The sequence below is a fragment of the Prionailurus viverrinus genome, chromosome C1 (assembly GCF_022837055.1).
Source record: "Prionailurus viverrinus isolate Anna chromosome C1, UM_Priviv_1.0, whole genome shotgun sequence".
Taxonomy (NCBI): Eukaryota; Metazoa; Chordata; class Mammalia; order Carnivora; family Felidae; genus Prionailurus; species Prionailurus viverrinus.
The window spans coordinates 197,949,915-198,092,975 of record NC_062568.1 but is presented as its reverse complement, the minus strand read 5'-3'; the positions used below and the strand labels follow the sequence as shown (position 1 = coordinate 198,092,975).

The 143,061-nt window shown below is 48.2% G+C and overlaps 1 protein-coding gene across 5 annotated transcripts; it reads left to right on the top strand.

The window, feature by feature from the left end:
* The first annotated feature begins 34,228 nt into the window (after positions 1-34,228).
* On the top strand, positions 34,229-113,897 carry ZBTB40 (zinc finger and BTB domain containing 40). 5 transcript variants are annotated; one of them, XM_047870323.1, is made up of 19 exons: positions 34,229-34,387; positions 65,331-65,383; positions 76,304-77,068; positions 77,763-77,896; positions 85,709-85,901; positions 86,506-86,648; positions 90,482-90,674; positions 93,099-93,235; positions 93,646-93,847; positions 94,202-94,335; positions 95,977-96,145; positions 96,464-96,931; positions 97,692-97,898; positions 101,735-101,899; positions 104,408-104,622; positions 105,737-105,899; positions 106,604-106,690; positions 107,875-108,056; positions 109,897-113,897. In XM_047870323.1, the coding sequence occupies exons 1-19, from the start codon at positions 34,293-34,295 to the stop codon at positions 110,089-110,091; spliced, it is 3,900 nt and encodes a 1,299-aa protein (XP_047726279.1). In that variant the 5' UTR covers positions 34,229-34,292; the 3' UTR covers positions 110,092-113,897. The 5 variants fall into 5 exon arrangements, with proteins under 5 accessions (XP_047726279.1, XP_047726278.1, XP_047726277.1 ...); XM_047870322.1 differs by having other exon boundaries at positions 107,875-108,092; XM_047870321.1 differs by having other exon boundaries at positions 107,875-108,101.
* Positions 113,898-143,061: the final 29,164 nt, after the last annotated feature.

Here is a 143,061-nt window from a genome sequence, read left to right as displayed (position 1 = left end):
CTGGGAGCAGGATTCAGGCCTGGCTCAGGGTTGAGTTTTCGGACTGGACCGTGGTTGCAGTGGGTCTGAGGCTAGACCTGGAGTTGGCTGAACCTGAGCTGAGCCTGAGACAGAGCTGACGTCGGGTTGAACTGTGAACAGGGCTGGGGCGAGGGCACTTACAGAGGCTTAGAGCACCCCGACGCGGACAGAGCAGGGTTGTGAGGTGGCTGCTGATGTCCAGCCTGAATTCAAGACGGTTTGGGAGTGGTCCTGGGATTTGGGCTAAGGCTGGTTCTGGGGCTGATGGAGGAAGAGGGCTAGGGCCCCCTTCCTTCCACTGCTCCAGCCCCGTGCCCATCTCCACCAAGCCTGCCCCACACGGGTCCTTCCTGGAGTCCTGCCTGCGGCCCACTAGGGCCCAAGCAAACACCACACCTTGACCTGTGGCCTGTGACGCAGACGCGTAGAAGTGCCCCAGAGGCACCAGGCTGGGCCCCAGCTCCGCTAAGACAGAGCATCCTCACAGCTCCGCTGGGCTGGCCAGAAGCAATGGGGCCCTGCCATTTACTGCCTTTTCACAAATAAAATACACCAAGTGAAACTTTTTTAAGGCAACAGTAAATATTTACCAGTGTGTGGCTTCCTCAGCCCCTGATTTATGGGAGACCTGGGCTGTGGGGCAGGATTCCTACCAGGGGCTGCCCCAACCCTGGATCTCATGTGTTAATGGCCTGAGTCAAGTTTCTGCCCTTCAGGGCTTGGCAGGGAGGCGCTGATGGGGCCAAGAGCAGTTCAGGACTCTGCCAACTGGGAAGAGGGAGACCCACTCTCCGTGCCTCCCTCCCCACCTCTGCGCATCAGCACAGGCTTTGCATTCAGGCAAACCTCAGTTTTAATGTCAGCTCTGGGACCTACAAATCAGCTACCTCATCTCCCTGAGCCTCAGTTTTCACATCTCTAAAATAGGGATGATCCCTCCCTCATTGAGCTATTGAGTGGATATACCCAGCTCAGTGTCTGGCCGACAAGAAAGGTTTGCTGTCCCTTCTTTCTTATAGAGGTTGAGGGATTAGGCTCTAGACTCAGACAGACCTGGGGTTAAATCTTGGCTTTCCACTCATTATCTGGGGAGGGGGGCCCTGAGCAGGTCACTTTATCTTTCTGAGCCTCAGTGTCCTCATCTGTAAAATGGGCAAAATGAGAGTATCTACCTCATAGGGACACATTGGTCAGAGCAAATGGCTGCAAAGCAACAGAACCTGACTGTCTCTCGCGAGTGCACAAGGGAATTTATCGGGAGCATATTGGGAGCCCACGGATCTATAGCTGACAAACCCCATGCATAGAAAGTAGATGAAAAGCAGGGGATGGTGAAGGGCAGGACAAGAGAGACGGGAACAAGTGGGAGCAGCTCAGATGCAGGCCGTTGTATCAGGATGACCGGGACTCCAGTGGCCCCTGGGCCTTCACATCACTTGCTCAGTTCTCATGGCCTAACCTATGTTACACGTCGAGGTTTCCATAGAGGACAGCATGGCCTCCCACCAATTCCCCAGGAATTATCAGGTGCTCATGAAAGGGGGGTTTGGAGGTAACCACAAAGGTTGAAAACAGGGGTCTTTGAGAACGAAATAAATACACATGGTTCCCCCGTGCCTGACATCAAGTAATGCTCCTTGAGTGACAGCCATCAGCTGTCATGGCAGCCTCTTCCAGCAAGGTCCCTGCCTGCAGAGTCTCCTTTGTTAAAGAGGCAATGTGTTTTGCTTTACTTTTTAAAAATTTTTGAGAGACAGAGTGTGAACAGGGGAGGGGCAGAGAGAGAGGGAGACACAGAATCCGAAGCAGGCTCTGAGCTGTCAGCACAGAGCCCGATGCGGGGCTCGAACCCACAAATGCGAGATCATGACCTGAGCCAAAGTTGGACTCTCAACCAACTGAGTCACCCAGGCGTCCCCTTAAAGTGGCAAATGTGGACAGAGCTGGGAGTTTGGCTCACGAAGCAATTGTCTACTCCTCAGGCAGCATGACGTGAAGGAAAGAGCACTTGACCAGGAGTCCAACTCTGCTTCTCATCATCCCTCTACCACTAATCAGCAATGCAGTCTTGACGGGCCCTTTACCCTCCCTGAGCCCTCAGTTTCTCAGCTGAAAAACAGCATCAATGCTGCCTGTCCTGGCGGCTCTGTCACCAGAAGTTACGAGGAGCAGATGTGATAACACGTGGGAATATTGTTTTAAAATACGTAACGTTCTCAGGGCCGCCTGGGTGGCTCAGTTGGTTGAGCGTCCAACTTCAGCTCAGGTCAGGATCTCACGGTTCGTGAGTTCAAGCCCCACGTCAGGCTCACTGCTGTCAGCCTGTCAGTCCCGAGGCTGCTTCAGATCCTCTGTCCCCCTTTCTCTACCCCTCCCCCAGTTGTGCCTTCCAAAAAATAAATATGCAGTAAAAAAATAATAATAATAAAATGTTTAACGTTCTCCAACAACTTTTAAATATTTTGAGCTAATAAATTAACTCACATACCATAAAATTCACCCTGTTAAATCATACGCTCCTGGCTGTGCACCCATCGCTGCTAATTCCATGAAATCTCAGCACCCCCAAAAGAAAACTTGTACTCTAACAGTGCCCGGCAACCACTAATCCACTACGGATTGGCGGATTCTGGACATTTCCCATAAATGGAATCATGCAGCGTGTGGCCTTTTGAGTCTGGCTTCTCTCATTTGGCATGTTTTCAAGGTTCATCTGCATTGTGCCATGTGTCGGTCCTTCGTCCCTTTTCATGGCTGAAGACTATTCCATTGAATGGATATACCGCATTTTGTGTACCGATGCATGTAGGGTTATTTTTATTCACGCCCAGTGCAAGGGACTTAGATGTTCTCAGAGGGAGGGAGATCAGCACAGAACCAGCAGGAGGGGCCACAGCCACATGGGGAGGTGGGTGCAGCCTGAGGACATCAATCTCTGGCCCTGTCTATTCTCAAAGTGCCTGGAGACATTCCAGAAATTCCCCGGATTCCAAGCATGGAGAATTATTGCTACCTAGAATCTGGGCTTTCTATCATCTCTGCCTCAAACCCCAGGTTTCTGTGGGCAGCAGCAAGGATTTCCTGGAGGTGGGGAGACAGCTGACACAGCACTAAACCAGGCACATGGTAAGTCCTCAACAAATTCTTGGATGGATAAATGGGTTGATAGAGATAAATGGATGGGTGGGTGGGTGGATGGATGATGGATGATGGATGGGTGGATGATGGATAGATGAGTGGATAGATGGATGGGTGGATGGATGATGGATGATGGATGGGTGGATGATGGATAGATGAGTGGATAGATGGATGGGTGGATGGATGATGGATGATGGATGGGTGGATGATGGATAGATGAGTGGATAGATGGATGGGTGGATGGATGATGGATGATGGATGGGTGGATGATGGATAGATGAGTGGATAGATGGATGGGTGGATGGATTGATGACTAGACTGGTGGGTAGAAGTGGCTCTACATCTTGCTAACACCTACTTTACACAAAAGAGAGAGAGAAACTTTCTACCTAGAGAGAAATCCCGGCCCAAGGCATTCTTGAACCAAAGGACCTATCATTTCCCTACCAACTCCCATTCAGGGGTAGGAAGGATTGATTCTCAAACCTTTGGCATTCCAAATTAAAAGGATCTGTGCTTGGTACATAGTAGGTGTTTAATACCTTGTTACAGTTAGAGTGAATGAATGAATGACTTACACAAGGGGACAAACCTATTTCCCACCCATTTTGTGAATTAGGAAAGTGACGCTCACTTATAAATGAGGCAAGCGGCCTCTAAGGTCACCCAGCAGAACAGGGGCAGAGTGTGGTGTGGAATCTAGGCCAACTGGAAGCCCACCACCACCACTCTTTTCCCCACACCAGGCAGTTTTCTGATGCCTGATCTCAGTGGGGACATGTAAAACAGAGGAGTCGTTTCCAGACCTTGGATTTTGTGTTCTCCTGCCTACAAGAAGGAGATCACCGAACTGACCACATGTCTGTTTGGTGTGTGTTTGAGTGTCTGTGTGTGTGTGCACGTGCATGTGCACATGTACATTCGGGGATGGAAGGGCAAATACGTCTTGCCAGAAGCGTCCACCTTTCCATTGCCCAGCTGTGGCATGTCAGGTATATGGAACACTTGAGATAAGCTGGCTTTGACACGCTGCAGATGCCTCCCTACCTCCCAGGGAGATTGTGATGGCCACACGTGACAGGTACAATGACATTCAACATCTGGGTAGCAGCTTATATGAGCTCACGTTGGCTCGGCACGTGGTAAGTCCTCAATGAGCAGTGGCTGCTTTCATTACATAATAACAATCCCCCTGGCCCACGCCTTCTTATCAGGCTTCATACTTTTCAATGCCACTGGCCTGGGAATCAGGAGGTCTGGTTCTAATTCCAGCTCCCTGTGGGACCATGGATGTCTAACGTCCCTGGGCCTCAGTCTTCTCATCTGTAGAATGCAATAACCATATCCTTTTCACAGAGACAAGGAGAGAGATGGGCTATGAGGGTACTTTGCATGCTGCAGGTTAAGCAAGGGACTACCATGGGCCGAACCTGGCCCACCACTTGTTTTTGTAAATAAAGTTTTATTGGAACACAGTCACAATAATTCATCTACATATAGATATAGATAGATATAGATATATAGTCATATGTATGTGAATTCCTTTATATGTATATGAATAGTTGTGACGGAGACTATAAGACCTGCAAAGTCTTAAATATTTACTAGCTGTTCATTTACAGAAAAAGTTGGTTTACTCCTGCTATTGAGCAATTATTCTCAGGTCTTAGCAACATAAACCTCCCCTCTTCCCTGGGAGCTTGTTAAAAGTGCCACTCCCAGGCTCACCCCAAGGTGCCAGTTCAGTAGATCTGGGGTGAGGCTTGGCTAGCTCCTTTTTAACCAGTGTTCCTGGTGATTCTGATAAAGAAAGGTCCCCAACCCAGATTTTGAAACACACTAGAGTAGAGAGGCCTGGGATCAAATCCCTGCTCCTTCACTTCACATCTGTGTGACTGTGGGCAAGTTACCGAACCTCTCTGAGTCTCGGCATCCTCATCTACAAAATGGGGACAACGATGCCTGTCCCTTAGTGCTGCTGGGAAGATTAAGTGAGAATCTCTGCGAAGTGCTCAGTTGGGCCTGGGGACTCAGTACTCAACCGTTCTCTCTCCTGCATCCTGGGACATTGTCCCGTGAGCCCTGGGCAAGCCGCATCCCCCGGTTCTCCCAGAACCCTCCTGCAGCCCCACTGCAGCTTCTCATCCTTGCTGGCAGGTCCCGCTTCCCCAGCATCTGGTTAGAGGCAGTGTCAGGTGGCTGTCCTGTTAGAACCTGGAGTCCCCGGGCTGTTTCTGACACTGAAACTGCCTGGGTGTCCAGGATCCGTGTTTACACATTTGCTCTCATAATATTTGCTTTCTGTGGCCACTATTTGCCCAGGGGCTGACGTCAGATGAAGACAATCGACTCCCCACCAGAGCTTTCAAAGGGCAAGGTCAGCATCTCCCTGTCCCTGTCCACTGTCCCGTCCCCTCTCTCCTTATCTGAGTTTTCTAAACTGACCACATTTTGGACCACAAGTGACTTAGCAAAATGTGTTGGTGTAAGACCAGGAGAATAGGCAGCTTGGGGCTACTTCGGGGGGCTCTGAGCCCCTCCCTGGGCCTCAGGGGCCTCATCTCTGCCCTGAGAGGTCTGGCTTGTCAGCACCACGATTGCATGTCTCTGGAGCTTCAAGAACTCCCCCACTCGGAAGATTCGAGAGTTCACCTTGCTGTCGCTCCCCATCTTCACCCCTCCACTCTTCTTCTTTTTTTTTTTTTTTAATGTTTATTCATTTTTGAGAGGGAGAGACAGAGACAGAGCTCGAGCAGGGGAGGAACAGAGAGAGAGGGAGACACAGAATCCAAAGCAGGTTCCAGGCTCTGAGCTGTCAGCACAGAGCCCAACGTAGGGCTCGAACCCACGAACAGCAAGATCATGACCCGAGCCGAAGTCAGATGCTTAACCAATTGAGCGACCCAGGCACCCCCACCCCTCCACCCTTCTCAAGCGAGGGAAAAGTAGGGAGACAGAAGAGAAATTATGGCAAACTAAGCCATACTTTCATTATTCTACAACCGTGCAAATAGCATCATCTTCCGTTCATCAGGACAGACAATTAAAACTGAGAAAAACCACAACCCTGCAATTGGTCCTCCACCACAAGTACCCTGCACCCCAAACATCTTAGGAAGGCTGACCGTGGAGCCTAAGCTGGGCTTCTCCCACCCACCTGCTCATATTTACTCACACTGGGAGCTTGGTCAACTTGCAGGGGGAGCTAGTCTGTTTCCCAAGGAGGAGGAAGAATCATGTCATCGGAAACCTTGGCCTGAGAGCCTTTAGTAAGTTGCACCAAATTCCCCCTCTCCTTGGCATGAGGCGGTGTGGGATCATGTCGTGATGGAAGGGAAGTCTGGGGAGCTAGACCCACTAAGGCTACCCAGTGGCTGGGGGACCCCAGGCAAGCCACATTACCTCTCTGAGCCCGGGCTTTGCCAACTGTGAAATGGACATGATAGTAATTTATATCTCGTGGGGCCTTTGTGAGAATTTAAAGGGCTCTAGGGAAAGTGCCTAAGCCAGTTGTTTTTTTTTTCCTTTTTCTTTTTCGAGAGAGAGAGAGAAGCAGGGTTCATCCGAAGAGGGGCTCATGTTCACCCAGTGTGGGACTCGAACTCACAAACCGTGAGATCATGACCTGCGCCGAAGTCAGATGCTTTAACAACTGAGCCACGCAGGCACCCAGCCGGTTCTAGGTTCATACTGGGCCCTTACCAAATGCTCTTCTCCTCCCCAGCAATGAATGGCGAGGGAATGATTCTTTGAGGGTAATACTGTAACAAGAATTACTTACTTTGGCCCTGACGACATCCAAGTCCTTGGAGGAACTCACACATGATCTGTCCTTTATGGCATTTCTTGCAACAAACCCATAGATTTCAACTGTCCCCAGTTTACAGCTGCTAAAACTGAGGCTCACATAGTGAAATAATTTGCTCCAAACTCACCATGAGTCAGCGGCAGACTGAGGCCCAGGGCTTCGTCCCCTGGTCAGCACTCTCTGCACATCCTTCCACAGAGTCACATCCTACTGGCCCCATATGGCCTGAGTGCACCTTGCTGTGTCCAGAGGCTTCCCAGGTGCTGGCCCCAGGCCTCCCAAATTCTCTCCAGCCTCGAGTGGATGGGCTTGGCCGGTGGAGGGAAGCTCAGCCAGAACTGTGAGGACACAGCGCCCTCCAGTGGCTGCTGTGCCGCAATGACAGACACTGAAGTCCGGGGAAGCCTCAATTTCCCAGCAGCTGCAAACCAAGAAGAGGCACAGATCAGAAGCACATTCCAGCTCCTACCCTCGCCAGTCCACTACGTGCCAGGGTCACTGGCTCCTTTACACCCCAAATAATCCCTCCGTCCCAGGCTCTTAGAACCACATCATTTTAATCTGGAAAGAAGCTGAAACACCTCTTAAGCCAACACTCTCTTTGCACAGAGGAGGTTGTTGAATCCAGGGTGGAGACATCATGTTCAAGGTCACACAGGGAGATGGGCAGAGTAGAGACCAGAACCTGGATCTCCTGCCTCCTCCTTCAGCTCCAGCAGGAAGCTCAGGGAGGCTGGACCCAATAATGCTATTGCGTCTGTCCCTGCCCCTGTCCCTCCCCCATCTTTCCCTCTGCCCCCTCCCCCATCTTTCCCTCTGCCCCCTCCCCCTCACTGGCTCCCAGACACACCAGGTAGAGTGGGACAAGCTAAGGAGTAAGAGTGACATTCGAACATTTGATGGCTGTGTGACCTCGGGCAGGTTACATAACCTTTCTGTGCCCCAGTTTCCTCCTCTTTGAAATAAGAAAAGTAGTAGTACCTATGTCACCGGAGTGCTGTGAGGACCAAACAAGGTGTAAAGTAAGACAGGTCGGCAGCACAATACCTGCTACATAGTAACCAGCCCCCAAACATTGTAACCCTTGCTACCAGGATTATTATTTGTTGGGTGCCTTTAATTCACTGGCCCGCAAGCTCTCCCAAGCACAGCTCCCCTCCTCTTCTCACTCCAGACCCTGTCACCAAACCCCAAAGTGGCAAATGAATCCCCAGCGCCTGAATGTCATGTCTATCCCACGAGAGGAGGTGGCCTGGTCAGGGACTGGAAGGCAGGCACCATGGACACAGCCCCCTAATGGTTCCGTAGGCCCTTCCGGCCCAGGGCGAGCTCGGCCAAGGTGGAGTCTCGGAGAAGGGCTAACACCCTGGAGGGTTTCTCTGCGGCCAAGAGGAGAACAGGTTGAAAGACAGTGTCAATGCCTTCCCGAGTTTCTAGAATTATTCTGAGGGTCCAGTTCTAACAATTGGACACCACCACCCCTTGAAAAATCCCTCCTCGATTTTTCCTCCCCCCCCACCCAGGTTAGGAGCCAGGCAGATGTGGGTTCAAACCCTGGCCCCGCCGCTCACAAGCTGTGTGATCCCGGGAAGAGATCGGACGACTCTGAAGTTTAGTTTCCCCGTCTGTAAAGTGGGGACGATGACGGGATTGTCCAGAGCTGGTTCTTGGGTCTGGAATAGAGTGCACAGCGCCGTCTGGAACGTGGCCCTTTGAGCTGCTTCTTCATCAGTTCATAAACATAAATTCATCATCCGTTTCCCCAACTTCTGCTCTTCCTCCCGGATTCCCTGTTCCGGTAAATGGCAGCATTCCTCCATCCACGGAGGAGCCGTCCCTGTTGTCCCCCGACGACACCTGTTCCTTTGTGCCTCCAGGCCTCTGCCTGTGGCCGTGGGAGAGCCTCTGCCCCTAAGACCACTCACTGACTGCTTGGCCTCCCCAGCCCCCCTTCATGGAGCTAAGCACCCCGCTTCTGGCCCCCCCCCCCCCCGGCCTCTCTCAGACCCCCGTGGTGGCCCTCACACCAAAGTGTGCGTTTGGCCCACTTACCTGACCAGTCGATCCTGGAGGACACGAGGGAGCTTTGGTTGAAACCAAGGCCTCTAGAGTCATGTCCTTTGCTTAGACTTAAGTCCTGGGTCTTTGTGACATTTTACTGAGAGGATGCCTGCTGAATCGTAGGTGTGCAATAAATGGAAGTGATTCTTTTTATTCATATTCCCCCACAAGACTATAAAATCCTGGAGGGCGAGACGCGGGTCTTATTTATTTCTGTATCCCCAGGAACTAGCATGGGATCCGGCCCACAGGAGAAGTTTAATGGCTGGACGACTGGATGTGGCTGAAAGAAGAGGAAGGAAAATGTAAGAGCAGCCACGTCTCGTAATTAGGCAGAAACACGCAGAGCACTTTACAAAGTGATGCCATTTAATCTTCATGTCACCGTGGAGATAGAATCTATTTCTGTCCCCATTTCAAGGGGGAGGAATCTGGCTCAGAGAGGTGAAGGCACCTGCCAGAGTCCCGGAGGGATGATGTTGGGGACAAAGCTGATACTCAAAGTCGCTTCTCTCTGGCCACAAACCCCATGCAATTTCCGTCTCTCCTCCACCCTACCTCCTTCAAAGGGGGCAGTTGGGATAACAGCCAGCATCTGGAGGAAGTAATAACTAGCATTTATTTGGAGTTTGCTAAAGATGTCAGGTGTTTCACACTTACAGTTAATTCTCGCAAGAAGGGAGGCTGCTATCACTCACCCCCATTATACAGATGAGGAAACAGGCATAGGGAACAGTAGCTGCTGACAGATACGGGGCTTTTGACTGCCGCATGAGCCATTCTGCCTCCTGGATGCTGGTGGGACCTGATTCAGCACAGACAGAGGAACCTGGTGGGGAGAACCAGGACCTGAAAGCCAGAGGCAAACAGAGGCAAGGAGGTAGAGATGTCTCCAGACATTCAGGGCTCAGTATTAGGGTGCCCAGGAAATATCGCTGTTATTACTGCTACTAATAACAAACTCTATTATTACGGATGCTACCTAAGAAGATACCATAAAATCACTTACGTCGTCAGGGCACTTTACAATTTTCAGAGCACTTTTGCATGCACGATTCATTTCTCCTCACCACAGTCCCTCGAGATACGCAAGGCAAAGATCTTTCTCACAACCCCACAAAGCAAATAGCTTCAGAGGAGTTACGTGAATCCTCCCAAGGTCCTATAACTACTAAGTGGTTTCCCCGGGTTCTGATCTAGGCTCTTCTGACTCCTGATCTGTGCTGTTTCTCGGGCACCTGCAGCTTCCCCAAGAACCTCGAGGGGTCTCTCAGTAGCCTGATGTGAGTGTTGGAGAGAGAGAGATGGATGGGAAAAGAGGAAGCGAGATCATTAGGGAACTAGGAAGGGAGGTTCTGTCGGGACAGGGAACAAGACGAGGAAAGACAGTCCTCTCTGGGGTTCTCCCCAGGACCCAGCTTCTGCTTGGAACCACGCACCAGGCCGGCAACCTAGATGCTGGCACAAGATGGCGCCCTTGGCTAGAGAACCAGCTGCAGTGAGCCCATCAGGGCGGCTGAGGAGGCGGGCCTGTGGTTCCCACCCTGCCTCTGATGAGAAGGGGCATCTCGGTCCATCCGCTGGTGTTTCAGAAGGGCCCTGTCAAGCGTCCTCTTCTGAAATCCTAGGTCTGTCCACTCAAATCCACAGACAACGAAGCCACATAGTTAATCAAAGGTTCACAGTACCACTCAGGGCAACCGAACATGGGCGAATGCAGATTTTAACCATAGTCCAGGCCTCCAAAGGATGTCCCTGGGAAAGGCAAAGTGGGGGGGGGGGGGGGGGGGGGGTTAGGCAGAGATCTTTCTAAAGTTTACCGAGCCCTTCCAATGGGACAGGCACTATGCTAAGTGATTCCTCCGCATGTGAGCTTGTTAGATAGAACACAGGACACCCAGTTAACTTGGAATTCCAGATGAACAAGGAATAATTTATTAGAATGAGTATGTCCCAAATATCGTATGAGACATACCTATACTAAAAAATTATTTCTTGCTTATCTGGAAATCAAATTGAACTGAACATCCTGTGTTTCTACTTGCTAAATCTGGCAAACTTTCTTGTATTACATCATCGTTACAGCCACCAAAGATTTTGAAACTCACTTCTGCTTCAACAGGTCTTATAACCGAGGTTCCAAGAGGTGCAGGAACCAGCCGATGTTCACAGCAGGTGAGCGGACGGGGCCGCAAGTCGGGTCCAGGTCTGCCTTACTCCTGAATCCACACCCTCGCCAGCCTCCTCTCTAACCATCACGAGGGGCTAAGAGGCTGAAGGCCTCGGTTCTCTCAGCAAATGGCCAGTTCAGACTGGACTCTGGGGGCCCTTGAGTGGCTCAGTGGTAAGCGACTGACTCTTGATTTCGACTCAGGTGGTGATCTCACGGTTCGTGAGGTTGAGCCCTGCTTCTGGCTACACATGGACAGCATGGAGCCTGCTTAGCATTCTCTCTCTCCATCTCTCTCTGCCCCTTCCCTGCTCTCTCTGTCTCTCAAAATAAATGAATAAATAAATAAACAAACAAACAAACAAACAAACAAACTTAAAAAAAAAAAAAACAACCCCTGGACTTTGAAGGCATCAAATGTAAATATCCTCATCATGAGAATAATAGAGTTTCCGGGGCGCCTGGATGGCTCAGTCGGTTGGGCGTCTGACTTCGGCTCAGGTCATGATCTCGCGGTCTGTGAGTTTGAGCCCTGCATCGGGCTCTGGGCTGACAGCTCGGAGCCTGGAGCCTGTTTTGGATTCTGTGTCTCCCTCTCTCTCTGACCCTCCCCCGTTCATGCTCTGTCTCTCTCTGTCTCAAAAATAAGTAAATGTTAAAAAAAAATTTTTTTTAAAGGAATAATAGAGTTTCCACTGTAAAGCAGGAATGGGTCTTATAAATACATCATGCAGCTGAGAAGGAGCTCGGCTTTGGGGTTTTAAGAGGTGGTCTCTGGAAGCCGGTCGTTGGATAAAAGCCCCAGCTCCATTTGTTACTAGCTGTGAGACTTTGGGCACGTTATTTGACCTTTCTGTGCCTTGGTTTCCCCATTAAGAATATGAAGGAAATACTACCCATGTTGCAGGGTTATTGTAAAGGTTAAATGGGGTAATACAGGGGCACCTGTGTGGCTCAGTCGATTGAGTGTGCGACCTTGACTCAGGTCATGATCTCACAGTTCAGGGGTTTGAGCTCCCCATCGGGCTCTGTGCTGACAGCTCAGAGCCTGGAGCCTGCTTCCGATTCTGTGTCTCCCTCTTTCTCTGTCCCTCCCCTCCTCATGCTCTGTCTCTCTCCCTCTCTCTGTCTCTCAAAAATAAATAAACATTTAAAAACTTTTTTTTTAATGGAGTAATACATGCACAGCACTCAGAACAGTGCCTGGTGCTTGTAAGAGACCAGATTTTTTTTAAGTAGGCTCCATGCCCGATGTGGGGCTTGAACTCACAACCCAGAGGTCAAGGGTCCTCGCGCTCTACTGACTGAGCCAGCGAGGTGCCCCAGGTAAGAGCCCAAAATTATGTATATTAGCTCTGTGTATGCGATCCAAACACTTTGCTTCTCAAAGGGCAACACAGAAGCCCAGAGAGGGAACTGCCTTGCTCGAGGCCACACAGCAAATGAGTGTCTGAGCAGAGTCTGGATCCCAGGTCTCTGAAGGGAAGTTTGTGGTACCAGCCTCAAAAGAAAAAGAGAGAGGAATCAGCCTCTGTGGCAGACAGAGGCTCGGTTCCTCACCCTCCCGTCCTGGCTTCTCCCATGCCGGGTGGTACAAAGGACTCCTACTTCAAACCAGAACTAAGATCTCCCAGTTCTTTTGCACCAATGCAATATTGTAAATTTATTTCTCCTTTCCCTCCACACTTACTGGGGGCCTGCCTTGTGTCAGGTGCTGTGGTAGGCACACAGGATAGAGCAATTTGGCCTTTGTGCCCCTGTGAATATGAATTCATCCACCACTAGGTAACTGAGGCTGGAAAGGAGGCCAGGTGTCACTGCATCCCCAGAGTCCCCAGAATAAAGGCTGCAGGGCTGGCTCAAGGCAGATCTTCAGCAAATCTCCATGTTTCATCTTGGTGTCCTCAATGCAGAAGATGAGTTCTAGTCACTACCAGGCCAGAGAGGTGGGCGGCTATGCACTCTGAAGTCAGGGCAACTCCAGCCCTCGATTGGAGAGCTTCCCCCACTGGCTTTGTGCTCCCTTGGATCTTCCTCTGAAGGTCATTACTACCAAGGTCATTGGCAGCACTGCATCTCTGGGAGGCCAGGGGTATTTGCTGGTTATTGGATGACATTTCTTCCGGCAACCTAAGGGAGCCTCAGTTGTGCGAATGGCAGGAAGTCTGAAATGCCCGCATGGCCGAAATTGTCGATGTCATCCCTGCCCAGCTACTCCCTCCACTGCAGGTGCTCTGCCCTCTTCTCCTGGGAGTTATTCCCCACCCCCCACCTCTACTCCCTAGAAGAAGATGGAGGTGGATTTAAGGGGGACGTAAGTGTTTAGCCACCAGAGCCACCCCAACACCATTCTCATGGACTTGAGGCTGTAAATGGCACCATAACCAGCCAGTTGGGCAAGTCAAAGCTACGGAGACCATCTCTGCCTTCTGTCTGGCCTTCAGCCCCCCTGGGCTTCAGGTCCTAGAGCTATTCCCCTACCAAGCCTCTCTGTCCGCTTTCTCCACCACCCCTCACTACCACCCTGGTCAAAGCCACATCACCTCAAGTCTGGGCACTGCGTTAGCCAACCTAGCCAACAGCCTCCAACAGCCTCCAATTGTACCCTGTGTGATCTCTTTGCAATTCTACAACTAGAGGGATTGTTCTAAAATTAGAATGTGGTCGGGGCGCCTGGGTGGCTCAGTCGGTTGAGCGCCCGACTTCAGCTCAGGTCATGATCTCGCAGTCTGGGTTCGAGCCCCGTGCCGGGCTCTGGGCTGACGGCTCGGAGCCTGGAGCCTGCTTCCGATTCTGCGTCTCCCTCACTCTCTGCCGCTCCCCCACTCACGCTCTGTCTCTCTATCAAAAAATGAATGAAAAATGTTAAAAAAATTTTTAATTAGAATGTGGTCTCCCTGTTTAAGACCCTCCCAGTCATTCATTAATTCAGTCAGTCAGTCAGTCAGTCACTTCTTCAATAACTAGTGTTTGGCCTACCGTGTGCCAAACATTACTGCTTATGCCATTAGGAGTACATCAAAACAAAGCCCCTGCCTTCACAGCCCTCATAGCATTTACCTTCTAGTGCACGAGTGTCAGGAAATACACAACTCAACATGTGATAGGAAGAACAATAAAGCGGAGGAGATAGGGAATGATGGAGAGGACGGCCATTTTCTAAGGGCGGTGGGGGAAGGGCCCTCTGAGGACCATTTGAATAGATACCTGAATGAAGTATCTGGCCAGACAGAGACGTGGAATCTTGGAGAACATGTGAAAATACTTGCCCTACTGCACATCAAAACGTGTTATAAAGTGCTAAACACTGAGAGAGTGGAGTGTGGGTACAAAGACAAAGAGAAACGTAGAATAGAATAGAGAACCCAGAAACACACCCTCACCTGCCTGGAGATTGGATTTATAACAAAAGGGCGGATGATGGTCTTTTTTGATGAATGGCTTGGGGAAAATTAAATACCTATACAGAAAAAAAATTTATCTCCTTTCATTCCCTCTTCCCCCCCCCTCACCTAAATCCAAGTGGGTTATAGATCTTAATGTGAAAGACAAAAGAATAAAAATTACAGAAGATAATATAGGAATATTTATTCTCATGACTTAATGGTAGGAAAAAATCAAGCTGTACCCCCTCTGCTGACCAGTTGTGTGAACCTGGGGACAGTCCATCACCTCCCTGAGCCTCGGTTTCCTCCTCTGTAAGATGGGGTCAATATCACCCACCTCTGGTTATTGTGAAGCTTTAAAAATGGCAAACACTGTGCTTAAGACAAAGCTTGAGGGGCGCCTGGGTGGCTCTGTCGGTTGAGCGTCCGACTTCGGCTCAGGTCACAATCTCGCGGTCTGTGAGTTCAAGCCCCGCATCGGGCTCTGGGCTGATGGCTCGGAGGCTGGAGCCTGTTTCCGATTCTGTGTCTCCCTCTCTCTCTGACCCTCCCCCGTTCATGCTCTGTCCCTCTCTGTCTCAAAAATAAATAAACGGTTAAAAAAAAAAAAAAAAGACAAAGCTTGATGTGGAACTGGATAATATGACCTCCCTCCCATCCTGTAGCTCTTACTCCTCTGTTCATAGGCACACGCTCTCCACAAAGGCATCCCTGGGGCAGGGAAGTCAGGTGGTGGGATTTCATTACCAGAATCTTCCAACCTCCATACACCCTTTTTTGTTTAAAAAAAAAAAAAAAATGCACACACACACACACACACACACACAAAACACACACCAAAGACCCTGGTTCAGATCAGAGCTGATCTATATCTTTCCAGGTGATTCCAGGCCGAGGGTTCCAGACTAAATTTGGGAAAGCACCGTCCTGGAGCACTCAGGCAGAGAGCAAGCCGAAGAGCCCAGGAAAAATAAGAGCTGTCCAAGATGGGTTCTAGGCAAAGTCTAGGTAAAAAGTGCAACAATTTGAGTGCAAAATATCATAGTTGATGAAAAACGATATCCCAAAGGAAACAGTATAAAGTTTTGTGAGTATATAAAACTTCGCAAAAGAGAGATTGGTCATCTTTACAAAAAGCTAGCTGTTTAGAAAAACGCTTATTAGCTGTACAGCCTGGAGCCAATGACTTAGCCACTCTGTTCCTCTGTTTTCTCATCTGTAAAATGGAAATTCTATCATCAGTATCTATTCATCGGGTTGTCGTAAGGACGAAATTAGCTAATGCATATAAAGTGCTTCAGCATGGCTGCTGGTACATGTCAGCCATGATTGGGATCATCGTCCACACCTTTTAATGGGGATCACGGACCCCTCTGAGACCGACGAAAAATGTGCACATGTACACGCACAACTCAGCACACAAGTTCAGAGGTTCATAGAGTCCCCGAAACCAGTCCTCAGTGGTGGGGGAGGGCCACATGGACAGAGCTTGGAAACTTCCAGCTCCAGGTTCAATGAGAGAAGCTGCATGTTCACCTGTCTGACATATCTGGACATTGCATTTCTATATGTGATTTCATTTCTTTTTTAAAAAATATGCAAAATGTCCATCTTTCCCTTCTCATCGTTTAAAATTCTTTGAATGTTTATTTATTTCTGAGAGACAGAAAGAGACAGAGAACGAGTGGGGGAGGGGCAGAGAGAGAGGGAGACACAGAATCTGAGGCAGGTTCCAAGCTCTGAGCTGTCAGCACAGCCCTGACCCGGGGCTCAAACCCATGTAACTTGAGATCATGACCTGAGCCAAAGTCGATGGCTTAACTGACTGAGCCACCCAGGCGCGCCCCCCTCTTATTTTGCAGATGAGGCAACTGAAGGTCAGAGAGGGGAAGATACACAGCCCAGGGTCACAGTAAATTACAGACAGAGTCAGGACTAGAGTCCAAATCTCTGGTCTCCCGGGTTAGCAGCCCTGCCCTCAGAGAGAAATATAAAAAGGGACTTGGCAGAGGCCTCAATGGGCAAAAATGGTCCCATTGGAGTGGGCACAGCTTGGTGGATGAGAACAGAGGTCTGGGAGACAGGCCTGGGTATAAATCTTGAATCAGCCACTTATTCACCTTGAGTAAGTTTCTTAACCTCTCTGGCCATCAATTTCCTTGTCTCTAAAATGATGTCGAAATTACTAAGGTGTATCAAAAGTCCTTTCTCGTGAAGGGGCAGTGTCGAGCATAGAATGGAAAAGGCGACTGCGTGTAAACAGTTTGGCATCACTTTCAAATATGTCTTAAAGCCCTTGTGACCCTGCATGTCTGTGTTCCTTCTGTACAAAAGCCTTGAGTGATAAGACAGTTGCTAAATAAACCTGTGAAGTTGAAGGCAAAGGTGTGCTTGATGGGAAAAGAGCATCGAGAGCCCCTGGGGAAGAGGTGGGGGGAGAGCGGGGAGGCTCTGCGGGGGCTCTGCACCTGTTCCACGTAGTTGTGCCCTGGATGCCGCTCTCTGGAAGCCTCCATCTGGCTTTGACAAGATAATTCTGTTGTTTTATTTATTGCTCACAAACTGCATGCTTCCAGGAAAGAAATTTTGGAACACTCTAATAATATCAACTTCATAGTATTGTTGGGAGGTTTGAAAAAGATAATGGATGTTAACGAGATTCAGTCTGTGCTTAGCACGGAGTAAACTTTTAATACCCGTATACCAATTTTAGAAAGGTGAGGTCGGTGTCATTTGTGAAAGCAGAAACAAAAATTATGAGGCAGGGTCTGCAGAACCCCCAGCACTGAGCACAGGACCTGGCACATGGTAGGAGCTCAATCAATCTTAGGTGAACCATAAAGACAGAGCTGAAAGATTAACAGCAAAGGGAAGAAATGTGGGGGTGCCTGGGTGGCTCTGTCGGTTAAGCGTCCGACTTAGGCTCAGGTCACGATCTCCCAGTTTGTGAGTTCAAGCCCCGCATCGGGCTCTGTGCTGACAGCTGAGAGCCTGGAACCTGCTTCGGATTCTGTGTCTCCCTCTCTCTCCCCTGCTCACACTCAGTCTCCCAATAATAAATAAACATTAAATTTTTTTTTTAATGGAGAAATGCAGGGGCGCCTGGGTGGCGCAGTCGGTTGAGCGTCCGACTTCAGCCAGGTCACGATGTCGTGGTCCGTGAGTTCGAGCCCCGCGTCGGGCTCTGGGCTGATGGCTCGGAGCCTGGAGCCTGTTTCCGATGCTGTGTCTCCCTCTCTCTCTGCCCCTCCCCCGTTCATGCTCTGTCTCTCTCTGTCCCAAAAATAAATAAAAAACGTTGAAAAAAATTTTTTTTTAAAAATGGAGAAATGCTTTTTGGGTTAATTATAAAAAAATATACTGAACTGGAGTACAAGGGAGACATTTTTTTTTTTTCCTCAACTTTTTAAATTTATTTTTGGGACAGAGAGAGACAGAGCATGAACGGGGGAGGGGCAGAGAGAGAGGGAGACACAGAATCGGAAACAGGCTCCAGGCTCCGAGCCATCAGCCCAGAGCCCGACGCGGGGCTCGAACTCACAGACCGCGAGATCGTGACCTGGCTGAAGTCGGACGCTTAACCGACTGCGCCACCCAGGCGCCCCACAAGGGAGACATTTTTACAAAACCCTTCAGAAAATTCCTCATTCATGCCGTCCCTGCACATTTAGTGAGCACCTTCTCTGTTCCAGGCACTTTTCCCAATGGGGGGACAGAGCAGTGAACAAAGGAGATAAGGTCTCTGTTCTCATGGAGCTCACATTCTTGGGAGGGGACATCTAATAAATGAATGAACATATAGTACAATATAATAATAAGTGCCCTGAAGAAACATAAAACAAGAGTAAAAAACCAGGGAGTAACGGAGATGCTGTGATAAACAGGGAAAGCCTCCCCTAAAAAAAAATGACATTTGAGCAGATATGTGAGCGAAGCCATGTGAATATCTGAGGGAAGAGATTGCCACACTTGGAAACAGTTGAAAAGAGAGCAAATGCATTTCATCCAGGACATAGGCCTCATTTTCAATCGACTGAAACAAAATAAAGACTCTTTGTAGTGCCTCGCCTGAAAGTTGAACAGAAACACACTCAACATGAAAGGCAAACCTTTAGTTAATCTGTTTTTGTTATTGAAATCTTAAGTACCTTCTTTATCGCAGATGGCTCGAAACCTGCAGGGAAAGAGCTACTTTCGAAACACAATTCCAAATGAAAAACAAAAAACCCCAGCAATGATAATGGCCTCACAAGAAATAACTCGAAATTGTGGGCGCGCTGCTTGATGAGATTAAACAGTTGGAGGCAAATGATGCAAGCCCCAAAGAGGAAAATATTCCTATGAATCACTGCACAAATCCCATGTTGTAGCACATCAGACACAGCGATTTTATGCTTGGGGAATAGTCATCCATTCATTCAAGAAACATTGTGGAGCACTCGGTTGTTTGTAAAACTGGGTGTTTTGTGGCCTGAAAGATGAATTGAGCCCAGATCTACACTTAAGGAGCTTTAATCCTGCTCCACGTTGGCACAAATTTATTATTTATTTTTATCTATTATTATTTTCTTCTTCAATTTAATTTTTTTCTGTTCATCTTCCATTCCCCCTTCCCCATAGGCACTGTTCTCAGGTTCTCTGTCCATTTTATTTACACTTTTAAATGCATTCACATTTTAGATACATATATATCTATTTACGTAATACAACATACGGTATTATTATGTGTGCATATTTCATGTACACAAGGGCTATGTTGCCATTTATCTCATTCTGCTTCTTTGAGATCTGTTCATGCCGATTAACGTAGACCTAGTCCTTTTCTTTTGACTGTTGCGTCATATTCCATCATTTACACTTATTATATTTCGTGAGTATTTCCTTATTGAAGAACATTGAAGCTAGTTCCAACTCTGTTATTATAAATTAATGCTATATAAACTAATAAACATCCTTGAACATATCCCTTTGTGGGCTTAGGCAAGAATTTCTCTGGGGTTTATACACGAGCCAGGATCTCCAGTGTAAAGTGATGTGCATTTTGTCCATATCACTAAATACCTCCAAATTGGCCTTCAAAATGATTGTACCATTTTCCCTCTGGTAGTGCCTACAAGTTGCATTTTCCCCACATCTTTGACAGTTTGATAGTATCACATATTTTATCTTTGAATGCAAAGCAGTATCTATTTCTCACTTTATTTTGCATTTCTATGATTATTAAGGTTAAACATCTCTTTATCTGTTTATTAGCCACTTAGATTTCTGAGTTCCTCTTCAGTGAATTGCTTGCTTTTATTTCCACATTTTTGTATAGAATTTTTTTTTTTTTTCTGATTTGGTGGTTTCAGGCACTGACAGTCATATGTATTGAATATATATTCACCCAGGGTTTTTAAAAAAAATTTTTTTAATGTTTATTTATTTTTGAGAGAGAGACAGAACATGAGCAGGGAGGGGCAGAGAGAGAGAGAGATACAGAATCTGAAGCAGGATCCAGGCTCTGAGCTGTCAGCACAGAGCCCTATGCAGGGCTCGGACCCACAAATCATGAGATCATGACCTGAGCCAAAGTTGTATGCTTAACCGACTGAGCCACCCAGGCACCCAAGTTTTTCAATTGCTGGTTAACTCTGTGGTGTTTTTTCATTTTCGTTTTATTTTGTTTTGTTTTGTATAGGTATTAGCTATCGTCAATAACTCTTTTTCTTTGTTTATTAAAATAGACAAACTGGGGGTGCCTGGGTGGCTCAGTCAGTCAGTTAAGCATCTGACTTGAGCTCAGGTCATGATCTCACAGTTCATGAGTTCAAGCCCCGCGTGGGGCTCTGCTGATAGCTGGGAGCCTGAAGCCTGGTTTGGACTCTGTGTCTCCCTCTCTCTCTCTCTGCCCCTCCCCTGCTCACACGCTCTCTCTCTCTCTCTCTCTCTCAAAAATAAACATTAAAAAAAAATTTTTTTTTAAAGACAAACTGTTTTTTAACTGGATACAAGGCTTTCTGGCATAAACACTATATTTCCCAGCATACCTTGCAAGGTGTGACCATGTGACTAATTTCTGGCCAATAGGATGTAAGAAAAGGTATTATGGGAAATTTGTAGGAGATAGTCTTATGGAGAAACCACTCCCTTCTTTCCTCTTTTTTCCTCACTGGTTGGCATGTTGGGTCATGAGTAGGGAGCCCTGATGCCTGGCATGGACCACTTATTTCTGGACTGCTTACTTCTCTCAGAGCTGAACCTTAAATCTAAATGATAGGAGCAAAAGCCTTTCATTTTGAAATAGTCTACTCCTTTGGTTTTCCTCTTTAAAAAAATTCTTACCAATTCCAAAGTCACAATGACATTTGCCTACCTTTTTCTTCTATAGCTTTGCTTTCTCACATTCGGTCTTTAATCCATCTGGAAGTATTTTGACTTTTTTTTTTTTTAATAGTGTATGATAGGAGTCCAAGTTCACTTTCTTTACATTTTGAATCAATTCTCCCACTACCACATATTAAAATAATTCGTTCTTTCCTTGCTGGGTTGTGATGCCATGTCTCTCATATATCAGCTCCCAATACTACATTAGACAGTAGTGTTAGTGGGACGTATGCTTCTCTGGTTTCCATGTTAGCTAGAAATCAACATTGCTTTTCATCAAATATGTTGTGTGTTTTAAGTTTCTAATAGAGAATTTTTAGGAGGTTAAGAAAGCTACTTTAATCATAAATAGATCTCTTTCTTGTATCTATTGAAATACTGTATTTTCTTCTTTAACCTGAAACACCTTGATAGATTTATCTGTTGTTAAGCCATCCTTACATTTCTAAACTAAATCCCACTTGGGTTTTTTTTGAGTTAGGAATTTTGCATCTGTAACTATAAGTAAAAACAGCTTAAAATTACTGTTCCTATCTTCTATAATATCAAGGTTTAACTAGATTCATAAATTGGTTGCATGACACCCCCTCTCCCGCCTCCCCCTGCTTCTCTGCGAAAACTTGAATGATGTAGGAACTAGCTGTCCTCTAAAAGTTTGGTAGAATTTACCTGCAAAATGATTCTGGTCTGGTGATTTTTTTTTTTCCTTGGAGGGGTGAGGGGGGTAGGGAGGGGAGGTGTGGGAGAGTCAGGAGGCGGGGCAGAGGGGGAGTGGTAGTGCTTACTAATCACACTTATCAAGAGTGCCTAGCACTTAACAAATAATAAGTATTTATTGAATGAATGGGTGAATGGATATTTTATACAAATATACACTGTATTTTTCTTGTTGTGCTATTTTGGGCATCTCATATTTTTCCAAGCCCTTACGCAATTTGCTTAAGCTTTCCAAATTTTTTGGCATCAAGTTTTTCATAGCAAGAGCAGACATGTTGACAGCCTCGCCAGCCGTCATCTCCCTTATACCCCCATTTTTCTCCACTTGGTCACATATTTCGAGAGAGCGTAGCCTCCTGCAGCCTTAGAGAGCCATTTGGACAGTGACCCAGATCTGGCCGATGCCAAACACAGTGGTTCCCTGTTCCTTGTCAGCGATTAGCTCAGATGTGAGTATATGATGCAGTGAGGCAGAAAAGTACAGTTCACCCTTGACCAACACGGGTCTGAACCGCACGGGTCCACTTATACAAGGAGTCTTTGCAATACAGTGCTGTAAATGTACTCTTCCTTAGGATTTTCCTAATGATACTTTCTTTTCTACAGCTTACTTTTTTGTATAATTCATAAATATACAAAATATGTGCTAATTGACTGTTTATGTTATCAGCAAGGCTTCCCATCAACAGTGGGCTATTAGTAGTTACAATCCGGGGGGTTCAAAGTTATACACAGATTTCTTTTTTTTTTTTTTAATTTTTTTTAAATTTTTTTTTCTTTTTTTTCTTTTTTTTTTTTCTTTTTCAATGTTTATTTATTTTTGGGACAGAGAGAGACAGAGCATGAACGGGGGAGGGGCAGAGAGAGAGGGAGACACAGCATCGGAAACAGGCTCCAGGCTCCGAGCCATCAGCCCAGAGCCTGACGCGGGGCTCGAACTCACGGACCGCGAGATGGTGACCTGGCTGAAGTCGGACGCTTAACCGACTGCGCCACCCAGGCGCCCCTATACACAGATTTCTAACTGCACAGGGCTGGCATCCCTAACACCCGCCTTGTCCAAGGGTTCACCGGATAGGTAGAGGATGAGGGGCTTTGGGGAAAGATATCTTTCTCCGAGAAATGGGAAGCCTGGAGCTGATGAGCTCTCTTGTGTCTAGGAGGGGAGCTGGTCTGTGGATGAGTCTGCTGCACTGAGGATGGAAAAGTAGGATGAAAAGAAGCTTGGCTTTGATGTCTTGATGAAGGTACTGTTCTTCCAGTTCTGGTGCTTTCCTTTCTGGCTTCTATCGTGTGGCGGCTTCCTTATTTAGCAGGCACTTCTCTGTCAAAGGTATGCCGGAAACCCAGCGGCAAGTACATACCAGTATCCCGTGGGCTACAGCTATACCCTCTCCAAAGAGGTGCAAATTTAATTTTGTGGGGGGAGGGTGAGGGGCTCTTCCAAGTTTGTTTCTCCCTGAGTACATTCCTCAGCTGAGAGCTGGCAGCAACTCCCCACACCTCTGCTCATGTGGTAGCCACTAGTCCAGTGTGGCGACTTAGGTTTAAACACAAATTAATTAGGGGCTCCTGGGTGGCTCAGTCGGTTAAGCGTCCAACTTTGGCTCAGGTCATGATCTCGCAGTTCTTGGGTCTGAGCCCCGTGTCAGGCTCTGTCCTGACAGCTCAGAGCCCGGAGCCTGCCTCAGATTCTGCGTCTCCCTCTCTCTCTGCCCCTCCCCTGCTCATACGCTCTCTCTTTCTCAAAAATAAATCAACGTGAAAAACAAATTTTTAACATTAATTAAAATAAAATCGAATTAAAAACCCCGTTCCTCAATCACAGTAGCTACATTTCAAGAGTTTAATAGCCACATGTGGCTAATGACTACCACGCTGGGCAGTACAGGCAGAACCCACCCAGTATTTCAGACCATTCTGTTGGACTCACGGCTTCAGAGGTCTCTCTATCCCTTTGAGGACTTAATCTCCTTTATCAGTTAATAATTCTTGACATCATATTAGTTAATATTATATGAGTTACATGACTAGCTAATAATTCTTTTTTTTTTATTTTTTTAATGTTTTATTTATTTTTGAGACAGAGAGAGACAGAGCATGAACAGGGGAGGGGCAGAGAGAGAGGGAAACACAGAATCCGAAGCAGGCTCCAGGCTCTGAGCTGTCAGCACAGAGCCCGATGCGGGGCTCGAACTCACGAACCGTAAGATCATGACCTGAGCCGAAGTCAGACGCTTTAACCGACTGAGCCACCCAGGCGCCCCTAATAATTCTTTATCTTAAAGTTTCTCTGTTCAGATTTCCCTGGTTTCTGTCTCCCTATTGGCCCCTAACTGATACACACTCCATTTTTCGTATGTATCTTTTCAATGTTTCTATGCAAATATAAACAAATACAAATATAGATTCTCATCTACACACACACACACACACTCATTTACACAAAAATAACAAGCCATATATCCAGGGCAGAGGTCTGACAAACCACTGCAGCAGGCCAAATCCAGCCAACTCTGGCCACACCTGTTTAGTTATATATGTCTGAACGCTTTCCTGCTACAATGACAGGTTAGCAAGTTGAGTAGATGCAACACAGATTACCTGGCCCGAAAAGCCGAAACCACTTAGCGTCTGGCCCTTTACAAAACAACACTTGTTGATTGCTGTTCTGTAGCTTGCTTTTTCATTTTAGCAATATATTTGGAGTTCTTTCCTTACAAGAATTCTAGAGCTTCCTCACTTTCTTTTTTAAGCTGCATAGTATTCCATTGAATAAATGCATCACAATATACTTAGGCCATTTTGTTTTTGGTTTAAATTCCATTTTCTTCCTATTTCATGAACCATTTCAGTAAGTAACCTTGTATATGTGCCATTTTGTACGCAGGCAGGTGCATATATAAAATGAATACCCAGAAGTGAAATTATTGGGTCAAAGGGAAAATGCATTTTAAAATTGCGAGAAGTATTGTTAATCTACATAGGAACTGTACTAATTTATATTCCAACCTGCAGTGTATGAGAGTGTCTGTTTACTATCACATGGTCACATTTCCAGAATTTTTTCCAATTTTATGTGTTAAAAAAAAGATACTCCAAGGGAGTTTTAATTTGCACTGCTCATATTATGAATGGGTTGAACATCTTTTCGTGTATTTATAGGCTGTCTGTGTGTCTTCTTGTGTGTGTGTGATGTGTCTTTTCACATCTTTGCCCATTTTTCTAAGACTTTGGAGAGAGTTTTGTTCTTGTTCCTATGAATTTCTAGAAGCTCTTCACGTATTAGGGAAATTAATCCTTTGTAGTGTGAGTTGCAAATATATTTTCCCAGGATGTCATCTTTTTTTTAAGTTCATTTATTTATTTTGAAAGAAAAAGAGAAGGTGGGGGGGAACATGAACAAGGGAGGGGCAGAGAAGATCTGCACTGGGCTCCATGCTGACAGCAGTCTGCCCAAAGTGGGGCTCAAACTTACAAACCACGAGATCATGACCTAAGCCAAAGTCGGACACTTAACCAACTGAGCCACCCAGATGCCCTTCCCAGGATGTCATTTATATTTAGACTTTGTTCGTGATCCTTAAATGTGGTTAATCGATCAGTCTTTGTTCGTGATTTTTAAATGTGGTTAAGTTGATCAGTCTTTTCTTATTTGGTTTTTGGATTTTGAGTCAATTAAAAAGAATTTTACCACCTCACAGTTTTAAAGAAATTTGTCCACTTTTTTCTAGGACTTTAATGTGTACAATTTTTTAGCTTCAAATCTTTGATCTATTTTTAGTTACCCTAGCATAAGATGTGAGATATAGATAAAACATCTTTTTCAAATGATTACCCAATTATCCCCACACCATTAATTATAAAATTTACCTTTTCTCTTACACTTTTAGCATATGCTAAATTCCTCTATGTGATTTTGGTCTGTTCCTGGACTTGTTAATTTGTTCTATTGGTTTTGTTTGTCTATTTGTGTGCCCACTATTTTAATTGCCGACACTTAAAAAAAAATTTTTTTTTAAATGTTTATTTATTTATTTATTTATTATTTTTTTTTTTTTTCAACGTTTATTTATTTTTGGGACAGAGAGAGACAGAGCATGAACGGGGGAGGGGCAGAGAGAGAGGGAGACACAGAATCGGAAACAGGCTCCAGGCTCTGAGCCATCAGCCCAGAGCCCGACGCGGGGCTCGAACTCCCGGACCGCGAGATCGTGACCTGGCTGAAGTCGGACGCTTAACCGACTGCGCCACCCAGGCGCCCCTAAATGTTTATTTATTTTTGAGACAATGCAAGAGACAGAGTGCAAGCAGCGGAGGGGCAGACAGAGGGAGACGCAGAATCTGAAGCGGGCTCCAGGCTCCGAGCTGTCAGCCCAGAGCCCGACGCGGGGCTCGAACTCACGAACCACGAGATCATGACCTGAGCTGAAGTCGGACGCTTAACTAAATGAGCCACTCAGGCCCCCCAATTGCTGAAACTTTAGAATGTAGTTTAATATCTGGTAGAGCTGGTTCTCCATATTCTTTGTTGTCTATTTTTCCACTTAAACGTTATAATCAGCTTCTTGGCAGGAAAAAAAACCAAACAACCAAAAAACAACCCAAAGCCCTATTGGTGTGTTTTGCTGAGAATCAACATTTTTACCATGTTTAGTCTTCTTGCTATTTAGGAAATGGTCTGTCTTTCTGCTCAAGTTTTCTGTTGTGTCCTTCACTAATGTTTTAAGTTTATACATTGGTATTTTTATCTTTTGTTGCTATTGTAAATACACTCTTTTCTTCCATTACCTCTTATAACTGGGTTCTGTGTAAAGTTTACACATTAATGCATCAGTCATGGTTCTCCAGAGAAAAAGAACCAATAGCATAGACATCAAGATAGGGATAGGAATATATAAGAGGAGATTTATTTGGGGAATTGGCTTTCACAATTACAGAGGCTGAGATATGCCATGATATACCATCTGCAAACTGAGGAACCAGGAAGTCTAGTGGTATAATTCAGTCCACGGCCAAAGTCCTGAGAACTGAAGCCAATGGTAGAATTCCCAGTCCAAGGCAGAGGGCCTTTGTCTTCTAGTTGGTTTCTGCATGTTTGTTTCACACATCATCAGCTTACTTACTTTACCACCTTCTCCTCCCTCTCCCTTCCCCCATCCTCTCTAGCTTTCCCTCCCTTCTCTCATTCTTTTTCTTAGAATAGGTTATTCAGGTGATTCTTTGGGGGTTTCCAGATCTATAATCCTATTATCTCTCTTTTCTCTTATCCAATTGTGTTGAGTCATACATCCAAAGTAATCTTAAAAATAATAATAATAATAATGGTGATGGTAGCCATCCTTGTTGTTCCTAACTTTTAGCAGAATGCCCCAGGGTTCCCCCCTTTAAGTAGTTGCACTGTGTTAACAGTTTTCCTTTTATTATTTAAAAAAAAATTTTTTTTTTAACGTTTATTTATTTTTGAGACAGAGACAGAGCATGAATGGGGGAGGGTCAGAGAGAGAGGGAGACACAGAATCGGAAACAGGCTCCAGGCTCTGAGCCGTCAGCCCAGAGCCTGACGCGGGGCTCGAACTCACGGACCGTGAGATCGTGACCTGGCTGAAGTCGGACGCTTAACTGACTGAGTCACCCAGGCGCCCCAACGGTTTTCCTTTTAAAAAGAAAAATTGATAAATTGGATTTCATCAAAATCCAAAGCTTTTGCTCCTTGAATGACACCATCAAAAAAAAAAAAAAAAAAAAAGAAAAGGGAAGCCAGGACTGAAATATTCCCAATACCTATATCTGATAAAGAACTTATATCCTTGTATCCAAAATATATAGAGAATTTCTATAACTCAATAATAATTTAAAAAAAACAATATGCAAAAGGAAATGAAAATGAAAACCAAAAGCAGATACCCACTTCACAGGCATTACAATGACTACATTTAAAATAACTGACAATTGGGGCGCCTGGGTGGCGCAGTCTGTTAAGCGTCCGACTTCGGCTCAGGTCATGATCTCGTGGTCCGTGGGTTCGAGCCCCGCGTCGGGCTCTGTGCTGACGGCTCAGAGCCTGGAGCCTGTTTCCGATTCTGTGTCTCCCTCTCTCTCTGCCCCTCCCCCGTTCATGCTCTGTCTCTCTCTGTCCCAAAAATAAATAAACGTTGAAAAAAAATATTAAAATAACTGACAATAGATGACGAGGAGGTGGATTAATTGGAACTCTCAGCATTGATGTTGGGAACACAGATGTTATAGCCACTTTGGGGAACTCTTTGGTCCCTTCTTATAAAGATAAATAGTTACTATATAATCTGGCCATTCCATTCCTAGGTGTTTGCCTAGGACAAACAAAAACACACACCTACAGAGACTTGTAGACAAATATTCACAGCAGCATTATTCATAATACCCTAAAGCTGGAAACACCCAAGTTAATAGGTGAATGACTACACAAATGGTGGTCTATCAAAACCAAAGGGCCCAGCAATTAAAAGGAATAAAGTATTGATAAACTCAGCAACATGGATGAAGCTCACCTAAGTTATGCTGAGTGAAAGAAGTGAGGCACAAGATACTACATACTATGTAATCTGATTATTTGACATTCTAGAACAGACAAGAGTCGCCTATACTGACAGCGAGTTAGATCGGTGGTTGCTGGGGGGCTGCGGCAGGGCAGCTGAACAGGGAAGGGGCACAAGGGAACAGTGCACTTTTTCAGGTGATGGAAATGTCTTAAGACTCTGGTTTCTAGTCTGGCATGAAAGAAACTTGGAAATAGCTACTCTGTCCTAACAAATAAAAAGCTGAATAAGTTGAAAAATCAACAATTCTTTTTAGATTCATCAGAGAAGTGAGGTCACAGGGAAAACTGCTGCCCCCCCCCAAGTTGAGAGACAGACAGGTGGACACAGAGAATCCCAACCCACCCGAGCAGAAACCCAGGAACAGAAACCTTGGCGGGAACCAGCGTAGGGACAGGGAAACCTGAACTATAGTTGACAAAAAGCCTAGAGGCTCAGTGTGGACAAGTCTAATTAGGAGTTAAAAACTCCAGAGGGACCAGTCATGGGGGGAGGTGAGTCATATTCATTTTTGTTACTTTACCTCCTGGAGCTCTACTAGTGAATATGAGAGAAAAGTCCCTTGGTGCTTTTGTCAGGGGGAAAGGAAATACCCCACTCCAACCCACTCTAGCTGTCCCATACCACTGATATCTAAGGGATCAAACTGATTCCAGAGTTTATATGGAAAGGCAAAAGACCCAGATTAGACAACCCAACTGTGAAGGAGGAGGACTGACACTACTCAACTAACGATGGAATATTATTCAGTGATAAAAAGAAATGAGCTATCCAGCCATGAAAAGACATGGTGAAAACTTCAATGCATATTACCAAATAAAAGAAACCAATCTGAAAAGGCCACATACTGTATGATTCCCATTATATGACATCCTGGAAAAGACAAAACTATGGAGATAGTCCAAAAGTGAATGGTCAGTGGTCAGACGGGGGAGGATGAATATGTGGAGCACAGAGGATCTTTAGAGCAGTGAAATTCTCCTGTATGATATGATAATGGTGGATACATGCCTTTCTACATTTGGCCAAACCCCCAGAATCCACAACACCAAGAGTGAACGGTCATGTAAACTGTGGACTTCGGGGGATAATGATGTGTCAATGTCGGTCCATCAACCGTAACAAATGTATCACTCTGGTGGGGATGCCGGTGGTAGAGAGGAGGCTATGCACTGTGTATAGGCCGGGGAATATTGGACATCTGTGTACTTACCTCTCATTTTTGCTATGAATCTAAAACTGCCCTAAAAAAATAAAAAATGTCCTGTATCTTGATATAGTGGTGGTTACACAGGTGTATATATTTGCCCAAACTCTGCTTTAACTGAGTACATTTTCTTTAATGTAAAATGTTCTTAATAACGTTGACATGAAAAACTAGGCTGGCTTGCATGTGCAGAGTGAAGTAAAGGCTGGAGGATGAGGACATCACAATAGGTGAGAGGTAAAGGTTGACTGGATTTTGTCCGTGGAAGTGGAGAGTGTATATTTAGAGGTAAAATCAATAAGACTGGGGGACTGATTGAGCGTGAGCAACAGAAGTGTCAGGGACAACCTCCATGTGTCTGACCCGCAAGTGGGCAGAGAATGGTGGGTGGGTTGTCCTCTCTGAGCTAAGGAGCTGAAGAGGAGAGGCAGACTTGGCTGGAAAATCATAGCTTCTGTGGATGGCCTATCTCCATGGAGACGTCAATTTCATTTCATCATCCTGAATGCAAGAGTGCCTTTTGTTTGGGGGGAAACCAAGGCAAGGGATTCATTCACAGTGTCAGATGTTGGTAGGGCCAGACCCACAGAAGGGCCCCAGATTCCATTGGCCGGGGCAGCCCCTTTGCAGCGAGAAAGTCTCCCTCCTCCACGTCTTCTGTCATGTCGGATGGATGAGCAGGCGGCTGACCTTTCTGAGTCATTCGGCAAATTCCAACAGCTTTCTCATCTGAGACTAGCTGGTCTCCACTGGGCAAGATCTGAAGACCAAGCTTCATTTGGATTTGAGAAAAGGGGAGTGAATTTGAACACTTAAAAAGCCAGGGAAAAAGAAAGCCAAAGCCCAGATACCTACCCTAACAAATAAAAAGCGTATGCCGAGCATCTAGCAAATTTCACTTCTACAAATACCGCCACCGCCTTAGGGAACAGCAGAGACATTTGACCGGGCAGCAGCTGTGTAGAGGGTGCTATTTAAAGACTCAGCTTTTGCAGCCCAAGGACTCTGGGTTTAGGATTTGATTAGGAGGCGGAGAGAAGAGAGCAAAGACTGAGGAAAAGAACCAGATTTGGGGAAAAACATCACCGGGTGGTTGGCTGCTGCTGTGAACCCTGAGTATGTTAAATGAGTTCCTTTTAATAAAATTATGTCTCTCCACCTCTCTCTAAGTAAATTAAATGTGTTAATTCATGGAAAGTGTTTGGAACAGTGTCCAGTGCATAGTGCATACTGGAGGGAAGCTCATCATTATCACTACTACCCCTCCATCTACCCACCTACATATATATGCCAGAGATGGAGAAATGCTCAGCTATAATGATACGTTATTGTTAAGTGCTAGGATTTAGAGTGATTCTGTTTTTAAATCTCTTCTCCATTTTTTTCCCCCCGTAATCCTTGAACTCTTTATAACAGACACATATATTTCATAAAACCCTCAAGTCATTCTGAGGGGAAAAAGTGAAGATTCTAGAGTCAGACTTCCTAGGTTTAACCCCCAACTCCATTGCCTAGGAGCTGCGTCACCGTCACTGAACCAGTTTTTATTTTATTTTAATTAATTAATTAATTAATTTATTTATTTAAGAGAGAAAGAGAGCATGAGGGGGGAGAGATGAAGAGGGGCAGAGGGAGAGAGACCATCTTAAGCAGGTTCCACTCTCAGTGCAGAGCCCAACACAAGGCTCCTTCCCACGACCCTGAGATCATGACCTGAGCCGAAGTTAAGAGTCGGACGCTCAACCAGGCCAGCCACCCAGGCACACCTGAATCTGTTTTCTCTTGAATAATAATAATAATAATAATAATAATAATAAAGGTTATAATATCACTTACCTCTGCCAGGGGTTAGGAGAATTAAATGAGATATCTAGGTAGAGCTTGGCATTGTACCTGGCAGAGAATGAGAGTGAGGCTATTAGCAGTAGAAGTGGTGAAGGCTGTACTATTTCTTATGGCAGTGACCGTGTTCCATTGACCTCAATGCCCTTGGCATGTGGTAGCCGTTCCAGAAACAGCCGGTAGTTTAGCTGGAGCCACCTCAGGCAGAGCCTGGGAACATTCTCTGTCAAGGTAGAAGAAAGGGGGGAAAAGTTTTCAAGTACCTTCCTCCTTTAGGTTCAAGGATTGGTCCTTCTGGCAACTGGGAAGCACAAGTTATTTCTTCCAAATCCTTGAGGCTCTCTGGAGAGATGAGGTCCTTAGAGGTTCCCGTCATTGTTTTCTTCTTCTCCCATGTGCTGGGCCAGCTATAGGCAAGAAGTTCCCCTGAAAATTTCCAATAATGCAAAACCTCAAGTGAACAATTACGGAGAAAACTGTAGCCATGACTGTGTGTGAGGGTGCTGGGGGAGGGTATTCTTTGACATCCTAAAACAATCCTTCAGAGGCAAAAGAGTCCTTCCCATATTTTATAAACACTCTACAATAAACATGCATTCCTTTCATTTTTTAAAAATGTCCATTTATTTTGAGAGAGAGAGGGTGGGGGAAGGGCAGAGAGACAGGGAGAGAGAGAGAGAGAGAGAGAGAGAGAATCTCAAGCAGTCTCTACACTCAGTGCAGAGCCCGACACAGGGCTTGAGCTCATGAACCGTGAGACCACAAACTGCGACGAAATCAAGAGTTGGACACTTAACCAACTTAGCCACCCTGGCACCCCAACATGCATTCCTTTTAAAATAAGAAATCCAAAGTTAAGGAATCCTATTCTTTGTAACCATGGTCCCAGGATTCATGTACCTGGTAGGCACATTTCTCATGTTTTCTCCTAGTGCCTGTAGGATGCAGAGTGTTGTTAAGTGGACCAATGAGGACAGCCTACTGTGTGAGATGTTTGAACCTCAAGCCATTCACATTTACAAACAGCACATTGCCAATAATGTTGTTTTTGTGTTTTTTTTTTTTTATTAAAAGAAATCCATTTTGGGGTGCCTGAGTGGCTCAATTGGTTGAACGTCCAACTTCGGGTCAGGTCATGATAGTGCGGTTTGTGGGTTCAAGGCCCCCACTGAGCTCTGTGCTGACAGCTCAGAGCCTGGAGCCTGCTTCGAATTCTGGGTCTCTCTCTCTGTCCCTCCTCTGCTCTCTCTCTCTCTCTCTCTCTCTCTCTCTCTCTCTCTCTGTCTCAAAATAAACAAATAAACATTTTTTAAAAATCCATTAATTTGGGGCACCTGGGTGGCTCAGTCGGTTAAGCCTCCATCTTCAGCTCAGGTCATGATCTCGCGGTCTGTGAGTTCAAGCCCCGCGTCGGGCTCTGTGTTGACAGCTCAGAGCCTGGAGCCTGCTTCGGATTCTGTGTCTCCCTCTCTCTCTGACCCTCCCCCGTTCATGCTCTGTCTCTCTCTGTCTCAAAAATAAGTAAACGTTAAAAAAAAATAAAAAATCCACTAATTTGGGAAATATATTTTGAGCACCTACTATGTGCCAAGTACCATTCTAGGTAGTTGTGGTTTGTTTGCTAAATGTGGCAACCCTGTGTATTGGGGGCTCCCGTGAAGGGACAAGGCAGAGGTGGTAGAAATGAGTGATTAGGGGGCACAACAGCTGTGGTGCGGCTCTAGTGACTACAAGAGTGACTGGATGTCAGCTATAGTAAATCTGACCGTGAACGTGACAGTGACATGAGAGTATAATAGTGAAAGTGACTAATCGGGCAGTAACAAGGACAGCTGTGTACCCAGTAGGGGCCTGCTGAATATTGGCTTGACTATGGGGCAGTGAAAGTAGCTGAGTGACAATGACAGTGAAAACAACCGAAAGGGTGACAGCTGGGCACGGAGTCCAATTGCTATACTGTACAGAACTGTTTGAAGTTTGTAGTCCTTGACAGTGGTCGCCTGTGGTCGGACAGTGACAGTAAACAATAATGAACCCAACGACAGCAACAATGCAAGTGACAGTTCTGCCCAGCAGATTGAATTTGTGATTAAAAACGGTGATGGAGTGGGAGTCAGCCTGACAGTGTCAGCTCTCAGAACGACCGAATATTGACACTGTGGATGTAACAGCTGTAACCACAGAGGGAACTCGGCATTGTACTGAGACTGCTGGATTTGGGTGGCATGACTGGCAGTGACAGAAAAATTGGCTGCGCGTCAGTGACGGAGTGACAGTGTGAGGTTCAGTGGGCCAGCACTGATGTGACTTAATTTGTCTGATACTGTCTGGATCTGACTTAATCTCTTTGGCTGTATGAGGGTGGCAACAGGAGCTCCAACGTGGAACGCTCACTGTGCAACAAAGCGTGTGAAAGAAACTGAGCAGAAGAAAAGCTATGACCACCCCCCCCCCACAACACGCACCCTAAATTCCTGAGCGGGAGGAGGGAAAGGCGGGATCAAAACGCCTTCCCGGCACCTCGATTGGCTGATACGACCCTGGTAGCCTATCACGTCCGAGCGGTGCCAAGACTCTCCACCTATGAGGATGCGTCTGGGGACGCGGCTCAGGTCACGTCTCTGCCTTGCACGTGAACATGTTTTGGAAAAATGTAGAGAAACCGTTTTGTGTCTACTTCTGTGCCATTCTGGAAACAAGATCCCCACTCTAGTACTGCCCAAGCGAGAGTCCGTGGAACCCCATCAAAACTTTCATAAGAGAGTGTGGGGAGGGGAGGGAGTGGCTAAGGTCATAGGTCAGAGAACAGGCTAACAACCGGTTAGCCCCCGCGCCCTAGCATTGGTGGAGGGCGAGCTCGACGCAGGCCCCGCCCCCCGAGGCCCGCCCCCGACACGTGACCACGGCGCGCGGGGCAGGCCGGGCCGCCCCCTCGCCGCTCTACTCCTTACGCGCCGGCCTCAAAATGGCCGCCTTCTGGCGTCTCTGCCGCTGTTGAATGGAGAAAGCTTTATTGTTCCCTTCGGGCAGGAGTGTTCGTGTCCTCTATGGCGCTGTCAATAAAGAACGGCAGTTTGAATCGGTGCTGAACAGGTAACCATAGAAACGGGGCTGGGACTCAGCGTGGAGACCCCTTTAGCTGTTGAGGCCCGAGAGGCGCCCCAAATGAGGGGCGCGCTGAGACCCTTCGGCGTGGCGAACTCCGTGGGGCTCTGCCAAGTCGCAGCCGCCTCCTCTTGCCCCGGACGCGGACCCCCTGGGGAGGCTCCCACCCCGAGCGCAGGCTCGGCTGTAAGTCTCCGGTGGGGAGAGGCCGCGGGGCCCTGTCGGGGTGCACCCGGCTTGGCCCCCGCCTGGGGCCTGCCCTCGCTCGTCACCGCCTGCTCCTCGGCGCGATCCGAGGCCTCCTCGCTGCTGCTTCTCGAGTCTCTCCCCCCTCCTGCCAAGTCTGCGCCAGGCTTCGGCAAACTCCGGCCTGGGGCCAAATCCCCTGTCCCCCACCCCACCCCACCCCACCCCGTTTTGGTCTGTGGGGAACTAACAGTGGTTTTTACATTATTAAATGCTTGGGAGGGAAAAAAGAAGACTTTCTTGTAATTTACGAAATGTATATGAAATCAGATTTCAGTGTCCCCAAGTGAAATTTTGTTGGAACATAGCCATGTTCATTGTTTTATATCATCTGTGGCTCGTTTCTTGCTACGAGGGCTACGTTGAGTTGTTGCGACAGACATGGCATGGCTTTGAGGGCATGGCCCACAAGGCCAAAAATACCTAAGGTCCGGCCCTTCCCAGAAGTGTGCCAGCCCCTGCCCTAGACACAAGTAGACGGGTCAGCGTTGTCCGGCGATTCTTCTGATCGTTTCTCACGGAAAGGGAAACTCGACTTAAAACTACCCCGTGCACCTAAAGCTCTAGACTTATTGATCTGATCTGTTAATCAATGTGGGAATTGTTTTCCACTGTTTTTAGTAACAGTACCATCCACCAGCGCCTACAATAAGGTGCTTCGTTTCTATTCATACCCAGCGGTTTTTTGCTAACAACATTTCCTAAGTAAGTATCCATGTTTCCGCTTAAGACGGGAATACCAGATTCTGAGGTTAAGCTTCCTAAGGGTGTACTAGATTATAGGTCTGGCAGATGGAGCTCATTCCAGGGAGCCCTCTGCTTTGTGACCCGCCTCATACTGCTGGAACTTCTTTGAAGTCTCAACCTGGGGCTCTTTGGTTCTTCCCTGAAATCGTATTCCAAATCTTTGTATGGCTTATGGAGATCTAATTACAACCTCGAAGGGAAGTTTTTCTTAGCGAAATCATCAAATTTATACCACACCCTACTTTCTAATTTAGATGCATTTCTTTCATGGCAGTAGTTCCCAAACTTAGCTGTTCATCCCTAGTTGAACTAACAAACGATTTCAGAACACCCCTTGCCTGCACGTATGCATTCATGAATCTTTCAGTGTTTTTTTAGCACCTACTATGTACTAAGGATGATTCAAATCCCTGGAAGAAAAGTGGTGGACAAGATCAACAAGCTCTTTGCCCTTTCACAGGATTTAAATTCAGCAGGGTCTTGGACAGATGGTATACCTGTAAACAAAGCTAATTTCAAATACAGCTGTCATAGCATCATAATAAAGTCACTAGTTCGTATTTATTAAATGATTTCTGCAAAGCACTGTGTGCTCTATTTACATGGAATATCATTCGGCTCTCTCACCAACACTGTGACGAAGGTAGTATTAATAATCCTGTTGTAAAGATGAGAAAATTGAGATTCAGAGCAATGTCCAGGGTTACATAGTTAATGTACGAGGGAGCTGGGTTCTGAACCTCAACTGATCACACCAGTCTGTATTATTCCGTCTGTTAAATTACCTTCTCTTGGGAGGCTCTCCAGGGCAGGACCACACCTTACCTATTTTTGTATCAGCTGCTAGCCAGTGCCCACAGCCTGTAGTCTGGTAGGTATTAAATAAACAATTCAGGCCATTTGTTGATCAAATATTTGAGTGCCTGCTATGTACCAGACCCCACTGTGCTGGGCCGTATGATTACCGTGAGCAAGATGGACCTAACGCCTCGTGTCTAAGGCAAATAGTGGCAACTGTGATAAAGGTGATAAAACAGTGCTGACCCAGAGGACCCCTCTTACCGGCCTGGCCCAGCAAGGCACTTGAGAAAGGTAGTTTAAACCGAACCTGTTTGAGTGACGAGAATCCAGTCCAGGCAAGAAGGGAGAAGGGAGAGAACTGGGAAGGAAGAACTTTTTAGTGGGATCAGAGATTGTGAGGTGGCAAGAATGTGGGGTGTTGGAAGGATTGAAAGAAGTGAGTAGTGGTGCCGTGATTCGGTCCCGTGCTCTGAGTCTCTGGCCCTCAAGCCAGCTTTACTGCTGGGAGAGCTGTGTGCCGCGGGCCGGTTACAGATGGTCTAGTATGTGAAATGCGGATAGTGGTACCTCCTGAAAAGGGTTGTTGTGTGGATTAAATAAGAAAAAGTGTAATAACAGGTTTGCTGTTTCCTTTTTGTTGTTGTTACACATGTTGCTGAATTCCAATCAGAGAAAACCAAATTGGGCCCCAAATGGAAATGTATTTAAAGTGCTAAATAATAACAAAAGTCTAGGATTATGTTACCAACAAAGCTGAGGGTGTGTGTGTATGCTTCTATCTTTGGGGGCGACAGGAACCGCTCTTATTTTTTCTCATTGTGCTTGTTGAGAGAGGAACTCCTCCAAACGAGTTTTAAATTTTTGTCAACCAAATTATACAACTATCTATTCAGAGTTCTTTTCATTATTTTAGTGTGTTCCTCCATTGAAGGCATGTGCATTTTCTTAAGGCAGTGTAAGAAAATCACAGGTTTCTTCTAGTTGGTCCTTTCAAAGTTTGTTTGCAAATGATTTTTGGTTTCCTCTGAGAGTTTTCAAAATAATGTTGCATTCTTTAAGCAGGGCATTGGACGCTTTAAAGCGAGTAACAGACTTTTTGAATTGGTAAAAATAGGAAGGTATTTGGGGTCATGAACGTGAAAAATTGCAGAGGCAGTGAGAAATCAAGCAGACCGTGTAAGAGGATCGGCAGTGTCAGGTTTTGCTTTAAACTGCGTCTAGTAACCCGATTGCACGTGTCCTTAGAAGGTGTAGTCCAGCCCGGCAAATGGAGCAAGGAACAGGAGGGAGAGTGGCATGTTAATGCAATGTTAAACAATAAGCCCAGCATTAAGTTGCTATTTTAGGTTTGGGTGGGACCTGCACATTTAAAGTGTTGCCGTTTTACTCTGTTATTTGGGTCTGTTGGGTTCCAGTAAAGAGAAGGTGGTAACACTAGTTTTGAAGGATAATATAAAACTGCAGGGAGAGCGAGGGCATACCAATTTGTTTTTCAATCTATTTTATTTCAGTTCAAAGCCTCATTGCAGACGGGCAGAGCAGGGAAACGAGCCACGCTTTGGCAATACTCAGCTGCTTTTGGAGATTGAAGAAGACTGAGTACAACCAAAGTGTGGCTGTTTTTGTGGACTGTCTGTCTGCAAAGAAGCTCTGAACTGAAATAAAATAGATTGGAAAACAAATTGGTATGCCCTGTTGCCTCATACTGAGTGTTTACATTACCCTTCTGGAACACTGCCTGTACCAGCACCCTGGAGGAAGGCAGTGACCCCTCAGACGCTTTCAACTCTTCAAGCGAGTGAGCTCTTTGATTTTCACAAGGAAATTGAATTGGAATTTATGGTTTTCTGGATCTCCAATAGGCTGCCTCCGAAAGCCATCATCCCGATAATGTGAAAAAAGCAAGCTGTAACCACGTAGAGGAAAGAATTAAATATTAAGGGCATTTAAATTCGGAGATGAGATTGTCACTGTCTTGAAGTCCTGCAGAGGGTGTGGTGTGTCGTTTGCAGAGACCTTTGCGGTTTTGAGACGTCTGCAGCCCTCAAGGGAGAGAAGGGTAAGGAAAGAACGCCGGCTTTCCTTGTATTTCCCTGATGTTGTTATTTAACTCCAAATCCTCAAATTCATGACACCCAAGTTTTTCCTGTCCTTAGATGAAGTACATACATTCTAGCTGATCCCAGATTGTTAAACTGGGGTCAGTGGTTGAGCTGCGGGGGATTCACGAATCCTTTGAATTTGCCTGCAGATTTGTCTGTCGTTTTTGTGGGGAGTGAGCCCATTCTTTAATCAGGTCTCAGAGGGATCCTTGACCCTCGAAAGGTGCAGAGCCAACAATGAAACGTCACATGTAATAAAAACCAGTGAACCAAAGTGGTGATGAATCCCGCCTGAAACCAGTTACTTCTTACTGCCGTGTGGTCTTGACTTCAGTTTTGAAAGTATCTTTCCAGGCCTTGTTTCTTCTCTAAAGTGGCCAAGCAGAGTTGGGTGTTCCTGTCTCATAGGGATATTTACCCAGTGAGGTACTTGGAAATGCCTCAGAGATCATCGTCCTTATTTTATAGGACACTGTTGAAATGGCAGTGCGTTGTCTTGGCAACCTTGGTAGCCGTTGCCCTGCTGGTTTCCTCTGACCCGTGAAAGGAACAGTGGTAGGAGCGTAATACTCAGGCTCTAGGAATCCACTTCTTGCTAATGGACGCGGTTCTTCAGGACCACAGGAAAGTAAGGTTAGGAGAGAGAGGAAGAGGAGAGGGATTCACGGAGGCAGAGACCGAGGAGCCAAGGAGGAGGGAGGCTGCCCCTGTATCTGTCCTGGCAGCCCTCTGTATCTATGGAGGGAAAGAAAGAGCTCTTTTTGAAGCCAAACTTCTCTTTCTTATCTAAACTAAGACCTCTGAAAAAGTCATTCGTTGGTGTAGTTTCTGGTTTTATTTATTAGTACTCAAATGGAAAGAAAAGGAAGGAACTGTTTTAAGTCATTTTCTTAGGACATTTTGTAAACGTGGGACCTCAGTAGAAAACTGCCGTGGGCCAGTTTGTTTGGCCCATATAGTGTTTAACAGCGAGTTGCTTACATTTAAAGAGACTTTATGTCTTTCCGGTCCCTGGAGGTATTTGTGTGAGTGACCTCTGTTATCCGCCTGAGAGTCTGATTCTGGGACTCTAGATGGTTTACGAACTCAGTTTTTATGAAGGAAAGGGCCCAAGAAGGAAGAGGAGATTAGAAACAAAGGATTACTAGCTTTTAAGCCTCCAGATATTGGTTACGTGACATTTTTTTAAAATATAAAAACAAAGCGAGGGGCACCTGGGTGGCTCAGTCGGTTAAGCATTTGACTTCAGCTCAGGTCATGGTCTCACGGTTCCTGAGTTCTAGCCCCGCGTCAGGCTCTGTGCTGACACCTCAGAGCCTGGAGCCTGGTTCAGATTCTGTGTCTCCCTATTCCCTGCCCCCCCCCCCCCATGCAGTCTGTCTCTCTCCCTCCAAAGTAAACATTAAAAGAAAAAACAAAGTGAACGGTATGTGGTTCTATTTCTGATTTTGAGAAAATACTGCAAGAGGTTATCTGACCTGCTTGTTAGATCTGTTTCTCAGCTTTCTAACACTGCAGCCTGGTTATTGGATCTTCCTTCTTAACTCCTTGTCCCCCCCAGCTCTGAAGGATGATGTCAGGGGCTCTGGCAGCAGTGAACTTGCCATTTTTCTTCCACCTGGTACTTACCTTCAGTTCCAAGTCTCTTCGGATGGCACCACAAAGTTGCAAAAGGCAGAAACCTGGGAGTCCCGCATATTCTTCCCCTTCCGTCAGCCTCCCACCCTCCTTCCACTCCCTACCTGCAGTTAGCACGTATTTATTTAGGCTACACGGCTACTGATGTCCCCTTTCTCTTTTGGTTTAAAGCTACTGTAATCTCTTGTCCTGGATGACTACAGCAGCCGCCTAGCTGTCCAGCTGGCTTCTTCCTTTGTTCCTCTCTAATCCATTTTGTATACTGATGCCAGTGATCTTTACGAAGCACAGATCACATGTTACTCTGTTACCCCCTTCCTTAAAAGTCGAAGTGGCTTGTTTGCCCTCAGGGTAAATGCAGTTAGTGGCTTGGCCTGTGCTGCCCTCAAGCTCTGGTTGGGTGTGTTCAAATCTCACTTGACTCTCTTCCCTTCCCTCTCACCTTCTACTTGGGCACTAGCCAGTAACACTCAAATGGGCCACGGAACTTTATCGTTCCCTGGACAAGTGGGTCACACTCTGGGGCTTTGAAGGCTGCTGGATTTTCCTGGCCATGTTACTAACCAGCCCAGTAGCGGTGCCACTAACTGCACTGATCATTAGATCACTGAATGTTGTGTGAGTTTTCTGTTGGTTCCCTTGTCCTTAGACTATCTGCTACTTCAAATGTGTTGTCAGATTCTGCCCTGAGGCCAGTTGATGTATTTATTTCTCTGTGTGCTTATGCCACCAATTTGATAAGCTTTATCAACAGGCTCATTTGGTTTAAACTTTAAGAATTGCTTTTAAAAATCTAATTTTGTTTTTTAACTGTGTAAACCATTTATGTGGGTTCAAAATCAAAACTATGTTCATTCACGGTTTTTTTTTTTTCTTTTTTTCAACGTGGTTTTTTTTTTTTTTTTTTTTTTTTTTTTTTTTTTTTAATTTTTGGGACAGAGAGAGACAGAGCATGAACGGGGGAGGGGCAGAGAGAGAGGGAGACACAGAATCGGAAACAGGCTCCAGGCTCCGAGCCATCAGCCCAGAGCCCGACGCGGGGCTCGAACTCACGGACCGCGAGATCGTGACCTGGCTGAAGTCGGACGCTTAACCGACTGCGCCACCCAGGCGCCCCACAGTTTTTTTTTAATAAAAATTTTTTATATATATTTATTTATTTTTCAGAGACAGAGTGAGACAAAGTGAGAGTGGGGGAGGGGCAGAGAGAGAGGGAGACGCAGGATTGGAAACAGGCTCCAGGCTCCGAGCTGTCAGCACAGAGTCCATCGCGGGGCTTGAACCCACGGACCGCGAGATCATGACCTGAGCCGAAGTCGGACACCCAACCGACTGAGCCACCCAGGCGCCCCTCACAGAAGTTTTTATTTGATGCCTGATCCCTCTTCTCTGTTTCTCTGGAGTCTTGCTACCAAAGTTCTGGGGGAGTTTTGCCCATCTGTTAGGTAAGAAATGTTTCACTATAGTTTAAATTTGTTTTCTCCTTTAATGAGATACAGGGTATCTGCCCAAAGTCTGTGCCATAAGTTGCAAAAATATTTTTTTCAATTTGTCATATGCCTAACTTTGCATATGTTGTTTTATTGCTGTACAAAGGTTTTTCATCTTTATATAGTTATATTTATGGGTCTTACAGTGTATTGCTTTAGAATTTGAGTCCCAGGAAGTTTGCCCTGCTTTTAATTTATGGGGAATTTGTTAATGTTTTCTTCCAGTGTATGTATGGTTTCACCCCCTCCCCCCCCCCCTTTTTTTTAAACACATCTAAGGCTCCTATTCATTTGGAATTTATCTTGACATTTAGTTTGGTTTGAGGAAGGATCCAATTTTATCTTTTCCCCATTAGCCAGCCAGGTATTCCAACACTACTTATGAAAAGTTCTTATCTTTTCTCCATTGGTTTGAGATCTTGTTTTTACTGGATACTAAGTTCTTGTATACATTTGGGTTTCTTAACTGGATTTTCTGTTACGTTCCATTGGTTTGATCGCCAATTCATATGCCGTTACGAAACCATCTTAATTTTAGAGGCTTTATAATTTGTTTTAACATCTAGAAGGGCCAGTTTTTTCATATCGCTCTTTTTTAATGTTTTCCTGGCTGCTTTTGCTTGCTTATTCTGCCATATAAACTTTATAATCAGTTTGTCTAGTTTCAGGCAGCAACAACTGGATGGTGTTTCTGTTGAGATTATGTTAAATTTAGCTGAGAGAGAACTGACATCTTTATGATATTGAGTCTTCTTATCCAAGATCTTGGCCTGTCTTTCCATTTGCTCAAGGCTACTTTTGTGATTTTTCACGAGTGTGTTATGTTTTTCCCTGTGTACGTTTTGTATGTTTTCCGTTAAGTTTATTAGATTTTCTTAACTTAAGACAAAAAAATTCCTTTTAGAATCTCTCCAGAACTTCTCAGAGGAGTGTACACACCGACATACTCAAAACGTTTTATCATTTCAAACGGTTCATAGGTGTCCCCGTCATCCTGTCCTGTTACTGTCTCCTCCTTTCTTCCTCCGGTTCCCATTCTCAGTATGCAGCTCTGTGTCCTACATACAGCAGGCAGTCAATGCATATTTGTTGAGTGAATGAATAAAGCAGGAAGGGGAAGACGAAAGTGGGTGACGGAGTGAGCCTGTAAGACCGATATATGGGAAGATTGTCCTTGTATAGACATCCAGACATTCCTAGTCTACACTCTGCAGCAGTGAATTCACTGGTTCATAGTGTTTTGTTCTCCGTACCCTCATCACAGAACTTTAAAAAATACCATGTTGATAATGATAGTTACCATTGAATACCACAAAGTCCCCGCTACTGGCTACGTATTTTCTGTAATTACTTCTTGTAATCCTCATAGCAACTAGGCAATAGGTATGAGTATCTCCATTGAAATATGGAAGTTTCAAACATACAAAAGTGTGAATAGCTTTATGAGCTCCTGTATAGGTGTTACCTCCCTTTTACAGTTGAGGAAACAGGTTTTGAAAGAAAGATTAAGGTGACTCAGGGTTACAAAGTTTAAAATCCGGTTTAGAACCCAGCTCTTTTTAGCTCCCTATTAAGGTTGTTTTTCAAATTTTATTTTATTTTTATTTTTATTTTTTTTTTAAATTTTTTTTTCAACGTTTATTTATTTTTGGGACAGAGAGAGACAGAGCATGAACAGGGGAGGGGCAGAGAGAGAGGGAGACAAGATTGGAAACAGGCTCCAGGCTCTGAGCCATCAGCCCAGAGCCCGACGCGGGGCTTGAACTCACGGACCGTGAGATCGTGACCTGGCTGAAGTCGGACGCTTAACCGACTGCGCCACCCAGGCGCCCCTGTTTTTCAAATTTTAAACTCCCAGCTGGCCAGGGAAAAGCAGAAGCAGGGGAGACAGTCAAGAGCCACTCCATTCTAAACTCCAGCTGGTACTTTTACATGAGTCTTCCCTTCTAATTCGTGTCACAAAGATTTCCCTCACTTCTGTTTGCAAACAGTAAGTCCTCTTATCTCCCTCTCCCTCCTACTTCTCTTCATGCTCGCTCTTTCTTGCCTTCTCTTGGTCTACTTTTATTAGCGCAATTCGGTTTTACTTGATTTTAATTCTGATTTAAATTTTCTTTTATTTTGAGAGAGCGCACGTGCACGTGCACACAAGTCGGGGAGCGGCAGAGACACGGAGAGACAGAATCCCAAGCAGGCTCCACGCCATCCGTGCAGAGCCTGAGGCGGGGCTCAGACTCATGAACTGTGAGATCATGACCTGAACTGAGAACCAGAGTCGGACGCTTAACTGACTGCGCCCCCCAGGCGCCCCCAGTGTTACTTGATTTTTAAAAGCCTGCCGGTGTTTTGAGTCCCCAGCTCCCGGCATGATTTTGGGAACGGAGTAGGAACTTACAAATTTAAATCGCAGTTAGACTTGCCACTCTTCATTTATCCCATGGGTTTGGTGTGGTAGCTCGTGAATGGTGCTCTGAAGCTGGCTGTCATTGGCTCTGACCGCCCTCCTACCGGCTGTGCACATAGCTGCCATTCTGCTGTCAGCTGTCCTCAGTTCCAGTCGGTTCAGACCAGAAGGAGACCTCCTAAGGTCAGAGTCCAAGGCAGCAGAATAATTGGCCCCTAGGGTTCTGGATTTTTTTTCTCAGGCAGCGAAGTGTTGAGGATAGAATCTTCCATGTCTTCCTTGGACATTTTTGAGCACATACAGTGGAATCCCGTAGGCCCTTTCTCAAAGGTAGAGGCAGTAGAGGAGTTATCCTCTTTTGCATTTTTGTTGTTGTCAGCTCCTCAAGTTAACCCTTTTGTCATACTACCTGGTGGTAAATGAGAGAAAGCTAGAGATGAACAGAATTCCCACTTTGAAGACAAAAAGCTTCCAGCATTAGGAGAGGAGAATGGAGTTCATCTGTGAAGTGTGCACAGAGGTGCAGCGAAGGCTGGCCGATGTGTGTGGACAGTGATGGGGGAGGCGGGGCTCCAGAGTCCTTGCTGCTTCTGCCACCCGACTGCTGAGGTACAAGGAAAGTAGGGTTCCAGCCTGAAAGCGGTCCGTTCTCTTACCGCTGCTGTGCATTCTGTGAGAGCAGGGTTTTGCTGAATTTCTTCTCTATGTAAGGACAAGCCTTAGTTACGGGCATTTGGCTGAGCTCAGTAAAGAGCTGCTGGACGGATAGGCGCACGCCGTCCACTGAATAGGCTGGGAAATGGGGCCTTGGAGCCCCGCTGGGGCTGCGTGGGCTCCATCTCCCCCAGCAGCACTATCACCGGCTTTGTGGCCTTGGACAGGTTGGGGCCCTTGAGTCTGTGTGTGGTGCCTCGCGTAGCACAGAACAAGTAGGCTCTAAATTATTGTTATCTCCTCTTAGTTTAAAAGCGCCTTATTCATGTACACTTATGATGAGCACTGAGTAATATATAGAATTGTCAAATCTCTGTGTTGTACTCAGATAACAATGAGTTAACTATCCTGGAATTAAAAACAATCACGCAACAACAAAAACCCCACTTAATTTACTGCGCATCTGCACTGCGTCTGAACAGAGAAGTTCCCCAAAAAGTAGGAGAAGGACTGAGGCATGAAGAGTTCCACTGCTTTTTCAGTTCTCACGCGTGGGCAATATCCAGGGGTGGAGGTTCTGGCTCTGGAGTCAGACAGCGCGGGTTCATTCACAGACTCTACGCTCACTGGCTTTGTGACATGGGGCATGCCGTTTACTTTCGACAGGCCTCTACTTTCTGGAAAGCGGAGTTAGTCAATAATAGTGGCTACGTCACAGGTCGTGCAAAATTTATGTAAGGCTACCATGCGAAGTGATTGGCACAGTGCCTGGGATATGACAAACCTTCGCAGTGTTACCTCCTATTGTTAGATCGCTACCTTAACCCTTCCAAACTGTGTCTTTTTCCCTTTCCAAAATGTTTTTCTCATCGCTTCCCATTTAGAGTGTGTACCTAAAACACAGGTAACAGGAAGAGTCTCATTTCTGTCATTAGTGAACTGGAAGATCTTAAAACACTTGTCAACGTCTCCGTTTCCTCATCTACCAAATGTGGAGTTGGACCAGGTGATTTCAAAAATTCCTGTATCTCCTGCTAACTTCCAATGAGTTTAAGACTTTGAATTCTCTCAGATTATAGCCCAACACTCTTTGGTATGAGAGGCCTAACCCACCCCATTTTAATCTTGCTTTCCTAGCTGCCTCCCATCCTAGACAGGCTGTTTGAAACCAGCAGCATGGTTGTCTATAAAGTCCATTATTTAAAAAAAAAGAATTATGCAATATTTGACATATAGAAGGTAGATTTGTAACTTATATAAGTAATGAAGCAGAGTGAGTTCCAAAAAGTACATCTGTGGGGGCACCGGGGTGGGTCAAGTCGGTTAAGTGTCCTACTTTGGCTCAGGTCTTGATCTCTCAGTGTGTGAGTTCGAGCCCTGCATCAGACTCTCTTCTGTCGGCGCGGAACCCACTTGGGATCCTCTGTCCACCCTCCGCCCCTCAAAAATAAATAAACTTTGAAAAAAAAAAGTACATCTGTGAACTGATTATCCAACCTAAGAACTAGAAAACTAAATATTTTGGTAGGTGGGTTTTTATGCTTCCTTCTGACATTTAATGAATGTTTCCCATATTATAGGAAATGTCCTGTACGTGTATTGACTCATATACATGCAGTGGCTTATTAGTGCTTACAGCTCCCCCACTGATAAGCACTAAAACCTCCATTTTACCTGTGAGAAAACTGAGGACTAGAGAGTTAAGTCACGTGCCTAGAGTCACGCAGTTGGTGAGAGTGGCAGTGCTGTGACCCACCCCCTGGGCGGGCGGGCCGGCCCTAGAGCCTCCAGCCCTTACTGTTAGGCACACGGCCTCTGGAGCCACAAGGCCTGGCTTGGTATCGTGTAGTTGCCTGAGCTCTTTAGTCTTTCCATTAAATGGGTGTCTTTGAATTTGAGCCTAGGTACTGTGTTATACTGTGTGTCCAGATTTCTTACTCCCTGCTGAAGAAAAGCATATTCCTGCAATCAAGTTGGTGAAAACTCGGAACTTACCCACGTCTTCAGGTCACTACAGACTGCTATCAATACCAGTGACAAAGCCAAGGGCCTTTTTTTTTTTAAACATCTAAGAGATTGGATAGGAAAGCATCGGAGTGATGATTGCTTGTTGAGACTCTCCTCTGCCGGCTGGAAGAGTCGCAGTAGGTGGAATGCAGTCACCGTCCCCAGTCACTCGTTAGGCGGTCGTATTGCTCCAGAGATTTTGCATTTGGCCCGCGAAGAGTCATCCTGGGTGAACTCCTGACTCAGAGCAGCGTGGCCGGAAAGGCAGAGGAAAGACAGAAAAGCCTCTCAAAGCCACCTTCCGTTATAATAGCCTTGAAAAAATCGCTTGTTTTTATGAGTTCAAAGATAAGAGGACACAAGCAGTTTGTCAGCACTGGACATTTTGATGTTCTAGCTCATTGTATTTTGTAGAATGCCTCAAAAGAAGAGTTTCATTAGACGTTGAGAGAATGTGGAAAAAGAAATTGGTTTAATGTAATGGTTATTATAGGCTTATCAAGAATCAGATGATGGTAGTTTTGAGATGTGGAAAACAAGCTTTCTCGTGGTTTTTAAACCATTCTGTTTCTACCCCCTTGCGCGACGGGTGGTGGGGTGGTGGCAGGGATGGTGACGATAGTGGCTAGCCGCTAATGAATCTATTGAGCACTTGCTGTGTCCTCATGCATGATGCCAGTGCTTTAGGTATGTTCACTCTAATCTTCTAACCACCCAGTGAGAGAACCGTTAGTGCCCCTAGAGGCTGTGTCCCTGGCAGGTTAGGTAATTTTCCTAAGATCACACACCTTGGTTTTTTGTTTTTTGTTTTTTTTAAAGTTTATTTATTTATTTTGAGAGAGAGAGAGAACAGAAGCAGGGGAGAAGCAGAAGGAGAGAGAGAATCACAAGCAGCCTCCACATCATCAGTACACAGCCCGATGTGGGGCTCAAACCCATGAACCACGAAATTGTGACCTGAGCCGAAACCAAGAGTTAGTTGGTCGCTTGATCGACTGAACCACCCTGGTGCCCCGTGAGATCACACACTTTGTGATCGGACCGCTGAGCTTCGCACCAGGTAGTCCGGCTCCCGCTCCATCCTTTAACCACTAAGCTACACTGCTCTTGCAGCCATGGGCCCTCTGCCCCAGAAGGTGTGCAGGTGGACAGCACTGCCTGTCATTTAAGGAGGATACGGACTCTTTCCCAGTGGGCCGACTCAGGTTCAAACCCCACCCTGGACTTACGTAAATGCCCTGCAGGCAGAGATTATATCCTCCTTAACTTTGCTTGGAACGGAGCAGGAACTAAATACGTGTTTAACGAACGAACAGCATGTTGGAAATGACACCGGCCTTGAAGCCAGACTGACCGACCTGGGTTTCTGTTTTACAACTTCCTTCTTATAAAAATAGTACGTATTTACTATTAAAAAAAATTGAAATGTATGGAGAAGAGGGGCGCCTGGGTGGCTCAGTTGGTTAAGCGTCCAACTCTTGATTTCGGCTCAGGTCATGATGTCAGGGTTCGTGGGATCAATCCCCTCATTGGGCTCTGGGCTGACAGGGTGGAGCCTGCATGGAATGCTCTGTCTCCCTCTCTCTGCCCCTCCTGTGTTTGCTCTATCTCAAATAAACAAACATTAAAAAAAGTATGAAGAAGAAAATAAGTCCCCCATAATGACACTACCTAGGAACCCACTGTTAGCATTTTGATATATTTTCTGTCTTTTTAAATGCAAATGTGTATATGCATGTACATATATTTTTAAATCAAATTGGAATTATACATACAGTTGCATGCTCGTTTTTTTTTTCCTTTTAGTATGTTGAGAGCATTTCCTCATGTTATTAAAAATCTTCAAGAGCCTAATTTAAAAAAATGTATTTAGATATAATTCACATACCGTATAATTTACTGTTTTAAAGTGTACAATTTAAAAGTCTGTGTAACCATCACCACTTTCTAATTCTAGAAGATTTTCATCCCTCCAAAAAAAAAAAAAAATCCCAAAACTCTGTACCCATTAGCATTCTCTCCCCAACTCCCCCTCCTCCCAGCTGGCATCCACTAATCCACTGTCTGTCTCTACGAATCTGTCTAATCTGGACAGTTCCTATAAATGGAATCCTACAGTGTGTGGCCTTTTGTGCCTGGCTTCTTTCACAGAACATAATGTTTTCAAGTTTCACCCCTACTGTAACAGTATTCTGTATTCCATTCCTTTTTATGGGTGAATAATATTCCATTGTGTGGATAGACAACATTTTGTTTGTTCATTTATCAGTCGGTGGACGTTTGGGTTTCCAGTTTGGGGCTGTTACGTATAATGTGCCAGTGAACATTGGTGTACAAGTTTTTGTGTGGATGTATGTTTTCATTTTTCTCGGGTTAGATCTAGGGCTGGAATTGCTGGGTCATGTAGTATCTCTGTTTAACTTCCTGAGGAACTTGCAAACTGTTTTCCACAGTGGCTGCACCGTTTTACGTTCCCACCAGCAACGTATGAGGGTTCCAGTTTCTCTGCCTCCTCAGCAGCCGTTGTACTTTCGGTCTGTGTGTGCTTGTCTTGTTGCAGCATCCTAGTGGGTACGTACGGGGTGGTATCGCGGCGGTTTCCATCTTCATTTCCCTAATGACAGCTGATGCTGAGTATCTTTTCGCGTGCTTATTGGCCATTTTGTATACCTTCTTTTGAGAGATGTTTATTCAAATCCTTTGCTGATTTTAATTGGCTTATTTGTCCTTTTACTGGTGAGTTGTAAGAGTTCTGGATGCTTTACTCTGATATGCTATGTTTATATATTCTGGATGCTGGACCCTTATCAGATAAGTCATTTGAGAGTATTTGTTCCCATTCTGGGGTTATCTTTTCATTTCCCTAACAGTATCCTTTGATACACAAAAGTTTTAAATTTGATCAAGTCCTATTTATTTATTTTTGGTTGCTTGTGCTATAGGTATTCTATAGACAGCCTAATTTTTCATGGCTGCATAATATTTTATAATATGGATGTATACCCTATTTACTTAAAAACTTCGTATTGTAGGGGCACTTGGGTGGCTCAGTTGGTTGAGCATCCAACTCTTGATTTTGGTTCAGGTCATGATCCCAGGGTCGTCGGATCCAGCCCTGTGTTGGGCTCTGTGCTGAGCATGGAACCTGCTTGGGATTCATTCTCTCTCTCCCTCCTCCTCCCCCTCTCCCTCCCCTCCCCCTCCCCCTCTTGTCCTCCTCCTAAGAAACAAAAAAAACCACACACACACACACACACACACACACACACACACACACACTCCTCATATTATACATCTACATTTTCAGTTTTTTACTAGGGATGCTATTGTTCTGAGTTCAGTGTACATAAATATTTCATTATATCTCTGATTATTTGTGTATAGATAGATTCCTATAAGTGTCTAAAGGCATACATATTTAAAACAATCTTTTTGTCTTCTGTCATGGGCTTCTCATTCTTTTTTATTTATCTATAATTATACAACTGCCATGTAAACTTTCTGGTAAAACCATTCAGACAGGGCACATGACCACCCTTAGCACCCAGATTCTCATGTCTCTCTCCAAAGACACTTTTTAAAAAAATTTACATCCAGGTTAGTTAGCATATAGTGCAATAATGATTTTAGGAGTAGAATCCAGTGATTCATCCCCTATGTATAACACCCAGTGTTCATCCCAACAAGTGTCTCCTTAATGCCCCTTGCCCATTTAGCCCACCCCCCACCCACAACCCTTCCTGCAACCCTCAGTTTGTTCTCTGTATTTAAGAGTCTCTTCTGTTTTGTCCCCCTCCCTGTCTTTATATTATTTTTGCCTCCCTTCCCTTATGTTCATCTGTTTTGTATCTTAATGATCACATGAATGAAGTCATGTGGTATTTGTCTTTCTCTGACTGACTAATTTCACTTAGCATAATACCCTCTAGTTCCATCCACGTAGTTGCAAATGGCAAGATTTCATTCTTTTTGATTGCTGGGTAATACTACATTGTGTGTGTATACACACACACACACACACACACATACACACACACAGCTTCTTTATCCATTCATCCATCAATAGACATTTGGGCTCTTTCCATACTTCGGCTCTTGTTGATAGCGCTGCTGTAAACATGGGGGTGCATGTGTCCCTTCGAAACAGCATAACTGTATCCCTTGGATAAATACCAAGTAGTGCAATTGCTGGGTCGTAGGGTAGTTCTCTTCTTAATTTTCTGAGGAACCTCCATACTGTTTTCCAGAGCAAAGACATTTCTTATAGCTCTAGACGAGCAGATTACTTGTCGCATTAGTTCCCTGAAGGATTTTTACCAGTTTATACTTCCATCCGTACCATGTGGGTACCTGTCTCAGTGGTCCCTTCCTTGAGTTATTAATGCAAGTAATATGATAATAGCAGCTAACACTGAGCATCTACTGTTGACAGGAACTTTGCTAAAACACCTCAGATGCGTTGTCTCAGTTCATCTTCACAACAAAACTGTAAAGATGTTCAGGCTCACAGTGATTAAAGTGACTTGCCCAAAGTCACTGAGTAAGTGTTTAAGTTAGGCTTTGCACCAGATCAAGAGTGCATGGTCCAAAACTACTTCTTAGGGCACCTGGGTGGCTCAGTTGGTTAAGTGTCCAACTTCTGCCCAGGTCATGATCTCATGGTTCGTGAGTTTGAGCCCCACATCGGGCTCTCTGCTGTCAGCAGAGAGCCTGCTTGGGATCTTCTGTCCCCCCGCACTCCTGCTCTCCCCCACACATGTATGCTCGCTGCTATCTCTCTCTCTCTCTCTCTCTCTCTCTCTCTCTCTCTCTCTCTCAAAAATAAACATTTAAAAATAAATGAATAAAACTAAAACTACTGCTTCTCAATTAAATATCATTGCAAAACTTTTCTAATTTGCCCCAAAATAGTATGGATGTTTTAATGTGCATTTCTTTAATTATTCAGAAGGACCAACTTTTAAAATCAACTTTTTATTTCTTTTGTAGATTGTTTTTCTTTGTCCATCTTTAAAATTTTAAATGTTAGTTTTCTTTATTGATTTGTGTGATCTTTCTATTCTAATATTAACTGTTTTTCATTTCATGTAACATATCATTTATCTTTTAGTTTTATTGATGCTGGGTTTTGGAAGTTTATGTTTTTATGTAATCACATCTGTTGGTTATTTGTGAATTTCTTCTGTTTCCTCTATGCATAAAAAGGCCTTCTCCATCATGATCTCAATTACATATTCATTAAATGTTATCTTTTAAGTATCTTAAATAGTCATGTTAGAAATGTGGTTTTTCTTTTTGTTGTTGTTAAGTCACAGATCCAACTTACAGTCTTACTGGTGACAGTGGATTGGGGAATTTGCAATCATATATTCCCTGAGACACTTTGCGGCAGTTTTCTGGCTTGAGGGTAATTATTTTCTCATTGAAAGAGATATCAGTGGTTGGTACTTAACACTCAAAGAAAAATAGTAAATGTGCTGTATGACAACACCTAGTGCTCGTGACCACCAGTCTGTGAGATACCTAGGAAGCCCTCCCCACGGAACCCCTCACCTGATGTGTATATTTAGGAGTTTGGTGTTTTGGTTCAAGTATTGGCTTGAAAGCCCAGAACTCGGGTCCTGGGTTTGGCCCTGCCATTACCAGGGTACATGATTTGGCAGGTCCCTTAATTTCTGTCAGTCTTTTCATCTATGGAATGATAGACCTGGATTACATAGTCTCTGAGGATAAATTTTTTAATGTTAATTAGTTTATTTTTTGAGAGAGAGAGAGAGAGAGAGAGAGAGAGAGAGAAGGCGCAAGCAGGAGAGGAGCAGAGAGAGAGAAAGGGAGACGCAGAATCTGAAGGAGGCTCCAGGCTCTGTGAACTGTCAAGACAGAGCCCGATGTGGGGCTCAAACCCACTGACCATGGGATCATGACCTTTGAGCTTAACTGACTGAGCCACCCAGGCACCCCTCTAAATTATCTAAGGATAATTTTAGTTGCACAATTCTCTTGATTTTTATTATCCTTCTGATCAGGAGTCATTTCACGTACATTTGGTATTGATAGATACTTTTTTAAAAAAAGTTTTAATTAGGGACGTGTGGTGGAGTGGCTAGAGGAGGGCAGAGTGGCAGAAGTACCGAGTAGGGAGTAGGTGAGGGACAGAGGGAAAGGGAAGGAGTGAGGACTGAATCAGGGATAGGCCATGTCAGGTGGGTGAGCCAGATAGAAGTTAGAAGGTGGATAAGTTTGAAGTGAATTGAGAGCTTCATTGGGTGAAGCTTGTTGGAGGAGCCAGTTCCGATCTGATAGATGTTCGGAGCACAGACTGGAAAACCTGTGGCCAGGAGCACCAGGGGTGCACTGCTCACGTCCTGAGAGAGACTGAAAAATTAGCCCGTGGTCAGTGCTATTAAATACGTGCTCACGGTTACCTCAGAGACAGAGCTGAGTCCGGCTCTATCAAAAGAGAAACTGGAGCCACAGAAGGATCCAGGAACTCGGCGATAGAAGGGACAAGACAGTGTCAGTTGGCGGTGCCTGTGTAGTGTACCTTGGCCCTCAGACTCTTACCTGCCCAGTGTGGCGCCAGGCACTTCCTCGCATGGCGAAGACAGATGAACCCTGTTTTCATTACATGTTGGTAACATACAGTCTCTTCTGATGATACTTGACCTTGCTGCTTGAATCTTTTTCACAGGTAACTGTAAAGAGTAGGCCTATTTCACTAACAAATGAACTAATAAATTTACTTTCTGATTTATATCTCTTCTCTTATATGAGTTTGGACAGTGTTATCCACCCTTCCGAAGTCCGATGAACTATGAAGCTTTTATAGGATAGGTGGTTTGTATCTGCAAGGTTGACAACCAAACTAGACCTTTTGGTAAATCAAGTTCAAGCCATCAAGGGAATTCTCTTGGCAGCCAGCCAGCCGGCCTGTTCCCATAGCACTCTTTCCAGATACGCATCTCCATCCATCTTTCAGTAGAGACCAGCAAAAGAAACAAGGCACCTCAAATGCAGGTGCTGCTGTCGGGCCAGCTAGCAGCGCGTCTCTATCTGTGAGCGGCACCAAGGAATGCTGCTGCTGAGCCCCGAAATGCTGTCAAGGCTAAGGTAGTGATGAAGAACAGAGAGTCAGCACATCTGCATTTGAGCTGTACCCAGACTTCTTAGCTGTATGGTCTTGGGCATAGGCTGTTAGACGTTAGTTTCCTCATCTGTACGTTAGGGATAATGTATCTATCTCATAGGATGTTAGGGGAATTGAATGGAAAGTGTATGGACAGTGCTTAGCATGATGCTGGACATTATTGCCATCTTGCAGCAGTTGATGACCTTGCCAAAGGCATTCAAAAGATTCAAGCGTATCAAAAGAGCCGAGACCAGTGGATTGAGCAAAACAGATGTTTTAATCACCTCTTATTCATCCTGTTGATGAGGGAAGGATCCCCGCCCCAGGGTTATGGGGGAGTGCACAACACTGGACTCTGGCAAATGAGACTGACGGATTTTTACTCACGTGTACTCACAGCCCCAGAGGAGGACATACATAGTCTGCTACTCAGGACCATATGGGGTTGCCCTCGGGAGCAGAGTAAACAACCAGGGGCTGTGGGAGGCAGGCTTTGTGGTATCAAGAGGGTGGGGCGCGCCCTGGTTTCTGCTAGAGGATGTCATTGGCTTGCTGGAATAATTGGGGGGGGTGCTGACAAGGAACTGAAACCCACTACTCAGGGATGAACAGGAACTGAACCTTAGTCTCTTTGATAAGGAGGATTGTTTGGCTCAGGGACCTTGTCTACCAGAGCAGAATGGGTAGCAGAATTTGTGCTTGGGCCATTTGAGGCTCTCCTGATTTTACCAGATGTCAGGACAGCACATAATATTGAGTCTCGATTTTAGACTCTGTGTCACAGAAGAGAACACAGGCCTTGAAATGCTGTTTACTACAGTTTTCAGGGGATCTGGGTAGAAGGCTATGGAAGATAAATAGAGTTGTCTGATTTTGTGGGGAAAGATAAATGGCATAGTGGCTAGAAAGGAAGTATCACAGTAACCCATACGGAGTGTCCTAAGCAGAGATCTCTTCATTGTATTCGGTTCAGCATACATTCATCGATTGGCTGTGCCATCCTAGGCCCTCCCAACGCTTAACCAGGTTCAGTTGACCACTCTAGATCAGGGGCAGTTTGACCCCCAGTTACTTTGGCAGCAGCCAGGAAGGCCGCACTAGCTTTGTAGACCAGATCACTGGAATGTGTTCTGTAGGAACTGGAGTTGGTGCCGGGGCCATAGATCTAATCACCTCAGGCCTTGTAATTGGAGTCCTCCATATTTGGTAGGTTGTATTCCTAGAGCGATTATGGTGTCTGTTTTTCTGATTGGAGCCAAAGGCAGGTGCAAAAGGGAAGGATTGGAAGATGACTTGAGACTTTTTAAAGATGAAGAGTTGTGGGGCGCCTGGGTGGCTCAGTCGGTTAAGCACCCGACTTCGGCTCAGGTCATGATCTCGCGGTCCGTGAGTTTGATCCCCACATTGGGCTTTGTGCTGACAGCTCAGAGCCTGGAGCCTGTTTCCGATTCTGTGTCTCCCTCTCTCTGACCCTCCCCTATTCATGCTCTGTCTCTCCCTGTCTCAAAAATAAATAGATGTTAAAAAAACATTAAAAAAAAAAGATGAAGAGTTGCTTAAAACACAATAATTTGATAGGGAAAAAGTGGAGAACAGGGAGTCTCGTGTATATAGTGCTTTGTTCCTCAGAGCGGGTTCCTGAACCAACAGTATCCATATCACCTGGAGCTTATTAGAAATGCAGAATTCAGGCCCCACCCCAGAAATTCGGGATCAGAATCTTCTCTTTGACAGGATCCCAGGTAAGAAATCTTTCTGTGGATAGAAGCAAGAACTTTAGGTCAGGCAGACTGGATTAAAATCTCATTTCCTTTACTGATTTACTGTGTGATCTTGGGCCGGTTCCTTAACCTTTCCACTATCAGGACTTATTGTAAATTGGGTTTAATTATCTTGCTGGATTGTTAGTGTTAAAGGAGGTGACATAAAAAGTGCTCAGAAACATAGTAAAGTACTTAATTATTAGTAGCTCTTATTAGGGGTTATTTGATAAATAATACTCCTATGTAGTTTGACAGACTATGAAAAGAATGAGCAGGAGGATATCATTAGGGCTAACTCTGTCATGAGACATGAGTTGATAACTGAGAAAAATAGGGTCTCTTGAGCTGGTGGGGCAGTGGATGTGGTTCCTCACTAACCCGTTCCCTCAGGGTGAGACTGTAAGTATACTTGTTAAGTAACCAAGAGTTGACAGCTGTGCTTCTTAATGGCTTCTGAGCCCTTGGAAGGGAGACTTATCTGCAGAAGGGGTAGCTAGGTCTTGGCATCCAGCAAGGCCTTCACATTTTAGAGGACAGAACCATGGTTTGAGAATTGAACCCTGCACTCACTTCTTTGCCTCGTTAACTCATGATCCTTAACAAGGCATTTAACATGTCTGAGCCTTAGTCTTCACCTGTAAACGAGATTAAATGGAGTTTGGTATAACTCCCAGTACACAAGCAAGATAGCATGTCCAGATCATGCTTGCTTTGCGTCTGCCACGTTGCTCACTGGACAGCATTCAAATCCCCGCAGGTGAATTTTATGCCTGACGCAGCCGGCCGCTTTGGAATGCTCACTCCTGGCGTTCTTCGGAGCTGTTCAGGCTACTTGGAGTTCCCAGCAACCAGGATGTATCTTAGGAAAGCACACAGGCCATTCGTGTATTGCTATAAGTCTCAAGGATGGGAATAGTTGTGGTAGACTAGCATTTGGAATGGAATGATGATGGTAGTGATACCATTAGAAACAACAATGGCAATACATACAAGGAGACACTACCATGAATCCAGGAGTGCCAAATGCAGAAACCTCCATCCCTCACACTACACATGACTGCCTTTCAGGCCTTCTGTGTAAGAGACAAGACCAAATGACAGCTGCTTTTGAACTTGAGAAATCTGGGCCCGCGAAAAGCTGCAGTCACCCTTCTTTGACCTCACCCATCCACCTTGTATTCTCAGAAATAATTGCTAGTGGTTCTCTTTTAACTTAGCTGATTCCTTAGATACCTTACATTTTAAATCATCTTTTTGTGTGAAGCAAATGCCCCATTTCTTGTCTCTAAATGTGTGATCTTTGCTCTAATTATGTTGAGAGTGCCTGTTATTTCACCTGACTCTGGTTGTTTGTGAGACTAAATAGCCACGGGGTTGAAGCCGACTTGGATCAAAGAGCAACTCAGCCTCTCAGGACCTCAGTTTCCTCCCTTAAAAAGGGAAGAGATTGGACTAAGGTCATTTGGTCATGCGACAAGAGTACGTGATAGATAAAGTAATGAACTTCTGTTTGCTGAAAGCGATGAATAGGGCTCTCCAAGGCCTCTTCCAGCTCTCTGGTTCCGGCAGAGCGTAGGCATCAAGGTAGAGGTAAAGATTTTATTCAGGACAAAGGGGTTATCAACAGTGACGGGGGGGGGGGGGGGGGGACTTTAAGCAGATAAGGTTGCATTGAGCCAGACCATAAGAGAGATATCTCAGACCATGAGATAGGTATGCCAAAGGGGAGTGCAGAATTGTTAGGGGAACCAGAATGGAGGACCCTTGATTAAGTCACAGAGTGGCTTTTCTCTCTTGGATATTGGAACACAAATCCAGGCAGAGGTGGGTCCGACTTCTGCTCCAGGGAATTCTATGATACAGGATGTCTAAGGCAACAAACCTATGTAGACAGCCAATATAGACAATATAGGAGCCTGTTCTTTCTTTCCATTGCTAAACATTTTCCTGATTAGTCCATCCCTCCTGTCACTGGTAAAGCTCTGCTTTAATTGTGTTATTCCTATTTCAGAAGCTCCTCCCTCAAAGCAGGTATAAGTTCCTCTACTTATTTTCTGGGCTCTCTAACCCTGCGTACCCTTGTGCTCCATACTTCTCTTCCACCAGTGCTTTTGGAGACCCACCCTAGCCAGCCCGGGGTCTGTAGTAATGATGGCAGCTAGTTACTAGATGTCTTTCCAAAGCCAAGTGCAGTGCCAGTTGCCTGAACACATACACTGTTTCTAGCATACATGCTAAGCGTGCCTCTTCCGGAACTGATCGCGGTTCTTCCTCTGTCTGGAGTTCTTTTCCTTTCACCCTGGCCTGTTGACATTGTGTCTGCCACGCACCTAACTTGCGTTTACCAGCTCTAGCTCCTTTCCTTTTCCTTGCCGCTCACTGGGATCGGTCTGTTTTGTTTGTTTCCTCTTCTTCCTTTCCTTCTTCTGGTCTGTTATGGATTGAGTCTTTTTAAGAGTTCTGTTTTTAAGCATTCCAGCACGGGGTCAGCTTTATTACCAACTCCCTGTGGACAAAGATCTTGTTTTATATTTCATTTGGTTCCCACACAGCACCTAGCAGTGTGCTGAGTAAACAAAAGGCAGATGACCCACAGTTAGTAACTGGATGACACGGGCGTGTGGCGGGCTGAAGACGGACGGGAAGTGAGTGTAGTAAATCGGGGAAGGGGAGGTCCGGTTGGTTCCTGACAGACAGAAAAGAGCCTCCGACTGCTCTCTAGCAGTAGCAGCAAAGAAAGGCCTTTGAGCTTTTTTGCTATAAGGACATTGCCAGCAATTGTGGATTTCAGAACATCTACATTATTAAAAGTAAGCAGTGCATATCGAGAATAAGCCTTTAGTGTTGTTGTATTCTTCCTTGTTCATTGAAGGGATTTTGTGTTTTCTATGAACTATGACTTAGTTCTCACCTTTGCCTTTTCTGGTTTTTCTCATTTTCTTTTAAGTGAAGGAATCCCTTTATTTAAAAATTTTTTTAAAAATATTTATTGAGAGAGAGAGAGAGAGCGCACGCGAGCACGAGAGGGGGAGGGGCAGAGAAAGAGGGGAGACACAGAATCCGAAGCAGGCTCCATGCTCCAAGCTGTCAGCACAGAGCCTGACACGGGACCTGAACTCACGAACGGTTAGATCATGACCTGAGCCCAAGTCAGATGCCCAACCGACTGAGCCACCCAGGTGCCCCAAGAATCCCTTTATTTTTAATGTTTACTTATTTTTGAGAGAGAGAGAGAGCGCACACGTGCAAGTGGGGGAGGGGCAGAGAGAGGGGACAGAGGACCTGAAGTGGTCTCTGCACTGACAGCAGCAAGCCAACGTGGGGCTTTGGAGTCACGAACCATGAGATCATGACCTGAGCTGAAGTCAGACACTCACCAGCTGAGCCACCCACGTGCCCCTAAATCCTTTTTGGAAGTAGACAGAGTAAAAATATAAGTGAATGAATGAATGAATGGATGGATGAATAAGTAAATAAATATTCCTTGTGCTCCTTTTAGAAAGCTGGCCTAGTTTCCACTTTGTGTTGAATTCCCATTTGGGTTTTGGGTCGTTACGTAGCACTCGGTTCAGCCAATTAAGTTTTTTCTAAGTATCTTTATTCTATATCAGTATAGTCTTTTCTTGAGGCTTTAATATTGTTCCTTTGAGGAACAGCCATCTTTCTGGTGCTCTTTTGTTGCTTAAATGTTCTTCCCTTGGGACCTTTGACAATTTTCCCAAGCCCAGCAATTTCAGTAAGTGCTTAATGACATGAATTAGGTTTGCCTCTATCCAAGAATCTACAGGACTTCACTTAAGAGTCCAACATGCAGTGTTCTAACTCTGAAAGATACGCTTTCACAACATCGTATCTAGTGCTGTATTCTCTCTGTTCAGTTTCACATCTTTACAAAGGGAATTAGGGGAAACAGTAAAATATATGTTAGAGGCTCTTACGTCTTACGATCTTTGTGAGATCAGCAAAGTATAGTTTAGCCTCTGAAGTACTCAGTAGCCCCCAAATCACCAGTGTATCCCTCATGATTATATATTAGATTTATTTAATAACAGTATTCTGTACCTGAAAGTAGTCTGCAGAGATGATACAGTTTAATTGTTTATTTGTAGATAGATATTTCAGCTGTCCTGTCAGATGGCTACTTGGAAAACTAATGAGGACGACCCACAGTCTCTTTCTAATAGTCATAACCACTAACACATGGAGTGGTTTCTATGTGCTAAGCACCATTTCAAGTGTAAACATGCCCACACATTAATTCTCTTACAAGTAACACATAGCTGATTTTTTAAAAACCCAATCAGAGAATCTCTCTGCCTTTTAACAAGAAAGTTCAGTCCGTTTCTGTTGTGGATACTAATACATTTGGACTTCTTTCTGCCATCTGCAGTTGTTACCTACTTAATACGATTTTCTCTTGCCTTTCTTTCTCCCTTTTCTCACTTGCTGTTGATTAATCCCATATCCATTATTCTCTTTTGTATCCCTTGTTTGCAGATATTAATCTTGCTTCTATTCCCCTACATCCTTACTTGTTAACGCTTCACTTAGGCCAAAGGCTAAAGTCAATCAGTCACCCTCTTGACCCTGGGAACACCCTGACTCTGTCCTCCTTCTCTGCTCTTCCCGTGTTGTTGTTGACTGTTAATTTCGGAGAGGCAGTGGGTTTCTAAGAATGCGGGACCTGAGAGCCAGGCTACCAGAGTTTGGACCTTAGCTCTGCCACACATTAGTGTAAACCCTAGTTAGGTAATGTAACCTCTTTGTGCCAGTTTTTTTTTTTTTTTTTTTTTTTAAATCCGTAAAATGTGGATAAGAGTACCTGCTTCATAAATTATTCAAAGAATTAAATGAGTTAATTTATGCACAGTATTTCGAACAATGCCTGGCACACAGTAAGCATTCAGTAAATGCTAGCTACTTCGGTTGTCATTTTTCTACCTTGTTTTTAACCTCTCCTTCCAGGACCCATTTTTAAACAGTCAGTGTGTTTTCAGTATCCTAACACATTTCTTAATTTCTTTTTTATTGAAATATAATTAACAACTGAGCTTAGGTATTAAATTTGAAGAGTTTTGACAAATAGCTATTCTTTAAACAGCACCCAAGATAAGATGTAGAACATTTCCGTTCCCCAGAAAGTTCTTTTGTGTCTCTTTCCATTCCCTTCCCTACACCATCCCCACAGCCTCCACGCTCCTCATTTTTATCACTGTAAATTAGTTCTACCTGTAATTCTGTTTCCTATAAGTTGAGTCCTATGTATGTACTCTTTTGTGCCTGACTTCTTTGACTTACATAATAGTCCATTTTGTTTTGTTTTAAATGTTTAATTATTTTGAGAGAAAGAGTGCACACACATGGGGGAGGGGCAGAGAGAGACTGTTAAGCAGGGTCCCCTCTTAGTGTGGAGCCCGACGTAGGGCTCAATCCCACGACTCCGAGATCATGACCTGACAAGAGTCAGACGCTTAACCAACAGAGCCACCCAGATGCTCCTTAACGTAATCGTCGTGAGGTTTATCCATGTTGTTGCACTTATTAGTAGTTTATTCTCTATTGTAAGAAACCTCCACACTCCCAGGTGGTTGTACTATTTTACACTTCAACCAACAACGTATGAGAGTCTGGTCACTCGGCATCTCCAACGTTGGTGTTGTTAGTCTTCCTGATTTTAACTTTTCTGGTTTATTTTAGCTGTTTCTCTGCTTGCCACTTGCTATTTTTTCTTGCATTCTATCCCCCCCACCCCACCTTTTTTGGTTCAGTTGCCTTCTTAAAGTAATCCTTCCGGTGACCGTCTGTATCTGTTTGTTTGAAGATCATTTTATCGTGACCTGGATGTTGAAACTTGATTGTTATTTCCCTTAATATTCAAAAACTGTTACTGCATTTCCCTCTGGCATCTGTTATTAAATGAAAAGTCTGTATCTGTCCAGTTGTCAGTCTTTTGTAAGTAGTGTCTTTTCTCTTGTTGTTGTTTTTTTACAACTTCTTTTTCTCACTGTTGTTAATATTTTGAAGTTTCCACTCTGAAGACTCATGTTCGTCTTTAATTCTAGAAATAGCTCCGCAATGATATCTTCAGATTGCTTCTACATATTCTCCATTGTTTCCGTCTGGAACACTTATATATAAATTCTTAAGATTTATTTATTTTTGAGAGAGAGCGTAAGCTCTGGGTAGGGGCAAAGAAAGAGCCTGTCACCACAGACTCTGTGGCGACAGCAGTGACCCTAGTTTGGGGCTCGAACTCAGGAACTGTGAGATCATGACCTGAGCCAAAGTCGGAGGCTCAACCGACAGAGCCACCCAGGCGCCCCCATCTGGAACACTTATTAGATGCACGCGCTGCCTTCTCATTCTGTCTTCTGTGTCCTTTAGCTTCCCTTTCATGTTTCTGTTTTTATAAACTCTGCCATCTTCTGAGTAATTTTCTCAGACTTCTCTTCTTAATTACTGATTTTATCTTTAACTGTATCTAGTCTATTTACTTTATCAATGGATGAATGCATTAATTTCAGTTTTTATTCCTAGGAGTTCTTTCGGTTCTTTTTCATATCTGATTATCCTTTTTCCATGTTATCTTGTTCCTTGATTATGACTTCTCTTCATTTTGCCTGTTTATTAAAATGAAGCACAATTTATGGCATTTTTCATAGTATTCTATTATTTTTATGATTTTCAGTTCCTGGGGCTGCTATTTGTGCTGGTTATTGCAGTTAATGTCTTTCCTTCTCATGATTCATCTCATGTGACTTTTTAGTTTTATTTTTGCCTTTTGGGGATGGTGTAGGGAGCCTCCTGTGACACTGTAGCGTCTTGTTTATTTTATTTTTCTTTCTCACCTTCAACACCTACCGTCATTGCCCTCCCCTGCTACAGGTACCCACTCTAATGTATTGGATAAAATGTCTTTAGCTACATATGTAGCTTTATCTAGCAAATAGTACTATTTAGATTATGTGTTTTTAGTTCATATAAATGCTTATTATGCTCTAGATCTCGTTCTGGCTGTTAGTTTTTCACTCAACACTGGGTATCTATCCACGTTCTGTCTGAGTAGCTAGTTGTTGTTTCTTTCTGATGCACTGTTTCCCATAGTATGCATCCAGTGCGTTTCCTTACTGTCTTTGAGTGATGGACATCTAAATTGCCTCTCATCTCCCTGCTACCCAAACAATGCCCCAGTAATCTTTCTGGCCATGCTTCCTTATGGACCCAGGTAAGAACTCTTCTAGGATATGTATGCAGGAGTATGATTACTGGGTTGCAAGGCATATATGCAGAGAACATTTCACTAAATATTACCAGAATGTTTTTCCAGAATAGCTGTATCAATTTATATACTCACCAGTGGCACCCTAGATTCAAATTCAGGTTCTACCATGTGTTACTGTGAGACCTTAGAGAAATTACTCAACCTCTCTGGGCCTTAGGCTCTTCATCAGTAAAAGGGGATAATTACAGAATCTGCCTCATCAGGTTGTTGAGAGGACAGAATGAATTAATATATGTAAAGCATATTCCTGAATATAATAAACTCTTCCTGAATATAATAAGCATCAAATAAATGCCAGCTCTTATTACTGCTGTTATAACCACTACAATTACTACTTGTCAGTTAATCAAAAGTAAGCTTTTCCTTCTCTTAATTGCCTGGTTATATCATTTGCTCCTTTTACCCCTACTTGAATTTTAATTTTTTTCCTAAGATTTGCAGGAATTACTTAAATCTCATACTAACTCCTTGTTGACTTTAAACTCTGCAAATATCATCTCCTGATTTACCATTTGTCCATTGTCTGTTAATCATGTTTTTGATAGAAATCTTTACCATCAATGCAGTGAAATTCATCATTCCCACCACCCCCCCCCCCTTTTTTTTTTTTTTTGGCATTTGGGGCATTACGAAGTTTCCCTACCCCTGCTTCAAAGACACCCTCTGACATTTTCTACTGTTAACCTTTACAGATTTACCTTTCATGTTTGGGTCTTCCTCATATGGTTTGTAATAGTGAGTTCTGTTCTGTGTTTTTCTTCTTCCCTGTGTCTCTGTGCCTTGGGTTGTGAAAGTATTCTGGGTTTTTTCCGCTGCACGTCAAAGACCAGTTTGGATGTTAATTTCTCAGCTCAGGATTCCTGTATGATACAGATTTGCATACCTACACATGCCTCTGTATGGCATAGGCCTACATTTTAGATTTCTTGTGGGCGCCTTTTCCTTTTAAGGCATAGATAATTAACAACTTTTATTGCTGCTTCCCTGAGTCAGTGAGCAGAGATTTTTTTCAGACAGTGTATCAAGGAAGGATAGATATTTGAGTCTCTGGGCTTTACACCAGGGTCTCAGTTTCAACTCACCCACCTTCTACCTGCCTGAAGCTGTATTTCTAGTCTCCATGTGAGGATTAAGGCTTTCTCCTCCAAGCCCAGGGCCTGGACTGGAGTTTGAAACCCCTGTGGGTCACCGTGGTCTCAACATCCACTTACTGTTCCAGCTTTGATTTTGATGTCTCTTTCATTTTAGGTGCTTGGGGATTTCCTTTTTTTTTCTTTTTTTTTTTAAGCTTGACTGTATATTTTAAAAGCACTTTTAAAATGTTTTATCCAGCATTTCTGTGTGTATGAAGTGGGAGGAAAGGTCCATTTACACCAGCTCAGTGTGCCATTTTGCCAAAAGTCTGCTCTTTAATTAGTATTCCTATTAATCTCAGTAATTTGCAACTTTCAACATTGCCAGCTTACATTCATTAAGTAGCCCTTGATCACCCTTGGATGTTTTCTGCCTTAACTACCTCCATTCTCCCTTTATTGCAGGTTGATAACTGTGTTTTAGTGTCTGTATATTGGTAAACCATATAGTTCAGTTCAGTTTTTTTTTTTAACTTTGCTCAGTTGCTTATTCTGCTATAGTTATTCTATTATTTTCTCATCTAATCTAGTTGTTGACAAAAATATGAAATAGCTCTGACTACAAGATTCTGTAGTTAATGCTTAAAATACCTCCCTCTGGATCATTGGTAGATCTTTTGTTTTTTAATCTGATGGAAGATGTGGATAATTTCCCTAGAAAAAATTACCAAAACGACATTTAAAAAAAAATTTTTTTTAATGTTTATTTATTTTTGAGACAGAGACAGAGCATGAACAGGAGAGGGTCAGAGAGAGAGGGAGACACAGAATCCGAAGCAGGCTCCAGGCTCTGAGCTGTCAGCACAGAGCCCGACACGAGGCTCGAACTCACAGACCGTGAGATCATGACCTGAGCCGAAGTCGGAAGCTCAACTGACTGAGCCACCCAGGCGCCCCCCAAAAATGACATTTTAAGTATATTTTAGTTTTTCCTGAAAATAAAATCTCAGTCACTTATTTCATATTAATAAGAATGTTTAAAAAGATCTAATGTACATCCAGATAAGTCTTTTGATTTACTGAATCCTCAAGGCCTATGTTTGCTCTTAGGGGAAAAAAGGCACATTCTGTTGATATAATTCATTTTTTAGAAAAACTTTAGTGCCTGTTTAGTAGTTTATACTTTTTTTTTTTTTTTAATTTATTTTATTTTTTTTTTGGGACAGAGAGAGACAGAGCATGAACGGGGGAGGGGCAGAGAGAGAGGGAGACACAGAATCGGAAGCAGGCTCCAGGCTCTGAGCCATCAGCCCAGAGCCTGACGCGGGGCTCGAACTCACGGACCACGAGATCATGACCTGGCTGAAGTCGGACGCTTAACCGACTGCGCCACCCAGGCGCCCTAGTAGTTTATACTTTGTGCTCTCTGCACACTGAATTCTTGTTCTGATTTTATTCTCAGTTATCAAAAGAAGTTAATTTACAAATTTTAAGAACTATCTCCTTTTTAAAAAAAATACAGCTCCTACTTTTGCCTTGTTAAAATCTTACAGCATCTGTTTTGTTTTGTTTTGTTTTGTTTTGTTTTCCACTAGAAAACCAGGAGATACGAATTCCAGTCCCGCCCCTACGGCTACTAGTGTCACATGTCAGCTCCCAGTCTGTACTTTATTTCTTTAAAAGAAGTATGCATTTTTATAATCCAGATATTAAGACAAATTGTATTCAAACAGTAGGGCTAGATAGTCTTAAAGATACTGTGAGTAAGCTAAAAACAATTCTATGAATTCATGAATGTTCCACAATGTTCAATACCACGGTATATAGATAAGGTTTGGGGTGATGAGAACCGAAAAATTTACATTCATTTTATGAAGTTTTTTAAATAAATGAACTTTAATTCTTAGAGAAGTTTTAGGTTTACAGCAAGATTGAGAGTACAGAGTACAGTTGAGTTCCCAGGTAACCCTGCCTCCCCCGCAGGCTCCCCACTATCTCACAACACAGTGATACATTTGTTACAATCAGTGAACCTACGTGGACTTACTATCACCCAAAGTCCATAGTTTCATTAGGGTACTCTTTTGGCATTGTCCACTCAGTGGATTTTGACAGATGTATAATACATGAATCTACCATTGTGGTATCATAAAGAATAATTTCACTGCCCTAAAAATCCTCTGTTCTTCACCTATTTATCCCTGCCTTCCTTCAACCACCGGCAACCACTGATCTTTTGACTGCCTCAATAGTTTTGCCTTTTCTAGAATTTTGCCTTTTTCTAGAATACAATAGTTGGATTCATACAGTATATAGCCTTTTCAAATTGGCTTCTTTTGCTGAGCAATATGCATTTAAGTTTCCTCCATGTCTTTCTATGGCTCGTTCCTCATTTCTTTTTAGTGTAGAATAATGTTCTATTATCAGGATGTGCCACAGTTTATTTATCCATTTACCTACTGAAAGTCATTTTGATTGCTTCCAAGTTTTGGCAGTTCTTAATAGAGCTGCTATAAATATCTGCGTGCACCTTTCTGTGTGGGCAGTTCATTTGGGTAAACACCAGGGAGCACAATTGTTGGATCATATGGTAAGGGTATGCTTCCTTTTCTAAGAAACTGCTAAGCTGTCTTCCAAAGCAGCTGTACTATTTACATTCTCATTAGCAATAAATAGGAGTTCTTGTTACTATACATCCTCACTGCATTTGGTATTGTCAATGTTGTGGATTTGGGCCATTGTAATAGGTTGCTTTAATTTGCAATTCTCTTATGACGTATATTGAACATTGTTTTCATATTTGCTTCTTATACTTGCTATCTGTATCTCTTTGGTGAGAGGTCTGTTAAGGTTTGGTGCATTTTCTAGTCAGGTTGTGTGTTTTCCTATTGTTGAGTTTTAAGAGTTCTTTGGGTAGTAGTCCTTTAACAGATGTGTCTTTTGCAAATATTTTATTCTGGTCTGTGGCTTGTCTTCTCATTTTTTTGACATTACCTTTCACAGAACAAAAGTGTTTTTTTTTTTTTATAATTTGAAATCTGGCTTCTCAGTTATTTCTTTTAGGGATCATGCCTTTGGTGTTGTCGCTAAAGAGTCATCACTGTACTCAAGTTCATCTAGGTTTTCTCCTATGTTCTTTTCTTTTCTTATTATTTTGTGAAAGAGAGTGAGCAGGGGAGGAGCAGAGAGAGGGAGGCAGAGAATCCCAAGCAGGCTCAGTACTGTCAGTGCAGAGTCCGACACAGGGACTCGATCTCACCACTGTAACCTGTGAGCCAAAGCCAAGAGTCCACTTAACCAGCTGAACTACCCAGGTACCCCTTCTGTGTTGTTTTTTAGTTTCCTAGTTCTACGTTTCACATTTAGATCTGTGATCCATTTTGAGTTAAATTTGTGAAGGCTGTGAGGTCTGTATCTAGATTCATTTTTTTACATGTGGATGTCCAGTTTTTGTAGCACTATTTGTTGAAAATACTATCTTGCCTTGTCTTGTCTTTGCTCCTTTGTCAAAGATCAATTGACTGTATTTTTGTGGGATGATTTATCTGCTCTTTTCCAATACTGCACTGTCTCAGTTACTGTATCTTTGTAGTAAGCCTTGAAATTGAGTAGCGTCAGTCCTCCAGTTTTTGTTACTCCTTCAATACCGAGTTGGCTAATCTGCCTCTCCAAATAAACTTTAGAAACAGTTTATCAGTGTCCACAAAATAACTTGCTGCAATTTTGATTAGGATTGTGTTGCGTCTATAGGTCAAGTTGGGAAAAAACTGAAACTTTGACAAAACTGAGTCCTCCTATCCATGAACATAGAACATCTCACCGTTTACTTAGTTTTTCTTTGATCTCTCATCAAAGTTTTATAGTTTTCCTCATATAACTCTTATACATATTTTGTTAGACTTACCGTTAAATATTTCATTTTTAAAGTTTTGTTTTTAGGTCCTAATTAAGTGGTAATGTTTTAACTTCAAGTTCTACTTGTTTATTGCTGATATATTGGAAAGTGATTAATGTTCATATATTTACCTTGTATCCTGCAATCTTGCTATAATTGCTTATTAGGGGTTTTTTTGTCGTTGATTTTTTTGCTGGATTTTCTACAGAGACAGTGATCATCTGTAAACAAAGACTGTCTTATTCCTTTCTTCCCAATCTGTAGACTTTTTATGTCCTTTTCTTGTTTTATTAATTGGCTAGAACTTCCAGTACAATGTTGAAAAGCAATGGCGAGAAGGGACACCCTTACCTTGTTCCTGATCTTAGCAAGAACAAGTTTCTCTCCATTAACAATGTTAGCTGTTGGTTTTTGTAGATGTTGTTTATCAAATTGAAGAAGTTTCTCTCTATTCCTAACTTGCTGAGAGTTTTTAATCATAAATGCATTTTAGATTTTGTCAAGTGATATGATAATGTGATTTCTCTTCTTTAGCCTGTTGATGTGATGGATTACATTTACTGATTTTCAAATATTGAACCAACCTTGGATACCCCTGGGATAAATCCCTCTTGATCGTGGTGTATCATTCTTTGTATATATTGTTGGAGTTGATTTGCTAATACTTTGTTGAGGATTTATGTATCTTGGTTCATGAGAGATGTTGGTCTGTGTGTGTGTGTATGTTTCCTTCTAATGTCTTTGTCTGGTTTTAGTGTTAGTGTAATGCTGGCTTCATAGAATGAGTTAGGAAGTATTCTCTCTGATTCTGTCTTCTGGAAGAGATTGTAGATATTTGGTGTAATTTTGTCTTTAAATGTCTGGTAGAATTCACCAGTAAACCCATCTGGGGCTCGTGTTTCCAATATTAATTACTCAATATCTTTAATAGATTTAGGCTTATTCAGATTGTCTCTTTCTTCTTGTGTGAGTTTTGGCAGATTGTATCTTTTAAAGAATTGATCCATTTTGTCAGAGTTATCAACTTTGTGGGCATAAAGTTGCTCATATTTTTTGATTTTCCTTTTATTTTATGTGAAATCTATAGTAATGTCCCTTTTTTCATTTCTGTATGAGTAACTTGTGTTTTTTGTTTTGTTTCCTTTTGTTTTTTGTTTTTTCCTTAGTCTGGTTAGAGACATACTTATTTTATTGATCTTTTCAAAGGAAGAGCTTTTGGTTTCATTGATTTTTCTTTATGCATTTACTCTTTTCAATTTCATTTATTTCTTTGCTAATTTTTTTCTACTGTTTAATTGGATTTACTTTGTTCTTGTTCTATCCCAAGGTGGAGGCTTAAATTATTGGTTTTAGATCTTCTTTTCTGAAAACGCATTCAGTGCTATAGATGTTCTTCTAAGCACTGCTTTTGCTGCATTCTACAAATTTGGATGAGTTGTATTTACATTTTCATTTAGTTTAGGACATATAGATTTTTAAATTTCTACATCCAACATGGGGCTTAAACTCATGACCCTGAAGTCAAGAGTCACCTGCTCCATCTACTGAACCAGCCAGGCGCCCCTTAGTTAAATTCCTCTTGCGATTTCTTTCTTGACCGATGTGTTATTTAGAAAAATGTGTGTTGTTTGGGGTGCCTGGGTGGCTCAGCCGGTTAAGGGTCCCAACTTCAGCTCAGGTCATGATCTCACGGTTCATGAGTTCAAGCCCCACGTCAGGCTCTGTGCTGACAGCTCAGAGCCTGGAGCCTGTTTCAGATTCTGTATCTCCCTCTCTCTCTGTTCCTCCCCTGCTCATGCTCTGTCTCTATCTCTCAAAAATAAATAAAGATTAAAAAATTTTAGAAAAATGTGTGTTGTTTAATCTCCAAGTATTTGGGATTTTCCAGCTATCTCTTTGTCATTGATTTCTAGTTTAATTCTATTGTGGTCTGAGAGCAGAGATTGTATTTCTATTCTTTTTAGTTTGTTAAGGGAGTTTTATGGCCCAGAATTGGTCTAGTTGGGTGAATGTTCATGTGATCTTGAGAAGAATGTCTAATCTGCTGTCGTTAGATGGAAAGTCTATCAATGCCCGTTATACCCCGTTGACTGATAGTACTGTTGACTTCAACCGTGTCCTTACTGAAGTTCTGCCTGCTGGACCTGTCCATTTTTGATAGAGGGATGTTTAAAGTCTCCAACTATAATAGATTTGTCTATTTCTCTTTGCAATTCTTTCACTTTGCCTTGTTTTGATACTCTGTTGTTAGGCATATGCATGTAAAAGATTATTTCTTTTTGAAGTATTGACCCCTTTTCTATTTTGTAATGCCCCTCTTTATCCCTGATCGTTTTTTTTTTTACTTTGAAGTGTATTCTGTCTGAAATTAATATAGCTACTCCTGCTTTCTTTTGATTAGTACTAGCATGATATATCTTTCTCTGTGGATTTACTTTAAATCTATATGTCTTTATATTTGAAGTGGGTTTCTTACAGATAACATAGAGTTTGGGTCCTGTTTTTCAGTCTATTCTGATATCTGCCTTTTAATAGGTGTATTTAGACCATTGATGTTTGAAGTGATTATTGATATAGTTGATTTATATCTGCCATATTTGTTAATGTTGTATATATGTTGCCCTTGTTCTTTGTTCCTATTTTTGTCTTCCGAGTTTTTTTCATTCTTTCATGGTTTTTAATTGAGTATTTGACCTGAGTCCGTTTTCACTTCTTTCCTAACATATCGGTTATACTCCTTTTCAGACTTGTTTTAGTGGTTGCTCTGTAGTTTGCAGTATACATTTATATCTAATTCAAGTCCACTTTCAAATGACACTATACTATTTCACAGGTACTGCAAGTACCATATATACTAATAAAATAATCCCAATTTTCCCTTCCCATCCCTTGTATCACTGCTGTCATTTATTTGACTTATATATATGTAAGTATATCAAGACATAAATATACATAATCCAGTAAATTGCTGTTATTTTGAACAGTTATCAGTTATATCAATTAAGAATTAAGAAATAAATGTTTTATTTTACCTTCACCTATTCATTCTCCAGTGCTTTTCATTTCTTTATGTAGATTCAGATTTCTGTATTTTATCGTTTTCCTTCTCTCTGAAGAACTTCTTTAACATTCCTTGCAAGGCAGGTCTAATGGCAACCGAGTCGCTCAGTTTTGCTTGTCTGAGAAAGGCTTTATTCCCCCCCTCACTTTTGAAGGGTAATTTTGCAGGGTACAGAATTCTAAGTTGGTTTTTTTCTCTTACACTTCAAATATTTTATTCTACCTTCTTCCTGTTTGCGTGGTTTCTGAGGAGGAATCAGAGGTGATTCTTATTTTTGATCCTCTAGAAGTAGAGTGGTCTTCCTCCCCACCCCACCCCCCTTTATTTGGAGATTTTTTTTTAAAGTATTCATTTTCTGTAGTTTGAATATGATATGCCTAAATGTAACATTTGCTGCTTACCCTGCTTGGTGTTCTCTGAGCACCCTCAACCTGTGGGGTGGTGTCTGACATTGATTTGGGGAAATGCTCAGTCACTATTATTCAAATATTGCTTGTGTTCCTTTTACTGTCGGCTCCATCAAATATCCCCACTGAACATGTTTTACCTTTTGCAGTTGTCTTGCAGTTCTTAGATACTCTGTCCTGATCTTTTCACTTTGCTTTTCAGTTTGGGACGTTTCTATTGTTATATCAATCCTCAAACTCAGAATTCTTTAAAATTTTTTTTTTATGTTTTATTTGTTTTTGAGAGAGAGACAGAGTGTGGGTGGGGGAGGAGCGGAGAGAGAGGGAGACACAGAATCCGAAGCAGGCTCCAGGCTCCGAGCTGTCAGCACAGAGCCCGACATGGGGCTCGAACTCACAGACCGTGAGATCGTGACCTGAGCCAAAGTCGGACACTCAACTGACTGAGCCACCCAGGCACCCCCAAACTCAGAGATTCTTTCCTCAGTTTTTTCCAGTTTTCAATGAACATATCAGAAGTATTCCTAATTTCTGTTATGTTTTTGACTTGTAGCATTTTTTTTCATTTTTTCTTATTTCCATCTTTCTTCTATTGTTCATCCTTTCTTGTGTGTTGTCTACTTTTTCCATTAATGCCCTTAGCATATTAATTGTGGTGTTTAAAAATTTTTGGTCAGAGTGGTGCATAGGTGGCTCAGTTGGTTAAGCATCAAACTCTTGATTTTGGCTCAGGCCACGATCTCACATTTTTTTTGAGTTTGAGCCCTTCGTTGGGCTCTGCACTGACAGCACGGAGCCTGTTTGGGATTCTCCCCCTCTCTGCCCTCCCCACCCACTCTCAAAATAAATAAATAAACTTAAAAAAAAAAAAAAAACCAAACAACCAAACACTTCTTGGTCAGATAACTCCTGACATATTTGAGTGTAGTTCTGATACTTGTTTAGTCCTTAAAGCTGTAATTTTTGCCTTTTCAGTATGTCTTGAAAGTTTTTCTTTTTTCTTTTTTAATTTTTTTAATGTTTTTATTTATTTTTGAGACAGAGAGAGACAGAACATGAGCAGGGGAGGGGCAGAGAGAGAGGGAGACACAGAATCTGAAGCGGGCTCCAGGCTGTCAGCACACAGCCTGACACAGGGCTCGAACTCACGGACTGTGAGATCATGACCTGAGCTGAAGTCGGATGATTAACCAACTGAGCCACCCAGGTGCCCCTTGAAAGTTTTTCTTGAAAGGTAGACATAAAGTACCAGGTAAAAGGAATTGTGGTAGGGGTGCCTGGGTGGCTCAGTTGGTTGAGTGTCCAACTTTGGCTTAGGTCATGATCTCACGGTCCGTGGGTTCAAGCCCCGTGTTGGGCTCTGTGCTGTTAGCTCAGAGCCTGGAGCCTGCTTCCGATTCTGTGTCTCCCTCTCTCTCTCTGCCCTTCCTCCATTCACACTCTGTCTCTCAGAAAATGAATAAACGTTAAAAATAAGTAAATATATATATGTATATACGTGTATATATGTATATGTATATATATAAATATATAATGAGTGAGCATTTATATTTATGTAAATATAAAAAATACGTGTGTGTGTATATATACATATGCACACGTATATATATACATACATACATACATACATACATACAAAGAAATTGTGGTAAATAAGCCTATAGTTGATGGGATGGTAAGGTACAGGGGAGGAAGTGTTTTATAGACTGATGATTAGGTCTCAGTGGTTTGGTGAGCCTGTGCCCCTGGTCTGTGAACTTCACCAGTGTTTTTCAGAAACCCCCCCCCCCGCCCCCAACATACATCTTGGGGCAGGATGGCTAAAAGTGGGGTGAAGTGTATTTTCCTTCCCCCAGTTAGGTATGAAGCTGGTAAAATAGTTTCTCCTGAAACTAGGCCTTGTTAAGAACAGAGTGCTCTGGTATATTTAAAAATGGTTAGTTCCCTCCCTTCCTCTGCCTGAAGCAGGAGGAGGTTTTTCTCCTATATTCACCCCTTAGAGCTCCTGCAGGTAGAACTCACAAAATTATGACTTGGTCCCTCTGGAGTTTTTAACTCAGACTTGTCCACCCTGAGCCTGAGGCAGTTTGTCAATTTCATTTTTTTGTTTTGTTCCTGGTGTGGTTCCCACCATGTGTCTGTTGGTGGGGTTTCTGTTCTGAGAAGTTGCAGTTCTCCGAATCTGCCTGTCTTTCTCTCCAATTTGGGGGATAGCAGTTTTGCCCTGTGACCTCGGTTCTCTGACAGATCTAAAAAGAGTTGTTGACCTTTCCATTTTTTTTCAGCTTTTTACTTGTTGTCAGGATGGAATGGTGATTTCCTAAGCTCCTTCCATGCCCGACCAGAAACCAGAACTTGGAAATATTTAGATTTTTATGTGTCAGCTTCAAATGTGGGAAATTAAAGAAATGGTGGTGGACTAGAAGGGGATCATCCACAATCTTGCTAACAAAGGCAACCAGTGTTATTCTGACATTTGTCCCCCCCACCCCACCCCACCCCCTGGTCAGTGCACTTTCTTTTCCTTATCCGAGTGAGATTATACAGTTTGGCTATGGTCATAAGATCATGAAACCCAAAACTGAACTGGATGTCCTCTTCCCTAAACTTTTCTTATGTTGTCTGGATCATCTCAGCATCCACCTTCACGTACCATACCAGGACCTGGGAGCTGTCTCTCTCTTCCCTCGCATCCGCTCAGACTCTTAAATCATGACAGTTACATTTTCTGAATATTTTTGGTTGTCTCTTTCTCTCTCTTCTCTTGCCACTTTTCCGGGTCAAAGCGTTCATTGATTTATCTCTGAACTCATGCAATAATAGAGCCTGTCTCCAGCATTATCTCCCTCAATTCTGTGCAAATGTCACTTAGATGATACATTTAAGATGCCTCTCTGACCATGCAACTTCCCTACTTAAAGCCTTTGAAACCCTTCAGTGTTCCTCATTTCCTTTCAGATAAATCCAAGCTCCTAAGCATGGCCCATGTATCTGTGGCCACACCCCCTGCCAGATTTAGCCCCTGATACTCCCTGTCCAGTATCACTGACATCCTTACAGCCCCCCCCCTCCCCTTCCTCACCGCTGCTGGGGATTTTTTCTTGTTCATGTGCCTCACGCAGGCTCCCTGCTTCGAGCGCCTGTTGTCTTTCACGGTCTTCCCCTCGTCAGTGCCTACTCATTTATTCAGGCCGGTCAGCTCCTCCTCTAACTGCCTGACCCCCCTGTTCCGAAGCTGGGTTTCTGGGTGCAAATCTCTGCCATTACCTTTCCTTCCATTCGTTTCTTCATGCCACCATCTAATCAACAACATCGTGTGAGGCAGAATTTTAAGCTCCGGGATATAGCAGACGATTTTAACAAGTTCCTTCCCTAAAGGAGCTTACGTTCTAGTGAAGGGAGATACACGATGATGAGTAAAAATACATGTCATAGGTGATACTGCTATGCTGATAAATAGAGTAAGAGGAATGGAATGGAGAAGAGGCTCCTATTTAAAGGACATAGGGAAGCCTTCAGTGGTGATGGGGCCTTAGAGCAGAGACCTGATGGAAGTGAGAGTGAGCCACGCACACGTGTGGAGACACCTGCAGATGAACATGCTTAGTGTGTTCCGTGATCGGCGAGGAAGGCAGTGTGCTTAAGGTGGAATGAGCGAGGGAGAGCGGGTGGAAGGTGACATCAGGGAGTTAATGCCAACCAGGTTATGAGGAGGAATGTAGGCCATTAGGAGGACTTTGGCTTTTGGCGTTTACTCTGAGACCAGAAGCCCAGGAGGCCTTTGTGCGAAGAAGGGACAGGATGTGGCTGTGTGCTAGGAAGACCCCTCTGACTCCTGGGGGCAGTGCTGGAAAGGGGCAGAGGCATGGAGACGGTTAGAAGGGATCGCTGTTGTAGTCCAGATTAATAGGGGACGGGGGCTTGGACTGATCAGAGAGAGCCAGTGGAGGCAGCGGGAAGTGATTGGGTTTTGGATATGTGTTGAAGGTAGAGCCAACAGGATTTATAACGGATTCCATACGGAGTAGGAGGAAAAGACGGGAATCAAGGTTGACTTTTGAGTTTTGTTCTGAACAGCTAGAAAGACAAAATTGCCATAAAATGGGAAGGTGGCAGGAAGAGTTTTAGATACAAGTTGAAACAACCTCTCAGGCCTCCGATTGGAGATGCTGAGTAGGTAGCTGGAGGTGTGCATCTGGAGTCCAGAGGAGAGGACTGAGCTCGAGATGTCACCCTGCAAGCTGACAGGATAAGGATAAACTGCATAGTCAGGATTTGTTGACATTTCTTTTTTTTTTTCTTTTTTTTTTTTTTTTAACATTTATTCATTTTTGAAAGACAGAGAGAGACAGCGCAAATGGGGGAGGGCTAGAGAGAGAGGGAGACACAGAATCAGAAACGGGCTCCAGGCTCCGAGCTATCAGCACAGAGCCCAACACGGGGCTCGAACTCACTCACGGACCGCGAGATCATGACCTGAGCGGAAGTCGGCCGCTCAACTGACTGAGTCACCCAGGTGCCCCAGGATTTGTTGATATTTCAAAAGTGTGGAATTAGATGGGACAGAAGACAGGAGGAGAGATGACTGAGTCCTGGAATATTCCAAACTGTAGAGGCCAGTGTGACCCAGAGGACCCAGCAAAGGATGCTGGGTGGTGAGGTCACAGGAGAACCAGAGAGAGCAAGAGCAAGTGAAACAGGTGTTTGCAGCGGGAGGGAGTGATGACCCGTGTCCTCTGTTGCACATAGGTCAGATGAGATGAGGACAGCGTATTGAAAATCCGTTTATGTAACCGTATGAGCGTTCTTCGTTTGGCTGAGAACTCACCGGAAGCAGGGGCGCGTACCGCTCTGACACGGGTGGTACGCATATGCTGTTGAACAGCTGTTTTCCTCAGGCTGGTTCTCTCACTACCTCTGAGCTCCAGTCTCATCTGTCAAATGGGGAAGGTTTCCATTGAGTCATTGTGAGGATCCCGTGAGAGCTTCCAGATGAAGCGCTAAGCGTGGTCGCTTCCATGTATTCAACGCGTGACGGTTACCGTCATGAATTTAGCGTACCTGGCGCGGCGCCCCTCCCTGTTGAGAAACGTTTGTCAAATGCACGAGTGAGTTGCCTGTTGGTCTGACCGTTTCATTCGTGGCGTCTCCCTTTGTGCCGGTGAGGTATTAACGTGGCGCTTTCTGGGTTTCCCTGGGATGTAGCGCCGATCCGCAGAAAGCGGATTCCGGAAGAAGAGAGGGGGAGACGTCCTCGGGGCAGAGCTGATGCGATGGAGCTCCCCAACTATAGCCGGCAGCTGCTGCAGCAGCTCTACACCCTGTGCAAGGAGCAGCAGTTCTGTGACTGCACCATTTCCATTGGCACCATTTACTTCCGGGCCCACAAGCTCGTCCTGGCCGCGGCCAGCCTCCTGTTCAAAACCCTGCTGGACAACACCGACACCATCTCCATCGACGCGTCTGTGGTGAGCCCCGAGGAGTTTGCCCTCTTGCTGGAAATGATGTACACTGGCAAGCTGCCTGTGGGCAAGCACAACTTCTCCAAAATCATCTCTTTAGCCGACAGCCTGCAGATGTTTGACGTGGCCGTTAGTTGTAAAAACCTTCTGACCGACCTCGTAAGCTGCTCCGTTCAGGGCCAGGTGGCGAGGGATGTCTCCGCACCGTCCTCAGAGTCATTCAGGAAGGAGCCCGAGAAGCCCGAGGTGGAAATCCTTTCCCCTGAGGGTGCCGGAGAGCCTCGTTGTTCCCTGGAGGATTCTGCCCCTCGGGGGGGCCCGGTGAAAGCCGAGACCGAGGAGGCGGTCCATATGGCTGCAGAGGAGATGAGCGTGGGTCCTTCCACTGCCCAGGAGATTCCGGGGAATGCAGACGCCCCGGTGGAGACTCCTCGTCCAGCTGAAGTTTGTTCCCCCTCCCCTGCCGGACAAGCCTTTAGTGCGGCGAAGGAGGCGAGCACGGAACCAGGTAACATTCACGTAATAGTTGTTTTGGGATCCGTCCCTCTGTTGTCAGTTACTATGTTCAGTGACTCTTGTGGATTTTTTGTTTCTTTTTTTTAAAGTTTGTTTGTTTATTTTTGAGAGAGAGAGTGAAGGGGAGGGGCAGAAGGAGAGGGAGAGAATCCCAAGTAGGCTCCGGGCTGCCAGTGCATAGTGAACCCGGGGCTCGAATTCAGGAAATGTGAGATCGTGACCTGCGTGAAACCAAGAACCGGACGCTCAACCCACGGAGCCACCCAGGCGCCCCATGAATTCTTTTGTTTCAGTGATGAATTTACTGAAGACCACTGCTAGATAGGCACCCAAAATCCAGTCCAGTCCCACACAAAATCCGAAGCAAAACTCCTCCTGGCGCATTCTTTTAAAAGTGTTTGTGTTTTTGAGTGTTGGAAGTCTGAAGATGAACTACAGAGCAGAGAAAGCAATACTGAAATAGTGATGTATCAGTTTTGATGTCTACCCATTATTCTAACCAGGATGAGGCTGGCACCAAGGAAGAAGCTGTAGGAGACACTGTTCTTTGTTACCCATAACTGATGTGTCAGGTGTCAGTTATAGATGCAGTATATGCCCTAAAGGTCATCAGCTTAAACTTTTAAAAATCACTTCGAATAATGAATCACTGATTGTTTTTTTATTATGTTTTGTTTTGCACTCAGAGTATGAGAGGAAACACCGTCAGCTGAATTTTCTTCTAGAAAATGAAAGTATCTTCTCTGATGCACTCTTGGTTACCCAGGATGTTTTAAAAAGACTAGAAGAATGTTCAGAAATTAAAGGTGCACAGGAGGAGGTAGGTCCTGCGAGTTTTGTTTGTTTGCTGGTGTAGACAGCCTTCCATATGGGGCAGAACAATGAAAATGCAAAATACCTCAGGTCTCAATTTTTTCAAACTTAAAATTTTTTGACATTTAGTCTCTAAAGAGCCGTCTTACAACAGTACTAGGCAATGTGCTTTCAAATCCTGAATCCCAGCTTTCAACCAGTTTTGATCCAGGATGCTTAACTGATCATACCATTTCCTCCTGATTAATCAAGGGTAAAATGAAGCAGAGGGTAGTCATGGATAACCCCAAATCAAGATCAGATGATAAAAACCAAAGCAGAACAACAAGAAATACTCAAAACGTGGCACGTCAAGGATTTAATGCAAACCTTACATAGTGAACTGTAGTCAGTGTTTAGGAATACAGTAGCCATTTTCAGACACAAAACAGTCATGGTGAACATTTGTTGAGTACTTAATATGCTACACTTGGGACACATGTTATCACATTTAATTCTGACAGAAATCACCAGGGTGGATTTTACTCTTTTCTAGCCCCATTCTATGGAAGAGAAAACTGTCTCAAGGAGGTAATATAACATGGCCAAGGTCACAGAGCTCGTAGGACTGAGCAGTAATTGAGACCAAACCACTTTGACTTTAGAGCTAGCTGTTCCTTTGCACACTGGGTTTTACTGCCAATAGGGTAAAAATGGTACACATTCGTCATGTATGTATAAATGTTTAAGAATTGCCCGACAGAAAACCGCCCAATGGCTTATCATGCTCTTTTTCTTAGCTGACCTTTTCTCCTTTTCAGTATCTTGGTAAGACGCATCCCCACCTGTGGGCTTCCCACTACCTGATTCCTCAGATCTTGAACCTACAGGATTGATTCCACGGCCACTTTAGAACTCCTCGTGCTTCTCTCTTCACCCAGCCGTGCCTCCCGTGCTGAGAGGGGCTGGCACAGCCAGCGGGCACTGTGCCTGCAGGCTCATCTGAGGGGGGGGGTGGGGTGGGGGAGGCCTCCCATGTTGCTGTTAGTTACCATAATCCAAGCAGTAAATGTCTTCTGCTGTTTAAGTATTTCCCCGATTCATAGCAAGTTACTTTAAAAAAAAAAAAAATTCAAGGTCAAGTATTTATTTTGACCGTGGTTAATCAGTAGTTGGCTGTAAATTATTTTCTTGAGCGAGAAGCTTTTTATAAGACTGGGTTAACCCTGATGACTCTGGTAGGGAGGTTACAGGTTGGTATCTTGGTACAAATCCTTGGTATTCTTTGTACCGATTATGTTGAAGGACATTATGATTTTATATTTTTGCACTTGGATGTTCTCTTAACTGTTCGGTGTATCATTTTTGTCACTAGTTTGTTACCTTGATAGCTTATAGACACATCTCTTCATTTGTTCTCTTAGGACTTCCTCTCCACTTAATTTTGGTTATGGAGGAGCAAGAGCATCCCTTAGACCAGCAACACCCAAATTTTTAGTGTTGCCCGTGGACGGACTTGCTTGAACTGTGTGTTAAGCATTTTTTTCTAACACTGGTACCTAAAATGTGCGGCAAATAACAAATGCTCAAGAAATTTTTGCTGTACATGGTTTCATTCAACATTTTTTCCCCTCCTGATTCTTGTCCTAATCTTTTGATGGCAGTAACATTAATAATACTTTGAAAGAACACTGATTCACTGTTGGGGATCATTATAGGCTTATGTTATTTTTTCTCAGTTTTAGAGATGAGAGTAAGAAGAGCTCTACAAATCACTTGGTGGCTGTATTTAAAACGGAATCTGTTATAGTCCATAATAAACCTTTCAGTTACAGAAAGAAAAAGAAAAACGGCTAAAGAGCATCAGATTAAATTAACACATAGAGTTGGTGAAGTGGAGGAGGGGCAGAGAGAGAGGGAGACACAGAATCTGAAGCAGGCTCCAGGCTCTGAGCTGTCAGCACAGAGGCCGACACGGGGCTCGAACCCGCGAACCAGAGATCATGACCTGAGCCGAAGCCGGACGCTTAACCGACTGAGCCACCCAGGTGCCCCATCTGTCACTTTTTAACTTCCCTTTAGACAGCTTTATTAAGGTATGATTGACATACAGCAAGATGTATGTATTTAAAGTGTGCAGTTTGATAAGTTTTAAAACCTGAAACCATCACCACAAGCAAGATATTGAACATATCCATCACCCTTAAGTTTACTTATGCCCTTGGTAATCCCTTCTCCCTTCTCCCCCGCCTCCTCCCTTTCAACTTACTCATCCCTGGGTGATAGTGACCTGCTTTCTCTCTGTAAGTGAATTTGTATTTTCTAGAGTATTATATACAAATGGAGTCATATAGTCAATATATATTCTTTTTGGTCTGGCTTCTTGCATTCAGTATAATTCTTCTGGGGTCTATCCATGTCATTGTATGTTTATTCCTTTTTTATGCCCCAGCAGAGTTCCAGTGTGGATATACAATTATTTTATTCAGCTCTCCCGTTTGCTAGTGTTGTGCTCTCAAACAACTTAATCTCTATAAACGTTAATTTCTTAATTTGTAAAACAGGAATGTTATCACCTACATTACAGGATCGTTGTCAAATTAATAAAGATTATTGATGTAAAACTCACACTAAAATGTCAGGCACATAGAAAGAGCTCAGTTGGTGGTGACTGCTGTTGTTTGTTTTTACATCAACTCTATTTTTAGGCCTAGTTGACTTTGAAACCCGTTTTTTACTTAATGCCTTATAATATCCTCGTTCCATGGTCGTTTTCTCTGACACATGAGATGGATCGCTGTTTCTTTAAGCTTAATTTGCAAGTCATGCTTTCAAATAGGTACCATTACCCGCCTGGAAGTACCTTCCCGAACTGCAGGTGTAGCGTCTTGTACAAAGCCATCGGTCTCTAGGACAATGGGTTCAGTGTATATAAAAATTATCTGGTGTACTTGTTAAAACTTACACCTCCAAATCTCATTTCCAGAGGGTCTGATTCTTAGGTTGTGGTAGAGTTTGGGGAATCTACGTCTTTAACAGGCTTCCCGTTTTGCTGCTTTGCTATCTGTAGACCACATTTCTCAGAAGCACTGTCAGAGAAGTTCATGGCTCACACAATTCTTCATGTATGATGGCAGATGTCACAGTGTGCTGCTGCCTCTCAGTGATTTGAGGGCCCACCAAGCACACATTGTTCCCAAGTGTTACTCTTTGCTTACCCCTGATTCAGCAAATATTTACTGAGCAGCTGGTAAGTGCCAGGCATTGAGCTGGTTGCTAGGAAATGAAAAGGAAATAAGACTGGATCCCTATCCCTATAGCAAAGAAGTCCTGCCACACGTGTAATTATTTTTTTGGAAGTCCCCAAACTATGGGAATCCCCAGAAGGCCTCAGTATTGAAAGCATCTGCAGACTGTTCACTTGAAACATCAGTCTGCATTTCAGCTACAATCGTAAAGGTTGGGAGCTTGTTTGTTATTTTTCTGTTTAAACATTTTTAGCTCCCAAGGAGCTTTGAATGCTTTTTGTTGTTGTTATTTGGTTAATCAGCATAACATTAAGAAGACAGCTTAACATTAAAAATAATCTGTGCTTGGATGTGTAATTTTGAGGCTTGTTAAGGCTTGTGAGCATTCTGTTCAGATGGACCAGCCTGTTCCTTTTCTGAAACACAGATATAGGGTGTGCAACTGGCCTGGACTGGGTTTCAGGAAGACACCATCAACTAGTGTCCTGATTATTCTCTTTCCTGAGATATATGATGAAAGGTGGCAAAGCCATTCCCCGAGCGGTGGTTGCGGCAACATGAGAGGAGGCCGGGCTGCTTGGGTTGTGTGCAACCAAAGCCAAAACTGATTAAGGAGAAATCTCTTGGGTGCTGGGATGGGAAAGTGGCTTCTGCCTGTCTTTATCTCAGTGTAATATTGCTGCCCATTAGAAAAAGCAGATCCTGACCTTAACAGGCTTTCTGGCTGAGCTGAGCAAAACCTCTGTTTAAAGGCAAGCTCATATTTTTTTTCAGATGTAATGCAGGAACTTTTAATTGTCTTTTTTCTTTATTCCTAGCCACGTCCCTGCTTTTAATTAGTTTGTGTATATAGCAGAGTGAATCTATGACTAGAATAAGGAGATAACTTCTACTATTGATTTCCTTGCTGTTTGATCCACTTTTCTCCTAAAGTTCTAGAAAGACTCCCAAAGCTTAAGATCTAGTAGCATTTTTTTCTCCTTCAACTTTGTTTCAAAGGCAAACAAGTCTCCCATGTGAATGTGATGTTTTCAAACATGTCACTACTTTGGAGGTTTGTCAAGAAGTGCAGGTCTGTGTCTTGTGGACTGTGTTCACTGACATTGTAGGGTGACCCTGTTGAGAAGTTAATAGGATTCATTTTAAAGGCCTATGAGAAATGAAAATAAGTTGTTGTTTTTCCAAAGCTTCTCTCTGCAAATTATTAAGTCTAAGATATGCAGCCATAGGTAGAAGGGCTATTGGTTTTATGGCAAGGGAATTTCATGCAGTTAAACAAGTATTTATTAAGCACCTACTGTGTACCAGTCTATATACAAATCATCGGTACCAGGAGGAATGCTACAGATAGTCAAGATATGACCCAGTGTTCAAAGTGATGTTGATTCTAGTAAGTCCCGTACAATGCAGTGTAAGCGGATTTGGTTATACTCAAAATCTGGGAGTTGGAACTATGAAAAGGGTTCCAGGTCAATGGAATCAGCTCAGTGTTTCCTCCAGGGAACTCTACTTCCTGGCCATGCAGCCTTGGGCAGGTTACCTCACCTCTTTGACTCATTTAGGTAGTTGTAGAAGTAATGCCCCCTAGGACTGATGTGAGGGGTTAAGGAGACGGCATATACGCACAGTGTCTGGGATGGTGTTGAGCTCGTGTGGTCTGTATCATTAGTGCCATCATCTGGCTCGGCATTCAAGGGAGGAGTGAGTGAACAAGAATACAGCATAGCTCAAACAGACCCAAAGGCAGTAGGCAGACAGTTGGGAAAAATAAGTAAATTCAATTAAAACACCTTCGTACAAGGCAAAGATTAAATTTTTTAAAAGGAAACTGTCCCATCTTTAAATCTACTGACCTGTAATTCGTTCATAAATCGAAGTACTCTGTGAATACATGTGTGACCATAAATTGATATGAATTTATTGAAGTACCTTTAACTCTAAGAATCCAAGGAATTCCAAGTGTATGGTTAAAGAACAAAACTTGGTTTTCGGTTCATCTCTCAGAGTTCTGGTACTCGATCGCCATAAGTGAACCTCAGTCTGCCGCAATATGTGACACCCTCTGTTCAGGCAGATACGCTATTTCAGAAAAGGGCTCACCGCACGGCGGAGCCCCAGGCAGCTTCGGAGGCTGATGGAGTAACAGTTAAAATGCTGGCTCTGGTGCCAGGTCCCCAGTAGGTTCTGGAAGAAAGAGCAAAGAGCAGGGCTGTCCAGGCAACTGACTGCTCCCTCCTGGCCCTTTCATCAGCCCACCCCTGCTCATCTTCCCAGATGGTCACACCCTAGCGTCACTGCTGAGCGATGAAGTTAACAAATGTTTTAATTTCACTGCTGAGCAGTTCTGCCGAGGAGGAGACAGCAGAGAGGATAATGAGAAGCACATCAGATGCCACCATTGATGAAAGCTTTTCTTCCCCACCGGCTCATGTGATAATGCCCGACAAATTGGATACTGGAGAGAGGTGGATTCGGGATATTCAGAGAGCTTCTGGTGAAAGAACGCCGGCTTCAGATAGAAGAGGACGGCTAAATGCTGTATCGGTTAAGATGCATCGAAGAAAGAGTGGAAGGAAAGTGAAAATGAAGAGGGAGAAACCCGTTAGTTACTAAGGGCATTAGCACTGACTGGGTCTGTGTTAGTTATTTGTTGCCCTGTAACAGATTAACATTTAGCAGTTTAAAAGAGCACACATTTATGACCTCGCCGTTTCTGTTGGTCAGGAATCTAGGCATGCCTAGCCGAGCCCCTGGCTCAAGGTGCCTAGGAGGTCTGTGTCAGGGTGCATCAGCCAAGGCCGCAGACAGCCCCTGCCTGGGCTGGGTTGGAGTGGGGGTGGGGAGTGTCTCGTTCTAAGTACACCCACGTGACTGTTGGCAGGGTCCTGAAGACTGACTTCCAAGCCCGCTCACTGAGTGTTGGCCAGAGACCTAGTTCCCGCCACGTGGGCCTCTCCGTAGGGCAGCTCACAAAACGGCAGCCTCGACAGCCAAGACAGACCACGCCCACATAGACGAGGCGGAAGTCCTAGTAGCTTCGCCTCAGAAGTGCCATCCCGTGACTCCTGCCATATTCTTTGCCTTAGAAGCATATCATCGGTCTCAGCCTGAGGGCACGAATGCCTGGTGACAGGGATATTGCGATCCTTTTAGAGGCTTCCTACCTCCTACTGCCATCAGGGAAAAGGCATTCTCTGAAGAGGTTTTAGGTGGACCAACAAAGGTACAGAAGGCTGAATAAATGTGACTGAAGGGGATTAAGCATTCAACTGAGTCGGTATCTCGTTTGTCTATTGTTTTTAAAATAGAGACAAGATGAGTGACTTCAGGTTCTTGGAAGTTACTTAATTCACTTAATATGGATTCCTAAACTGGGTTTTATCTGAATTTACTTTTGTACCTGACTAAAAAATCCTAGGAACCAGGTTTAACTTGGCTTTCTACAGCCATTCTGTGATCAGAAAGCAAGCTCAAGCAAAGCCAAGAAACACAAAGCCTAACTCGTTCCTAATTCCTGTTTATTTGGGAGGAGGAGAAAAGGATAAAAATCTCTCTCAACAAAAATTTTAAACCTGTAATTACTACCAGAATTGATAAGAACTATCTAGATGAATTTTGCAAGTGTAGATTTTCATGAGATCCTTTCATGTTGTCTGTGTGTGTAGAAAACCATAACTTTTTGCTTTCTTGTGCAAAAACTCTTCTTTTATAGTATCGACACTAAAAATGATCAAAGGTAGGTTGTAGTTTTGCCAACTGGAAATACAAAGGCTATGCACGTGAAATTAACTTTTGGTTCCTTATTTTTAAAAGTAAACCCATTATTGCTAAAATAGAAATATTAACCCTTCTTTCCAGTTGGCCTTCCTCCCGCTAATTTTGTTTTATTTCACCACCAGAGTTGCTGATATTTTAGTACTCCAGGGTTAGAAGAGTCCAGACGGTGGCATTTGGTGCCAAGACCTCTGGAGGATAAGGCATTTCTGGGGGAAATTGTGTGGCTCTAGACTTAAACGGAAAGCTTCGGATTAGAGAGCTAGCTTTCAGGGTGATCTGCCTAGAGGTGATATAAAAAGTATATGTGTGAGAGCTTTTCCAAAGGGAGAGCATAATGGAAGAAAAAGGACAGAGTTGAGACCAGTTTTTGGTACTGCTGATAGGTAGAGATTTGGAAGGAAAGCCAGTGAGGAAGGCTGAGAAGGAGGGGTCAGAAAGGCTGGTGCTTATCCACACCAAATGCTTCAGGGTTACAAAGTCAGAGGAGCCCGGGGCCCCTGGGTGGCATCCTACTCTTGATTTTGGTTCGGATCACAATCCCAGAGTCATTGGATCAAGCCCCGTGTCGGGCTCTGTGCTGAGCATGGAGCCTGCTTACGATTAATTTTCTCCCCGCACCCCTCTCTCCTCCCCCTTCCTTTCTCCCCGTCTCCCCCACTCAATGTTGTCTCATGCAAGGGACACAGAAATGCCATATACCACAGAAAGGCCAGACAGGCAGGGATCAAACTGGTTAGGGCCTCACTCTCCAAATCCAAAGAGCATGGGGTTCTTGTGGCCGGCTGATCTCTCTTGTTGGTTACTTGTGTTCACAGACTATAATGGGGTGTCTTGAGGGTGAAGAAGGACGTTCAGCATTCCAGAGAATCCTGGATAAAGTAAGAGATGAGAGCCTGGATGTTCAGACTGTTGTGTCTCTGTTGAGGCTATACCAAGATTCCAATCCTGCAGTAAAGGCAGCGTTGTCACACAGAAAGCCAGAAGACGTACAAGCAGCACAGCCAGAAGGTAGGAGAAAACCCTGTCCGCCCAAGTGGCTTGAGTTTTATTCTGGGAAGATGCTGTCAAGTTTGCTCCAGTGGCTTAGTTGCCATGAAGTGATTTTCCACATCAATTCTGCCTGTAATTCCAGAAGCTGCCTGTTAAATGTATACAACCTAAACTTGAGCCTCCATTTCTATCCCCTAGTTAACTAGTCCGACACCTTGAAGTTGGAGCAGACGGTCCGTGTTCTCCTGCCCTTCAAAAAGCCACACATCCCAGTGTTCTGACTGCCCAGGTCACGTGAACTGGTTTGCCAGCAGCACTTGCCGCTGAAGTTTCTCTCGCTTGGGTTAGGTACAAAGCAGTGGCCTTGCCAACCAGAAGTTAACCTCTGGCTGGCTCTGCAGCTTTGTGTTTCGACAGATAAATGAAACATTTTTCCTTTCATAGAGTTTAAACAGAATAATAAAGTATTTTCCTCTCCAAAAAGAGATTCTGCATTCGGGTGCTCAAAATAGGCTGCGAATCACTTTCCTATTCCGTTAGATCTCTCTTGACAAACCATGCTGTCATTTTCTTCAAATTGACTAGCTTCTCTGGTGTGTGTCTCTAACTCTTTCTCCCCCAGGGAGCACAGAGGAGGGAAAGACCTTGTCTGCTCTGTTACTGGAACACAAAGAGGACCTGATCCTGTGTGTCACACAGCTGAGACCCATCCTGGAGTTCCTGGAAACAGCCAAGGAGGAATTCCTAACTGGCGCTGAGAGAAGGGTAACCGTGTCGAGCATTTCTTCCTCCCTCCTGAATCTGCGTAGCACAGTTTTTAACCTCTCTGTGGCACGTAGCATTTTCTCCCTTGCAGTGTTTCTATGCCTGCTGCATAGAAAGCACCCTGAGGTTCACGTTCTTGATCCGCGTCTCTTTGTACCCCCTGCAGCAGCTTGCTGAGGGCCTCGCACGTCATGGCGTACAATTAAACGCTTAGATGTGTGGGTGGGTGTGCAGTCCTGCTCCGCCTCGGTGAGTTTTTAATATGAAAGTTGCCTCAAAGGTCAAAACGTCCAGGCACATTTGTAATTATTATGACACTTTCCTTCTTTATAGAAAGGGTACACTGTTCATCGGTAGAAAAAAGTGGGGAGACCAGCAAAAACAAAAGAATTCAAATCTGTCACCGTCTCGCACTCCACGGTGACCACTGCTGACATTTTGGAGCACGTGCCCCTACGTATTCTCGTTTGAATCACCCAGAGACAGGCTTAGTAGCCAGGATAACCTGGTGTTTCTGCTTACTGTACTGCGACTACACTTCGTCCCCGTAAGCTGGATTTTGGTAGCTGCATTGTATTCTGTTTAATGGACACACCATAATTCATTAGTTGTTTGTTGCGGCAGATCTGTTTCCGATTTTTTTTGCCATGATAAATGAGGTGGCAGAGAACATCCTTGCATACACATCTTTGCATACCTCTCAAATTCTTTCCTTCGAGTAATTTCTAAGAAGTAAGATTTTGGAACAGAGAGTGTCAAAGTGTTCAGGTGTTTGCTCTCTTTTGCCAAATTGCCCTTCAGAAAGGTTGTGCCAATTTACTCTCCCACCAGCCAGCTACTAAAATCCTCATAAAACTGCTAGCATGACTTCTCAAGTCAACTAGATAACTGTATTTGTTGGTGTTACTGATTTCAACTTTGTGCTAAAAATAGCTTTATATCTGGAAGGAAGGAATAGGGACAGAGCACTTCTGTGGCATCAGTTCTTAAAACCAGGGGAAGTGGCTTGTATGTTGGGGAGAGAAAGTGTTTAGAAAGTAGTGGTAGAATGGCTGAGCACTGGATTAGTAGTGAAGACTGGCTCCTACCTAGATTCTCTGTTTGCAGTGATCTGAAACTGGAGTTTTTTCATACAAAATGGGAGCAATCTATAATCTCAAAATTATGTGCTATAAATTATGTTTCCAAAATTACAACTCCTTTGAATTTCTTAGAGAAAGACAATATACAAAATAAGGTTAAACCTCTGGTTTCTCCTGAGACTTAAAATTAAATGTAATTTCAGGCACTCAGTTTAAGTAAGTTGCTGATAGCTCGAGAAGTACCTGATTCCCTGTTTAGGGATTTCATTCGATTACTCATTCAGACCTTTTCGTTATTAGCTGGATTGAATGTGTCCTTTGAACTGTTTCATTATCTCGGTGAAATAGCATTTATGGGAAGAGCCCAGACGGAGCCGCATTCCCTGCACCAAGACAGACCACGCTATCGTTTTCTTCTGTCACTTTCAGTTTACTTGACAGAAAGGACTGAAGGAGAAGAACTTAAATTAGTTCTAAATCGCAAAAACACTTCTTAGAATCGGGGTTCTACCAGAGCTTCATTAAGCTACTTCTTCTCATGAAAATTGAAGCAAAATAATAAAGCAGGAGCGTAGAGGTGAATGTTGATTCGAATCGCCGCCGTGTCTTGACATGGTGTGGAGCGTTCCCTCAGCCCTTTTAGAACTTTTCCCTGTTACGGGATGATGCTAATCAAGGCACCGTGGCCCTCATCTATCCATACCCTGGGTTCTGTAAGAAATGGTGAATAGGAATGTCTTTACTTCAGGATTGGAAACAGTCACAAGGAGGGTAACCCTACAGTTGTCTTTAACTTACTGCTTACTGTGTGCTGAGGACCTTTGAAACATTCCTCAATTCTGCCCTCGCAGCAATTCCATGCCGTCACGGGTGTTACTCTAATTTTAGAGATGATGAAACAGGAGCCACCTGGGTGGCTCAGTCAGTCGAGCACCCGATTTCGGCTCAGGTCACGATCTCACGGTTCGTGAGTTCTAGACCCGCATTGGGCTGGCTCGCTGCTGTCACACAGAGCCTGCTTCGGATCCTCTATTTCCCTCTCCCTGCCCCTCCCCCACTTGCGCTTTCTCAAAGATAAATAAACATTTAAAAAGATAATAAAATAAAGGTGAAGAAACAGACACTTGAGAAGGTTAGGCAGCTCACCCCAAGACACAGCTGCCGGGTGCCAGTCCTGGAACTCAGGAACTCTAAGCAAAGCACAGTTCTCTTAACCACTGGGCATAGTGCTTCCTAATAATACCAATAGCCACTATCGTTTAAAGATCGCATGTGTCCTAGAAGTTATGTCAGGCTCTACAAATAGCGACTTCACTTTATAGACTCCTCATAACCGCTGCGCAAGGGCTGTTGTTATTCTCTTCTTCCACAGATAGGAAGATAAGGTTCAAAGAATTAAATAACTCACCCAGGGTCACACAGGCAATAAGTTTTACGACTGGGGTTCCTACTAGGCCTGTCTGGCTTTAAAGCCTGTACCCACTCTTGACAGTTTCTGGCTGCCTCATTATGTATCAGAGAATTACTTAGGAACTAAGACATAGCAGTGAAATCAGTATGGGTTTTAGATAGAGACACTTTCACTTCAAATTATGATTCATTCAGTAGAAATCTAGTACATATTAGACATTAAACAAAGGGAGTGACTGTGTTCTGTACTGACGAGGAACATGACCGCTTAATTTATAATGTATGCACTCCTGTCGTATGTATATAGGTGTTCCTTTCGTATACGTGAACCCAACTTGGTTTTATAACTACATTTACTTTTAAATGGGAGTTAATTTGACAATGGCATCCTCTGGCATGCAACTGTGACTGACCTGCTTCACTGTTTCTCCTGAAAGCTAGCATTTTCCCAAAGGAAAGCTCAAAATTTGGTTACTGGGAATCTGTAGATTACATGTGTTGAAATAATCTCCCACATTATCTATCAGTTCCAGAAGAGCCTAGTTCCACATAGTGAGTCATAGTCCATTAGGACTATTTTAACAGGAAAACAGCTGTAAAATAACAGTCATCTGTTTTACTTTTCAACCTTTTGCTGGAACCCCGTGTCCTTTTGACTCAGTAAATCCTCTAGCACACCGAGGAAGAAAAGGGGGCAGAGGTGGGGGCTGACGACTGGAGCTGATGTATGTGCAGAGCTGATAAGAGAGATCGAGAATGCAGAATCCACGAGAAAAACCACCCAGAAGTGCACTTTAAATCCATCATTTCGGAGGCCACAGACTAACGTGTAACTTATCTGGGCCAATAAAGTAAAAGGAAGTAAAATAACAGGGTTGCTCTGAAATGGCAGCCTCTTACCATGGTCATGTCCTGTACTGAACAGAGGCCGAAAACCACTGTAACTGTACTCATTAATTTCCAGTCTGTTTCTCAGCGTCTGTGTCTGTGTCTGAACAAATCAGATCTGAAGAACAACGTGAGAGGTAAGCTACCTGCTCTGCCATATAGGCCTCGTGCAGGAATCTTCTCACAAAATGCAAACCATTGGGGGACAAAGAATGTACACAGACCTGCGTTTGAGAAGGAAGGATGCTCACAGAGCTATTTGTTTGGAGAATGCTCGGGATTTGTACTGACACAACACAAAGAAGAGACTGTGGGAACAGTGGCACTAGAGACGGCAGAGGAGGAGCGGGGACAGGCGCCTCGTCCTCCCGTTTTGCTGGGCTCGCCAGCGGTGTGTTAGATGCACCGCGAATCGCTAGTAACCAGTGTCTGCCTGATTGCTTGCCGCTGCAGGTGATCCTGAATTGCTGCGAGGGCGGGACCCCCAAGGAGACCATAGAAAAGCTGCTGCACAGAATGTCTGAAGACAAGACTCTGACTGCAGAGAGTTTGGTAAAACTCCTTCAGGCTGTGAAACCGACGTCCCCAAACTTGGGCCTTCTGCTAGAGAATTTGCAGAAATTAGCCACTTCGCCAAGCACCACAGGTATTAGTTAATTGTCGGCTCTCTGGACTGGAACCTCTCCCAGAAAATTAGAGCTTAACCACCCTTTTGGCTCCATGCTGGGGAGATGAGATAATGGTGAGATGCCCTCGTGAAACAGAAACTAGCTGTCAGAGATCGGTGATCCTCCATAGTTCTGGAGTGAAGATCTGGAATCTGAGAATTGCTCTTCTCCATCACGTTTCCCTCATGATGTTCCTGTGGTTCGGGGTTTGTTAAGGTGTGGTTTTTCCAGGGTTGCCTCACATGGCACCCGTGAATGCCTGAGGAGCAGACGGGCTCACAGAGCGCATGGTTTTGACAAGCTGTGTTGATAAATACAAGCAGCAGAGACTCAGATCTTGATTTTCCCACTCCCGTTTGAGTGCTGTTTGGCTCTGGCAGTCCCCCGGATTAACCTTAAGCCCCTCATGTACCTTCTGTCTGGGGGAAGTGAGTCCGTGTCCCAGCCCTTAGGATAATGGGCCAAGTCTAGCCAGTTCTCCCCTGTCCCAGAGCACTTGAAACTGACAGGGCTTTCAGAGAAAGGGTAGTTGGAAAATGAGAGAACTTTTTTCTAGCTTACAGAAATAATGAATACTTATAGACTTGAACAATTTAAAAAATAAAGAAGAAAACAACCTCAGACCCTACCACTTGATTATTTTAGTGTTAAGACATTGACCTATTTTGTCACATTATTTTTACAATGTTGAGATATTCTATCATATTTTATAATTTTATCATTTCCTCCAGTGTACCATAAGCATTCTCCCCCACTTTTCGAAAAACTCCCTGTAACCCTATTTTTTGAAGGCTACGTAGTTTTCCATCACAAGGGTGTATATATCATGTATTACTCATGCCCTGTTAGGGGTACGTGTAGCGTACTGGTTGGGGCTATCAAGACTACCTGGGTTCGTGGGGCACCTGGGTGGCTCAGTTGATTAAGCTTCTGACTCTTGATTTTGGCTCAGGTCATGATTGCACGGTTCGTGGGATCGAGCCCCACGTTGGGCTCTGCGCTGGCAGCACAGAGCCTGCTCGGGATTCTCTGTCTGCCTCTCCCCTGCCCATGCTCACTTTCTCTCAAAATGAATTTTAAAAATAAATAAATAAACTTAAAAAAAAAAAAAAAAAAAGACTACCTGAGTTTGTTATCCTGACTTACTTTGTAGCTGTGTGACCCTGAGCCAACGATTTAACTTCTCTGAACCTCATTTTCTCCTCTCTCAGACGGGGGTAAGAATGGTACCCATTGCATTAATTTTTGTGGCCACTGTGAGATAATATATGTACAATACTTAGCACGTTTATTAGCACATCATAGACATTCAGTAAATGAGTGATATTTATGATATTAGCACATCGTAGACACTCAGTAAATATTAAGTGTTCTGTTCATCATCATCACAAATTATATAGTGACAGATACTTTTGTACACAGACTTTTTCCCTTCAGAGCATTTCTTTTTTTAATGTTTATTTTTTATTGTTTGTTAGAGAAAGAAAGTGCATACGTGCATGAATGGGGGGAAGGGCAGAGGGAGAGGGAGAGAGAGAATCTTAAGCAGGCTCCACATTTCAGCACAGAGCCTGATGCAGGGCTCGATCCCGTGACCCTAGGATCATGACCTGAGCTGAAATCAAGAGTCAACCCACTAAGCTTAACTCACTGAGCCACCCAGGTGCCTCCCCACCTCCCTTTTTTAAAGTGTTTTGAATTTTTTTTTTTTTAAGATTTTATTTTTAAGTAATCTCTGCACCCAACCTGTAGCTTGAACTCACAGTCCCAAGATCTAGAGTCTGGTGTTCTACCGACTGAGCCAGCTAGGCACCCCCTTCTTAAGGCATGATTCCCAGAAGTGGAGTTACTGGGCCAAAGAGGAGAATATTTGTAAAGCTAAAGGAAATGCGTGATGGTTTTTAGTTTTCTTTTAAATTAAATATAACCGTTTAAGAGAGAGTTACAGATTGGCTCAAAGGGCATATACACAAAACTTAAGTATAGCTTCACTACCAGAGTCTTGAGTCATGCCTGCTAGTGTTTTGGATTGCCGCATGGATCCTTAACCTCAGGCTCGAGGAGTAACACCCCTTAAATCTGTATCTCTGGATCTCTCGTACAAGTGCGCCTTCTAATTACCTCCCTGTTGAGCAATCACTAGCTTCTGCCACTGAGCGCTGACTTTTAAAGCATTAGTGGTTTTGCGACCCTGAAGCACCAAGCGCTTAAGGGTAGACCAAAGGAGATCTGAACACATGTGTATGAGGCCCCAAGCTGGGAGTCAAATTTGCCTTCTAGAGGAGACAGAGCGCTGGCATTTCAGCTCTCTTCCTCTGTCAGCTCCCCTAACCTTGTGTAGGAGAAACCTGTAGGGGTGTTTCGTTGTCACAAACATTATTGTTTTGCTAATATCCCTGCAGTCCAAGCAAGCCCTGATGATTATGGGACTGAGCTGTTGAGACGGTATCACGAAAACCTTTTGGAGATTTTCACAGACAACCAGACATTACTAAAAATGATCCCACACATGAAGGGTTTAGCCCCCGGAGAGAGAGAGGTAAGAGAAAAAGAAGGGGGGAGGGAGGGAGGGTGGGTAAAATGCGAGAAGGAAAAAAGATGAACATATATGCATACTTTAAAAATATATTTATATTACATAAATACACACACAGCCATATTGAGAAATGCTAAGGAGTCAGTAGAGGAGAAAGAAAACAAGATGATTTAATTTCTAGGGCACAGCGATAAGTTGGAAGTTGTAACTTCTGCAGTAATAAGAAAGGCATTCAGAAGGAAGTGTGAAGAACTTGGTCTTGTATAAAAGTCTCTCAGGTTGGGAGGTGAAGAATGTTGAAAAACCCCTCCCCAGAAACACGTCCACTGTAACCCAGGACCCCGACTTGCAGCTTTGCCACTTGTCTGGTGGCTAGAAAGTCCCTCACTGTATTTTTGTGCCACATTTTGAAGGTCATGGAGAAGCTTGTGAAACAGGACTCTGGCTCGGGTGGTTTCAGTTCTCTGATGTCAGCAGTTCTAGAAAAGCAGACTGTCTCTGCAACAGCCATTTGGCAACTGCTGCTGGTGGCTCAGGAGACAAAGACCTGCCCGTTGAACCTGCTCATGGAGGAAATACGAAGGGAGCCTGGTGCCGATGCTTTCTTCCGGGCAGGTAGGCTACCTGATCTCTGTCCTAGCTTTGCCCCTGGTAGAGATTATCGTCAGCCTTGCCAGAAACTAGAAAGAGCTCTCTATGGTCATCCTCCACATCCCCACCATTGGAAGTAAGGACTGGAAATTTTGTTCAAGGACATGGGGGGTTGTGAACCTTTGAAAATATGCAGAAATCTAAGCTGATATTAATTATACTGTAATTGCAGTGATGTTTGCCATTTTCCCCACTCCCGGCCCCAGGAAGAAGATCAGTGAAGTGTATTCTCACTATGAAGAGTGGAGCTGAGAAGGAGTGAAGGAAAAATGGTGTTCATAGTTCCAGTCATGAGTTTTTAATCCTCCTTTCTTTCAGCGACCAACCCAGAAAGTGCGGCCTTAGAAGCCATGCTAAGGCATCGCAGACTGATCCTAGAGGCCATCCAACAAGGGACTGGACTCAAGTGCTTTACCGCAGAGGAGGAGCAGCTGGCAGAGGCTGTGAAGGAGGTGCGAGGGGGCTGGGGAGGTGGGGTGGGGTGGGGGAATGACAAACATTTTTCCAGAGAATTCTACCAGGCCTGGGATGCTCTTGTTCCTAAAGGAGACACCAAATTCCGCAGAGTGCCTGTTGCCTGCTGAGCCAACCCTTCGCGGCACCTCTTTGTTTTTTTATTCTCCCAACTCTGTGTGGCAGGTGATGTCATCCACATTTTACAGATAGGGGAACCCGGGCTCCAAAGGGTTCCGTAGCGTGTCTGGGATGCTCTGGCTGGTCAGAGTTGAAGCCAGGATTTGAACCCAGGCTCATGTGACTCAAACCTAGCTGTATTTCATTTGTCTAAACTTAGGTAAACTCAAAGGGAACCATGAGACTATTCCCCAACACGTTCTAAGACGCAACTGCTTTCAAAGGGAGGAGAGTAAAATTGGTCTTATTACATACTCTGTTCTGGCGTCTAGGAAGAGCCAAGATAAACATAGATAGAACAAAGCTTTTGCCCATATGGGGTAGCAAATAGCGCCAGCTCATTTTCTGTAAGGCTTCTCGGTGTGGCCCGCATCCCAGAAAAACCAGGTGGGGACTGGGGGGGATTCATGGCTGTCCAGCCCAGGATCGTGTGCTTCTCCGGGGGGGGGGGGGAAGAATTCTAAAGGGACTGAAATTCAACTACAGGTTCACCTGTAGTGCTTTTTAATCCAAGTAGGCGTGGATGGTGTGCAGAAGGGCTGGTTTCCAGCTCTGTCCACACAGGTGACAGCCCCATCTTGGCCTGACTCTCAGATGTGACGAAGGTGGTGCGTATTTCTTCGGGGCTTCAGAGGAAAGACGTACCACTAGGCTCTCTCCAACTCGCCTTGTGCTTCAGGAATGGGGCTCCTGCAGTTGATGAGTTTGAGCCTCGCTAATGAGTCTCAGGCCTGCCTCCAGGGACATCAGGTTTATTTAGATAGGCTTGAAAAGAGCAGAAATAAAATGTCTTCCCGAACGAAAATTCCATTTGGCCATCTGTGGATGGTTTTAGCTTTATTTTCTCAGTGTACTGACTCTTTCTGCTGATAGCTGTAACATTCTGAAAGAGGATGGCTTTGAAATCATATTCTTGGCCTCTTTAAAGCCCCTATTTGAACCTTCTTTAAAAAGCTGAGTTTTTTCATGAAAGAAAATGTTTAAAAGGGTACATCTAAGTGTCTAAAAATGTGAGGCCACTGATCATGCAGAATCACTTCCAGACGTTGAGACAATTATATATTATGAAAAATGATCTTGATCTTCAAGACAGAACCACCAGCTACCAAATCCTACAGCTTTCCAAGCTCTTAATATTAAGATCTAGAAAAGTTCTTTTGGAGACTCCTGGTTTCTGAGAAGATACTTCTCATAGAAAATGCTTAATGCTTCCTTGCTTGTGCCTTCTTTGTATTTGCACATTTGTCTTGACATCTGTCTCTTTTTTTTTTTTTTTTTTAATTTTGCCAATTTCCCTGTTCTTGGGGAAAAGAGGGTTCTCCACATTTATCACAAGAAATGTAAACTTGTTACAGAGAGAGCAGTGCCTTCCTGAAATCAGCTTTTTTCCCTTAAGTTGAAAACCATGGAGAAAACTGCTGATACTAACCACAAACCTTTGTCTCCCGGTATTCATTTAGATTCTGAACATTTCCCCTGAGACAGCCAGCCCTGAAGCTTCCCTGAAAGCAGTGCTGAGCAGAGCCATGGAAAAATCTGTCGCGGCCGTTGAAATATGTTCCCTCCTGTGCAGTGTCCACAGATCTTTCCCAGGCCTGCAGCCTGTCATGCATGAGTTGGCATACACTGGTAAGGAACAGAGTGGGGTGGGGGTCCTGTCAGGCCCGCGGGTGGTTTCCCTATTAGAGAGAAGAGGCAGTAGTTTGCACAAGAGTTCATCCATTGCTGCCCTACTCCTTCTGTATGCTCTCGGTACCTGGAGGAGTCCTAGGCTACGTGTGAAGCGATGCTCTTTACGTGTATCGGCGAGTCAGGATGACAAGGGTATCACTTGAGAGTCTGAGGAGGGTCTCAAGTAGTCTCCAGTGTATCCTAAGAAGAAAAGTTGGGAAGCAAAGTAGAAACACAGGAGAATTTCCAGAGCTATGTGATTTCTCTTACATGCAGGCTTCCTTACTCAGGAAGGTGGAGAGAAGGAAAGGTGGAAAGTGAGCAGTAAATTTCCCCGCGCAGCCAACGACAGAACAGATGAGAAGGTAGCCGAGCCAGCGGAGGAAGGCTGCCGGTCTGGGAAGCAGAGCAGTCAAGGAGAGACCGGCTCCTTGCCAGAGCCACAAGCGAAAAACACGTCTGCCTCCCCCGACCCTGCCAAGAAGAGCTTCGTCTGTAAGGCCTGTGACAAAAGCTTCCATTTCTACTGCCGTCTGAAGGTGCACATGAAGCGCTGCCGGGTGGCCAAGAGCAAACAGGTGCAGTGTAAGGAGTGCAGTGAGACCAAGGAGTCTAAGAAGGAGCTGGAAAAACATCAGCTGGAGGCCCACGGTGGAGGAGGAGAGCCCGATGCCCCGAAGAAGAAGAAGAAGAGGCTTCCAGTGACATGTGACCTTTGTGGGAGAGAATTTGCCCACGCCTCAGGTACTTTGAGGCGGGCGAGGTAACTTAAGAGGGTGATAATTCTGGACATCACAGTGTGGATTCCAGGCCTTGTGTCTCGTATGCAGTGAGGGCCGTGGACCGGCCTGGGGAACGGAGCGGGTTCCTACAGACGCAGGGTCATGTTTTGAGAAGAGCATGAGCTTTGGCGTCAGCTCTCTTAACTTCCCCACCTGTTAAGTAGGCGCCCTGATAGCACCCGTTTTTTTGAATTGTTGTCAAGATTTAAGATAATACGGTTACACACCTGACGTGCAGTGCCTACGACAGAGTTAGGACTTCGTGAACTGTGGCCGTTATTATTCAGAATAACAGCCAGCTATTTAACACTCGACTCTTAGGTTTCCATGCTGTTACTTGTTTCTCGGTAACAAGTAAGTCACAGAAACCGTGGGGTGTATAGCCAAAATTGTTTACCCTTGTCCCAGATGTCGGGGAAACCTAATGAAACGTAAAGGGAGTTTTTGTTCCTCTGTGGCAGGTCCTATTTAAGAGAAAGAGGGGATGGGAAAGATAAACCCAGAACACTTCGTGCCTGAACCAAACGGGTGGGACCGAGGTGACCTCTGGAGTGCTGGGCGGTGGGTGGGTGAGCAGCATGGCTGTGTGAGGTCGGAGGGAGCGTGGCCTGCTGTCCTGTGGTTCGTGCTGGGCTTCCTCTCGGGGCCCGGTCTCAGACAGTGCTCTCGTGTCCTCCTGCTGGCTTCATCACGCTGCTTACTGGTGTCCCTCTGGTCCCTAGGCATGCAGTACCACAAACTGACAGAGCACTTTGATGAGAAGCCTTTCTCCTGTGAAGAGTGTGGGGCAAAGTTTGCGGCCAATTCTACCCTGAAGAACCACCTTCGCCTTCACACTGGGGACCGCCCGTTCATGTGCAAGCACTGCCTCATGACCTTTACCCAGGCCTCTGCCCTGGCCTACCACACCAAGAAAAAGCACTCGGAAGGCAAGGCGTGGAGAATTTCTTCATTTTCCCCGCCAACTTTAACTGTATGAATTGCCTAAAAACCCGTGGATCTAGGCATGATAAAGATCTCAGGTAGCTTACAAACAGCGACCGTGCAGCCCGTGGGCACACGGATGACCAGGAGTACATAGGTGCACAGGTGTGCAAAATGCTCCGGTGAGAGTTCGTGAAGAGAGGCTGGCTCACCTGGGCTGGTGACTTCATAGTTGGAATCTAGATAAAGCCAGGGGTTCCTTGGGCTTCGAGGTGGAATTCAAGCGTGAGAAGAACCTTGGTTTAGCACCTGCTGTGGCGCTCGCAGCGGCAGGGGCTGAGTGATGAAGCTGGACGTCCTGTGCTCACAGAGCTGACGGTCTAGGGTGTGTCTGGGAAAGAGACAGGTGCCGTTGGAACAGGGAGTAACACTACCAGGGAGATGGAGGAATGAGGGAGGGGTTTCTAGTCCAGTCAGAGGGGAGGTGTGTTGTCAGAGAAGGCTTCTCGGGAGATTCTCTGCATCGTTGGGCACATTTCTGTGGAAGTGACGGTCCCACCGTCCTCTCACCCGGACTGCGGGAATAGCCACCCAACTGGCGTCCTGGCTCTTCCCTTCTCCCTGGACTGTGTTCTCGGTCCACAGGCCCCAGGGATCCTTTCAAAACTAAACCATATCCTCCCCCTTCTCTGCTCAAAACCTGTGTGCGAAGCCTGTTCGCCTCGCTTGGTGGAAAATCTGAAGGCCTTACGATAGCCTGCCAGGCTCCGTGTGACCAGGTCCCCTGGGACCTCTCCCCTGCCCACACCCTGTTCTCTCCGCTATACCTGCCGTGGGCCCTGCATTCTTGTCCTTCCCGCTGCTTGGAATGCTTTTCGTCTCTCCCCACCTCCTTCGGCTCTTTATTCACACTTCTTCCCGTGAGTCCTTTCCTGACCGCCCCGTGTGAAATCTCAGCCCCAGCCCCCCGTTCCCCTGCGTGGCTTGTCTCCACAGTACTTGTCACCGGCTATCTTATCTGCTTCATTAATTTACTGTGTTTCTAGTGAGTCTCCTCCTGTCAGAATGCCAGCTCCCTGAGGGTAGGGCTGTTAGTCTTTCCCCCCACCACTGTGTATTATTGGAACTTAGAATAGTACTTAGCAAGAGTAGATAGACACTCAGTAAACACTTACTGACTGAATGACTTTCCTGAGCACGATTCCAGGTAGGAGGGGCAGAGTCACTATACACAGCCTGCTCCCGTGGAGTTTACATCCCACTGGGTAAGAGAGACCATGAACAAAGTTATAATATACAGTCAGATAGTAGTACTTGCCCTGACGAGAAGTAAAGCAGGGTGAGCGGCAGGAGGGCGGCAGGGCTGGGGTGGGGCGCCCTCTGTGTCGTCAGAGAAGGCCTCGATGAAATGAGGTTTGTGTGGAAACCCGAGTGAAGTGAGAGCCGGAACCGGTGGCAGATCTAGAAAAGCCTCACAGGCGCAGAACCCCCTCTCCAAGTGGGGATGAGCCTTGCCTGTTTGAGAGACCACAGGAAACTAGAAGGGGCCAGAGCAGCGTAAACGAGACAAGAGGGTGAGAGGTAAGGCCGGAGAGGTTGCCAGAGGCCAGGTCTCGTAAGGGTCTTGTTTTGTTTTGTTTTCTAAGTTGTTTTTTTTAAGTTTGTCTATTCTGAGAGAGAGAGAGAGAGAGAGAGAGAGAGCACGTGTGTGCACACACACGAGTAGGGGAGGGGCAAGAGAGAGGGAAAATGGAGACACCCCCCCCCCCCCCGGGCAGGCTCTGCACTGTCAACATAGAGCCTGATGTGGGGCTCGAACTCACGTACCGCAAGATCACGACCTGAGCTAAAACCAAGGGTCGGACGCTTAACCAACTGAGCCACCCAGGTGCCTGAGCCACCCAGGTGCCTGTAAGGGTCTTGTAAGTCAAGGTCGGGACTGGTTGTTATGCAGAAAGTGCTAGTTTCTATTGCTGCTGTAACAAATTACCACACACAGTGGCTTAAAACAATGCAAACGTATTATCTTGCCATTTTAGAGGTAAGGGGGCCAAAAGAAGTTTTAACGAGCGTAGAGTCAAAATTTGGCAGGTGTGTTCCTTCTGGAGGCTCGGGGCAGAACTCGTTCCTTGTTTTCCCAGCTTCTAGAGGTTGTCTGCCTTCCCCAGCTCGTGGCCGTGGCGCTGCAACCTCTGTGTCCCTCATCCCGCCTCCTCCTCTGACCCTCCTTGCTCCCTCTTCCAAGGACCCTGGTGATTATGTTGGGCCTGCTGGTATAATCCAGGATAATCCTGTCATCTGAAGATCCTTAACTTAATCATGTCTGCAAAGCCCCCTTTGTCATGTGAGGGGACACATTCCCAAGTTTCAGGGGCTAGGACGTGGACGTCCTTGAGGGCCATGATTCTACAGCAGGAAGCCATAGGACAGTTGTGAGCAGAAGATCCCTAGGATGTGACTTAGGGGTTTTGGAGTTAATTCGGGCGACTCCAGCCTGTCAGCTGTAATAGGGCAAGAGTGTGCCCAGGGAGGCGAGGTGGGCCAGTCATCTGGTATGGAGGTGATGAGGCGCCCAGCTGGAGCTGTGCTAGGAGCGGTTGTAAAACGTTCATGTTTGAGAATGCGTTGTTGACACAGAAGTACAGGACCCATGCTGGGCTGGGTGCCGATGTGAGGGGGGAGTTTAGGGCGGCCTGGAGTTTCTGGCTTGAGCAACTGAGTACTAGATGGTGCTGCCGTTCACTGTGGTGAGGAACCTGGAGCGCGTGGGGGTGGGGGGTGCTGGGGTTGCTGGGGTTGCTGGGGACAGGGAATTGGGAGCTGTGTCTGCAGTATCGGTTAGACCTCCGGGCGGAAAAGGAAGGTGATGGGCGGTTGGATGTGCAGGTCCGCAGTTCTGGGGAAAGCTGGGAGCCGGAGACAAAAACGTGGGCGTCGTCAGGGTACAGATGGCATGTGAGCTCCGAGATAAGGTTCTCTACAAAGTGTGAATAAGGAAGGCCAAGGGCTGAGTCCTGGGCTTCTTAATAATTCCACTCTTGATTGAAGAAACCCTTTTTTTCCTAACGAATCTTACTTCAAAGCCCAACATGTGAACAATGAAAATGGCATTGATTGCTCTCGTGGAAGCAGGCCCTAGGGTTTGGGGGACCTGGACCCTTGCCTCACTGATTTCTCCACTTCTCTGTTGGCCCATAATGGACATTGGAGGCACAGCTGGTCGAGTGGCTTACAGATGCCGGCGTCCGAGCCTTGCTCTGTACCTGTATTTTCTAACAGTCTTTGGCAGTCTGGTCATTGTATTCTCATAATGTGCATGAGGAAATAGAGAAGCCAAATGATTTATAATAACTTTATAGCAAGTCAGCGGGAGAAGGCTTCCATTCTCGGAGTCCCCGTCTGTCACCTTTACGTGAAGTCACAATTCTGCACTGTGGCTGTGGCAAGGGATCCAGACCCTGGGCATGAGGATGTACGTGGGCATGAGGATGTACGTGGGCATGAGGATGTACCTGGGCATGAGGATGTATCTGTTTCCTGGGAGTGGAATGAGCTCTTCCATACTTGGGGTGGCCTGGTTAGCAGATGGGTGGTCTGTGTGATGAGAACTCTGTCCTCATTCCTCACGGGAGAGAGACCACACTGTGCCATCAACTGTGTGTGTGCCGCCGTCTGACAGAGGGGCTCAGACCTCTCACCCGGTGTGTTGCAAATTGCTTGTGGTTTAATGTCCTCTCCCAGATCATATTCCCCACCACGTGCCTTGCAGTGTGAGCTTGTTTTAGGAATGCCGTAAATGTTTGGTGCTGTTTCTAATGGGTAAACTCGTGTGTGTTTCCAGGGAAAATGTATGCCTGCCAGTATTGTGATGCTGTGTTCGCCCAGTCCATTGAGCTGTCCCGCCACGTGAGGACCCACACCGGGGACAAGCCATATGTCTGCAGGGACTGTGGCAAGGGCTTCCGGCAAGCCAATGGCCTGTCCATCCACCTGCACACCTTTCACAGTACGTACCGAGATTGTGGAGTGGATGTCAGGCTCTGGCTCTGAGAGGGCTCGTAGCAATCATGACAGAAAGTGACACTCCACCAGAGCCAGCCCCGTTTGCTGCCTTCCCCTCCCCTATTCTCCTGCAAAACCGAGTCCCTTGTTCCTATTCCAAGAAAAATCCCATTTTAACGTGTCATCGTGTAACGTCCAGGCTGTTTCCTTGTCTTCCTTTTTAGCCCACCTGGTACTGCTTGGCTGACAAAGGCAAATTATGCTTGAAGGAGATCCTTGATAACAGGCTGCAGAGCACCAGAATATTCCCATTAGTCCACCGAGCTTCTCTTTCCACGCCCCCTCCCGCCCCCACTCATCTCATAGCCCTACCCGCCTTCCCCACAGGAGCGGCCGGACACTGTCTGAGCTCACGCACACCGTTGTTCGTGGTCCCTGCTCACACCGCCCTGAAAGCCTTCTGCCCCGCTTTCTCTCTCCAGGGCTCCCCTGGCCGCTTGGTCAGTGGGGTCTGCCCCCATTTTTGTCCCCTTCTACTGACACTGATACAAAGACGTGCTACTGTTCGACACACACATAGGAAGGTAAAGAAAACTCCGTCCTCATTCCGGCCTCGGGAGATGGCCAGTGTGGTGTGTGGCTGGCCACATTGCGTCTTCTCCAGCAGCAGGCGTGTGATGAACACCGTGTCCCCGGGGGTTAGGAGGAGCTTGGGCTCTGAAATCACACGGGCCTGGACTTAAATCTTGACCCTGCCGTTGTCTTCCTTGAGACCTTAAGCAGATTTCTTTACCTTTCTAAGCCTCCCGTACCCCTTCTGTACATGAGAGAAAGTGATGCCGCCACCTTGGATCGCTGTGAGAGTTAGTGAGGCATCCCGTGTAAAGCGTGACACAGAAATGCTCACGAAACGCCAGATGTTATTACTGGATGAAAGCAGCCCTCCCAGATGCCATTTGTCACCGTCAAAGCCGGTCTCTCTAGCACGTCATGCACCCTGCATACCCTTCTCCCCTCCCCGCCTCTGTTTCCCACACACCAGTTTCTAGCTGTCAGCAAACACAGGGCCTCACAAACATGTACTTAATGTCGAGCCATGCAAATCTGTTATCTGCCAGCTGGCAAAGGACATTGTTGGGGCTCCTCTGTGCCCAGCCCGGGGCTGGACACTGTGGACGATGCAGGAGGCATACACAGGGCTGCCCCCTTCCCCCGAGGTGTTCCTGGGTCCCCACGTCCAGCTCGTGAGGCTCCCAGATGAGTGAGATCTGGCTTGGATCTAGTGCCATCATCTTATGTCCTTTCAGCCTTTTTGAATGCCATGCTCCTCTGGTCTCCTTTTTCTGGTAGCATTACCGGGGAGAGGGGTGAGGGCGGGACCGGTCAACTGTCAGGACGCAGAGGACCCCAAAGACTTCTGGGTCTTAGGAAGCGTCCCCAGTGACAGGCCAGCATCCAGGCCCCTCTCCTGAACTGTTCCTGGCCTGTGTGACAGGCCCGCATCGTGGCTTGCGGAGAACCGCTTCAGAGCGCCCTGACAGCAGTGTAAACTGAGATTTCAAGAGCTCGTGTCCACAGGGAAACTAGTTGATGACACCGAGTGCTGCTGCGCGTCCAGGTTCTTGAATTAATCTGACTCGGTGCACGTGTAGGATTGGCTCGTGGGCAAAGGATTAAAACATTCTGCTTTCTGTTGCTTTCAGAAAAAATAAACTGAAGTTTCCTGCCAAAGGGACAGCACACGTTTCCTGCATCGGTGCTGGTTCTTGTTTGTGAGGCCTCACTGCAGGGTTGGCATGTCCAGTTAAGCAGGTGGCTCGGAGCAGGGCCACGGGAATGAGAGCTGGGACTGTCACCCAGTTCACCCATTCCCACTCGTGTCACTGCGCAGGCAGTCTGTAAGCCTTGCTTTTCCTAATCTCTAAAACAGGATGATAATAGATCCCACTCGTAGGATTATTGGAAGGATAAAGGGAGTTAATATGTATAAGGCACTTAAAACATGCCTGTCGCGTGGCACTCATTAAACATTGAAAATGTTTTTTGTCTTGAGTCTAAGGCGAGGAGCGAGGAAGCCTTCTTCCTGTCAAGTCATGTGCTGACAATTAAGGAGATAGCATGCTCCGGGGAGTTTGCTGGAAATCTCTGTAGAAAACGAGAAAACTCAGAAATGCCCACCGCGAGCAGGGAAAGAGCAAGGGCACTACTCCGTGCAAAGTACTTACGCGGAATTTAACTTGTAGGGTGTAACGTGAGGAATCGGGATGAACCGCTTGATGCCGCAGAGGTGGTTAGTACAGAGGCCTCGGGGGAGTCCCTCCTCCCGGGACGAAGGTAGGGGGCAGTCAGGTGACCACCGCACTCGCAGCTGGTCGGTCCTCAGAGTCTGCGGCCGTGCCTGACGTCTGAACGGAGTCTGGCACCTGGAGCTGCACACGGCCCGCGTCTCACTGACTGCTGCCTGTCCTATCTTTTCCCCTCCGTCTCTTCTCACGATGGCCCGTGGCACCAGACATAGAAGATCCCTACGACTGCAAGAAATGCCGGATGAGCTTCCCCACCCTGCAGGACCATCGCAAGCACATCCACGAGGTCCACTCCAAGGAGTACCACCCCTGCCCCACGTGCGGGAAGATCTTCAGCGCCCCTTCCATGCTGGAGCGGCACATGGTGACCCACGTCGGGGGGAAGCCCTTCAGCTGCGGGATCTGCAACAAGGCCTACCAGGTGACCTCAGGCTCTGCCAGGAGCGCCTCCCCCTGTCCCCAGGCTGCCCTCCCCTCGATCTGCTGGGAGCCCTGGAGACGCTGATGTGGCCGCTTCCCGTGCAGGATGCAGCTTGTAATTACTCAGACTCTCTAGGGTGATCTGGTCAGAGTAATGCTGTTGGGAGCTTTAATTGCCGAGAATTCCTACACCTCTCCTTTCAGGTCTCAGCCTTGTCACGAACTGAATGCTGCTTTTCCCTGCGGACATTCACACTCTGTGGAACCCATTGACCCTGTGTGTCAAGGGATGTGAGAGTGACGATGGCTGCGTAACACTCCCTGGAACTCCCTGATCTAGCACAATTACTGGGTGGTGGTTGTTGTGTAACTCCCAGGGAAGGGGGTCTGCTTTTTCACCTTCGAATTTGGTATATGATTGAAGGGAAACCCCATATGGAACTAAAAAGAAACCACATACGAGAAACTCAACTCTAAAACTACAGAGAAAACAGTGGTTCTTGTGACAACTGTAAGATTTGGGTATACGGAGAGAAGCACAGCAGCTAATTTCAGCTCAACAGAAATGGAGCGCTAACTTTGTGCCGAGCTGGTGCTGTGACGTCAGGGTTACAGAGCTGAGTAAGGCCTGGGCTTGGCCTCTAGGAAAGCGGGACTGTAGGCACAGTGTCTCGGGGCTGCTCCTGCTCCAGGAGGGTCTCTGCTGCTTCCCTGGGCCTCTGGGAGGCAGTGGGATACAGCTCACACACTCCAGGTGGAAGGCCAGGGTTTGAATCCTGGCCCTGCTCTGTACTAAATCATATGATGTTGGGCAAATCATTTAGCCCCTCTGTGCCTCAGCTTCCACCTCGCTAGAAAGGTCTGGCCCCTCTCTCATAGGCTTGTTGTGAGGGGTGAAAAGTTTCTGAAGGGCCAGGCTGAGCCCTGCCCCATAGTAGCCTCTTGGCAAATACACGGGTGCCTTGTTCCCCAGCCTTTCCGCTCACGTGGTCTCTCAGTGTGACAAGTAAGAGTGTGGGTCTAGACCCATAAGCTCATTTGTCTCACGAGGGCCTGGTGAACTCTCCAGCTTGTTGGAACGTTCCAAGACTTAACATGTGCCGTATTCCTTGCAGCAATTGTCTGGTTTGTGGTACCACAACCGGACCCACCACCCTGATGTGTTTGCCGCTCAGAATCATCGATCTTCCAAATTTTCATCGCTCCAGTGCGGCTCCTGTGACAAGACCTTTTCCAACACCGTTGAACACAAGAAGCACATCAAAGCAGAGCATGCAGGTGAAGTTTGGGTGCCTGTAGATGGGGTGGGAGCTGATGGGTGGAGTGGCTAGATGACAGCATCCTGAGCTCTGTCCACAACCCCAACTTCCGGGGCTGTGGTGTGGTGTGGCAACTGCCTTCGTTCTGTCCCAGCACACCACCGCACTGGCCCGTCGGTAACGGTAAGCAGCAGCTTGAGTGGCGGTGGTTCTCAAACCCAGAGGCCTGGAGCACCATAAGCTCCTACAGGCCCCTGAGCGACAGTGATTCATCATTGTACCCGGGAAGTGGCGGACGGGCTTGGGTGGACTCCTGACTCCAGCACTGATCGGCTGCATGACCTCGGCCGGTGACCGCTCTCTTCTGAGCCAGATTCCTTCTCTTCAGAAAGTTCTTAATACCTACCTCGCAGGTCAGCCTGCGGGGTAATCACTGCGGGCTTGAAGCATCTCCTGTGTGCGAGGTGCACGCTGAGCTCTGGTGGGTGCCTTCTCCTTCCCCTCTCACGGCAGCCCTACTTTCCTCCGGGCGGCCCGTTCCGATCTGGTGCTCTTTACACTAGACCGCACTAACAGGTCGTAGGCACGAGGTTCCCGGCCCCGGGGAGACGCTGGCTAAGTGTGGCTTCGCCGTCACCGCCACCCCCAGCCCTGTCCCTCTCCAGCCCGAGAGGGCCGTCCTCTTGATTGTTCCCAGCACCTCTTTCCTTGTGTGCCCCGCAGATACGAAGTTCCACGAGTGTGACCAGTGTAAGGAGCTCTTCCCCACACCGGCTTTGCTGCAGGTTCATATCAAGTGCCAGCATTCAGGTCAGTGCCCCTTCCACGATGTTCCTGGGCCCCGCCGCCCCGGGGATGCTCTTCTCCACCGTCCACAGCTGTGCAGTGAGCGGTCCAGGACCCTTAATCAACGTGTGCCTCAGTTTGCTCATCTATTAAACGGGGACAATCGTAGTGCCTCCTTCCTCACGGCGTAACTGCAAACTGAATGTGTTCGTACCCAGAGAACACGGGAGGCGCGACCCCGGTGAGCATCCCTCAAGCGCCACTGTGGTTATCGTAGTCAGGGCTGTGTCTCATCAAACCTGAAATGCTAGTTTTTAATGAGCCATTAAGAAAGAAACACTGCTGCCAATTAAACTATACTTAGTTGTCACTTAGAATTTGCAGGCCATTCTCAGTGCCGTTTGGGACTTAATGTGACGTAGGCTGTACCCACTCCTGTGTGTGCGCGTCGGGAGGAAGGTAGACAGAAATCACGGTGAGCAGCCGCTTCTCAGAGTAGCTCTCAGTTTGACCGCCAGGGCGTGTGTCGTCGTGCGTGATGTCTGCTCCGCATCAGCAGCACTGGGGACGGACACACGCAGGCCGTTGGTGTTGGTCCCCTGAGCGTTAGGGAAAACTAGCCCCCTTTGTCCTGCTCTGGGGAGGTAGCTGAGCGTCCACCGCTTACCGCGTCCCTCCTCAGCCATTTGGTTCCTGTGAGCTAGCAACGTGCGCTGCTCCCGTCTCGGGGGTTTCCTTCGAAGCCCTGGACACACACTCCGCAGGGCTTGGTGCCGCCACCTTAGACGTCTGTCCCCGTGCAGCCGTTGGTAATTGTACGTCGCCCGCCGCCTGGCCTGCAGCAGTCGTGAGATGCCGTTGGCTCCGCGTCAGGGATGTTAAAATGTGCCTCTGGGACCTGATGAAGTGTAGTATCAGCGGCACCCTTACCTGCAGTTAAGTGAAGAATGGGCTTCAGCAGAGGCACTTGGAGCCTGAATCTGGTGCTGTGCTGCAGAGCCTCTCACCTGCGTGGGGCCCATTCCTGTATCTTTCACGTTGCGTTGCTTTTCCTAAAGAGGATCCCCCAAAGCTACAAGCTTCAGGGCCCTCAGAACCTACATCTGCGTCTGCACCTTGATCCCGGCCGCGCGGCCTCTCCCCGTCCCTGCTCTTCCTCCTCTCAGTCATTCCACCCCCAGCCCGTCCTTTGTGTCCCCCTCTTCCAGGGTCGCAGCCGTTCAGGTGCTTGTACTGTGTGGCTACTTTCCGCTTCCCGGGAGCACTGCAACACCACGTCACCACGGAGCACTTCAAGCAGTCAGAGAACACCTTCCCCTGTGAGCTCTGCGGGGAGCTCTTCACCTCGCAGGCCCAGCTTGATAGCCACTTGGAATCTGAACACCCAAAGGTGACGGGCTCTGAGACTCAAGCAGCAGCCTCACAGGTGGGGCAGGTGATGCTGGGGCCTTCGGATACGAGGGTGCTAACACGGGGTGCCTAAGGCTTCTCTAGAGGCAGCTCTGTCATGCCACCCGGCCTTTCTCTCGGGCTCCCAGAGGGTCCCATGAGTAATTATATTCACGACCAAGAGGGCCTTGTAGAAGAGTCTCTCTGGACCTCTTAAGCAAACAAAACAGAAAATTCTAGTCTCCTGGCGAACACATGCAGATGGCCCCTGGGTAGAGGGATCCTGGAACGAGAATTTCCACAAGCACAACAAGCTTGGTTTCTCCTCACTCACACACTCCCCATCTTCTGCAAAACACCCTGGGGTACGGCAGGAGCTGCGGGAGGCCTCAGAGAAGAGGGGGTGAGCTCTCTGTCGGGACCCCTGCCGTTGAAGCCTGAGACCAACCACCTTCAGGGCCAGAGACACCTTCGAAACACATTGGGTGTGTCAGGGCCATTCACCTTTCCCGGGGGGAAGCTCGCCTCTTCTGATGTTTCAAAACTAAGCTTGCTCCAGCCCCTGTCTGTGTCCCTGGTCCTCTTCCTGCTCCTCCTGTCTTCTCCAGCGAGGGTGGGTAGAGGAGGAAAAGAAACCCAGTTCTGTCGATCGTCTGTGGGTGGACTGGAACGGAAGCGTTAACTGCTTGAACGTCCTGCTGTCCGGCCCCACAGATGAGTCCTTTGTGAGCCGTGTTCTTACGGGCCTCTGTGCGAGCAGAGAGCAAGGCCGGTGGGCAGGCTCCAGGGAAATCCCTGCTGCTGTGTCACCCAGGATGGCTCTGCTTTGATCTTTTTTATATATTAGGATTCTTGGTAAGTTATGATGTCTTATGAAGAGGGGGAAGAAAAAGGTTTCCGATGCTAAAGAATAAGGAGAAACAGTTTGAAAACTATCCCGGGTGATTTTTTATTAGACCTCAGAATTAGTCCCCTCACCCCCACGGCACAGACAGGTGACTGAGCTTGGCCTCCCCCGCTCTGCTCCCTCAGGTCTAGCGCTCTGCTCCTCACTCCGGGCTGATTCTCAAGGGTCAGGGCGGCTGTGCCCACTACGGGCTCTCTGGTTTCAGAGTATCAGGGGGCACCAAGCTGCCCCGAGCTCCACAGGCCACGAGCATCAGCGTGGAGGTCCGGGCAGGAAATGGGTGTTTCGCCACAGACTGGCTCTCCCTGGGATGGGAAGGCCGTCTGGAACAGGTGACCCGGATTTGGAAGAAGTCCGTGTGGCCTTGGAGGGGGGCTGCCAGCCTGGGGAGCCACACGAGGGAGCTGACGGAAGTCACATTTCCTCCTCTCGTCCCTGCTCCCAAGTTCTGTAGCCACACAGCCTCCAAGGAAGGCTCTTTGCCTGACTGAGGGCCAGAGACACCGCCTTTGGCAAGCCAAGGCTTCCGATAAGTCTTTCCGTTTCTGTGGTCAAGCCTGAGACCGGCCACCTTCAGTAGCATTCCTTTCAGTGGCGCTCCCCTCTGCAGCGTGATCCTCGAGACAGGAAAACCCAGTGTAAGAAACTGAGCCCGTGTTCACCGGTGGGTAATCATAGAGTCCGGGCACCCTGAGATGGCGTACTGAGCTAAATTATAGCAATTTAGCACACGGAGTTATTTAAATTGTTTGCCTGCCTTCTCTTTTGCATCGCTGCTGTGTTAGACTTGCCTCTTCCCATTAGGCACATGTAATTGCTCTCCTCAGGTGAAAACATAAATATCATCATTACAGCATGAGACGAAAACCACGTAAATTCTGGGGAGCCCACTGTGGACACTGCCCAGAGCGGTCTCGCGGTCTTTCCCTTTCAGGTGATCCAAACCCCAGAGCCAGCGGCCCCGACGGAGCAGGTGATCACCTTGGAGGAGACCCAGCTTGCTGGGTCACAGGTGTTTGTGACCTTGCCGGATTCACAGACATCTCAGACCAGCTCTGAGCTTGTGGCGGTGACCGTGGAGGATTTGCTAGATGGTACCGTGACCCTCATCTGTGGCGAGGCCAAGTGAGCGGCTGCCCATCCAGGGGAGGGTCCTGCGTTTGCCGTAGAGAGAACGCTCCGCAGCTTTGCCCTTTGCCCTCCGCCCCCAGCTGGCCCGAGTAGTGGGCATCTTAGCCTCCACCAACCGGAACACTCTCACTTCGGTCTCATAGAACCAACAGTGTTGGAGTCATCGGCACCGACACCGCTGCCCTTCAGAGGGGACGGGCCTATGGCAGTGGCCTCTGTGATGAGCAGTGGGACGGGAGCTGGTGGCCAGGGCACCAGAGAGGGGCTGTGTGCCGGCAGCCTTCCCTGCAGAATGGCAGGTGCCTGTGGGACGGCGGTCACATATCGGGGGCAGCCTTCCCTGTGCAGAATGGCAGGGGTGTGGGGGACAGCGGCCCACAGATCGGGGCTTCCGGTGCCTTCTGGCCGTCTAAAAATGAGAGCAAAGCACAACGGACCATCCAGAGACCCCCAGGCTGGTGCACACTGGCCTCTTCCTCACCCTGTCATCCTCCCATCTGCTCTGGAGGCCCAGCCCACTCCCGGTGGATGGGGAGCGGCATGGTAACGCGGGAAGGCCTCGCTTCCATGCCGAGTCCCACCTCGTCAGGACCGTCAGCCCTTCCCCAAACGAGAAGGAGTCAGTGTGGGGCCGTCCCGCCGCAAAGACAATCCCTGCCTTTCCAGGATGTTTTCCGTGGTGTTCTGTACCTGAAGGCTGGTTCCTGCAGCCTTCCCGCATTCCCCTCACCCCTATTTCCAGTCAGAGCGGGAAATGCCTACGTGGCCTACAAGCCTGGCTCCCTCACTCTGGAGCTGGTATTACGGCCAATGAACCAGTGCCAGGCCGGGTGCAGTGGTGTCTGTGGTTGCCCCTGGCTCTTCCTCCGGCCACGCTCCCCCTGCCTTGCGAGGGGCCTGTCCGACTCTCCAGGCTGCCGCTGTTACCACAGGGTCGTGAGCCTTTGGAGTCTGAACTTCACCAAGTTTTTTATGTGCGGTTCCTAAAATATAATCTGATAATTAATGGTTTGTGGAATCCATTATGAAGTGCAATTAGATGGATGTAGGTTCCCGCCGTTTGGAGGGAACGACTAGCATTTGTCTTCCTTTCCTCGATGCCAGGAGGTCGCAGTCTGCTAGTGCTGTGTTTACACAGCAGGCAGGGCTCCCTGCCACGGCGAGGGGCTTGACCCCTGCGGAGCTAGTGCCCAGTGGCATCGGCCCCCCGCAAGCCCACGCCTCCTTGCCGAGCACATTTCGCGTCACCCCGTACAAGCAGGGGCAGGGGGTCAATTTGGGACCTGGTGAGGACTTCACCGCCTACGTGCCCCGCTGGAAGGGCAGAAGGCGGAGCCTTGCCGCTGACCAGGGCGTTCGCTGCGGCCATCTGGCCGAGCGCGGGCGGTGAGCTCCAGCGCAGGCCTGTGCACACCAGGCAGCTAACTGCTCCTGCCTCCACTCGTGTCGTCGTTTTGATATGCAAGTCACTTGAGCTTGTCGGCTCAGGGATCTTCCATTGTGGAGTAAATGAAGTTTTCAAAGGCAAGTCCTCAAAAGCCAAAACCTGACCAGAAGATGGTGCTCAAACCCTTAAGACGTGGCCTCCACGTGAAGCCCTCACTGCTCCTGCCACGGCGGTCTCTTCTGAAGGTTCTTCGGTCCTGTGAGCTGTCAGACCGGGACAGCTCTCGATCTGCAACTGGCAGAGTGGCACCGAATCGCCCCTTGGGACCGGACGAACCCCTCCGGAAGAGAATGGAGTGGCCGTGCCTACAGGGCCACGGGGGCCAGCCCGGCGGATAAAGTGCCGCTCCCCACGAGCCTCGGCGGTGGCTGGGGATTGCAGCGCCGTCAGAATCCCTTCTAGTCGAAAAACAAATAGCAACTTAATTGCTAAGGGCCTGTAGGGAAAAGTGATTTTTCTTTTTAAAAAAGTCTCCTGATGAAGGAAAGCTGAAGTTTTTAAACCAAGTTCCAGATCTTGTCAAGTTCCCAGAAATCCTTTCTCAGGTCTCCGGTGGAGCCCCACGTTGTGGCCCCACATTTCCTCCAGAATCGCCAGACCCGCAGCTCACTGGCTGGGAGCAAACAGAGGGGTCGGACCCTGTGGCCCGTTCTGCAGGAGGCACGGACCCTGTGCCGCTTCTAGTCGACAGTGAGGAAAGGTGCGTCCTGAGTTTAGTCATTGCTCCGAGGGGACCTCTGCAGGGCACTGCGTGGTGGTGATTTTACAGTGTCCCTCCCCAGAGATGCCTAAGCGTGGATTTTAATCGTAGGAAGACTTTTTCTAGCTCTACTGTTTTTGTTCTTTCCTCCCACTGCTGCCCAAGAGACCTTCTGAATGTCTGCCACAGAGGACATTGTCATTGTGCTCTCCTTGGTCCCCATCACTTGCTTTCTTATGGCAGAGGTGTCTGCCAGGGGTGTGCCCTGCTGGCCTCCAGGCTGAACCCTGGCGCATTTGCGGTGGCGTGGAGGAGCCTGTGGGCTTCCCGGCTGCGTTCAGTAGGACCGCAGACTCTCTCTGCTTCCAGAGCTCGTGGAGCAGCCGGTGAGGAGTGGAAAGGCAGTCAGATTCCAAGCTGGAGTCTGCTTCTGTGGGAATAATGGGGATCATTTATGGAACGGGATTTGCCATCCCAGGTAAGTGAGACGACAGATAGGAGATTCAAGAGCAAGGGTTGCCCGAGGAAGATGGGACTGTCCCAAGTACCTGAGCAGCACCTGGGGCCGGCAGGCCAGCAGAGGGGCTGAGGCAAAGAGCCTGTCTCTTCTGTCTCAGAAGCTTTATGTTTAGAAGCCTTTGAGCCCAGCGAGTGCCAGGGTCTATGCTGTGAATCCTGGGTTCCGTGATGAATCCTGGTGATCCGTCCAGGGCTTCTGTGCGGAAACACTGACCCTCCTCTCCCACCAACCACGGGCGTTGGCCACATGCCCCAGGGAAGAGCTCTGATGGTCAGGTGCTGAGGGACAAAATGAGGTCCAGTCCGACAGGGCGAATGGGTTGGGGGGTTGGGGGGTGGGGGGGGGGAGGTGGCCTACTCTGTTCATGGTTTTCAATAAATCAGGTGTACTCTCAGAATGAGAAAGATGAGATGGGCCCTAAGAGTTTCTCACTGCAGGTGATGTCGCGGTCTCCACAGGCTGATGACATGTTAATGAGATGGGAGGGCTGTGCCTTTAAATCTCCATGTGCCTGAGATCTATGAATTGCCTAAGGGATGGAAGAAACTGGTAACCTCGCATAGAACGGTTGTAGGGGACAAGCAGCATTTCTATTAAATCGGGACTGGAAAGCTGGACAGTGACAGAGAAATTGCTGGGATGTTTTAATTATTCCTCCCAAAGAAAGAGCCTCAGCCTCAGCCCTGCTCTGCTCTGCTTGGTCCAGTGTATCCCAGGGTCCCTTGAGTTGTAGGGAAGAAATGGGATTAACAGTAAGATTTGTGGGTCGAAGAGGGTATTGGAAGCAAGTTGATGATGATTGTTTTGTTGTCATGGAAAACCTCGGGGCTGGTAGGACTTGGGCCAAAGGTCAAAGCACAGCCAGAACTCAGAAACTTCCTGCGCATACAGCTGTGCCTCTAAGGACGAGGGAAGCCGCCTGTGTTCTGGGGATCACGTTGAAAAAATTATTTCCTGGGCTAATTCACATTGCGTCCCAACCGTGGAAATGTTCGTCGTTTCTCTTCCCAAGGCCAGCCACACCTCCCACCACGGTCAGGATAACTAGCCAGCACCTGGTGCTGTGTAAATTAGATTACAAACCATTATTTTCATTTAACTTGCACTATTCTGTATAAATAAAATACGTACTTTGAACATCTTGTGCTGCCTGAGTTTCAAATGGACTGTGATGTTACAGACCTGTTTCCTCTTTGGTTCTGGCCAGCTGTCAGATGGGCACCGGCTTGATAGGCCTGGTGTCCTCGGGGCTCTTGTGCCTTCAGGCCACACGAGCACGGCCTGGCCTGCGGGGGGCGGGGGGGGGGGGGTGGACGGATGCCGTCCTGTCACGTGGAGGCCCTTTCCGAAGCCCTCTTCCCAGGGAGCAGGTGTGCTGCAGTGTTTCAGAGATGGGCGTAGGTGCGCCACCTGGGTATGTCCGAGCTGTGCCACTTTCTGACTGTGTGACCTTGGGGGAGACACCCTCTCAGCCTCCCCCCTCCCCACTCCCATCTATAATGGGGGATACTGCCGCACAGAACTGTAGGGAGGTTCCAGGTCTGACTTTAATGAGCTTAGCGTTGAGATGGTAATTGTTCGCGAAGTCTTTCACGTGGAGGTCAGCCGGTCCCTGCGATGGCTGGCACTGAGGCGGGTGTCCATTCCTGCACCTTCATGTTTCTCTTCTCCCTCCCTCCCTCTGCCTCCCTCCCACCCTCTCTCTCTCTCTCTCTCTCTCTCTCTCTCTCTCTCTCTCTCTGAACCCTCGGGGAACCTTCTAACACCCACCACTTTTCATTTATCTCTTGAATCTCAACTGCCCCAAAGCACAAAGTGCTGAGCGGATGAGTATAAAATAAGCAGAAACCTTTTGTGGTAAATAGCTGAAAATGTCACGTTGCTGGCAGCCAACGAGGAAACCGAGAGGCCGCACACGGGCAAGATGTACCTCATTTCTGCGGGAAGAATCAGCGTGAAAGGCGAGGGGAGGCGCGTTCTATCCAGAGGTCCTCTAAGGTCAGGTCAGCCCTGAGGCTGGGGAAAGGCGGGGGGGGGGGGGGGGGGGGGGGGGCAGGGTGGCTCTGTGCTCACGTCTCCTGGGACAGTCCTGGAGTGGCTCGAATGGATCCCTGTCCAGAGCCCACAGGGCCTTTATGAAGGAGTGCCCCTGCCTAAGCGGTCTTTGGAGAGAGGCTGGAGCCCTCTGTTGTAAGCAATAATCCTTACAGGGTGCTGGGTGGCTCTGGATAATGGTAACATACCCCTGGGCTCCAGCCACGAAGGTGAATGTGTGCAGAGGTGGGAAATGGGCCGAGTGATCCCTCGACAATCCAGTTATCTCCGCCCTGGGCCTGGGGGCTGCTGTAGGAGGCTAAGCAGCACAGTGGGAAGGGCATGGACTAACTAGACGAATGACCTTGGGCAAGGCCTTCCTAAACTTCTACCAGCATATAGATGCTTTGGAAATGATGTTTGCAACACGTTTAAAGAGCCTGGGGGGAGAGGGTAGAGAAGGGCAAGGAGGAGTACGTCCAACACATCCTTAAGGTAGAGGGCCTGGAATAGAGTGCCGGGGTGCCCAAGACCAAGGTAAGACTCCCCTCTCTGGGCCGTACCGTGTAATCCTGGGGCCTCTGCCCCAGACCCAAGTGAATGGGGATTAGAGGGGGACAGGACATCCCAAGTGGAGCAGGGACTGTCGGAGCCCCTCAGCAGCACAGCCGAGGAGTCTTATCTGAGCACAGGTGGGGGCAGCACCCGGTGAGAACCAGGGAGTTGGAACACGGAGTATGTAATGATGTCTGGTCTTCCCACCCTGCCTCTGGAGTGTTCCTGTTCATTGTTTCTCTTACCCTCCACGCTTATGCTCAGGGATGTGTTTGGGTGTAAAGAGAAATGTAGCTTCTGACTGCCTCTGTGTGAACTTGTCCTAGACCAAAGGGCTTCACCCTTCGCTGAGAAATACTCCAGTACCCAAGGCTTCACCTAGAACAGAGGGTCTAGGACATGGGCATAGAAACCAGGTTCGGGGGTGCCTGGCTGGCTTGGTGGGTATAACACGCAACTCTCGACCTCAGGGTTGTGAGTTCGAGCCCCATGTTGGGTGTAGAGATTACTTAAAAATAAAACCTTTAAAAACCCACAAGGAGGTTTATTTCTTCTTGTGAACGTTCTTTAGGCTTTATTCTTGTGCCTCGGTGCCATCTTCTGCCCTGTCAGTCAGCGCGTGCCCACTAAGACACCTGCGTCTGTTTGCACACTTAGCGCACCAGACGGTGCACTCAAGTGCTTGGTAGATGCTGCTTGTCTGGCTTGCCCTCGTGCCCCTCGGGGAGAAACCCCCTCCCACATCTCCCCCCTGCCAGCGAGGCTGTTCCCCAGGCCACCTGAGGGCTGGTCTATCAGAACATCCCCCTTCCTTTGTCCTCCTCCGAGAGATTAGCAGAAGGCTCAGAGCAGCTAGCCAGGCCCAGAGCTCCCCAGCTGCTCTGATCAAACACCACTCCTGCCACTCTTCTCGCACTGGTTCCCCCAGCGTAGGCCAGAAACAGCTGATCAAACACATCAGGACAAGGTCAGTCCAGGGACCCATAGCCCCCTCCAGGGAAGATTTCATAGACCTGCCATCAGGAGGGTCTGATAAAAATGGGCAGGGGGTGGGAAGAGGGCCCACGGGGCTGGCGCACGGCCGAACAGCTTTTCATTCCTTTTAAGGTCGGAACCTCTGTGCTCGACACAGGGTCCAGACCAAAGCCAGCGCTTGCAGAGAGGCCGGGGCTGGAGCTGCCTGTGAGCCCAGGGAGCGAAGGTAAGACGGGGAACAGGGCGGCTGTGCACGCGCACGCCACGGGCTGAGACATGTCAGGCAGGAGCGAGGGTGGGTTTGGGAGTATGGGGTTATCAGGTTGTCACAGGGTGACTTAAGATCCTCCCTCACTAAAACGTGACCCCTTCAAGGGCAAGAACCGTACATCATCGTTTCTGTTAGCACACACAGACGCACACGTGCACACAGTTAACCAGGCACCTCTGGTGCCTGATGGCAAAAGGTCTGTTCTCCCTGGAGTTCTGGGCTCTCTGAGGTCCTGTTGTGGCGTCCGTCCCACGCCAGATGCTGTAGAGGTCGGGTCGTGTTGCCCAAACCAAGATTATTTATGAGAAACGAGAACCAAAACATCCATGCCGGTCCAGACCGAGACCTAAAGTACCTATAAATGCTGTGTTTCTCTCTCTCTCTCTCTCTCTCTGTTTTCTTTTACATAGGCGTGGTTAATATTTTTTCGAAATATTCTCCTAACAATCCCTGTTAAGTGCTTACTGTTTGTAAGCGCTTGGGACGCAGAGCTTTGTGTATTTTTACTTCCCCGGCGCCTTGACGTCGCTGCTGTTACCCCGTGTTACAGGTGAGGAAACCAACAGCAGAGAAGTCACTTAATGAGTGACAGAGCTGGTGAGCAGGGGCTTTTTCTTACGCGGACGCTGTATCCAAGCATCTCGCGCCTGGGACGCCTGGCTGGCTCCGTCGGCAGAGCATGTGACTCTTGACCCTCAGCGTTGTGAGTTCGAGCCCCACGTTGGGTGTAGAGATTACTTCAAAATAAAACCTTTAAAAAAAAAGAAATTGCCAAGCATTTCTTGCTTAATACCTAGTCGGCCAGAAAATATCTAGTCAGCTATGCTACCGGTCCCTGACAGCCCGGCCTGCCGTACCCGGACTGTTGTCAGAGGGCCTAGCAAGGCTCCCTGCCTGCTGTCTCCTTTCCCTTCCCTTCCCCCCATCCCTCCCGAGATGGCCAGTCAGGCCTAAACCTCTGCTTTTATCTGCTAGAAATATGGTGTGTCATGCCCTTTGCCTTGGCTTTGGGACTAGCTGGTCTGTGGCCAAGGGCCCACCCCGGCTTCACCAGCCCTCAGTCAATACTTGCCACCTCAGTCCAGGCTCACTCCAGTCCCTGGAGCGTGGAAGGACAGTCACCTGACCAGCCTGAGCCCCGCAGGAGCAGCAGAGGCCTGCACAGCCTGGCACAGGTATGCGAGGGTGGTTCCTGGACCCACACAGCTCCGGGAAGCATGTTGGCCTCTCTGACTTCCCCACCTCTCCCCTAATCCTGGGCTCCTAAAAGATAAATGTTTTCCAGAACAGCAGCCAAAGTTATTGGAAAGTATTTCATTAGAACACTATATGAAATGTGGTTCAGAGCCACCCTTCCGAGCTATTCAGATCTAAATTCAATACCCTGCTGTGTCCCTTGTTAGATGTGTGACCCGGGGTATTAGCTTCTCTTTACCTTGATTCTTCTTTCTTTTTTTTTTTCTTTTTTTTTTTTTTTTTTTTGTCTGTAAATGGAGGTAATAAAAACTCTTAGGGTAATTGTGGAGATTAAAGGTAACACATATAACGCTTTGGTATAGGTTATTGCATGTAGAAAGTGCTCAATAAAAAAATACCACTCGTGGGGTGCCCAGGTGGCTTAGTCAAACATCCATCTGACTCTTGATTACAGCTCAGGTTGTGATCTCATGGTTCATGAGTTCGAGCCCCACATCAGGCTCTGCGCTGACAGTGCAGAGCCTACTTGAGATTCTTTGTCTCCCTCTCTCTCTGCCTGCTTCTCTCTCTCTCTCTCTCTCTCTCTCTCTCTCTCTTTCTCAAAGATAAATAAACTTTAAAAAAAAATTCAACTCATGCTAACAGGGGCCCCAGAGCTCTGGAGTGGTCCCCGCCCCGATGCAGAGACCCCACTGGTACTTCTGAAGCTCAGGCAAAGTGGGCTTCTGGGTGGGGGAGGAAGAGAGAAAAGAGGGCAAGCTGGACAGAGTGTCCGGAAGGCAGGGCCTCCTCAGCCGCCTCTCTATGCCCCATTCCCCTGGAGTCGTGCATGGCCAGGGCTCAGGAAACACCTTGAGTGACTAGGTGAGCAGCAAAACCAGAAGCAGAGCTGGGGTCTGGATGCCCGGGAGCCACGCTCGGGCTGCTGCTTCCTGCTGCCCCGCCGAGCCGCCTGGAGCTACAGCCTGCAGCCCAGGGGCGTGCCACCAACCGCAGGCCCACTTCTCAGCTCGGAGCACACCCCGAGGTCCTGGCCCTGTGGCCTCTTGTTCTGGCATCAGCAGAACAGGGTGTCTTGGTCCGTTTGGTGCCTCCAGTTCTGTCCCCCGCGGGTGTGCCGGCTTGGAGCAGCGGGAGGGCTCCCGGCCGGTGGAGCGGGACTCAGGCAGGCGGAGCGCAGCGAGGAGACCAGGTGGCAAACGCCTGGCCCGGCGTGGCGTCCCTAGTGTTTGGCCTCCCTGCACGGGTAGCAGCAGGCCCATAAGGCCCTACTCTTCGTGGCGCTCTACCGTCCTCGGGTCGTTATCCGGCCTCACAGCAACACGGAAGGTTAAGTCTCTTCGTCGTTACTGCTTTTGCAGCGAAGGAGCTCAGACGCGGCCTCCTCTCTGGGCTCCGGCGTCCTCGGCCGGTCAGAGGTGGAGTTGCCGTCCAGGTGTCTGGCACCAGACGTGGGCTTTTCCCGCTCCACTGGGCTGCTGTCCCTTTTGTCACCGTGGCCCCCATACTTCAGAGCATTTGGAATCATTTGCTTGCTTGGCTCTGGCAGCAGTGCTCTGGGGCTAAAAGAGCGTGAATTGTTATTTTGCAAATGAGGAAATTGAGGCTCTGGGAGGCGACCTCACCTGGTCACCCAGTGAGTCCGCAGCAGGACGGCGATCCGAGCAGCCCGACCCAGCATTACGTGCACTTTGCCGGGAAAGGCACTGCTCAGTCCTTGCAGCCGGGGCGGGCTGAGCACTTCCATTCGTTGCCCTCTGCCTCGGGCCGGGCCCTGTGCGCATCGTCCCCAGCGCAGACATCGCATCCCGTTCGGGTCACCAGATGAGCCCTGCCCGGTAGGATTCCCTGTGATGAGGGAAACGGTCTGCTCTGCACTGCCTGGTGTGGGAGTCATTGGTCAGATGTGGCTTTGAGCCCCTGAGATGTGGCTAGTGTGACCGAGAAACCGAATTTTCTACTTTAATTTATTTCTTAAACATACTTATTTATTTTGAGAGAGAGAGCACGTGCCTGTGAGCAGGGGAGGGGCAGAGAGAGAATCCCAAGCAGGCTCCATGCGGGGCTCGATCTCACAACGAACGGTGAGATCACGATCTGAGCTGAAATCAGGAGTCTGACGCTTAACTGACTGAGCCACCCTGGCGCCCCTACATTTTAAATAGTTGTATGTGGCTAGTGGCTGTCGTGCTCAGTGAGAGACATTCAGGAAGCGGCTAAACCCGAATTCAAGCCCAAGTCTGTCCCCAAAGCCTGTGACGTTTCCACTGGTGCCCAGTGCCAGGAGGGACAGGCACTTGAGCGGTGGACGGTGTCAGCGAGGTCAGGAGTGCCTCCTTTTGTTCACTAAGGGTGTCCCTCGCCGTATGCGCCTAAGGCTCGCACCATCCCCGTTCTGTCCCCTCCTCCGCCGTCATTTGAGTCAGCGTAGATACCAGGGGCTCTCCCTGCCCCGTCGGGGATGCTGATTCTCTAGTGACATTACTTTTAGCCCATTTTGCAGGTGGGTACATTGGAGCTCAACAGGGTGGAGGAATTTGAGGTCAGCCAGCTTTTGCCGGAAGGGTCACCCTGGTGTAAACACAAAGTCCAGACCAGAGCTAAACAAATGAGAAGGTGCCCCAGGGGCAGCCAGGAAACCCTCTGCCTGCCCCATCTTTGAGAGGACACGGTTACACTGAGCGTGCTGCCCCGGGCGCCAGCCGACGTCCACATAGAGTGAGCTGTGGGGGCCAGGCACACTCTCGGAGGGCAGGCTCACCTTCCTGTGTCGGTGGCATTGTGACGGCTACCGTAGTAGAAGGTACTTGCCTCAAACATTTAAAAAATTTTTTTTATTTAATGTTTATTTTTGAGAGAGACAGAGTGTGAGTTGGGGGAGGGGCAGAGAGAGGGATTCACAGAATCCGAAGCAGGTTCCAGGCTCTGAGCTGGCAGCACAGAATCCCCCGTGGGGCTCAAACTCACAAACCGTGAGATCGTGACCTGAGCTGAAGTCGGATGCTTAACCACCTGAGCCACCCAGGTGCCCCTCAATTAAACAGTTTTTTAAAGCATACCATAAACTTACACGTGACTTTTGTTTATCTTGGAACTAACAAGATTTGTGGTAACGTGTCAGCATGTATGTAGAACAGAAGTCCTAGGAAAACTGGATGCATCATCACCCACGAGCCACAGGCCCCACCCCGGTGACTGGACCAGATGGCCTCTAAGGGCCCCTGTCTAGCAGTCTGTGGTTCCTTGCACAGCTCTGGTAGTGGGGCAGTCCGGGTTCCGGGCATCGCTCTGCAACCTGCACCTGTGCGACTTCTCCCTGGGCCTCGGTTTCCTCATCTGTGCCGGTGCTGCCCCTGCAGTGTTGTGAGCACCGAGCCCGGCCTGGGGCAAGCACGCAGCGAAGTACCTCATAACCACTCGTGGGGAACAGACGTGGGAGGAACTCCTGTCCTCAGTGGGAGGGGAAACCCGTCCTCTTTGGGCCAAAATGCTGGCGCAGGTGCTGAGAGTGGCACCAATGGGAGCCTCCTGCGGCAGCTTCCGTCCAGGGCAGCGCTGCCTCCCCTCACCTCAGGGAGGGCTGGGGCCTTGGAGACCGTGCCCCCCAGGAGCTGGCAGGGACGGGTGACAAAACCATCTAGGCCTAGGAAGAGGGAAGCTTTCCAGAGCTGGGGGGAGGCGCTGCCCCAGGAGGAGAGGGGGACACAGGGACAGTGGCCAAGCCATCCCTCGAGCCCTGGTCTGAAGCCAGCCCAGAGCTCAGGGACTGAGAGTCAGACGGTCACATGCCAACCCGAGTGCTCTGGCCTTGGGCAGGCCATGTAGCCTCTCTGAGCCCTATTTTCCTTGCCTGTGAAATGGGGAGGGTACCAGTACTTGTCCGTCCCTCGGGATTGTAAAGTAATACCCATGAAGACCCCCGTGCGGTGCCGGCAGAGAAGGGACTCGGTAGGTGGCTGTGATTAGCTCCCCTGGGCCTGAGCCTGGAAAGGGCAGCGGTTGCAGGAGACTCTGCTTTGTCATGTGGACTCTAGTGCCCACAGGGCAATGGCGAGGAGGGCGTCCACGCGAGGCGTTCGACCCTGACCTTGCAGACGTCGTGGCCCCGGCACTAACGGGGAGTCTGGGCCCAAGGCCCAGAGTCTTGCAGGGTAGTCCAGCCTGGCCGGGTGAAGAAGCCCGGAACCCTGCGTTTGTGGGGGCGTCCTCACCCCGCCACTCAGCAGGCCTGAGGAGCTAGGATTCCCTGGGTACCTTGGGCTGCCCCCTATTTCCTGGCCAGAAGCCTCCCCATGAGCCTTTCCAGGAGCTCAGGTCCAGGCTGCCAGGGGGCAGGGGGAGGTGACGGGGCTCCAGGGTCCCCCATGTGGGGCCTCGTGTACCCCCAGCCAAGCACACATACACGGGGCCAGACTTACCTCCTGGCCGTCCTCTTCCCCACCCCCACCCGCGTCCTCTGCCAGATCTTCCCACCCTCCTTCTCCCCGTCCTTCAAGGCCCATCCCAAATATCCCCCACTCCACAAAGTTGCCCCCGGTCACACCAGCCACAGTGCCTTCCGGACTCATCTGATACCTTCTGCAGCCCACGATTCTGAGCATGTGGTAATCTCTGTTCATTTTTTTTATTGCCTTTTTTGTGTGTGCTAAAGTACAGCAAAAGAATTTACCATTTTAGCCATTTTTCAGGGCAAAATTCTACGGCATTAAATACATTCACGTTGTTGCGCAACTGTCACCACCATCCATTTCCAGAACATTCTCAGCACTGAAACTCTACCCGCTAGACATTTTCAGCACCCCCCAAAGAAGCCCCAAGTCTGCTAGCTTCACTCCAGTCCCCCTCCTCCCAGGCCCCAGACACCTCTCTGTGCCTCCTGTCTATGAATTAGTCTGTGTTTCTCACAGAAATGGATGGTGCGGTATCGGTCTGTGTTCGTGTCTTAACCCTCCACAGAGCCCTGGGCCTCTACTGAGTGACCGAGTAAAAAGAGCAGGTAAAGAGGCCAAAGAACAAAGATCATGCCATGCCAGAGGCTTCCTGAGACAGGCATGGCCCCTCCACACTGCTCTCCCGTCCCTAAGCCAGAATTCCTTCCTTCCTTCCTTCCTTCCTCCCTTCCTTCCTCCCTCCCTCCCTCCCTTCCTTCTCCCTCCCTTCCTTCCTTCCTTCCTTCCTTCCTTCCTTCCTTCCTTCCTTCCAACAGGCATCAATTGAGCACTTACTAAGGGCTAGACAGTGTTCTAAGTGCTACAGACACCACAGTGAGCAAAAGAGAATAAAACCCCTGCTCTCATGGAGCTCATATTTTAGTATGGGAGACAGACAATAATTGAAGTATATAGTATGCTAAATAATGCTAAGCGTCACGGAGAGTGTTGGCAACATCAGGCAAATGTAGTTTTAGAGAGGGAGGCCAGGAAAAGCCACCTCACTTAACAAGTGTCTTCAGGAAAGATCTGATGGCTTTGAGGGATTGGCTGTGTGTCTGGGGGAGACACCCCGCCCCCCAGCAGGGCCAGTGCAAGGGCCCTGAGGCAGGAGTACACGTGGCCTGTCTGAGGAGTATGGAGGAGGCGATGTGGCTACAGCAGAGTGGGCAAGGGCGGTGGGGGAGTAGTGGGAGATAAAGCTAGAAAAATAATTGGGGTCTGGAGTATGTAGGACGTTCTGGGTGATGTCAAGGATCTGGTTGGTGGTGGCTTTGGGTGCGGTGCTGCGGTTGTGGGTAGAGAGTAAGTATGGGGAGAAGGGTGAGTGCTGGGAGATTGCTTTGGGGCTGTTGCCATATCTCATCACAGCAGAGTCGCTCGAAACTTGAAAATGAAAATGAGGCTAGGACCTAAGTAAGTTTCTGAGCGGCTTGTCAGCCAGGCAAGGGGAGATACGGCAGCCTGACCAGGGTGGTGGTGGAGAGGGGTCAGATGCTGACAGCAGAGCCAGTGGAATCTGCTGATGGACCGGACGTGGGGTCTCAGGGCAAAAGAGAGGACCCCCCCCCCCCCCCGCCAAGGGTGACTCATGAGATTTCTGTGTGCTGCGATGGGGAGAACCATGAGAAGTCGGGTCCCAGAGGGAAGACGGCGGGTTGACTTCGAGGCATGCTCGGTCTGAGGTGTCTGTGAAATGCCCGAGTAGAGATGGAAAGGAGGCAGGGGAAGCAAGAGTCTGCAGTCAGGAGAGTTAGAGGTCACTCTGTCCGGCATTCCTGTTTTGTTTCTGGAGGCCTACCTGGCACCTGACATCACCAGAGCTTTCCAGAGCCCTGGGCTGCAGCTGGGACTCTCACCTCCTCAGTGCGGGGAGGAGACTGGGCATCAGTCTGACCTTCCTTTGTCCATCAGTCTGACCTTCCTTTGTCCATCAGTCTGTCCATCCATTCATCCACCCACCATGCCCTGCACATCTTGGTCCCATTGATGGCCTAAGAACGAGTCCCCTCAACAGACTCACAAGCTGGTTACAAACTCTCTCACCCCCGGGCCTCCACATTCCTTCTTTGGCGTCTGTCTCTCCATCAGTAAAATTAGCTAGGACCAGACAACCTTCAAGAGACTCACCAACTCAGACCTCCCAGTACCCCAGCGAGGCCGGCTTGCCCTTGCCCTCCTCTGAGCTGGGCCCCCACGGCTCAGGCGGAGCTCCCTGCTCCCGGAACACCCATGAACAGCAAATGCGCCCTGACGTTCATTTTGCCCTCTTCATGTTTCACCCGGAAGTGATTAAGTGTTGCAGCAATCCAGTCAACCTAGCCAGGGTGGCTTACCGTCCACAGGACTCACAGGTGACTTGAGTTAAAGCTTGCATGCTTGAGAGGGCTGGCAGTTGACTGTGGGAGGGTGACAAAATCATACTCTCTACGTAAACTGCAGACACGTGTAGAGTGCATACACAGGCATGCAGTGTTATCTGTAGTATTTGATTCCATAGGGGTGGAGATTAGGGGAGAAAATGTCTTACAAGGCTCCTTGGGGAACAGTACTGAATAGAAGAGTAAGAAACACCAGGTTAAGGGAGGGAGGGAGTGTCAGGGCTTGGAGCACACACTCATTTGACCACACAATAATAGAGGGCTCAGTTCTGGTGCTGGGGACAGAGGTGACCAAGCAAAAGGACACTGCCCTTAAGCCCACAATCTAGTAAGGGGCAGACGAAGAAAATAGGCAATCATCATACCCGATGACAAGGGCCATGCCAGGGGCAGGGAGTGGAGGTGGGGCCCTAGCATCAGGAAGGTTCCAGAGACTAGGCCAAACGGGACTTCAGCAGGTGGATAAGACAGTTCTGGGCAAGGCCAGCCCATCAGATCCCGCCTAGAGGCAGAGAATGCAGATGCCTACGTAGAGTGATTCCTTTGGGTAGGTGGGGTGCGGAATGGGTTTAGGGGAGACTGAGAAGATCTTTCTGTCATGTCCTCAGCTTAGAATAATGCTGTGCTACTGGCTGATGCTTGGAATCCCCCCATTAGAGCTTCATCCCTCAACTCAAGATACTGCTTTGGATGACACCTGACATGGTGGAAAGAATTCTAGACCATGTGCCCAAACAGGACTTGAGTCCTGGTCCCAGCTGTGCCCCTGATGTGCTGAGTGAGTATCCTTGGGCAGGCCACCACCTCCCTCCAGTCTCAGCTTCCCTGTCTCTAAAATGGGAGATAGCACAGTCCCTTCCCCCTTCCTCTTCACACAGTGTTCACCAAGTGGGAGGCACACAGAGGCCATGGGTCATGGCTTCTAGATATGTGAGCTTACACACACACACACACACACACACACACACACACACGAAGATTCCACCCCATCTCCCCATTTTATAGGTGAGGGACTGAAGCACAAAGTCACTTGTCCAAGGTCACACAGATAGTAAGTGGAAGAGCCGGGTGGGTTCAAACCCACCGGCTGAAAGGCATGGGTGGGGTGAGAAGACACAGGTAGGGGTGGGTTTAGGAAAGCAGATGCATGGGCCCTAACAGGTCCTCTGTGCTCAGCTTTCCCGTGGGTGGCCCTGGCTGTCCATCCAAGAGCCACAATCTCTAACTGTCCTTGGGGCCACCTCCAAGTGGAGGCCACACTGAGGAGGTGGGATGGGGGGCAGCCGGAGGAGGCCCTGGAGACCCCAAGCCAGAAAAGGGAAGGCCCAAGGGGCCCTAAAGCTGTCCTCACAGGCCTCTCAACTGTCAGAGGGATCCGACCTCGCGGTGCCCTGGCTCCACCCGCAACAGCACCTGAGAGAAAGTCCTGGAGGCTCAGTCAGCCAGGCAGGGCCCTCGGAGACCTGGCCTCTGCCGGCCTCCCCAGCCTCCATTACTCACCGTTCCCTCGTTTGTCACTGTCTGGTTATCAAACTGCCAATGGCCCCTGCCACCCACTCTGCCCAGCCCCACCTCTGGGGCAAGAAGGAGGAGTCCCTCCCTGCTCCCCGAACCTGGGTCAGAATGCCCATCTGTCCTCTGTGGTTCGGCTGAACCTTCTCCTTTCCCTGTTCCTGGGACCCGCGGCTGTCGCCCGGCCAGCTCGGCATCAGTGGGAGGAATGAGAGCCTCAGGGCCCCTCGCCAGGAGCCAGTGCAGCCTTGCGGTGTCCCCCATTATCCAGGTGAAGAAACGGGGTCTTGGAGAAGTAAAGGAACTTGCCCAGAATCACGCAGCTGCTGGGAGGTGGGGCTGGGACTGTCACAGCCTCTCGGCTGTGCTGGGAGAGCCCTCCTGGGGGACGGGGAGGGGGGGGGGGTATAGGGAGGTGGGGGGCTGTGAGGTCAGCGGCCTTTGTAGACCTCTCCAACACCGGGATTCTCGGATCGTGTTGATAGGAACAACAGCTCAGAGGCCTCCTTCCCGGAGAGCCGTCCCTGTCCACGCTGCCGAGATCAGCCCCATGCCACCGTCCACCTTCCACCCGCCTTTGGTGTTTCACAGCACTTATCACGATCGAAACTTTGATCAAGTACCCACTGGCCTCTCTCCTCACCTGCATCATAAGCACCGCAGGGGCGGGGACCTGCCTTGTTCGCTGTGGGATCCCCAGGGCCCCGGACAATGCAGGTGCCCCACCATTGTTCCCGTGTGTCGGCAGGGGCTGAGCACCGCCCGGCTGTCGTCCGCGCATCCTCCCAGCGATCCTTTGAGGTAGGAGTCAGACACTTTCCAGATGAAGAGTTGGGGCCCCAGAGAGGTTAAGTGGCTGGCTCAGGGTCATGGATAATGGCAGAGCCGGTGGCCAGGTTCGTCCGATTCCAAAGCCTGCACTCTTAGACACCAGGCCACAAACGAGAAAGCTGGCACCCAGAGAGGCTAATGGTGTGGCCCGAGGTCACCCAGCTGGCTTCGGTCTGGGACGCGGGCTTTGTTCTTCACACAGCCCTCTGCTGGGTCCCCTGAGGGTGTTAGTCGAGGGACGGGTCATGTTTTCAGGGCGCCCCTGCTGCCTTTTATTAAGCAGGTAAAGACTACAGCCTTCATAATTGCTCGTGGGTCAGCTTTTCCTTTTTCCCGCTTTTTAAGCGAGGACACTCCTCCAGTGGTGACAGTGGCATCGTCGCTTCTCTGGCCTCCATCCTTGGGGAGGGCCCGGACCCCAGGTAGGGACCCTGCGACCGCCCAGCAGGAGCCTGTCCTAGCTCCTCACCCTCCTTGCCGGTGTTGGAACGGTCAAGAACTATGCCAACGAACTGGTGGTCTGTCGATGCCAGTGTTTGTCTCCCCAGCTCTGCCCCTGAGACCTAAGCATGAATCTTCCAGATGCCCCTTTTCAGCTGTGTGACCTGGAGCAAGTCCTTTTCCTTCTGGGCCTCAGTCTCCCCATTAGTAAAACGGAGGTTCAGAGTCTTGGATGTCTAGACGTTCTAGAACAGTGCAGCCCCATAGAAAGATAATATGAGCCATGTAGACTTTTAAATTTTCGAATAGCCACATTAAAAGAGAGAAACAGGTTAGGGGTGCCTGGGTGGTCAGTTAAGCATCCCACTTCAGCTCAGGTCATGATCTCATGGTTTGTCAGTTCGAGCCCCGTGTCGGGCTCTGTGCTGACAGCTGGGGAGCCTGGAGCCTGCTTCAGATTCTGTGTCTCCCTCACTCGCTCTCTGCCCCTCCCCCACTGGCGCTCTGTCTCTCTCTGCCTCTCAAAAATAAGTTTAAAACGTTAAAAAAATTTTTTTAGAGAAACAGCTGAGACTAATATATTTTACTTAACCAATGCATCCAAACTATTTTCATTTTAACATGTAACTGATACAAAAATACTCATGAGATAGTTTATATTTTTTTCATAATAAGTGATCTCAATTCAGGCCACCTACATTCTAAGTGCTCAATAGCCACACGCGGCCAGAGGCTGCTTAGCACAGTGGTTTGGACAGTGCCGGGCTGGAACTCCCATCTGGTCCTGCGCCCGAGCTTTCCCTCCTAGACACCCAGGAGCACTCTGGTCCCCTCGGGGACTGTGGGCTGCCTCTCCCTCGTAGTCCCTCCCCACCCTGGACTGCAGCTGCAGGGGCTCTGAGGCTGGTGGAGACCTGTGGAGCTGCCTGGAAGCTTGGAAGGAGAAGGGGGAGGGGCGCTGCCTGCCTCTTCCCCCAGGAGGAGCGACGTCACGGGGAAAGTAGACCTCGGAACCCAGGGTCCCTGCGCTTGGATGGGTGTCCCCTCGGCTGAGAATCATCTGAGCCAGGGCTGGACTAAACCCTTTGCTTGATTATCTGATCTCACCACCCCAGGACCCCACGGGACGTGTGCTGTTCTCTCCTGGGTTTCCGCGGAGAAGGAACCTGCAGTTCAGAGAGATGGACTGACCTTTCCCTTGCTCCCAGATCCCTCTTTCATTCTGTGCCTCCCTTTCCTCTCTCCTTCCCAATGCTGTGTGTGTGTGTGTATGTGTGTGTTGGGGGCGGCGGTGAGTGTGTGCCCACATGTGTATGTGCACACGTGTGTCCGTGTGGGCAGTGCACATGTGTCGGGGAGGGCTCCATGGGAAATGAGCCCCATCCGGCCCACAGCCTTAGGATAGGGCCCCAAAGGCCCACGTTGCAGGGCCCGGGTGCAGGTGGAAGGCAGTTCTGAGCGGCCTCAGTGGGAGCGCCCCTCACCCCTGGAACAGCCCCACCAGCTAGGAGGGGAGGGGCTTCTGGGGGGGGGCTGGGGGACAGACTCACTGCCCCCCACCCTGTCTAGATCCCCCTGCAACCCCTGTGGGCCTGGCACTGAGCTCGCTTAGCAAATGGGGGTTGGCCGAGGGCATCTTTCGCAGGGTCTCCTCACCACCCCCATCCTTCTCAGTTTGCCCCTCTCCCTCCTCCCTTCCCTGTCTTTCCCTGCCCTCTGCTGTCTTCCTGTGTCCCCATCTCCACCTCCGTGCTCGGGCTCCTCCACCTCTCCTCCACTGTCGGTCTGGTCTCTCTTGCTCCTTCAGTCCAGATGTTGGCCATCAGTTTGTCTTCCTCCCCCCTTTCTCTTGCCTCTTCCCCTCTGGGTTTCATCTCCCCGCCTCCCGCCTCTGTTGTTCTCCGAGGCCCTCCTCCCCCCAGGCCCCCCAACCTCCCCCCGTTTGGACTCCCTTTCTCTCCTCCGAAGCCTCCTGCTTCTCTGTGCTCCCGTCTCTGCTCTCGGGTCCCCTCCCTCGCCCGCCCTCTCCCTGTCACTCGCGTGTGCCTCCCCTCCCTGAGCTCCAGTGGGGCCCCAGCTCCTCTCAGCCTGCCGTCTCTCTCCTCCTCGGGAAGGCAGGCGGCTGCGGCAGCCAGCGGAGGCCCCACTGGATGACAGCCGAGCCAAGCATTCCTCGGAGCTGTCACCGAGGAAATCACACACCCGCGCCTGAAATTCAAATTAGAGTTTTGCTGAAGCTGCTAAAATTCCTCAAATACTCTCTTTGAAGTCCCCTAGCAAGCTGGCCATTGCTGTTAAAATGAGATGGTGGCCAGAGGGTGTGGATGGGCCACCACGCCAGGGACTGGGAGTGGGCTCCCCACACGCCCCGCCTCCAGTGGTCACCCCCGGGGGCTCCCTCAGAGTACGCTCACTGGGTCAGCCACCAGCCTCACCAGGCCACCAGCCTCTGCCCACGGGGCGCCAGCGAGCCCCAAGCTGCTGGGAACCAGGAGCTAAGCGTCAGGGAGGAGGCCCCGGGCAGAGGGCTGAGTGTGGGCTCCCCACAGACCCCGCTTTGGGGTCCTTGTCTCTCTGCTGCTCCCTGGGTGACCCAGGGAAGGCGACCACGACCCTAGGCCCGCTCTGCAGGCCCAGGTGAGAGTTTGTACACACAGGGTGTGAGGGTGAAGTGAGCGGTCACTTGTGTGGCACCTGCACACACAGTAAGGGGTCACCGTCTCTGTGGCGGTAACAGCAGCCCGCACGGGTGCTGGCAGTGGTCATCACGGGCACGGCAAATACTTCCGCGTCCGGCATCGTTCTAAGCTGTGTCTATTTTACAGATGAGGACAGGGGGCCAGAGAGGTTAAGTGGCTTGCTCACAGCCCCTCCCCACCCACCGTCTCCACCCCCCACCCCCCCGCCCTCTACACACTCTACAGCGTGCCCTACCCCGGGGTCCAGACTTCTGTCCTGAGCCTGCCCCTTGCCAACCGCCTGCACTTACATTTCCCCTGGCAACCCTCTGCCCGCCCCCGTGTCCGTCCCTTCTGGCGGACGTGGCTTTTGCCGAACGAGGGCCTGTCGCCATTCCCTCCGCTGGCCCGGAGCCATCACACTTTCCAGCACGGCCTGCCTGCTTTCCCACCGTGACCTGTCCCCCACCTGCCTGACATTTTCCACCGCAGATAATACTCTGCAGTTAGGTCTTGTCACAAGCTACCATCAGGCAAGGATGGGCAGCTTTCCGTGCAAGAACTTTCAAATAAAAGTCCTTGGCACCCTGCTTCCTGTGATCTATAACAAGTGACCCCTGGGAAGGTCGACAGTAAGTGAGACAGACGGCAGATTGGGCCCTGAGGCCCTGGCGAGCCGGAGAGAAGGGCCGGCCCTGGAAGGAAATGGTGCCCGGGAGAGAGTGGCTGGCTTTTTTTTGTGCCGTCCCTGTGCCCGGCACTTAAGGACGGTCCCCGGCCGAGACTGACTGCAGCCCTGGGCTCTCCGGAACGGGCAGCCCAGGAAGGCATCTGGGCCCCAGAAACGGCCACGTGTGGCAGGCCCTCAGGTGCTTACACAGCCAGGTGGGCTTTACAGTCACGAGGTGGGAACCAGAGACCTGCCAGCCCGAGCCACTCTTGGGTCATTGATTCTTTCAGCAAGGCCGTGTCGATGCCCACGTGCCCTGGGGCCAGCCATGGGGGCGACCCCACGCCCGCCTTCTCACACTCCCAGGCGCCTGGAGAGACACGGCCCAGCCAGCAAGGACGCACTGCTGTGATCAGCTCTGTGACGGCAGAAGTTCGGGAGGCCGAGCTTCCCGAAGACGCACCCAAGCCAGACGTGGGGAACCAGGGAGGGCTTTCTGGAGACCAGAAGTTTGGGCAGGCCGAGGCTGAGCTCACCAGGCAAACGGGCAGGGCAGAGGAGTATGCTGGCCGCGGCAGAGGGGAGAGACTGCAAGTTCCGAGCGGTTGTTTCTCTGAGTGAGGAAGTGGGGGTGGCGAGACCCTTGCCTGGAGAGGCAAGCGAGAGCCAGGAACAGAATTCTCGTGGTGGGGAACTGACACAGAAGAGGTTCCCAGATGCTTCCTGAAAATTCACCCTTTCGGGATTTGGTGGCGACATTCAGACCAACCGTCCCTCCTGTTCCACGTGCCTGTGCTAAGTTCTGTGTGAAGAATGATTGCCCACAGAGGAAGCAGCCCCGACGGAGCCTCCTCAGCCCCGAGGGGCCTGGGGCCGCCATTCCCGGCCAGGCTGCAGGAGCCACAGGTTCGATGCTCCAATGACCGGGGCGGGACGGGGACTCTGCAGATAAGGAAACTGATGCCAAACAGGGGGAGGCCAACCAAGGTCACGCAGAGGAGTTAGTGGCAAGGCCAGAACTCAGAGCCCAGGCCCCCCAGCCAGAGCTTTCAACTCAACTGCAGGGAGGTCTCAGACCAAGGTGCCAGGTCTCGGGAATTCTCCTTGATGGTTGGTGCTGCCGAACGTACCCCGTCGGCACCTCCCTCCCGTGCCTGCTGTGTGCCCGGCCCCGCGCTGCACATTCGGAGGCTGTGCCGTGGGGCCGGAGGAGGCATGGATATTAAGCAGCAGCTGACCCACATCGAAGCCTCCGGGAAGGATGCGGGGGGTGGGTGAGCGCGGTGCAAACACAAAGTGCCGTCTGGAAGAGGAGGCTGCCTCGAGGGAAGCCGGCCTGGGCCTCCACCCGGACCCCGGTCTCCCCATCCTTCGGCCAAGGGGACCACTGGAACCATTTCCCGAGGTCCCCTATCCTCCCCTTCTGTGGTGCTCACCGAGACCGTGTGTGCACGCACGCGTTTGCACGCTGTGTGCACGGCCCGCATGTGCCGGAGCTGCCGACAAGTGCCCCAGGTGTATTTCAGGGGCCGTTAAAGCTCCGTGTTTAATGGCGGGAGCCACAGTGGTCACGGCTGTCATCGGGGATTTCACGGGCTCGTTTACATCTTTAGCTTCTTCCTTCCGAGACGACTTCATCATCCCCAGCCCCCACCGCCCCCCCAGCCCCTCAGCAGTGGTAGGGAGAGGAGGTGGGGCCAGAGTGCTAAGCTCCCTGTTGGGGTTCAAAGCTCTGGGGGGGGGGGGACAGGCTGACGGAACAAGCCCAAGCCCAGACTGAGGGCCGGGGGCAGGGCTTCAGGCAGGATCCAGGGTCAGAAATGCTTATTCTCCCCACCCCACCCCCAACCCCAGCCACCACACGCCCCCGCAAGCTGGAGAGGGGTGGGGGGCGGGGCTGAGGGCTGGTGGGAAATGCGAGGACGAGGACGGAATCATTGCATCTGCAGCAGGCAGGGTCCAGGAGCCCAGAGGTCAGGACCGGGTGGGGTCAGGAGCTCCAGGAGTCTGCTGAGGGGCTGAGGGGCCGGGAGGGCCAGAGAGGAGAGGCTATGGATTCCTGGCTGCCCTGGGAGCCTCAGCTCCTCCCTGCCCCGGCCGACCCCCACCTCCAGCCGCCATGGAAAGCTGCTCACAACTGTCAGGGCCCAGAAGCCCATGGCTGCTGGGGTTGGGGGTGGGGGGGCCGGTCCCTGCCAAAGTCCGGCTGAACAGGGCTGACCTCCAGCCAGAACTGGGCAACAGCCCCCAGAAGCTGAGATACCGAGGGCGGGTGGGATCCGGCATCGAGTGTGGACAGTCAGGATCCTTGAACTCTTGACTCACTTTCAGCCACTTCCCTGCTGGTGCCTTCGAGCAGTCGCTCCCCTCCAAGTCTTTGTTTCTTTCTTTATAAAGGGGGTACACATAAGGCACCCCAGTTTGGTGGGTGAGATGGACACACAAGCATTTACCATGCTCTGGGCGGAGCCGGAGGGAGCGAGGCAATGTGGGCACTTAGCACTTGCCCTGCAGGCGTGGGAGTCTACTACAGCCAGCTGTCAGGATGAACACAGTGACAGTGACCAGGATGACAAGAGATAAGTGCCGAGGACCTGCCCCCCCCACCCCAACCCGGGCTGCAGGGTTTCAGGTCAAGGAAGACCTCAAGGAGGAGGTGAGTCCAAGCTGAGACTTGAGGGAGAAGTAGACTTTAGGCCCCATGGGGGTGAAGGAGTAGCATGTGCAAAGGTCCGGAGCAGAGAGAGAAGAGTAGGAGATGGAGCCCCAGAGAGAAGCAGAAGCCAAACCCAGTCTGTCAAGGGCTTTGCGTTGCAGGCCAAGGAGCTAAGCCTTCTGCTGGGGCAGTAGGGCCGCTGCAGGCAGGTGAGCAGGGGCATGTGGTGTTCCAGAAAGATTACCCTGGCAGTGGGCGGGAGCAGGATTGGAGGTGGGGCACCTGGAGGCAGGGAGGCTGTGGGCAGGAGTGGGGGAGGGGTGGAGTTGAAGAGGGGCCAGATGCAATGAAAGGTTGGTGGGAGCTGGGACCGGGCTGGTGGCTGGGTGATTTCTGGGGCTTCTCAGGAGGAGGTCCTGCCCAGAGGCCAGGGGCTGGATCACCGTCTCCAGCCCCAGGGCCAGGCTGCCTCCACCTCATCAGCACTCCCTCCACAGCCCGGGAGGCTGTCACCAGGAGCCCCAGGAAACATCCCCTCGGAGAGGCGCCTGATGGATCTGTCACCACAGTGCCATCCCGCCCAGCCAGCCGGCCCCTCACACTCGCGGGGTAATCTGCTTCCACCGGGAACATTGTCCTTCAGCCTCCCCCAGCTCCCAGCTCAGAGCAGGGAGGGCGGGGCTCGCAGGACGGAGAAGCTTTCTTCCCTGAACAAATGACCTTGGGCCAGAACGGGAACAGCTTGGCTAGAATTCAAACAGCCTGGGCCCCCAGCAGCCCGGGGCTCTCAGCCCCTCTTCCACTTGTATCCCAGGGAGTAAATCTGCTTTGGGGACAGTTCCAAATCAAACTAGACCCTTGGGGGCTCTTTTCTAGGTGACCCCAAGCCACTGAGTGTCTCCAGCTTCCAAGTTACGCTCTGTCTCCTTCCCAAGAAACCTGCCCCCAGGGGGTTGTCTGGCCGAGAGCGGGACACATACCCAGGTTTGAGGGTCAGATACCTTTGGGTTCACATCTCAGTTTGGCTGCCTCCTGGCTGGGTGACCTTGGACAGCTTGCTCTCCGGCTCTGAGTCTTTTGGGGGCGTAATATAAGAGGCCCTGGAGTGGGGTTACTGGAGAGGGGAACTACAAACCATCCAGCCCACCGTGGATGCCTCACAAGTGACGACCCCTTCCGGCTGATTATTTCCTCCTGCCCTGCTGGGGAGGAGGACACAGGCTCCCCTACGGTGCCTCGCCCCAAGGCGTGAACAAACCCATAGCCCGGCCCTTTCTCCATGTTCTGGCTGCTCTCACGAGGTTGTCTCATGTTAGGGCACTGGGCTTGGACCCCGGAAATTGGGTTCTGATCCCACACTTGCTGCTGGCTGTGTGACATTGGGGAAGTCAGCTGCCCTCTCTGGGCCTGTGACTATTCTCCTCCTCCCTCCCACATGCACACCATCACCCTGCTGTTTAGCATTCCTCCCTTAGCTTCTAGGAGTTCTTACCCACCGCCAGGAAATGGCCTATTCTGGATCTGTCTGTGCCATCAGACTAGCAGTTTCCGGAGAGCAGTGGACATGTCCTCCGCTCCCAGCAGCCCCGGATCCTGCCCCAACACTGCCCGGCCTCAGAAAACATGCACGGAGGGAACGAGATGGAGACAGGACAGGGGTTCTTTGGCCATGTGACAGAGGAGCACGTGGGCCCCAGAGGTGGGGGAGGGCGATTTGCCCACATGGAGTGCGGGGGGGGGTGGGGGGGCAGCCATCAGTTAGCAGGGGCCAGCTCAGTGACCAAGACGTCCTCGTGTAGGGCCAGGGTTTCCCCTGGGCTGCGGTGACTAGTGACGATAATAGTGGTGGGCCGGGAAAGGCGGCAGGGACCTCGCCGTGGTCATGACCCCGGCTCTGGCTCCTGTCATCAGACCTGCCCAGGCAGCCACTGCCCTCCCAGCACACCCTCTGCCTCAGCAGCTTTAATGAAAATCAGACATAGATCTTTAGAGCTGCTTAGCATTTCAATACCTTCAATAATGGGTATTACCAAGTCACCCTCCTAAAACTCTGCTCTGGAGAGGTGCCATCACCACCCACCCACCCACCCCTGCACTCACACCCACATAAACCCCCGGCCTCCCCATCCACAAGTCACTGTCACCCAGGCTCGCTCTCTCACACACTGTGTGCTCGCACGCTCCCTCCCTCCCTCCCTCTCCCTCTCTCCCGCAAATACCCGAAAACACAGAGAGCTGCTCCCCATCTGTCAGAATGCTGATGTGGGCTCATCTCCTCCCGACAAGGCAGAATGATGATAAGGTTATTTTTTAATATCAGGGATATTAATACTCCTCTTTCTGATAATGAGCCGTGGCCTGATCCCTCCTGCTCCCTGAGGGAGGTCTTGGGTTGGGGGCAGTTGAGGCGGGGGAGGGAGGTTGGGAGGGGTGTCAAAAGGCTGAGATGCAGGAGGGCCCCCTGGGTGCCAGGCACCCTTTCAACGTTCGCGCGATACAAGGGCGGGCGGTGGCGTCTCCATTGGACAGGGCGGGGCCTGAAGCTCAAAGAGGGGGAGTGGCTTCTCGAAGCCCACAGAGCACACAGCAAGGGTCAGGCCCGGGATGCCAGCAGGTCTGACTCCAGAGCTCAAGCTCTTTGCCGCCTCCCAACACATTTAGAGACTTTCCCTCAACTGCTGCCAGGAGCCCATTATCCTGGGGCTCCACAGGGAGGGTCCCCGCTCCACCCCATCGTCCGGCTGAGAGGTCAGGCCCAGTTTGGCCCTGGCCCCGGGCCTGGCTGGGTAATCCGGCCTTGTGACAGGGGCCGAGGCCCTGTAGACACCAGACGTGGCAGAACCTCCCTGTCCCATCCCCTGTGGTGGCCTAACGGTGGCCTCCCCTCGGGGCCAGGAGCTCCTTTTTCAGCACACCCACCCGGTGACCCACAGACCAGTAGCCCCCGTGGTATCTGCTCCCTCCCTATGACCGACCCCAAGTTCCGAACTTTCCCTTCATCTGAACAGCCACCGCTCTGCGCCCTCCCACTGCCTCACGACTAAGCGTGTGGGCTCTGGAAACACAGATCTGGGTTCGAATCCTGAGCCTGCCACTTAGTGGCTGTGGCCCCTTGGACAAATATGTCACCTCGCCCGCTCCCAATTATTCTCATATATAAAGTACAGATAATAACAGAACTTACTTCAAAGGGCTGTTGTTTAGCTTAACAAGCAGAGTGAATATTGCGACATATCATCCTAGATGTTGGGAGCCCTTAGAGACCTTCCCCCAGGCTGAGCAGGGCCCCAGAGAGCTCGTGAGATTTGCCTAAAGTCACACAGGCAGTTAGTGGCAAAGAGACTCTAGCTCCAGTTCCAGGCCTCACAAAGGGAGCCAGGGATGAGGCAAAACGTCCTTCTAGAAGGCTGCCCGTGTGCCAGGTGTCAAAGGCTTGGTGCCCAGCAAGGGCAGAGGGAGTCCCTGCTCTCATAAGAAGGTGGTTTGAATCAAGGAATCACATACATGCAGGCAGAATTCCGGACTGAGCCAAGGGTGCTGATGGAGATAGGCAAGGTTCTCTGGGAGCTGACCCGGGCCAGGGGTCGGGTGTGGCTCCCTGAGGACAAACAGGAGTTATGGAGGTAGGAGAATGTTCCAGAAGACAGAACTGAGGATGAAGTCTGCGTGTGGGAAGGGGCATGGCACATTCAAGAAAGCACCGAGAGGGAAGAGGAAGTGTTGGAAAGGTGCCAGGGTCCAGACCACCTGAACTGGGCCTTATAGGGCGTGATAAAGATTTGGGTCTTTGTCCAGAGAGAAGAGGGGAAGGCTCTAGAAAGGCTCTCATCAGCGGCGGGGAAGGAGCGGGGGGGTGTGACTGAAGGGACCCAGGGAAGGGGCACAGAGGCCAGTCGCCCTGGTGAGAGGTGATGGGGCTCAGAGGCTCACAGGCTGGTGGCCGTGGCAGGTGGCAACGTATGTTTTGGTGGTAAAACCCAAGGGTTTGGGACGTCCTGGGTACTCGGCCGATGGAGAAGGAGGTACAAGACCAACTTCAGGTTCCTGACTTGTACAGCTGGGTGGACGGTAGTGTTGGATGAGGGCCAGGCACATGGCAGAGAGCCGCGGGGCGTGAGTCTGGGGCAGGTGGAGTTTGAGGGGTGGCGGAGGTGATACGAGATGAGGAGAGACTGAAAGAGAAAGCAGTGGAGTCCACAGAAGACACAATTCCTTCAAGAAGTTTACTGGGGGGGGAGGGGGCATCTGACTGGCTCAGTTGGTGAAGCATCCGACTCCTGATTTCAGCTCAAGTTACGATCTCAAGGTTTGTGAGTTCAAGCCCCGCATTGGGCTCTGCGCTGACAGTGAGGCACCTGCTTGGGATTTTCTCCCTCTCCCTCTCTTTCTCTCTGCCCCTCCCTCACTCATGTTTTCTCTGTCTGTTTCTCTGTCTGTCTCTCTCTCTCTCCAAATAATTAAACTTAAAAAAAAAAAAAAATGAAGTTTCCTGGGAGGGGGAGGAGAGAGGGAGATAGCCCAGGTCAGGGGAATGAGGCACAAGGGGATGGCATGGTTTGATTTTCCAGGACAGGAAGGACTTGTGCACAAGGAGTTAGCAGCCCAGAGCTCGGAGGCCCATCCCGGTGTCGTCTTCCACCGCGTTCTGCTGCTGCCTGTGGCTCCAAACGGTGGAAGTGATTGATTATGTGGAAACAGGAGGAAGCAATTAGTCTGTGCATGCCCGGCCATTAATAAGCCTCTTAGGTATTTATAACAACACTTCATTTACCCTCCAACCTGAGAACAAATATCCTGAGAACAGCCAGAAATACACCGAAGGGACCTCTGAGCAGCCACAGCCATGGACACCGAACTCAGTCTTTACTAACAGGGAGGTCCCTCACTTAGAGCCCACTGAGTCTTACTTTACATACAATTCTAATAAGCGTTCATTTTTTCTTAGTCCACACTAGGAGCGGCAACTCAGGAGACAGGTGGGAACTGTCAGGGGCAGGAGCCCCGGCGGCAGAGGGAAAGAAGCTGGCAGCTGGGGAGCCAGGAAAGACACGGAACCCTCTAGCAGAGAAGCCCCGGGGGCGTGTAGTGAACAGGGCCAGCAGGTCCCCCACCCGTGGTCCTGAAGGCACCTCTGTCTTACGCTGTCCCACCCCACCAGTGGCTTGAACTAACTCATCTCAAAGTCCCTTTCCCACATCAATATGCAATGATCCTTTGTTCACAGTGACGATTCTGAGCCACTGAGCCAGGGCTAAATTACATTCGGTATTTTCTGCTTAAAGAGGACTCTTTTTTTTTTTTTTTGAAATGTTTTAAATTGTAAATTTTATTTTAAGTTTTGGTGCCTACAGTTTCTGAAATGCTCCCTTATGTGGAGAGGGATTTTGTAATTGCCTGTTTAATTATCTGCCTCCCCGTTAGGCTGACGCTCTGTGAGAAGGAGGGCCACGTCTGCGTGGTTCACCGTCTTAATCCCAGCACCTCGCACGGCGGCCCAGGAGGGGCTCGAGACGGAGTTGTTGAATTAGCGAATGGATTAGTAAATTAATATCGCATACCAGGCAACATTCACTCAACAAACATTATCACATTTAACTTGGCCTATTTCTTTTCTTTCCGTTCTTTCTTTCTCTTCCCACTTTGGTCACACGGCTACTAGAAAAGAAAAGCGAAAAAAGGTGGCACACACGACCTTTCCATCTGCTGGGGTTGTCTTAGGCATGCCTGCCCTGGCTCTAGAGGCAGAGGACAAAGCGTCAACACGTTCCCCGCGGTCCGGGTGACTCTTCCCTATGTAACGGAAGGAACTTCCTCACGCGTGTCTCGGTGGCCGTCTCCCCTCCAGCCTGTGAGCACTTCCTGGGCAGGGCCGTATCTCCAGTGGGCCACCAGCACGTTCCCTTCGTGCCCATTAGAAACGGTAGAGCCCTTCATGCCCATTAGAAATGCCCATTAGAAGAAAACGGTAGAGGGGGCACGTTACAGACGGGAACACTGAGGCCCCAAGAGAGGAAGCAACAGGGGCCTCATGCTAGGAATCCGGCTCTTCCTAAGATCTCAGAGGCTCCACCCTCCAGCCAGTCCCCTCACAGAGTAAACCCAGGGAGAGTGAGAAGGGGCCGTGGGGTGGGCTTCTCATCAGGAGTCTGAGGGAGACGGCCTGGGGGCAACAGGATGTCCAGGGCGGGGGGTTAGGGTGGGGTTTAACCACTCTCCACTGCCCCTACCCCAACACTCACACCCACCCACCTCCTGCTAGAGCATCCCTCCTACCTACGCCGGAAGGGGTGCCCTGTGGAGTTCTCCCCTTGGGTGTAGGACTGCCCCGTGCCAGCCCCATCCCCTAAAACACAGTTAGCACCTTCCCGTCTCAGATCTCTTTTTAAAATGTTTATTATTATTAATTTTGTTTATTCATTTTTGAGAGAGCCAGCATGAGTGGGGGAGGAGCGGGGGGCAGGGGGAAGAGAGGATCTGAAGCGGGCTCCGCGCCGACAGCAGTGAGCCCAATGTGGGGCTCGAACTCACGAACCGTGAGATCATGACCTGAAGTCAGACACCCGGCTGACTGAGCCACCCAGGCGCCCCATCTCAGATCTCGTTACAGGTTCCCACGCGTGTTTGCACCTGTGACTACACATGAGTCTCACAGCAACCCTTCGAGTTGGTACACATCCTCACTATCCTCAGAGAGGGAAACTGAGGCTCAGAAAGATGAAGTGAGAAGTACTTCTGAGAGGGCATTTCTCCCAGGAAATGGAGAATATAATGGGGCTTGTGTGAGGCTCCCTGCAACTCCCCTTCCCACTCCTAGATGGAAAAGTCAAGGCTGGGGGGGAGGAGCCATGAAGTGGGGGAAGGAGTCAGAGGCGGAGCCCCACCCCCACCTTACCGGTCCCTTAGAGCAAGGTCCCAAGGGGCCCACGTGCTGGCACAAGGCTGGGCGCTGTTCAGATTCGCCTCTCGGAGAGTCGAGGTCAAGCCCACTTAGCAGGCCTGGCTAGCACACCTGCACAGCGATCTAGAAAGCAAGCTGTCCTGCAGCCCAGCATGGCCTTCAGCAACCGTGGCCTCAAGCACTTGGCCAGCGGGGTGTGGGCCCCTTGACCGGCTGCTCACTCATTCACTCACTCAGCAAAAGTTCCCGGAGCACCCAGCCAGGACCCTCCGTGGCTGCTGCCCTCGAGAGGCTCAGAAGCCAGTCAGGGAGGGGAGACAAACCAGACACAAGCATCCCAAGTCCTGCCGGTGCACTTCACAGAGCTTCCCACCCCATCCTTAGGGCCTCCCGAGTCTTCCTCTCCTAGCCTTGAACATGGGGAGAAAGCAGGGAGTGCGTGAGAGAAGGGATGCAGAGTCGAGCCTGGGAGATGCACAGTGAATGACAGCATTGATGGTGATGGTGACAGCGATCATGACACTGGGGAGCCTTGCCCCTGCCTTCACCCACGGCCCCTCCCCAGCTGCCCTGCCTGCCTGACCACTCAGGAGAGGAAGGAAGGCCCCCTCTTCCCGAAGGTTCTGCTGAGACGCCCACTTCTCTAGAAGAAGGGTCTAGTGGCTTCTTCCTTCCCATTGGTGGGTGGGCGAGTTGCCACTTGGGAACATAGGACAGGTGGAAGGGGAGGGCGTGGGAGGGAGAGACCCTGGGAAAGGGCACACCTGGGCTGGGACACCCTGGGAGTTTCGGAGGGTGAGGAGACCACCGAACACAAGCCGCTCTTCCCCCCCACGGAACGCGGGTGAGATACATTTCTAATCTTGCTAGAGAGGATTCGGAATATGGAGCACACCCCTGCCTGACAGAGAATGGCCCCTCACGCTCACCCAGTCCTTCAAGGGTCCCCCAGTTCCAGAAGACTGCAATATGGGCAAAACCCAGGTTTGGCTGGCTCCACCTCGACCTGGAAATGCAGAACCCCAGCCTCCTCCCATCAACAAATATTTCTGGGAGCCCTGGTCCGGGGTAGGAGATGCCCACAAGTGCTCGTGACTGCATCCTGTGCTCTGTCTGCAGTTTCCGGTCCTGCCTTGCTCACTCCCCACCGTGCTCCAGGAGCGAGTTGCCAGCCACGAACTCTTCCATGTGGGGTGCCCCGCAGGGAGATCTAGAGCCCTGGTAGCTGTGGCCACTTCACCTACGGGTTTGCCCACACTGTGCTGTTATTAAAAGGTTTGCATTCACTGCCAGATTTGTACCTCGGGAGATAACCACATAAAAATTCCAGTTATAAGACCTCTCTTGAAAACACAGAAAATCAGGCCCCCATCCCCGCGGCAATGGTGGCTGAAGCTGGAAAGACTCCCCTAGCTGGTGTCATCGGGCTGCCTGCCCGTCTCACGTGAGCATTTGAGTTCGCCTCTCCAAGTCTAGTCCAATCCGCTGCCTCGACCCCAACATCCCCTTCTTCGTAGCATCCCTGCACGGCTTTTAGCTAGTGTCTGCTTGAATGCTCCTGGTAACAGAGGGCTTACTACATCTTTGAGGCAGGTGGTCTGAGCAGTTGGTCTGAGGCATTTGGTGCTAGGAAAGGGCTCCTAACTTGAGCTATCTTCCCCCCTTCTAGAACGAAGAAAGATGCACGGAAACGAAGTGGGTTTTACAGTCCAGTGGATCTGGATCTGAGCTCCTCGCTAGCATTTAACCAGCTGTGTGATCTAAGGCGAATGACGATGGTCTTTCTTTGCTTCAGTTTCCTTAGCTGCACCTCGCCTGCAGGCTGTGCGGGGCTTAAAGTAGAGCAAGTTTATAAAGTGCCGAAAGCAGGGTCTGGCACGCACTCCCCAAATGGCCTTGATCATTCCGTATAACCTCCAGCCATGGGTCCAACCAACTTTTCCTGGTGAGCTCAGGGGCTGGGAGTGCAGCTGGAGGAGCTGGGCAATGGTCTGTGCCGGCTAAGTCAGAGGCAGAGTCCAGACTTGTCCCAGCAGGCACCCACACTTGAGGGCCAGCCCCCAGGAGCTACAGGTTTCTTATCTGCTTCCTGGACAGCTCGGCCCTCCAGGTGCTCAGGGGCTTTGAGGACAGCAGGCAGGGCTGCAGGAGGGAGCCCCCACTGTCCCTGCCCTCTGCAGGCAGCCTGTAGCCTTCCCAGGATGAGGTCCCTACTCCTGGGAATGGAAGTGGAGATGGGGAACGTCAGGGGAGGGAAGAGCAGGCAATGATAATCCCCATCGTCCAAGAACACCTGCCATTACTGGGCGCCTGGCTGTGTGCCTGGCAGTATGCTGGGCCTTTACCTGAGTCCTTGAATATGAGTCTCACAACGACCCTAGGACGGAGAGGCTGTTATCCCTGTTTTATAGTTATGGAAGCTGAATCTCAGAGAGGTTCAGAAACTTGCCCAAGGCCACACAGCCAGGATTGAAAGTCTTGTGTGTCTGGTGTCTGAGCCTGCGCCCACGACCGCTGCACTCCGCCGCTCCCTAAAACTCTGGGCGTCTTCTTCATGCCCGGCCAATGGGGAGGGGAGGGGAGGGGAGAGGAGAGTTTTTGCTCCAAAGTGCTTCCGAGCCTCCGCCCGGGACCTCGTGAGTGTGCATCCCAGTGTGTCACCGCGCGAGGCACTTTGGGCGCGCGTGTCTGAGAGTAAAGCGTGTTAGCGTGAGTGTGCGGGAAGACGCCTCGCCTCGGTGTGCGTGTCCGACACGGGGACTCCCCCGGTGG

Coding starts and splice junctions, on each gene's coding strand:
- ZBTB40 (XM_047870321.1), top strand. CDS start 34,293: ATGGAGAAAGCTTTATTGTTCCCTTCGGGCAGGAGTGTTCGTGTCCTC. Junction 93,848..94,201: donor CGATGCTTTCTTCCGGGCAG/GTAGGCTACCTG, acceptor CCTTTCTTTCAG/CGACCAACCCAGAAAGTGCG. Junction 101,900..104,407: donor CCACCTGCACACCTTTCACA/GTACGTACCGAG, acceptor CCGTGGCACCAG/ACATAGAAGATCCCTACGAC.